Genomic DNA, 133606 nt, shown 5'->3' on the forward strand with positions numbered 1-133606 from the left:
TTCATTTCCTCTTGGCCTTTACTAAGGGTTTCCATTTCCTTTTTCATGTTGGTGTAGTTTGCAGAGAGCTCACTGTAGCTCCCCTGTAGTTTCTGGTAGCTCATTGTAAGCTCTTTGAATTTCCTGATAACCAGTGCTTTGAATTCAATATCTGATAGTTGGCTTGCCTCTAGTTCATCTAACGTTCTTTCTGAGACTTCCTCCTTTTCTTTCATTTGGGGGTTGTTTCTTTGTCTTCCCATTGTTTGTGTTGCTCTTCTTGTTGGCTTCAGCTTCTTAAAGTGGTCTCTTCTGGGTTCCTGGGTTTATGGTGAGAACTTCTGTGGTAAGATGCCTGTGAGACTCAGTGGTGCAGTCTCCTGCAGGTATTTTGGTGTTCTCCACTTCCACCTATTCCTCTTTTTGGCTTCCAGCTGGTCAAACCTTTTCTTCTGGTCTCCCTAGCTGCAGCAGCCTGAGGGGCTATTAGTGTGGCCTTTCTCTCCTCTCAGTGAACTTAGCTTGTCTCGCCAGTGCCCTCCCAAGATCCAGAATGGCGCCACTCTCCTGTGCCCCGCTGAGAGCAGGTTTTTCCCCAGGCTTCCCAACTCTGGCCTGGCGTGAGGGCACGCACTCCCAGCCAGGCTTTCCTGGTCTAGCAGGCTTGGGCTTGGACCTGGACCTTTCCCAGTGCTGTGGCTGCACACACTGGGCAACTCACAATTCTTCCAAGCTGGCAACCACAGCCTGACTCCCGGTGCTTCTCAGTCTGAGCCCAGCTGGGTAGGGATGAATCTGGCAATTGGCGCTTCCCCAGGGGCCCTGTCAGTCTCCTGCAGCGCCCGAGGCTGTGTGATCGCCCACTGGAGTCCCCAGCTGGAGTCCCCTGGTATCGGGAATGCGCACCTCTGGGAATGCGCGCCACCCAGCCCTCCAAGCTGGCAACTACAGCCTGCCTTCCAGTGCTTCTCAGCCTGCGCCCGGCTGGGTAGGGAGGGAGCTGGTGACTGGTGCTCTTCCAGGGGCACTGACCATATTCCGAAGCTCCCCGAGACTGCGGGAGTGCCGGCTCAGGCTACTGGGAATGCTGGGGCCCCTCAGTTCCCCAAACTGGCAAAGGCAGACTGACTCCATGGGTTATCAGAGTTCTCCGGTTTGCTTACCAATGCCCACTCCTCTCTCTGCCACTACAGGCAAACCGATCTCTCCTGGTGTTTTCCAATCTGCATCCTGCTGGTTATAGAGGATTCCGGTGACTAGTTCTTTCATAGGGTTGTCCTTGTTGCCCTCCCTTGGCTCTCAGAGATCAGGGCGGCCCTGCCAGGGCCCTGGCGCCCCCTGCGAAGGGCCCGCAGCCTCTGTGCTGTTCCCTCGTACCTTGCTGATCTGAGGTCCATCTCCTCTCCTCAACCTCTGGTCATTCAGTGTCCGCTATACTCTCTGGGGTCCTGCTGTCCCATATGCTGGGTCCCTGTTGGGTGTTCACTGTGCTCCTCTGCAGAGCAGCCTGGTTTTTCTCCTGCACGTGAAGGGAAGCGAAATCCTTTGTCCTACTCAGCCACCATCTTCCCACTCCATCTGTATACTTGCACAAAAGAAATGTCAGGCACTCTTTGGATTTGATTCAGATGATGAAAGTAAGTCTTCTATCTTCTTAGTAGGTATATCTGCACCTACACAGCTGTCCCAGGCATTCTTGGAAGAGGGACTCCTGAGGATTCAGGGCTTCGCTTTCCACGACCAGGTTTCTAGTGAAAGGTCGATGTTTTCGGAGTAAGTGGGTGCTTCCTAAAGTAAGATTCTCGGCACCACGCTCCATACCGGCCAGCCCGGAACCAAGAGTAGCCTTTATGGATACACAATGCAATATACAGATGATGTTTTATAGAACTGTACACTTGAAACTTATATAATCTTATTCAGCATTATCACTCCAATAAACTTAAAACAATTTTTAAAAGAATAATCTTCAGCCTGTGCTTGTGTGGCTCAGTGGATTGAGAGCTGGCCTGCAGATGAAAAGGTTGGCGTCAGTTCAATTCTTGGTCAGAGCACATGCCTGGGTTGTGGGCCAGGTCCCCAGTTGGAGGCATGAGAGAGGCAACCAATAAATGTTTCCCCAGTACATTGATGTTTCTCTCCCTCTCTTTCTCCCTACCACCTCTAAACATAAATATTTTTAAATAAAAAAGGAATAGCCTTCAGAAGATGCATAGATTCACTTAAAATTGTGTGTGAAATATTGAGTATGCAAAATAATATGATTTTTCTTCTAATAATACATACCAAGAATAAGCATTAAATAAATTAGGGTAGGTGTATATGGGGAGGATGTTATAGGAATGGAAATAAAAATGGAGATAAGAGGTAAAAGTGAAAACAAAAAAATTAATAAAATAAGGTAAAAATAAGAGGATGGCTCTGTACATACTAAAAATGATAGTGAGTCAAGAACCAAAGGGTTATTTTCTACCCAAGGTACAAAAAAGAAAGGAAACTTGTATGGGTGTTTTTCCAGGTCATTCATCAAATTCTCAGAGGTCCAACACTCCCACAGAAATGTCAACAGTCTTTGAGCTCCAGGAGAATCACCTCAGAACAGAAGGGATAGAAGTGAAATGTTAGTTATTCACATGTACAGTAGACAACCTTTTATCTGACAAAATTAGGATTAGCAATCAGTGAGTTAACCAAGAAAGTGAGGAATTTTAAAGTAGGAAAACAAAAAAATACTACTCACTTAAATATTTTATTTCAACTTGTATATAAAAATACATGTATTTGCTTTTGCCAGTCTTCTGGTGTGGAGCAAAGGCCTTTTCTTTGTGAATGAGTCCATTAACTAGATTTCTGCATTACAGTTCTTTCATAAATCAAAACCACAGTGCATTTTCTGATTTCCAGTGGGTTTTCTCTAAATAGGGCATGAGTGCAGAAACACTTCTGAAGTAATGTGAATGGAGGATCCTTATTGACTTTCACGGTGTTTCCAAAATTTTACAGTTGTTTCACCCACATGTAATTCAAAAGCAGTATTTTCTCAGTTTAATTAAATGAGTCTTCCCAAAGAAACTATGTTTCATAAAAACTAACCCGGGGTCACCATTTCCCTCAAATGTCAAGAGTTGTGGCAGGCAGAGTAAGGGTCCCCCAAAGATATCCATGCTCTAATCCTCAAAATCTGCATATGTTCCTTTCCATAGCAAATGGGGCTTCACAGATGTGATTAAGGTAAGGATCCTGAGATGGGGAGATGATGCTGGATTATCTGGTGGGCCCAATGTCATCACAAGGTTCCTGGGGAAAGAGAGAAGTGGAAAGTCCAAGAGTAACTTGAAAAAACAATACTGGTGACTCTGAACATGGAGAAAAAAGTCATCCACAAGTCAAGAAATACAGGTGACTTCTAGAAGGTGAGAAAGGCAAGGGAACAGATTCTCCCTCAGAGCCTCAGGGAAAAGATGAAGCCCTGCTGGCTCTGTGATTTTAGTCCACTGAGATACATCTAAGACTAACCTTCAATAAGATGATAAATTTGTACTGTTTTAAGCCAGTAGGCTAGGGGTTATTTGCTAAGTCATCAATAGGAAGCTGTTTATTATTAAATAAATAAATATAAATGCAATGGGTATAAATTGGTTTGGGAATAAATGCAAGTAATCCTTGCAAAACATATAATTCAACTTTTGAGACTAGAACCCTACATGAGAATGAGGGAGGTAGACCAACACTGATTACTTGGGATGTTGTGGACATCAATCAGCATGTTTGATGGAAAAACGAGAACACTCACCAATCCAGCCAACCAATTTCATACTCCAGTAAAAAAAAGAGCATTTAATTTAGGCAAACTTTTTTTGAATTGTTACTGTACACCAGGCACTGTGCTAAGCATTTACACTTCTGTAAATATGTACTGTTTTTTATTATAATTCACCAGTGAGGTAAGTTAAATTTGGAGAAACTGAAATAAGTTGCTTCAAACCATGTGGCTAATAAATGGTGGACTTGCCAACCCTTGATCTGTGACCCATCCGATTTGAAACACTCAGGCTCCTAAGATCCCTTTTAAACTTGTTTCTGTTTCTCAGGTGCTCCCTGAAACACCTTATTTTACAGATGAAACCACTACAATTTGTTGAACCAACTCTAGCTCTCACCATAGTAAGCAGAATCACAGCAAGAAATAAAATAGGGTAATTTGAAAGGAACTGAATAAATGGTTCACAAAATGGACTTTTATTCACACTTAGAAACACATCAAGTAGGTTAAAATGGGATTTCCCCCACCTCAGGGAAAGGGTCAATAAGATCACATGACAATGACATGCCATCGTGTACATAATAGTCATCGGGATATATACATGGTTTACATTACATGGCATTGCTATAAAATTCCACTTGAGGTTTGATAAATATGTGGCCACACAATGATACTGGTTCAGCCACATATTAGCTGTGTGCTCTTGGACAAGTCACTCACCCACTGTGAGTCTTTGATTCTTTATCTGTAAGTCACCTCTTATTAGCTTCATAGGGCTGCTTCAGGGATTAAATGAAATAATGAATATGGAAGTGTTTGGTAATAAATAAGCTAAAACATCCTCTACAGCTATGAGAGATTACAATTACATGTGAAACAGGTGGTATGCATGACCAAGTCATAAGATGAAAATGGTCTTTTCAGGGCTGCCTAAGAAATAAAATTTTAGCTCAACAGAAAAATGCTGGCTTTTGTTTAAAACTTCACTGATCTTACAGGCTTGTCACCAGGGACCTCTCATCATTGTCTCTGACATCTGGGAAATGCAAATCCAGTATCATTTTAAAATAAAACAAGATGACAAATCACAGTCCAGGCAGGTTCCTTTGAAATCACAACCTAACACTGCAACTGGTTCTTGGTAAAATGATTTCATTACATCTAACTGTTCAATTCCTTCTTGCCATGTACAGTGTTTAACCATTACTATACAGCAAGGACATACATTTATTATAAAAATGCCAAAAATCACAAGCACTTTGGCTTTTTTGTTTTTAAACAAAAGTTTACTCAGGCTCTTTAAAGTATAAACATTATAGAAATGAGTGGGCTGCTCAGACCTGTTTTTTGAGAAAAACATTTTTATTTCAATGCATGAACTGGGGAGGCAGATTAGATGCTCAGTGAATTGTGAAATGTATTGTTTTGATGTTCTCTCTCTCCTACTCTTGAGCAAAATATTTGATAGTCCTATAACTATTAAAGAAATTACATTTGTAATTAAAAATCTCCCCCAAATGGAAATCCAGGCCCAGATGATTTCTCTGGAAAATTCTATCAAATATTTAAAGAATTAACACCAATTCAACACAATTTCTTCCAGGGATAGCTGAGTATTTATGGTGCCAGGCCCTGTCCCAACTGTTTCCACGTGTTTCTAATTCTTTCATTAACCTTATAAATAGTCCTTATTTTTCCTCCCTCCCATCTGAGGAAAATGGACCCCAGAGGGCTCATGTACACAACTAGGTCATAGCATGACCAGAATTCAAGTTTCCATTTCTGGGCTATAATTGCATCAAATCAGATGCTCAGATTTCTTTTATGTTAATCTCAGTGTAAGGTCAAATTTACTGTCATTTTATTTTGGTGGAGGAAAATTCAGACCTGACCAGAATATGCTATTTCTACAAAGAAGCTGGGGTATGACCATAGTTGGCCTCCTCAACAGAAGTGTGTGTGTTTTATAAATAACAATAAAGGTTATTCCTGCTGACAACTGCCATACAATTTCTATCTATATGCCAGTTAAATATATCTAAGGAATAAACAAGAAAAGAGATTTGTTATTGTAAAAGGTAAGAGCTTCACTATAGCAGAACCAACCCCACCACTATAATTGCCAGAATCAAGAAGCAAAACACTGCTTCATTAATTTTTTTCCTTTTGTTGGTTATTTTGCTCCACCAAGGCTAATTATACCTGTCCCCATCAATTTTAACAAGCACCCTGGATTGAACACTGTAGAGAAAGCAGCAGTCTACAAGTACATATGAACTGCCTCCATTTAGGAAAAACAGTATGTTAAAAACATTCTATTGACAAATAAAACTGTCCTGTGTTTTCTCTGAACAAAAGAGAAAGCATGACCGCCCCCTGCCAAAAAAAATTAGAGAAAGATCATTAAAATTTAATATTCAATAAATGCTCTTTAGGCTTATATACTTCCTTCTCAACAACTAAGAGCTCTATATTTAGCTCGGTTCTCAAAATAAGCCACGATGTCCCTGATGGCAAAGCTTGTCCAAGTTTACTGGATATCTGTCCTGTTTTGCATCACGAGATACTGGCAGGCAAGGGCCATGTTGCTGGGATGTAAGGCTGACTCTGAGGGACATGGGAATTCTGGGAGTTCCAGAACCTGGAGCTGCTGTACATCAGGACTGTTACAACCCGTAGCGTTTGGGAATGTCTTAATTGCCAAATGCTTGTCTTGAACATATCTAATTGCTGTCCTCTGATACTCCTGTTCTATTCAACCTCACATAGCATCTGCTCTGTACAAGGCCTGGTTCGAAGCAATGCCTCAAGAAAAATGTCTCTTAAGTCTCACTTTTTTCCCAAAATTAAGAATCTATTGCAATTTTACATTCTGCAAAGCTCTATGTTGGTTTTGATGTAAAACTAGTGTTTTTCCCACAAATCTTTGAGAAAAATAAATGGCCTGAGAGGAGCTTTAGCCATCTGTCTTGTGGCTATCTGAAGGCCCCTAAACATCGTCAGCATTCATTTTTCCCAGAAAGACATGGTTCTCATAGCATTGGACAGAACAATGAACACCCAAGGAAACAAGTCATAAGGCTAGCTGCTGACTTCAAACTTACAAAAAAACTGCTTTCCATACTGGAAGGGTTCCCTTTTTAATCCGATGCACAGTTTAATCCAATTTAAAGCTGTACTTAAAAAGCATAGCAACCTAGTGCCTCAAATGTGACTCCAGGTTTTCCAAGGGCTTAAGTTAGATCCATTCACCAAGATACCAGCAGAAAAGCTGCATTGAACTTTTTCCCTATTCTATCTATGGATTTGTTCACACAAAAAAAAAAAGAAAAAAAAGAAGAGGAAGACATGAGCTGAGGAGCACTAAACCTCCACGCTATATCTTCCAATTCTTTGAAAGGTCATTTCAGACAATAAAGCTTTCTTCAGAGTCACTTTACCATTTAATCAGTAACATGTATGACCTTAGTAGGTTTTTTCTTTCCCCTCTCTTTCTCCCCATCCTTTCCCCATATGCTGTTTCCATTCTGAATAATTACACTCCGGGGTAGTTCACTCATTCATTCATTCAATTCTTTCTGGCTGCTTTCTGTAATCTTCTGTCCTGAAGACCAGGGGAGTTTTTTATGTTGTTGTTGAAGGGAAGCAGATTGACAAGAATGACTTGGGTTTTGATGAGACTGATAACTACATCCTTCAACAAATACAAATAAGAGAGGTGTTTCATTCCAGAAAATAATTTCCCTTCAATGTCTCAACAAACTGGCTATGTGATCATTTCAAAATTTGTGTAATAAATGGACTTTTGAATTGAGGGAGACACTGAAATCCAAAATGGGAAAACAAAAATATACAACGGGGCAGTTAGCATTTTCTCATTTGTCATCTGACCTCAAAGTTCATCCCGGCACCAACACAAAGAAGTAATAATTTCATCAGCCGCCTAACAGATGGCAGGCAAAAAATGGCCCTAACCCTCTCTGACAAGGCTGGGGAATAGCTCCATAGAATTTAAGTTAACCAGATGGTGGCTGCTATTTTCTCTTTGTTGTCTCCTGCACAGCAGGCCTGTCCAGAGCTCAAAGACCTACATCTTCAAATGCAACAATGCAGGGACTCAGGTTGACCCTTCAAGACAAAGCAGGAGTCTCAAGTTACTATGGGGTCCTTTTTCTGTAAGAAATTCTGTTCCAATAAACATAACTCAAACTTTTGCTCATAAAATTGGCTGCCCATGGTGGGGCATTTCTAGTATCTCTTTTCTTCTATTAGCATCTAAGAGACATTGGAGTATTTATTTTCTTAATCAGTGAATGATATTTTTCTGATGGGCTAGAGGCAAAACATCAGGGAAGCCTCATATTACAAACTCCAGAGTCCAGCTAGCTTCCTAAGGGTTACCACACTAATAGAAGAACAGACGTTCCTTCCAAAGTTGGGCAGAATCGCTGCTCCTGGTTTCAAGATCACGTCGGAAGCTTTATACAATTTCAATGCCAAGGCTGCAACCTAGAATCTCTGGGGGTGGCACCCAGGTAGCATTATTTTTCAAAGCTCCCCATGAAATCCCCAGCAGGTTCCAATTGGCAGTCAGGTATGCAAGAAATATATTTTACATCTTGAATATTTCATTTTAAATTCTTTAAATTGTTTTGATAAGTTAAGTTGTATTCAGAATCCCCTTTGCCACTCTCACAACTCTACCTATCTGCTTCAGTCTCTCCAAGTCTTGCATTAAGTTTCTGGGTTTTGCAGGGTTAGCCCAAACTAGTTAGCATGCCCACTCAGACATCAGGGAAGCAGATGCTGATGCTGCAGCTGGGCCTTCTGGGATGTGTTCTGAGACTAAGCTGTAACAGCCAGAACAGTCTGAAAGGAAAAGACATTTATGCCTGGACATCCTGTACCCTGCAATCATTGTGCACTGCAAAGCTCCTCCATGACTCAGGGAAGGTGGTGTCATGCAGGCCAGCTCCACACTTCTGCATGAAAGGCGGGGCCTAAAGAGAACTAGCTATCTTCCCAAAGGTTTGCTGTGCCCCTCACTAATTCAGACACTATCACCTAAAACTATGCAACCTGCTGGTGAGGCTTCGAAGCCACCAAGCTATCTACATTTTTGTGTTGATCTCTCTCAAGTGTGCATCCTTGCATCTATTACATAAGCAAACATTGTTTGATTTACCCAAGCTATAACAGAGCCTGGTCTTACCATCAATTGGTGCCTTCTACTGCCATCTGTCAGTATAATGATGGTGCAAACCTAGAAATTCACTGGATCAAGACAAAAAAGAATACAAATCTTGCCTTTCTCTCGTACACACTAGGTGCTCAATGATGCTGGTTAAACTAAGGGCTCTACCCCTAAAGGCACACAGGCTCTAACAAAAGAAAGGTATCAGGATGGCTTGGACAAGGCATTCCAGCAATAAGGCACAGAAACCCAAATATCGTCTAGTAAAAAGGGGACAGATGCCAGGATAGAGGCTAATCTCATGGAAACAAAGCACAGAAAGCATAGCTGAGCCTCACAGGTTAGCACTCAGCAGCTCTGTCTCCCTCACTCTTTGGGACCCCCTGACTTCACACCACTGTGCATTTGAGCTGTGCTTCTTCCCTTCCCCCTCTGCAGAACACCCACCAGAGTCAGCCAGTAAGAGTGACCTCTGCTTATTTCTGGGAGAAATTTTAATGGCTCACCTCAGGGGAAGTAGGGAGCAAACATAAGGTTGGTATAACACACTCATCTGGGGCCACTGAAAAGACCCAGGATCATTAGAACAAATGATAAACACAAGCTCTGCTGAGTGGTGTGATACCCCAAGAAATTAGAATTCACGCATAAATAATAGTTGCAAAACCTTTATTTCAGGATGACTCCAGGATCAGATTTCATAGGTATACAACTAATTTATAGTTCCAAATCACAACAGTACTGAACCAAAAACACTTTATCCTTCACAAAACTTGGCCTGAGAAGCGTCCATTTAGATTTTAATCTACTGAAGTTTCACATTGTGGAGTTATACATATAAAAAGATAAATACAATTGGGGGAGACAATAGACTAAAAATCAGCCAAAACCCCTTGTAGCAACACCTCACTTATCCTGAGGTCACAGATTTGGCAGTGCAGTTGAGGATCAGGAAGCAAGTTCAAAGAAGGCAGAGGAATCACTAAAATAATGTCACCTAGTCAATGCAGTTAATCATGCTCCTTGTTTAACTGCTAGAAAAGCCTCTCGGAGCCTCACTCAGCACCTGGTCACACACAGTATGCAGTGACATGGTTTTCCGGCTCCCAGACAGCAAATGAGAGGAAAGTTCCTCGAGGCAGGCAGAGTGCTGGCAGCGAGAAACAAGTAACTGGGAGGGGAAAGAACGATTCCAAAGCACCACAGAACTCAAAGAGCAGAGCCATGTGGGACCAGCCAGTGCAGGGACTTTAACAAACCCACATAGGACCTGAAAGCATACAAAACATAAGAACAACCCTGAAGAGGTTTCACTGTCTTCAGTAGATTTTGGTTTGCAAAAGCAGGGAAGCGTGTACTAATCAGAAGCTGTTTCATGTAAATGGTTGAAATGAAGTACAGGAAATGCACAAATACAAAGAATAACCTTGAGTGTGTATCCTGTGCAGCCCACAAGGCCTGATAAATGAGATCTTACTACACGTATACTACTTATATAAAACAAATATAGCACCGTTTTTGTTTTATCCACATTTATATAAAAACATAAAAGCCCTTTCATGATAAAAGCACCTCAGTTATGCAAGGATGAGCTTTAGTCAGCTTCTCTCTACATAAGATCTTCATATCGGGTCCTGAGTGGCCAACTATGTTGATAAGTGTTGGGCCCAACGGTCTGTGAAACTGTATCCTAAATGATAGAAGACATGAAGGCCAAAACACCTGTGCTAGATTAGTTTCTCAAAATACGGTCTGTGGAGTAGCACCACCCAACTTCCTGGAAAACAGGTTTGAAAATGAAGATCCCCGGGTCCCAAGTGCAAGGGCATCAATCAGAACCCTGCCTGGATACCAGCACTTCTGCACCCCTCCCAAAGGATTTCTGGTACAAGTGCAAATCTAGGACTCAATGGAGTAAATTGCAGGGGAGACTCACCAGGTCTCCCCTTTCACCCTTTCCCACCCACATTCCTAACATGCCCAGTAAGGCTCCTCCTGCTTTTGGCATTTCTTACACTAGACTGCAGAGTTCAAAAAAAAAAAAGTTAAATGTGGACTCCTAAATGTTTCATCACAGGAAAAGGATTCTGACATATAATAAAAATGAACTCTAACCAGTCCTAGTTAATTTTTTAAAAAGCATAATATTTCTAAGACATAGGTGAGAAGCCTGAAGCAGCAGATTCCTCCTGGCATAAAGGGGAGTGAGGGTAAGTGTCTAATACAAGTCCAGAGGGTTACATGGAAATGGGAGGAAAACACATCTAAAAAGTAGGCGTGGGGGAGCGGCAGAAGGCAGCTTACATCTAGGATAGGACAACACAAATCTATTAAATATCGGCTGGGATATTTAGTCTAGTCATTAACACTCTTGAAGAGAGGCTGGAAACGACTAGCAAACATATTTTGCTTGGCGAGCATAGTGTTTTTAAACAATTCTGAATTTGTCCCCAACATGTAAAAATCAGGAGATTTTTAAATTCTTTTTCTGGAAAAGTGGAAATTGGAAGAACTTGGAAAACCAGCCACATGGCAACACCATGCTGCAGCCAATCAGCTGCTGCCCACCTCTGGGCTCCGGGGGTGTTCCCAGGGGCCACCAGCCTGCTTCCCTACCAGATCACCTTCCAGACCCCTGCAGGCATTTGCAGCAGCCACCCCAGCTTCAAGGAATTCAGATAAAAATCAGCCTCTCTGTGCCTCACTATTTCTATTTCTAACAAAAAATTCTGACTACAAATCCTTTCCTACATCAGAGGTGTTAAAAAGAAATCAGATACTGTCTGTAAATCACCTAGAATTCATTGTAGCGTTCTCATCCTTAGCTGCTCATTGGAATCACCTAGGGGGCTTTAAAAAGCACTGGTGCTTGGGTTACACCCAGAGATTATGATTTTCTGGCCTGCAGCGTAACCGGGACATCAGGATTACACACAGCTCCCCAGGTGGCCCTGCCGGGCAGGTCCTGCCAGGCTGAGAACTCTCCTGCCTGCAGAGGATGCAAGTGGTCGCAGAGGATGCAAGTGGTCACATAGGAAAGGTTAAGTTTATTCCAATCTAATCTCCAGATACAAACTTCTTGCTTCTCACCTCTGTGATAATTTGCATCACCTCTTATTTTTGGAAGTGGGCAATTATTCCAAAAGCCAACAAAATGCCATTTACAAACTGATAAAGGAGGTGAAAGTGTCTCCTGGTTTCTACCATTCATTTTCCCTCCAACACAATTGAAGAAAACAACATTAAGGAAATGAGGAGAAATTATCCCAAGAGACAAAACTTAAGCAGCACAAAGCACTCAAACACAATAAGAAGAGGCTCACAGTGGCAGGCTTGTATTTAAAAAAAGTACAATCGCTTTGAAATTCATTGATACACTAAGTGGAAAATATTTCCAATATTAAAAAAAAATTCTCCAAAACTTTCCATTAGTGGTCCAATTTTTATCTTAAGATGGATTCCAAATTTTTGCCTCTCTTCAAGCTTTCTATTAGGTAATGTGCATTTATTGTTTGGCTTCTGATCACGGAAAACGCAAACTACTGTCATCTAATTTTCAAACAGTAATGCTACCTTATATTACATTTGAAAAGTACATTTTCAAAATGGTTTCACATAATCAGAGTAAGAATGGCTTCTATTTACTGGACTTCTACTAGGTACGAGGATACTAGATTCTCTCTCTCTCTTCTATATATATAATGCAAAATTTGTCCAACAACCTCACAAAGTTAATTATTTCACCTCATTTTATAATTTTTTTAAAAAGTGAGCTTCATAAAGATTTAAAATTATGTTCTAGTGAGCTAGTGAGTGGAAACGCTTGGATTCAAACTTAGGTCTGACTCCAAACCTGTGCTTTTCACACTAAATGTCTTGTTTAACCATCACAACCCATAGGTAGTAAGATCTGTGCCCAATCAGCCCCACTTTCCCAGTGAAAAGAGAGAGATTATGATCTGTTTCACATCTCAGAGTGAGCTAGGAGGAGCCAAGATTATGCACATATTCCCACTCTCCATCCTATGTTTTTCCAGCAGACAGACACAGCTCAGATGTTATAAATGTTACACTGATGGCAGTTATGCAAAAGTTGTGGGTCTCAATCAAATGCTCCTGATTTCTGAGACTCTTCAACATTACTACAAGAGTGGCTTCTCTTGAACTCAGGTCTTTCACATTCCTGTCTATTCCAGGCCACCTGGGAATCAGATGTCAGGTTCAGTTCCTTTATTTATCCCAGAATCCTTTTGTGAATCTATAAGCAATGATGCAAATAACAAAAAGGCATAAGCACCAGTCTCTAGGCCTATCCTTGGCTGCTCGGACACCATCACCAGGCAATCAGCAGGACTTCGTGAAGAAGGGCGACATCACCTTCTATCGATTTTCCCTTTATTTGTAAAACTGTAGAGTCTGTGCCATAAAAATCCAGCTAGGACGCATCTCCATGAGCGTGGCTATTTGAGGCTGACTCCAAGAGGAGAGTGTCATTTCATGTCCTGGCAGGAACAGTCTCATCTTCTTAAAGCTGCTGATAGACACCGCATCCTTAAGCCTGTATTTAGAAAATTGTATCCTTGGTGTGGTGTGTCCAAGAAGAGACTATCTAGCAAAAGTAGACATAACACAGCTCCCCTGAAAGAGAAAGCAAGCAAACTTGATCATCTCATAAACATGTCTCACCGATCAATACTTGTTTGCCTTCCTTTCTGCAGCAACTCTTAAGGGTCACTTGAGTTCTATTACTCTGGATAATTCTTGAAGAAATTACATTTCTGCCTCCTAATGATCTTGGAACAAAGCAAGCACCTCATTTTATTAAGTCCAACTACCTAAAAAAGCTGGTTCAAAGGGGAGTGGAGATACAGCTGAAACTGAGGTCTTAATAATTCCAATGTGAAATAACTCTGCTAGTTTATCAAACCATATCACACTTGGTCTCCCAACTGCGAACGGCAAGAACAGGCGCATGTCAGGGCTATCTGTTTTATACAGAAAGGACAGGAAATCAAAAATCTATCCAATAGATGTGTCAGCAGCAGCACCACACGCAAGCTGGTGAGTGAGATTTACAAGCCTCCAGTTTGGCTTGTGATAAAAGTCACCTGCTAAGCTACTAATTGTCAAGCACCCACTCACCTGAATACACAGGCCAGTGGATTCCAGGGAGTCACTTTAGGGCTAGGTACCATATACAACACAGTCACATTCAATGTGATTGGCAATCATGCACAATTTTTGGACAGAGAAAGACAAATGCCATATGATTTCACCTACCTGGGGGCTATAAGAACAAAATGAATGAACAAACAAAACAGAAACAGGCTTATAAAATATGCAAATTTGAAATGTGTTATTATATAGAAGTATTAAATAGTGTCTCCTTATGCACATTTGTACAAACCCCACAGAATATTTTTATGAAAAAGTAAAAGCTGCAAAAGTCCAAAGCTGGTAGGTTAGGTACATGCATCATCCATAGCACCTGCTGCCCCATCACACTGCTGCTGCATCTGCCCCCCAGATGCCTGCTATGCACGAGCAATTTTCATGATCATTGCAGCTGCTACGTTAACTGCATCGTTGTGTCCATTTTAATGCTTTATGCCTTAAAATAACATCATCTGAGCGGCAATGCTGGAGCTCAGGCAGAGAACATAAACTGTCATGTTACTGGAATAGAGGTAAGATGTGATCAAATGCTACATAAAAAAAGGCCAAGCCACCACCACAAGGTGCCCCGATGTTAATGTAGAAGAGGCCATGCTACAACCCAGGGGACAGGAAACTTTTTCTTAAAGGACTAGAGAGTAAATATTTTAGGCTTTGCATCTGTAAGATGTCTATCATAGCAATTCACTCTGCTGTTGGAGCTAGAACACAGCTGGGAGCAAAGCTGCATTACAATAAAACTTTATTTGCAAAATAGACAGCAGGCTGGATTGGGTCTCTGGGCTACAGTTAGCTGACCCCTGTTCTACAGCTCATTCCTATCACCTTTTCTTCATTGTGGCATTTTACTGCTCATAAAATCAGTTCTCCCACTGAAACCTTTCTCCCATTGTCTATAGAGCTAATTTTGAGAAAGCAAAAAGTTCCATTAAAACAGGCACATGTCAAGCTTAAAACTTTGGAAAAATGGTCAAGAAAATGGGGTTACAAACAGGAAGTGATAAGAAGGCAACAACACTGCAGTAGCATCAAAGCCTCAAAAGGTCCCATATCATGTGATTGGTGCTACTTGTATGGCTGTATGTATCTGTCAGAACTCGCCAAACTGTGCACTTAAAATGGGTCAATTTAATTGTACAGAGAGAGATAATACCTCAATGAAGCAGATTTGGGGAAAAATCTTAAAGCCTCAGCAATAGCCTCTAACTTGTCATAATCATGAATTTGTGTGGTAATGGTATATACCTATTACTTTCCATCTGTTCCTCTACGAAAACTTGTCATAAATAATGAGAGTTTGAATTATGGAAATCCTTCAGGAACTCCATTGCATTAAGTGCATTAGATGCACATGCCCTGCACCAAACTCTTGTAGTATCCAGACCTCAACCACCCACTTAAGGAAGGAGAATACATTACTTTTTAGGAACAATATAAAGCCCTGAGGGACTTATGGCCAAGATGGAGACATAAGTAGACACACTGTGACTCCTCGCACAACCAAAAAACAAAAACAAAAACAAAAATTTAGAAACAAAAAAACAACCAGTACTGATAGAAAATTGAACTGTATTGAAGTCCAACAACCAAGAAGTTAAAATAGACACACTCATGCAGACCGGTAGGAGGGGCAGGTCAGGCGGCCAAGCGGAGAGGGGTTGCAGCAAAAAAAGCAGTGGCTGCGGGCCAACCCAGGAGCAGGTGGCAGCGGGCCAACCCAGCGAGGCAGCGGATTGTGGAGGTGTGCGGCAAGAATGGGAGCTGGCAGACTGGGCCAATCCCACATTCAAGTGCAGATAAACCAGGCAAAACTGGAAAGTGGGACAGACTGCACAACCCAGGGTCTCAGTGCCGGGGAAATAAAGCCTCAAAACACCAATTGAGGTGGCAGTGGAAGAAACTCCTGGCCTCACAGGAGAGTTCATTGCAGAGACCCACAGGGCCCTAGAACATACACAAGCCCACCCATCCAGGAATCAGCACCAGAAGGGCCCAGTTTGAGTGGGGGAAGTGGCAGAAGGGACTGAAATCCAGCAGAGAGCAGAGCAAATGACATTGTTCCCTCTCGGACCCCTCCTCCACATACCCTGAAAGAACCCAGCAATGTGGGTTGCCCCGCCCTGGTGAACACCTAAGGCTCCACCCCACATACACAACAGGCGCAACAAGACAAAAAAAAATGGCCCAAATGAAAGAACAGATCAAAGCTCCAGAAAAAATACAACTAAGTGATGAAGAGATGGCCAACCTACCAGATGCACAGTTCAAAGCACTGGTCATCAGGATGCTCACAGAATCGGTTGAATTTGCTCGCAAATTAGATTAAAAAAATGAAGGCAATGCTAAGTGAAATAAAGGAAAATGTATAGAGAACCAATGGTGACTGGAAGGAAACTGGGACTCAAATCAATAGAGTGGACCAAAAGGAAGAAAGAAACATCCAATCAGAAAAGAATGAAGAAACAAGAATTCAAAAAGATGAGGAGAGGCTTAGGAACCTCCAGGACATCTTTAAACATTCCAACAACCAAATTATAGGGGGACCAGAAGAAGAGGAAGAGCAACAAGTGCAAAAGTTATCTAAACAAATAATGAGGGAGAACTTCCCCAATCTGGCAAAGGAAGTAGACTTCCAGGAAATCCAGGAAGCTCAGAGAATCCCAAAGAAGTTGAACCCAAGGAGGAACACACTAAGGCACATCATAATTACATTATCCAAGATTAAAATGAAGAAGAGAATCTTAAAAGCAGCCAGGCAAAATGAGAGAGCTACCTACAAAGGAGTACCCAAAAGATTGTCAGCTGATCTCTCAAAAGAGTTCTTACAGGCAAGAAGGGGCTACAAAGAAGTATCCCAAGTCATGAAAGGCAAGGACCTACATCCAAGATTGCTCTATCCAGCAAAACTTTCATTTAGAATGGAAGGGCCGATACAGTGCTTCCCAGATAAGGTCCAGTTAAAGGAGTTCATCATTACCAAGCCCTTATTATATGAAATGTTAAATAAACTTATCTAAGAAAAGGAAGATAAAAAACATGTACAGTAAAATGACAGCAAACTCACAATAATTAACAACCACACCTAAAACAAAATCAAAACCAAACTAAGCAAACAACTAGAACAGGAACATAATCACAGAAATAGAGATCACATGGAGGGTTAGCAACAGGGGAGTGGGAGGAGGAGAAGCGGGGAGAAGGTACAGAGAATAAGTAGCATAGATGGTAGGTAGAAAATAGACAGGGGGAGGGCAAGAATAGTATAGGAAATGTAGAAGTTAAAGAACTTATGAGTATGACACAAGAACATGAACTAAGGGGGGGAATGTCGGTGGGAAAGGGTATACAGGGTGGAGGGGGTGAAGGGGGGGAAATGGGACCACTATAATAACATAATCAATAAAATATATATGTGTCTGTGTGTATAAAGCCCTGAGTTCTTGGCTCAGCTCTCAAAACAAAGAAAAAAACAAACAAACAAAAAAAAGTAAGAACAGGGGTAATTTAAGACTGTAGGTAATACCTGCTTAATTTCCTCATTCTTATAAGCAACACTTGAAATTGAAACTGTAAGTTGGTGATTTAAAACACAAGTTGCTGTGAGTCTCGCCTCGTTTCTTTTATGTTGGCTACACTCCAGTATGGAGCCAGTCAACATTCAAGCACAGTGTAGGGTTGGGAGCGGGGCACTGGGCAAGAAAAGGCTGAGATATTAATATCAGGGGAAAGTCACACAAAATCATTTCTCTGATTAATCTGAAACCAGTGATGGAATACATAACACTTTCAAACTACAGCTAATAGCTTTCAGTCCATCTCCATTCAGAGATGACAACTCCTTCAAAGCAACAGTTCTCCAACCACAGTCTCTGGACCAGTGGCCATGGCAGCACTGCCCAGGACCTTGTTAGAAATGAATTCTCTCACTCCACCCAGACCCACTGAATCAGAAACTCTGGTCAGGGGCCTGGGGAGAGGGACAATCAATTCATGTTTAACAGATCCTTCCACCGATTCTGATGCTCACTAAAGTTCCACAATCACCAATTTAAAGTTTAAAAACCAAGATATACTCTTCCCATGTAAGTGGCACCCTCCTTTTCTTATTTAATATGGAGCTGACTTCAGTTCCCATGCTCCACGGTGAGATGGAATCTATGCCCGAGGACATGAACACTGCACCCTGCTGGTGCTTAGTGAGCCTCCCCCAAATGCCAGCCTCGAGAAGCAGGGTCGTGGGGCTGAGATCTGCTCTGCAGAGTGGATGTAGGAGCGCATGACATTAGACTCCATTCCAACATTTGCTGAGCCTCTGCCACACACCATGCCTGTAGTAGATGAAACTATCTTGGCTCCCCTTTCCAGTAGTAAATAAATCTATTAGCATGTGTTAGGTACACAGAGGCTTAACATTAGTGAGAATGGAGTCAAGCCTGCAAACAAGCAGAAACACTTTATAATTCTCAAATTCTCATTCATAGGCATGACTGGCATGCTTTGAATGCTGAGGTACTTGCACATAATTGCTCTTTTTGCTCCTTTGGTTAATTCTCCTCAAATTTTATCATGTATTACAATTACAGTACCATGTTGTTTATGCAAAAACCATATGTACTATAATTTTAAGCTGACATAAGGAAACGAGGTAATTCTGAATTATTCAAGACAATGTTTGTTCTACTTAAATGTCTTACCTTCTCTCAGACGTTAAAAATCAAACTCCAATAAATTTTGTAAGAGGCAAATCCCCTACTCTCATTTATTTTAGGCTTTGATTCTCTCTTAAATAACTTTGTTCCACCCTTTCCACTATGAAGATGATTCTCCTTGATGTGGACAATAAAAACTCAAGGAAAAGAATTTAAGTAATTCTGGAATGCCCCTGCAATCTGTTAAACCTACATTATTTATCCTAAACTAGAAGTGGCATGTGCATCTGCCAAAGTGCTCCTTCTTCCATCCTGTGCCCAAGGCAGACACTGCTAATCAATCAAGGCCCAGAGCTTAGGAATTATTTTCAAGGCCTCAGAGTCCTTCTCCGTAGCATTTCAGGCAGCCATCGCCAACTGATGGGAGTATATATAACTGATAAAATATACTTATCATGCCCTGGCTGGTGTAGCTCAGTGGATTGAGCACAGGCCTGCGAACCAGACGATCGCGGTTCGATTCCCAGTCAGGGCACATGCCTGGGTTGCAGGCCAGTTCCCGGCAGGGGCCAGTTCCCAGCAGGGGATGCACAAGAAGCAACCATACATTGATGTTTCTCTTCCTCCCTCCTTCCCTTCCCCTCTAAAGATAAATAAATTATATATATATAATCGCCCTGGCCAGTCAATATGCCCCTTTCTACAGCTCTAAACCCCTCCTTTCATTGTTCTCAGAATGATAAAATTAAGGCTTCCATTTATCCTGAGCTGCAGTTTCTACAAATCTGTGCTACCTTGAGGGTTGTAATCATGTTGGATTGTGCTGAGTGGTTCAAACAATTTGAATGCAGTTATAACGCAGCATGTAGTACAAAACTGCTCTGAAAACCAAAGAACCAAGCAAACAAAGGTACAGAACAGATAACAAAACACCTGTGCACATCACGGGGAAATGTACAGCATGGATAGCCCAGGGAGGCAGATGCACAGCACCAGGTGTGTGAGCATGAACACATGGCCGAGGGGAACAATTGGGTTTGGCCTTTGGTACTCACTGATGGCTCTCTATTCAGCTGAGGGGGCACCACACTGCTCCTTCAGCAGCATCTCCATTATTCTAATTCCCTATGGAGAGAAGAAAGGAAAATCAAGATGCCATATTCACTGACAAGTGCTTTTACATTTATCATAACCCCTCCCCTTCAAGGAATCCAAGTCATGGCCATACATTCATTTCAGAAAAGTAGGCTCATAATCACACCGTACATTTTTCTAATCTTCTGCCCATCAATTTCACATTATCTCCACATGTGCTTGGAATTACTCAGAGCCTAAAATGGAGTTTAGGCTCTCCATTTTAACCAGAAGAAGACAGTGTAAGAGAAGTTAGGTAACTTAGTGAAAGTGGCCCAGCCACTAAGTGGCACCACCAGAGCTAGAACAATAATGGTAATAGTTAATATTAATTGAACATTTATGAACGTGCTAATGCTCACTGGTAAGGTTTTATGTACATTAGCCTGGGTAGTGGGTGCTGGGTGTACCGATTAGATCTGCTCTGGGACTCGGCACCTCTTCTGGCACCTGCCAGCCCTGTCAGCGGCTGATAGTACACAGCCACTCTCTCAGCCAAAGGCAGCTGCCTTACCTGGGATCATGGTGCCTCTCCAGGGGCAGCCCACATCCAGTGACTGGTGCATACAGGGGTCGAAAGACCTGGCCCCCTTCCCTCATTTTGGAACAACTCAACATCCCATTCTCCAGCTGCCCAAGGGATCAGCTGAGACCTTCATCACAACTGCGTCACAAAATGTCACCGGCAGCCTAATCCTGCTATCCTTACTCCCTCACAAGGGCTGTCCCTGAGCATCCTCTTTGGTAACCTCTGCACCCAGACCTCCACATCTCAGTGTGTCCTGACAGCTGACCACGGACACCTTGTTTAATACGCACAAAACCTTAAACAAGTACTATTCTGACCCCTCATCTTACAGATGAGGCAACAGAAACTCAAAGAGGCTTAAATAATGTGTCCAAAGTTATACAGATACTTAGTAACAAAGCAGAGAAAGAACACAGACATTCTGTTCTGTTTCAGGGGCCACCTCTTAACCTTCTCACAATGCTCACTCCACTGCTATACCTTTCCAATCATCCACCCACCCACCTTGGCCAGTCAATTCTACCGTGGAGGAAACAGGAGAGCTGATACTCCCTCTGCCTTCCTTCGAGGATGAGTTCTGAAGACCAGAGGATAAACTCAGATGAAAAGCAGGGATGTGATATAATTAAGAGCAAGGGATTTAGGAAGTCAAGGCTGGATCTCAGGGCATGGGACACACAGTTCTCAGGGACTGGGAGAGAGCAGTTCTCTCTAAACTGCTCTAATGATCAAAGCCAACTTACCATGCAGGTTCCCAGGACCCCCTCAGGAAGACTTTGATTTCATGGGGCTCAAGTAACAAGCACCCAGATGCTTTTCATGCTCAAGTAGGGCTGAGTGGGCCTATTAGGACAAAGAAGGGACTTTCTCTTTGAGGTTTACTCTGAGCCACAAGAAGGGGGTGCATGTCAAAGAGAAGACCATAAAACACACAGGGATAGGCAAGAGTAGGTTTACAGTTAGGAGTATGCTAAACATAGAGTTTATTCTTCTATTATTATTTACTAATTATTGTATTATTTATTTGTATTACAAGTGTAAACCTACTTTTGCCCACCCTTGTAATTAGTACCAAGGTATACTCAACAAAATGTCATGTTTCCTTAAAGGTTTCAGAAGGTCCTTCAGATTCTGGCTGGCCATTACCACAAATATTGCCACTGTTTCGGAAGGAAGAAGTATTCATTAAAAGGCCTTGACAGGTCCTTGCTGGGTGGCTCAGGTGATTGGAGCATCATCCTGTACATCAAAAGGCTACAGGTTCAATTACCGGTCAGGGCACACACACACTAGGTTTCAAGTTCAATACCTAATTGGGGCATTTATGGAAGGCAACTGATTGATGTTTCTCTCTCACATCAATGTCTCTGTCTCTCTCTCACTTTTTCTCTCTCTCCACCCTTCCTCTCTCTCTGAAAAAATCAATAAACATATTCTCAGATTATAATTTTAAAAAATTTAAAAAATAAAGAGCTCTTGATAGAAGGCCAAGGAACATGGAGTGTTGGGTGAACCAAACGGCCAAACTGTGGGACCACATGCACTGTCAGGAGCACTGGGTTACAGCTCACCAATTATTCTCCTGGGTACCATGCACTAGTCACTTTTCTCAGCAAATTAACTTAGACCAGAGAGTGCAGAGGATTGGAGGTTCATTGGGCAGCACTTTCCATACCCAGCTGCTCATGGAAATTCCTAGGAACCCACAAAAGCAAATACCAACTCCCAAACCCTATGCAGACTGACTCAATCACCACTTCCAGTGGTGGGGCCTGGAATCTGTAGACTGATAACATGTCTCATGTGGTTCTGAAACACAATGAGTCCATTTACTAGAATGTGTCAATGGCAGCCTGACATCACTTCCAAGATCCCTTCCAATTCTGCCAGTCTGGGAACTGATGAAACAGTTCTCCTGAAACATGTCTGAAGTCAGAGTATCTACTGCAATCTTGTACATTAGAGCTACTTTCCTCTTAAAGAATTAGGGGGAAAGAAGAGAAGGAAGAGGTAAAACATCTAGTGGAATGAAATTTAACCTAAGACCAAAATTGTTCTCACATCTTCTCTCATTCATTCAATAGATCCAGCTAACAAATATTTATGGTGCACCTACTATATGCATTGGCAATAAATGGTGAAAAAAACAAAGTTCCTGCCCTCATCTAGCTTATAGTCTAGTGGATTTCCTCCCCAGTTTCAATTTTTGTTGTTGTTATTTCAACAAACCCCTGGACAATAAATGTCTTCCTTTGATTTTCAGGAAGACTGGAAACTGCCATGTTATTCTACTTCACACTTCTTTTTGCAGAGTGGGCACCTAAATCAAGATGGTATGTCTTTAAAGCCAGAGAAGCACACCCTTTCCTTAGGAAAGCTCTGTGAACTTTCCCCATCCATCTACCTGAAGAACCCACCACTTACTGAGCTGAACACTAATTGACACATGCAAAGATGTTGAGGTTTGCCTAGAGTTTGGAAGATGTTGAGGAACTGAAAGACATTATTTATTAAATCAATTATGCTCTCAATGTGACACCAGATTTTTCTTTCCTTTTTTCCCTCTCATACCACTTTAGTCTTTTTAAGCAGAACAGTTGGAAATAGAGAGCATAAAATGGGGGCAGAGAGAGAGAGACCTATAAAGTGAAATTTAAAAGAAAAAAAAAGCTCTACCAGGGAGGCCAAACCATTATTTAGTGCCTCTGTTTGGTAAAGAAAGACCAAATCAAAGCCCATTTGATAAAGTCCTTTCAAATTAAGTTTAACTGCTTACAACACAGCCCCCAGGAGACCGGGCTTAAAGGGACAAAATTGACACCACTTACCACACAATGAGGCCTGAAATGCAGAACAAACATTAGGTAGATATACCTTTATAAATACAGCTTAAAAGCCTTTTGGACTGACAAACGATAAACCAGCTTGATGTCATTATTTCCTTCCCCTCTGAGACTTTTCTTCTCGATTACAAGGCTATCTTTCTGCTCTGCACTTGCCGGAAGACATGTAAGTGGACTCTGTCAGTCTCATTTCCCTAATACCAGAGCGGTACAGGCCAAAGGCATCTCCACAGAGGAGACCCAGTGCCTTTCAGATTCCAAACGCTTCCCAGACTCCCCACCCTGGGAGTCTCTGACAGCTGAGTATTATGGTAAATGAAAAGCTTGTCCCAAGAAGAGGAGGAATAAGTTAGAACTAAAGGTGGACAGATCCAGAGAGTCTACTTTATCAACTCGATGCTTTCTTAAGAAACTCTGACTTACCTAAGAGGCTGTGAAGAGAGTAATATTGGACCTTACAAAAATTACCAAGTTCTAAAGCAGTTCTCAAAAGCCATACTTCTGGAGCCTCTCTTAACAAAAGAGAATTCCTCACTTTCCTATCCCAATGGTAAAAGATGGGTGTTAAAGACGCACAGTGGGAATAATGCTTTCTTGTGGGCCATGGCTTTGGAGGAAGTACCATGCAAAGGACCAAAGTCTTTGTGCGTGAGTGACTGCACCTATGCCATGAGCAGCAGGGATGCCTGTGCTCAAGGAGTCATTAGTCTCTTGGGAGGAAACAAAGGAATGCAAAAGAGCTGACACACAAGACAGCTCTGAGCAGGGCTGCCATGTTTCAAAGGAAAAACTTCAGTGGGAGAAGGAACGTAGAGACTAATCTTGTGGGAAGGGAGGACTTGCAGAAGCCACTGGAGGAGGAGGGATCTGAGTCACACCCAAAGTCTGGTTATGGGTGTGACATACAGAGATGAAGAGAAAGACAGAGCAGAGGGAGGCTTAAGAAAAGGTACGGGGGTGGGAAAAACAGTGTCTGTGTGGTTAGGCAATTGCCTACCTGAAGGGTGAGAGAGTAGACTGGAGATGAGGCATTTCCAAACTCTCTACCCTCCCCTGTCTCCATGCTACACACACCCTGTCCTCCCACCTCAGCTCTGCTTTCCTGGAAGAGACAACAGCACAGCAAACATCCCAGCACTGCCACAAATGGCACTGTGACTATGCAATGACCCTAATAGATTTAGGGTTGAGTCCAAGGTTGGGCAACTCTGGGCATTTGGCTTAAATTCTCTAATCTTCAATTGTCTCGCCTTTAAATGGAAATAATATGGGCTTGTCCTAACAATTAGTTAAAATCACATGTGATCTGGTCATCACAGAACCTAGATCTGGTAAACACTCAGTAAATAAAGAGTCGTTCTTCATCCAACTCTCCTTAACAATCTTCTAATCCCACTAGAAAGGGGTCCTGTATGCTCTTGAACAGCAATGCCTGAGACACGGAAGGCATGCAGTAAATGTCACCTGATCTATCAATCAACTGATCAATCATCAGCTTACAGATGTATCACAATAGATGATAAAATGCTCAGAGGCAGGGAACAGAAGTTACTTATATTTCAGTACTTGCTATCTGGTGCAAAATCCAGCACACAATGGGTGTTCAAAGTGGATGGATTATAAAGCTAATCAACTGGCTGCTTTTGAAGGCCAGGCTGCTAAATTTGAATTTGGGAATTATAGTGCAATCTGCCCAGTAGTTACAACCCTTGACCTTGTGACTGAAAAGGTCAGGATACAGGGGGGTTGCCACAGAGAATGAAAGAACAAAACACAGGAAGAAGAAAGGATGAAAGGGTGGAGGATAAAGGGAGGGAATGATGTGGAGAAACTAACAGGGAGGTGGGACCTATACTGGGTCCTGAAGATGTGGTTCAGCAGGAAGAGCTCAGAAAGTGGGACATTGTCAGATGCTGAAGTTTGCGTGATAAAACGAGTCTACTTTCGATAAAAGAATTTGCACAAGTTTACTTAAAAAAACTCCCACACTTCCCTTTTGGTGCTAATTTTTTATTAAGTTGGTTTATCTAAAACTTTCTTCAAATCTTTTCACTAAGAGATGAATAAAAAGTAGAATGAGGACAGGTCAATGCCCTGCCTTAACCCTTAATAGTACCACTGCTCTTATAACAAATCCACTCTTTCTCGTGGCCATGGGGTTCTGTGTGAGCTGCTTCCAGACCAGGCGACATGACCCAGACTGCGGCCCCTGCCTGCTGCCCCAACCATCTACAGATTCACAGGCCTACTTTCTCTTCACAGAACTTTCTCAGGTCCTATTTTTTTCCCCTCTTCTTTCCTTACCTTCTCCTTCCTCATCAACCCCCCTTTCCCTCTGGTAATCACCATACTATTGTCAGTGTCTAGGACTTTGTTCCTTTTCTTTATCATTCGCCGTTCCCTGCATTCCCTGTAGGAATATACCCAGATCTTCCAGTGGCAGGCAGCTCCCGCCAAGATTCAAACCTCTACTCACCTCCTCAGAAACACCCCTGATTACACACCCCTGATTACACACCCCTGATTACACACCCCTGATTACAAGTGGGGCTATAGTCTGGATCATGTAGCCCAGTCTTACTGTCTTTACAGTATTCATCACTGTAAATAATTAACCTACTTTTAAAATATTTTGTACCATCTGTCACCCCACTCCCCAATAGAATGCAAGCTCCCAGAGATGGAAAGAGATCTTTTGCCACAATCAAGCACCTTTTAATCTGACGCCGTCCAGCTCTCTTTAGGTCTTCCTTAACTGTGGAACTGGGATAAGACTGGTAACAGGTAAAATTCACTGGCACATACCCTGTGTGACAAGCTCCGTGCTGGGCACTTTACCTGCATTGGCTCATTTTAACTTCCTATCTGCCTTCCTGGTTTATTATCTTTTGGGGGGTGAGAACAGAGGCTCAGAGAAATTAAGCATCCAGATCAAAATCACATAATCACTAAGAAACAGAGCTTTGATTTGACCTGAGGCCATCAGGATTGAGAGTACTGGACCCAGATACCTCAACACAGTGGGGCAGTTTTCAATGAAATGGGGTATGTGAAAACACCTATTCTAATGTTGAGTACATAGCAAGAGCTTTTCTTCCCTTCCCTATTGACTATGTTTTAAAAACATGACAATAGACCCTGGCTGGTGTAGCTCAGTGGATTGAGCGTGGGCCTATGAACCAAAAGATTGCAGTTTGATTCCCAGTCAGGGTACATGCCTGGGTTGCAGGCCAGTTCCCAGCAGGGGACGCATGAGAAGCAACCATACATTGATATTTCTCTCCCTCTCTCCTTCCCTTCCCCTCTAAAAATAAATAAATAAAATCTAAAAAAAAAAAAAAAACCTGACAATAAATCAGATTTTCTTCCTCCTGGAAGAAATGGAAGTAAATGGCATGATTCTGAATATGTGAATCAATATTTAATCACACCTACAAATTACTTTAAACACAATGCTTTTCAAGTAGGAATATCCTGATATAATGTATGACTCCAATGTAATTTTTCCATAATGGCTAGTAAACTCTTAAGTTAGATTCATTTTTTTTCCTAAGTTACCCAAAATCTTTAGGTATAACTGTAGAACACTAAACTGATACAAGAATTCAGATGTCTTTGCTTGACATTATGAAGTTTCCTCACTCCCAAAGAACATTTAATCTCAATTTTAATGGAAAAGAACATATCCCAAAATAATAAAATATAAAAATTGGAGAGGGCATTTATATATTTAGTCCTCATACAAAACTCTCAGCAAAGGACAAAGTGGCCCATCTGATTTTGAGATGTGTCCTCAGACTGAAATCAGAATGAAAGATTACAAAGCAATTTCCATGTTGTCAACTTCAAATAAACCCTGACCTAACATGAACATTTTAGTGGCTAAAAGGTATTTAGTTATTGGTGTTTCTCTATTTTATGTGGTTATTCCCCTGCCCCCAATGTGACTGGCTCAATTGGTCTACTTTTCATTTTTAATATTTAAAAATGTGACCTCTATATAGTTTTACTGTTTCTAAGATGGACTTCATGCAAAATATGGCTTTTTCACCAAGAATCCAGGCCAGACTCTCACCTGGATTGTGAGAGTGCCACATACCACCCATGACATTTCATTGGTCATCTCTTACCTGCTTAGCAACCTCCCCTGATGGGAAGCTTTCTATGCCTCATTCCATCTGTGCCACCCCTAATTCTAACATAATCTTCCTTATGCTAAAGCAGGACTACATCAGTGCCTGACACCAAAAGGGCCCGGGACAAACTCTTGTACTCTTGACTGACAAACACAAGAACAGGTTCCTATCAGTTCCCTTTATCAGCCATTTCTTCACTATTCATCAGATTTAAACTCAGTCATAATTTCCTCATTTCTTCTCTATTCTGAGAGGTAAAATGATTAGCAACTTGCTTTACATTTCATCAATAAATTATCCGTAACAGTGTAAATAAATCCAACTAACATCCAGGGAATAAATAAATAGATGCCCTCATAATTCTTTGTTGTTTTTACCTCTACCTTCTCCTTCTCCTAGATTCATTTTTACGTAATTTCTATAATCTTCTTTACATGTAGGGCCAGTCCACTGTGTCTTCAAATCACGTGTTTCCTTTTAACAAAGTCTCATTTTCCAAAGCTCTGTTTCTATCAAAAGCCCTCCCATCAAATCTCAACAATACTGAGGTTAATGATAATCCACCAAGGGCTTTCTACATGCCAGGGGCTTTACCAACATTATCTCATTTAATTTTCTCAACAATCCTATGAGGCAAGGGTCTTTTACTCTCATCATTTCCAAACAAGGAAACTGGGCCTCAGATATGACTTGCTCAAGCTCACATAGCTAATAAGTGGCCCAGCTGGAATTTAAACCTGGATTTCTTCAACTATTTCCACAATGAGTTCTTTCTCCGCAGGATGGCTCTGAGGAGTCAACAAGGCAACATAAACCTACTGACCCACGGCAGACTTTGGTTAACCATCACTTCCTATTCTCCCTGTGGCCCACAGAGTGGCTACTGAGTTCCTCATGGACCCAGACCTGACCAGGGGCCCCTTGCAATGGGTCCCTCAGAGTAAGGCACCCCATTCAGTTGGCAATCAGTGACTAAGAGGAAATGTCAGCAGGGGCTTGCCCTGTGCTTGTTCATATTTCATAAAGCATATCAGACCTGTTCTTTACATCACCTCTAGGGGTTACTAATACATCTCTGTGACAACGCTGAGCCCTGCAGGGTAAACCAGCTTCCCCTTGGTCTCGGGGGGCATCAGCAACAGAGATGGAATTAGAGTTGCAAGCCCAGGAAAGAACTCATTCTTGAGAGGCTAGGCTCGTACTAGGCTGTGCTGAGCACATATGTGCCCTGTCTTATTTAATCCTCACATGCAACCTGTGAGTCAGTGGCATGAGGAAGATGAGATTCAGGTAAGTTAAGAAACTTGATCAAAGATACCCAGCTAGTAAGTGCAGAATCCGGATTCACACCCAGCACACCACCTCCTTAAAGAGCTATGTTTACAGGATTCTCATCTCAAATTACCAAAAAACCAAATATGGCCTTAGGCATGGTCCTTCCTTCCATCCCAAAGGTATTCTCATCTATGTTGGGGTGGCTTTATTTTGATAAATTTAGAGGATGCAGGGTGAGATGGAACTGCTCTGTCTCTTGAAGCATTTCTATTCCAACACAGTGTCTGCTCATTAGAATTCTTTGGTTGGTTGTCATACACCAACCTGGAGACCCCACTTTACTTCCCACAGAAAGGCTTTCAATGCTAAACATGACCATCCTTCCTTGGGGACAAAACAGGAGGAGGGTGAGTGATGTGTCAGGTCACAACTGGGAGCTGGGGTGCTGTCGTATCTGTTAGCAACATGAACACGAACAACATGAATGATGTGCCTGCATGCCACACCCTTTCTGTTGCCACCCCCACGGACAGGTGGGACCACTCCATCCATGGCAAGTTTAAGAAGTGATGCTTTTTAAAAAAAATTCTAAGCATGTATCATCACAAATTAACCAGAGTATCCAGAACAAAAGCTACATATAAATAACTAAAAAATCAAATATCTATAGGCAAATAGCAGCATAAAGATAAAAGAACTGTGGTTGGTAAGGTTTAGTCATCCTAAAAGGGGAGGGGAGTAGTTCTATAGACACAATTTTTTTTTTCATTCCCAGCTCCATAGTAAACTGATAAGGACAAAGCAGAGGGAGAGGGAGAAACTCAGTTTTCTCCCTGTGCAGGGAAAAAGGCAACTCTTCCCCTCCTGTGTGCTTATTTCTTCCTTGTGAGCCTCCTTTACTTCTCACACAAAACACTACATTTCTGACACTTCTAGTCACCAAATGTCAGGGGCAGGGGTGTCCCCCACAACAACAGCAAGTCTCTGACACCAGCTGGTGTGCTGCAATCTAACCTGATTCTACTATGTGCCCAGAGCTAACATTAGATCCTGCAGGTTATGGGCTCAGTCCCACAGGACCCCCACACGGACTTCAGACACTAGTCACAAGCCCAGTTTATCACCTGTGCTTCTGACCAACTGGGTGGAGACTGGAGGTTCCAACAGCCCCCTCCTTGGGTTCAATTAATTTGCCAGAACAGCTCACAGCACTCAGGAATATGCTTGCTTACATGTACCAGTTCATTAAAGGATACCACAAAGGATACAGATGAACGAACCGCCAGAAGTGGTACACAGAGTGGGGTCCAGGAGGATCCCGAGCACAGAAACTTTTGTCCCTATCGAGTCAGGGTGAGTCACCCTTCCAGTGTGGGTCTGTTCACCAACCTGGAAGCTCCCCCAACCAACCTCACACTGATGGGATTTTAGGGAAGCTTCCTCACAGAGGCATGATCAATGACCAACTCCATCTCCTGCCCCTGTGCTCTTCTGAGACAATGAGGGGTGGGGCTGAAAATTCCAAGCTTCTGATTATGACTTGGTCTTTCTGCTGACCAGCCCCCATCCAGGAGCCCACGGAGAGTCACCTCATTTGAATAAAAGACTCGCCAGCACTTTTATCACTTAGGGACCCACAAGGGTATTAGGAGCCCTGTGTCAGGGACAGGGTCAAAGACAAGTACTGAAACAAGAGATGCTCCCAGTGCTCTTATCACTTAGGATATTACAACAGTTTTACAAGCTCTGTGCCAGGGGCTGGGGGCAGAGACCAATGTATACATTTTCTATGGTCTCACAGAAAAACTGAAGAAATGGCCATAATAACATAATTGATACTTTAAAAGGTGCTCTACCATTTCAATGACTAATTAAATGGGAAGGATCACCAAGTAATCCCTGGAACCATATCCTTTGTATTGCTTGGTCCCAGATACTCCTATGTGGATTAATGAGGCCCACGCAGACAATATTCTAAATCCGCCGGCTGCCTTGGATATTAAACAATCTAATAAAAGTCTTCCCTTCAGTAAAAACTCTAAGGCTTATAAAAATACACCCACACATCCTTCCCTTGTTGGACTGCAAGGGTGAGATTCCTTCTCAACAAGCAGCACACTAAGCAGTTCTGGCTGTTGTTCTGGGACTGATGCCCAATTTTTCAAGCTGAGGAGCAGCTCTGGGTCACACCTTGTTGGAATTTGGACAAGTTCAGGGTCCCTGGGAAATACCGCGTCAGGCTGAAGTATAAAGGGATTCGCTGCTGGAAAAGTAAAATCGGAGGGGGTGGGGGAAGCAGCCTTGTCATCAAGTGCTCAGACTAAGGGCCCGACTGCCGGGTTTGAGTCTGGGGTCTACTGGTCCCCACCTGCCTGATGTCGGACAAGACAGCTCATGTCTCTGTGCCTCCTGGTCTATCAAAGGATGGTAACAATACTTCCCCAGGAGACTGCCGAGCACACCGGAGGAGGCCATGCATGCAATGTACTGAAGATGTTCCTGGGGCACAGAAAGTGCTCAGTGAATGGTACCCGTTACTGTTCCCTCTTCTATTTCCCCAATGGACAAAACATTTCTCTGATTTTAAGCCTATTATTAAGATAATAAAATGAAAATATGAAGTCTCGCCATTTTGGGAAACGAATATAACATGGACATTTGTTCACTAAGTCAATAAATATTTATTGAGCACTAATTTAAAAAGTGCTAGGTATTGAGGATAAAGTGGTAAGTCCACACAGAAACCTGTGGTTCGGTGTGGGTGATGAAGAATACATTCAAAGAATCATGAAAATAGACACTGAAAGGAATACTTCATGGAACCTTTTCTAAGGGAATGATACAAAATACGAAAGGCTCTGTGTACAAACAGAGCTCTGGTCTCACTTATAATGGTAAAACTTGGAAATAACTTCAACATGTAATACAGGAGTGGTCAGATCAACTCTTACAGAACTACTTAATGAAATATTACACAGTCATTAACATGATGGCTTTGAAGTTTGTGTAGTTACTTCAAAAGACATTTGTAATAAAGTATTACTTGAAGAAAAGCAAGACATGAAATTGTACTTATGCTGTAATTCTGAGGGCTTAAAATTTGCATTTGAAAGCCCAGAAGGAAATATGCCAATTTGAGTCATAATGGAAAGATAATTATCATTTATGGAGTGTTTATTGTGTGCCAAAGTATTTTAAGCACTTCTTCACACCATTTCCTCTAATTTTTCTGTTCATGAGGTAGGTGCTGTTGCCCACACTTCACCTACAATGAGGTCAAATTCATACACACTCTCTGCAGGACGGCACTAAGGTTTACACTCAGACTGTGTTGGCTCCAAACACAGGCTCATGATAACCACGAAGTGTCTGTCACGTCACAAAGGGAAAAAAAAGCTTTTGCTTATAACTCCATTGCATTTTTCTTTTTAGACAACTGATCATTGACTGTGTGCCAAGTCCTGCCCTATGTGTTTCAGCATGAGACTCATTTATTTCTCACGCGTCCTCTCTGTAGTCGGTTGGAATACTGTCCTTATTTTACAGAGGAGGAAAGGGTGGTTCAAAACACTGCATGGCTTGCCCAAGGTCATAGAGCTGACCAGTGCAGAGCCCAGCTGGTTTCAAAGGGCACTAGGTGTGCAAAAGAACATAGCTCACTCTCTTGGAAATATAATTTACATTTACGTGCGAGCAGGATCTAGTCAAACACACTTAAAATTTAAAAAATGTTTGGTGGAGGAATACACAGTGTTTTTAATTATGAAATACTTCAAACATATCAAGAAGTACAGAACTAGAAAAACCAGTGGTCTTAAACATGTGTAAATGTCTTTAAAAGTAACAACAGCTACATCCCCACCAAAGGCCACTGATGAACCACCCTTTCCTCCTCTGTAAAATAAGAAAATGTTTAATTATAGCCTTTAAATTCTTATTAAACTGAGTGTCAGTATGAAAGGAGTTAATTAACTCCCCAAAAGCCACCATTTTCCTTTACTAAGGAAATTAAGAGAAAAATTAAAAAACAGTTTAGTTACAATCTAAGGAAGAAGGCTAAACAAAGAATAAGGGGCGATATCCCAAGCAGTAAAAGGGATTCGAAAAAACCTGAAAGGATTTTTTTTAAGCAAACCTGGGTTTGAAGGAGGGTGCAGCCAGGGGCCCCCCAAAAGAAGGATTTGTAATGGGGTCCCAAATTCAGGGTGTCCAGGAAATATTAAAAATATGGGATGTCCTCACCCCCACAAGTCTGAGCTGGGGGATGGGATACATGGAGCAGGGCCATTGAGTTGTTTCGCATAGCAACAGTTTCACATAGCAACAGTTTCACAGGTTTCACAGGTTATAACTTTTAACTGGTTTCTTAGATATGTTAAATAGCTTTGGCCACACTCTGAGCCAGAGAGAAGGGAGTGACTTCCACCAAAGATGTAACCGGAGGCAACTCCCAGCCCCAGTTATAGCGCCTGCGTGAGAACTTGAATGGCTTGAACCACGCGCTTTTGGCCCAGAATGGGGACTCCCACAGCCACGTGAGAGAGAATCACCATGTAGCTTTAGCAAAGAGAACCATGCAGCTTTGGCCAGAGTCAGGGGACCACCCCCCCCACACACACCCCGCAGCCATGAGAAGAATCATCATGCAGCTCCAGTAAAGAATCAGCACACGGCTTTCTATTTCTTTCCCTGAGATACGGTACCTTGGACTGGGCAAAGGGGGAAGGAAGGACTGTGTGTGTCTGTGGGTGTTTTAAGGGACTTTGGGATTTTGATGAAGACATGAAGTCATTACTCTTAAGTCTGTATAACTTGAATAAATAATTCCTTTCCTTTTCACCAATCTCTAACATGGACAGGTATAATTCTCTGCTGAAGGGAAAGGTGAACCTAGTACAGGGGGACCCCAGGAGAAGGGGGGTCAACTAGGTAACATTGTGGGACCCCCTTCCCTGGCAGCCAATCCAGGAAAACCATGGGAGACCACAGGTGCAGTAGCTTTAAAGTAATACAACTAGTACACGCACAATAAAAGCCCGCCAAAACTAGCCAGGAAGCATCCGTCCTGTAAGAATAGAGTCCCTCCAGCCCATGAGGTCAATCTCTGCTTGGAGTTGGCCTGCTCCCATGTTCTCTGCTATAAACTCTGGGTGTTCGGTTCAATTCTTTGTCCCAATCACCAAGAACCTGGTTACCTGCGCCCACCTGTGACAGGTTCATGAGACACAAGGCTTCCTCTGTTTAATCAGCAGACATTCCAACCTCCTTCCAATCACCTTGCACTGGCTCTGCCTGGTGTCTCAAGTCCCACAGAAAGCGCACACAACCAAAGAGGAATTCTACAGTAGAGTGGGAGACAGAATAAGAAATCACAGGGGTGGAATGATCAAGGGGAACACCTGGCCCCTCAGAGAGCCAGAGGAGCATTTAATTAGCATGCCGCAGGGCTTCGCACACAACTTAACTTTAACTGGTGGTGGGTGTACCTTTAAGAAATGAAACTCCCTTTGCAATTCAAATTGTTCTCCCCAGAACTCTGTATTATACCCTGATCAGAGATGTCCGAATGACATTTTCCTGGCCTTGTTGGTCAAACTAAGAGCCTTAATTTAGCACAAAGAGCCTAATTGTATCCTAGCCCAATCCTATAATAGATCTGATCCACAAAAGATTTGTGCCTCCAATGTACTAAGTACTTAGTCCATACAATCTGCAGACGTAGCCTCTATTTTTCCTGGTATTTCAGTGCAACCTGTGCAGAGCTATTTCAGTTTTCAATTCTGTGCCTGCCTTAGGTTTATACAAGGTAAGTATAGATTTACAGTGGCCACAAACTCCTATTTTCTCATTGTCTCTGTCTGCATTTAGCATAACAGAGGGCAAGAACATGCTCAGAAAAATAATAGACTGGTTGGAAATTCTACCCAGAATGGTGAAGAGAAAATGGCTTCTAAATCTCCAAAGATACCCAGTTGGTTACAAGAGCAGTAGGAAGTAACAGTCACAGTTACGTATTATGGAAACAAGGCATGTATTTGTCTGGTCTCCCCATCCAAGTTTTTTGGGGAAAGGATTTTGTTTGCCCTCTAGGTCAAGGGGTCAAAGTGCAGGACAGTTCAAAGGGTTAGCTCTAAGGTCAGACCACCAGGAACTCCAGCTCTGCCACATACTGGCCGATGTCCCAGCGCAAGTAATCTAACCTCCATGTTCCTTCACCTCCTCATCTGTGAAAAGAAAATGTGGCAATAACAATGGTCTCTCACAGGGGAACTGGGAGAACTCAATGCTCATAAAATGGTGAGGTGCTGGGCTTATGGTAAACACTCAATACATTGTAGCTACTATTATTATTATTATATATGGCTTTCTCCAAAGTTTCCGGAACAGTCTGTGCCTACTGAAGGCATGGATTAAAAATAAGCCAACATATCTATTACTGGGCACTAAAACTTCAAAGGCACCGACAATATCTACAAATCTTTGTAATGTGCAACTTATTTAAATTACATGAATAGGATTCTCAATGAAATTGTTACAATCTTACCATATGCTTACCATCCCCTCTTCCTAACAAGCATTTTATAAAAGTATATTTCTTCTTTTAAACATTTTACTGCCAGCTCAAGCCCTCTACTTGTTACATGAATTATCTCTGCCATTGTTGGATGCACACTTATCCTAAACTCCATTTTTTGTGCACAATTAAAGATTACTTCTCAGGCAAATTTTTAAAATATTGGTATTTACACATTGGGGGAAAAGAGGGTGGGCTGAAAAAAAAAAACCCGCGTCAGAATTGAAAATGATCTCCTAGTCTAATCCCTGATTTTACAAAAAAAAATGATAGTGAAGTTCAGAGCAGCTCGCCCCTCAACGCACTTTGCAGAGACATGATGTCCAATCACTACTCAAATGATGACACAGAGCTCAGGATGCCACCTTCTGTCATTTCAAGTAAGAGCTTAACTTCCCAGGTTTCATCCAGTTTCATAGCAGGCAAGGGCTCCGCATGGTAGCTGGCTGATTTAAGGGATTCCCAAAAGCTTCACCACTGAGCAGCCCATTATAACCTCAATGAATTCAAATGAACCACTGAGGGGTTTTGGATTCCGAAGTCTCATAGTCAAGTTAAGGTACTGATTTACACTCAGTGGAAGGAACAAAAACTATCACTCGCAGAATGCTCAGTTTCACCAAGATGTTTTCACTGCAAGGGCTCCATTTCTCGGGACTGAAACTCCAGAGGAAACAGCAGGATGAGCTGAGCTGATGGGGAGGGGAATTTGTAAAAAGAGGACAGATGCTCTTATGTAACTGATCTAGAAATAAGTTGTTAGACATCAGAATTCTTGGTAATATCCTCAGCATCTAATGAATAAGTATCAAGTAAATCAATCTATTTGAGCACTCAAGAGTGGGATTAAAAAGTATTATCAACAAATGTAGATTGAGAGCTGGGAAATACATACACCCTCTGGACCTGGAGGGACAGAACATGTTTCATGGGTTCTTCCTAGTAGTTCAAGTAATGAGAAGAATCTTGAAATAATTCACGTAACCAAGCAGGACATAAGTTTCCAATGTATAGTCAGCAGAATCTTTCACTGGTGTTCTTATGTCAGACGAACCTTTTATGTTTTCTTCTGAATGAGTTTTATTTGCTCCTTGGACTCTTGGGATCCTGAAATAGCCTCTCTTTCTTAGAGTTGTGACAACCAGGCCTGTGTCTACACTAGACATTTCACTTACAGTAAGGAACTGAGGAGCTCAGACAACTAGTCCATGGTAACACAACTAAAAAGCCTGGAGAAATAACTCAGAAAAGCTGAGATCAAATAACTAGCTGATGACAGAAGCACTGACTGTTAATGTCTTTGGCGTAGAAATCATAAAACTGGAGCTATTTCATTTCTTACTCACAAGAATCCTCTGAGGGTAGAATAATTAGCCTTGCTTTCCTGAAAACAACTGAAGTTCTAGGAGGTTAAATCATTCATTCAGTCACACAGCAAGAAAACTGCTGGTACCAGAGTCTGCTCACAGTGGAAGCTATAACCTGGCAGAATTATTTGGGATGAAATTTGGTGACATGTATCAAAGGTCTTAACAATGTGCTTTCACTTAGGAAGTGATCGGAAATATACACAAGTATTTATATTCACAGATTTACCACAATATTTGTAATAGCAAAAAAATAGAAAACAGTAAGAGATGGTATGCCAGTGGAGTATTATGAAGTCATCAAAAAGCATGTTTTCAGGGAACACGTAACGGCACAGAAAAATGTCTACGAAATTTCCATAAATGATAAAGTTGGGCTAACGAACAGAATGATCCTACTTCGTTTCTCAAAAAAAAAAAAACAGCACACACATACACATGTAAATACGCACAAAGACACATGGAAGGGTCTCTACCAAAATGTTAAATGTGTTTTCAAAAGAAACAACATAAACTTCACCTAGACTGCTGTTATCTGGAATGTTTGTTCATATCAGCATTAATAAGGCTATTTACTTATAAAAATATTCTTTTCATCAGAACTCTAAACACTAATGATTACTGGAGTTTTTCTGTGTGTCAGGCATGTTTCATGTATGTGTTCTTAAAATAACCCCATAAAGTAAGACTATTATCACTGCGTTTCACAGATGAGACAACCCAGGGTTCTGGATGTCAAGCGGTGACACCTGGAACATGAGAAAACCAGATCACAGACCAAAAGGCACTGCTCTGAAATTTCATAGTCAATCTCTGTGTTAAACACACAGTCAAAACTTTGTTCCACACAAAATAATCTTTCTAAAGGCAGGACACACTAGACTTTGAGTTTGGGAGTTGATATTTGGTATGTGATTATTAGAATGTCTATAATCAGCTTCAAAATACGTCAGCACACGCAGTCTCATGTTATGGTCCATGTGTTAGTTCCCCTGATACCCCAGGGAGCCAGGCACCCTCAAGTAGGCCCCTTTGCACTTCCAGGGTTGGCTGTGATCATTCTAACCAACACCTCACTCTCCAACAGCAGAAGTTTTGATAATCGGCATAAGGAAGGTTAAAACCGGGGAATTTCTCACTGATGAAATCAGTGGCTTGCTAACTAGCATAATGAATGTTAGAAACCAACTCTTACTAACTTAATTCATGTGGCTTAAGATAACAGAGGTAAGCTCTAAATTCTAGAGACACACCCATCCTTACAAAATCAGGCTGTAATACTCTACTGGGCAAGCCTTTCACCAGCCAACTTTACAGATACCACCCACACTGCCGTAAATCTAAGCAAAAGGGTCCTGGGGCCAGCCACAGAATCCTGAGGAGTCTGGCTGCCTGACGCTACATGTAAAATGGCCTCTGAATCTTGCCTTTGGAATATTGTCAGCCCACGTGAGTCTTCAGAGAACAGTTCGTGCGATTCGGGGTCAGAGCACCCAAAGGACAGAGACTTAATACAGCTTACACAACAGATGAACTATTTCATGCCCATTTGCAAATAAATGATTAATGAAATGTCTGTATGTGTTGCAGCTGACCCTCCTTGACCTCAGATTATCATCAATTCCCAATACGCACCAAAAAAACGAAATGCTTTATAGAATTTAGCACACAAATTGGCTTAGGTCAGGAGAGCAGGCAGTGCTGACATGGTTCCCAGTGATCCCTGTCTCCTGCTATTTATGTCCTTACATACACACACAAGTGTAGTATCTTCCGTCTCAGAGAATTTTCTCCCACTATTAAAATGGATTTTTGTTAAGGCTCAAATAAGCACACACCCTAGGGGAGCAGTGTTCAGATCTCTTCAGCTACAGCATGTCTAAACCAGACATTCTTCAAAGGCAAAGTTCAGATTGTTTGACTTGCCTACATTGTTTCAGTGACAAATGTTTCACATGTGTTTGCATTCAGTCTTCAGCCTCCCAAACAACACAATAAGAATAATGATAGAACTAATAATGGGATTTTGCCAGGAGAGTGGCTGAAATAACAAATTATTTTATCAGGCATTGAAAATGTATTCCATGAACTTAAAAGAAAAAAAGGAAAAGGAACCTCTGTGCAAGGAGCAAATGAGAGCCCCACACTGTCTCAGCACTTGTGGTCACCTCTAAGTACTCAGACAATGGGCAGAAGAGGATGCTTGCATGACAGGTTTGGTATCACTTGGGATATATCTTTTTCTGAAATTTTTTATTTTTTTCAATTATAATTTATATTCAATATTATTATATATTAGTTTCAGATGGATAGCACAGTGGCTAGACAATCACATACCTTACAAATTGTGCACCTAAATGTTTCTATTATCCAACCAGCACCATACACAGGCGTTACAAGATTACTGACTAATCCTCCCCATGCTCTAGTTCACATCCCGATGACTACTTTGTAACTGTCCATCTGCACTTCTCAAGTCCCTCACCTTTCACACCCAGTCCCCATACCTCCCCCACTGTGGCAACAATCATCAGTCTCTTCTCTGTATTTAACCCATTTGAGCCTCTCCTAGAAAAGTAAAATGCAGGGTTTGCTAAGAATGACACAGAGTTCACCCAAAAGTTCTCTTAATTTTGGTTTGGAATTTTCTTGCGGGGGGAAAGAGAGAACTAATGAATATTTTGTTTTGATTTGAAGAGATGGAGGCAAAAACGCCAAAAGATAGTTATACCCAGTGCACCATAAAGCATGCTTTCTCAATGGGTACACTATCGAAAGGAGGTGACAATTTGTTCTCGGGAGTGAAAAATATCTAACAGTTTTTGTGCATAAAGCAAAGACATAATGCAGCATGTAAACAGATAATCCATGTACCTATGGCATTAAAATTTCCTGGGGGGGGGTGCAATTAGGAAAAAAACTGTCTTAAAAGGTTCCTGGGGGGAGTGGGTAATAATGGGGGAAAAAGTTGAGCAACACTGGCCTAAGAAATGCCTTCCCCAAAGTGGAAGCACAGGAGACACACCTGCCCCAGGGAATGTCCTGTGGTCAGACTTGACTCTGGTCTGCATTCCTCCCCTTCCTGCATCATAGTTGCTGGCTATTCCCTGAGCTGCAGAAATGTGCATGAAGCCTTCCATGTATCCCAGACTCCCACTGAACCTTATTTTCCTTCCTGTCTTCCTCCAAGTTTCCTTGGTCTGGTTTGAATGTGCTTCCTTACCTACAGCAGTGTTAAAATGCACATTTGGCACCCAATGTGCTACTTGTACATGGTGGCACTTTTTCAACACTTTCAACACACCTTCTGTTGGCCATATTGGGTCAAAACTGTCCACCAGATCATGAATCAGGAGAGAGAGGCAGACAGTATGGTAAGTCAAGAGACAGGGGAATTCTTCCAAGGCTGAGGGAAAGCCCCACAGGGCACACCGAGCAGCGTAGCAGCCAGAGTGCAGAATGTATGTATGTACAGCACCCCCTCTTCTATACAGACCTGAGAAGAATACACAGTCACAGCACCCTCCACTGCTGGCATGGACAGAGAGAGGTAGCTACCTCGAAAACAAACACTTAAACGGTTTCTCAAAAAATTAGACATAGAATTCTCATATAATCCATCAAAAGAACTGAAAGCAGAGATGTGAACAGATATCCATACACCCATGTTCACAGCAGCATTATTCACAACAGCCAAAAGTTCCTGTCAAGAGATGAACAGATAAACAAAATGTAGTTATACATATGCACATTAGAATATTATTCAGACTTAAAAAGAAAGAAAATTCTGACACATGCAACAACATGGATAAACCTTGAAAACATAATCTAAGTGAAGTAAGCCAGATACAGAAGGACAAAGATTGCAGGATTCCACTTAAGTGAGGTATCTGGGGTAGTCAAATTCATGGAGACAAAAAACGGAACGGTGTTTGCCCAGAGCTTGGAGGGAGAAATGAGGAGCTATGACTTAATGGCTACAGAGTTCTGCTTAGGAAAATGAAAATGTTCTGGAGACGGACAGTGGTGATGGCAGCACACCACTGAATGGATGTAGTGACACTGAACTGTACACTTGGAAATGATTAAGGTAGTAAACTTTATGCTATGTATATTTTGCCACAACAAAAATCTTAATATATATTTTAATATTAATATAAAAATATTTTCGCACTGGCTGGTGTAGCTCAGTGGATTGAGTGCGAGCCTGAGAACCACACAATTGCGGTTCGATTCCCAGTCAGGGCACATGCCTGGGTTGCAGGCCAGTTCCCAGCAGAGGACTCATGAGAGGCAACCATATAATGATATTTCTCTCCTTCCCTTCCCCTCTAAAAATAAATTAATTAATTAATTTAATTAAAAGATATTTTCAGAACAAGAAGCACAACAAATCCACAGTCCATGGGAAAGCGGAAAAAAATCCACTATAGTAAAAATGGCGGAAATGCCAGCTAAACACACACTCAGCCTGTGTGGCATTATGGCATTTATGCCAAGAACAGAGGCTAGGGGCTCTGAACAGGAGGAGGACACTCTGTAGCCACTCAAAGGCCCTTCCAAGTATCAACATCAGGGCTTCTCACTCCTCTGGTCCATTCCAAGTGCTCCACAGGTGACTGAGCTCCTTGCTTCTGCATGCCCCATCCTCACTGCACACAGCATGTCTACTCGCTCTGGCTCAGTCAAGCACTTACATCCTGTCCACACAGCAGTCTGAGCACAGACCCCATGGATGTGGCAGTGTGGTGTAGTCATCCACAGCACACTCTACAGTCAGACAAGCTTGGGTTCAACTTCCAGGCTCACTACTCTCTACTTCCGTGACCTTGAGGAAACTGCTTTGCTGCTAGGGATCTCAGTTTCCCTAGGTGTAAACTGGAGACAGCGCCTATTCCACAGAATCATTTAGATAAACAAACATGGTAATATATGCCAAGCACAGTGCTTGGTGTCAAGTAAGCGCTTGTTATGCTCTGGCTGTTTTTTAATATCCTTGTCAATACCAAGCACAGTGCTGAACACTAAACACCAAGTGGGCTCAATACATTTTCACATCAACAGATGTTTATTCACCGTCTGTCATGCTTTCTACCCTGAGCTGGATGTCTAGGGAGTTAAGCCGTCTTATTCCTACTTGTGTCTCCAGCATGCCACCGAATGCCTAGCTCACAGCTGTCATCCAGAGCGTTTGTAGAACTGAACTTCTCCGTTTAAAATCTAGTACATGTTCATATGACTTTGAGGAGCAAAAACAAAACAAGACAAAAATGCAATCATAAAAAGAAAGTATAAAAAAGAAGCATGCAAGTAGAATTTTTTTTTCAATTCTTAAAGACAAAGAGAACACCTTACACATGAGGTGAGAACCAAAAAAACTCAGAATTATCTTTCGGAGGACAGGCCCCTTGTAGTACAGGCTTCCCAGCTAGATGAGTGTTCTAGGAACCCACCTGTATCCCTGTGCTTGCTGGCCTTGTGGTGAGAGGCTGCATTCAGCTTCAGTGAATTTTCTTTGAAGACTTTCAGTGTGTTTGCCCATTTCATGGTGGGTGATTTACAAGTGCACCTGCCCAAACTGCACTGAGAGTTCGGCAGTTTTTGACCAAAAATAGCATGATCCCCATGCCCCACCCTCCCTATTCACCCAATCTCACTCTGAGCAACTTTTTTTTTGGCTTCCCTGATGAAAAGTACTCAAAGAAAAATGTTTTGCCAGTGGGAAGGGGTTAAACAAAAAATGGCAGAAGCACTAAAAGGCATCAAAATTGACAGGTCCAAAAACTGTTTTGAGCAGTGGGGAAAAAATCTTGATAGGTATAGTGCATCAGATGGAAGGTAACTGAAGTTTAAACACATAAGAATAAATACACAGCTTTATATAAATAAATTTCAGATTTTGTGGGGTCCCCTCCTCATATTTGACCTATCTTCTTAATACACTGAAAGCTTTCAAATGTTGCTTTCTCAACTGTCTGTGGCAATGGATTAAAATTCCCACTTGTGAACAAATAAACTGAGGATCAGAGGGATGAAGAAAGAGACTTGTGCTTATCAAAAGACAATGGGTTTTACTGGGCTCTACATGCAGAACTGCTTCTATTTCAAGGACCTACCTGTTGACTTGAGTATGAAAGGGAAATCTCCATTCTCCTACCCACATATTTACTTTCCAAGAGGAAAGTGGGGACCAAGTAATATATGAAAGTCAGCATCTGTGTCAGAAAGGTCCCTGAATTGCAAGTCACCTCTGAGTGGTAAAGGGAGAAGAGAAAATCAGTGAACAAGCCCCTGAGGCACGGAAACACAAGTGACCTCAGCTTAGGGGTCTGTATCAAGGGCCAGCTTTTAATTTACAAACAGAGAGATATATAATCTCTGAGTGTCTAGCTTTGCTGTTTCTGAGAAAAACAGACATCATATCCCACCTTTACCAGCACTAAACAGCCTCGGGGAAAAGTTCTAAAGCGAAAACAAAGTCACCTGAAACACTTCCACGATGACATCAATAGGAACCACTCACACAAGCTCAGCTGTGCAGGTTTTATCAGGAAATCAGGCTGATGCTAGAAAACATCACACTCAGATAAAAGGTACAGACACTTATGAATGAAAGCTCCTAAAATTGAAAAGTTAACTGATTAGATTAAGTCTCCTAAAAAATTGGAAAAGGCATAAGCTAGCAGAAAATATATATATACTCTTACTTCTGAGCATAATAAGTGAGAATACAGAGAACTCACTGGGTTTCTTCACTTTAAAAATTTAGTCACTTGATTATATCCCAACGGTGGGCCTCTGCTCCTTCCCACATGAATATACAGAGCACTGTTCGAGGCACTATGGGTTGGAGGAAACTGGGACTAAGGTAAGTAAAACCCCCTCTCTGCTATCAAGAGCATAAAACCTGGGCAGGGGGGTAGAAGCAGCTAGATGGAAGAAGGTGAAGGGATTAGCCAACAAACATACATGCAGGACCCATGGACACAGAAAACAGTACGGTGATGGCCAGAGGGAATGGGGAGAGATAGGTGGAGGCAGGCACAGGGGGAAGAGGAATTGGGACATCAGCAATACTGTCAACAATTTAAAAAATTATACTCGGAAAAAACAGCACAGAACCTACTGTGAGGCCAGAAACGTTTGGAAGTACAGTTATTGCCCACTCCTCAAAGCCTGCACCAAGACACTTCAGAGAAAGTGGCAAGGGGTAAAACTTGTTGGTAAAAGATGGGGTTTGAGTCCAGACTCTGCCCTCTGCTAGTCCTGTGACGTTGAAGAGCTCTAGTTAGCCCACACTAAACACAGCGCCTAGCACAGAGCAGGTATTCAATATATATATATATCTGTACAAGGAAGGAAGGTGGGCGAGCAGCCACACACACATTCCCAATGTGTGTCTGCACTTGTCTCTTCAAGATATTGCTCCTCAGTAAAATGGGAATGATAATGTCTACTTTATGGACCTCAAGGGATCAGAATGTGCAAACCACTGCATGCTTAAATCATTAACAAGTTCAGATTGATGGACAGGTCAAATACAAACCCACTTGGATTCATCAAATAATATTTATTTATACAAAGCAATGGTTGGCAAACCATAGCCCACAGGGTAAATCCAGTCCAGTACCTGTGTTTGTAGAGTCCAGGAGATACAAATGGCTTTTACAAGTAAACATTTACAACCAATTTGATGGTACAGAAAACTAATTTTTACCCAAGTTCAGCTAAGTGTTATTATTATATTTTTAATAAAACTTGTACAAATTTGTTTCTCTTGTTATAAAGTACCTACAGAATATCTCAGTTTTGCCTCTTGGCTCACAAAGTTTAACATTAAACTGACTCTTTGTAGAAAAAGTCCGCCACTCCTGATCTGAACAAAAATGTTTACAAACACATACCTTGCAATACAGCAGAAAAACCTGCAGTAATTTCTGAGTGCGTAATGGTCAGACTTTCCGGAAGCTCAACCACCTGTTCACGCCCAGGCCTAACCGGGCTCGGCCAGTCTGAATACATGCTCGTCCAGGCCGGGAACACATCTTTAATCTCCACAGTACATCTATGGCAACGCACAGTACTAAACACTCATTCATCACCCTCAGCCTTCCAGACCAATGCATCCCAGCCCAGGTTCATCCTCAAACCTACATCCGCAAAATGAGAACAAAGGTCCACTGCCCAGAAAATCTCCGGGGGTCTAACAATAATTCTTTCACCCAGGCATTAAACCTACCTACTAGGTAACATATGTGTAAGTCCTGAGTAGATCCTGGGAATAAGTGATTAGGCTCATAATCACAATTAATAACAACAATATTGTAAAATAAATGCAATCTTAAACCACTGCATAGCACCTGCAATAGGCATATAAAGATGCATAAGGAATGGACTTGGCCCTAGGCAAGAAAATAGGATATACGAATCTCATGTGAACGATCATATTCCACAGACTAAAAACTGAATAGCTCTACTTAAAACAGGGTACACAGGGCCTTAGAATGCCAAGGTGGCCTCTGAATCACCTTCCTAGATGCCTAAGCCCCACAATGACAGAGTGTGAAAATCACAGAAAGAGATGAGCAGGAGCTCTGGATTCCTGTGTCTTCTTCATCCACAATACCAAGATGACAGTAACAGCTTTCTCAAAGGTTTGTAAGAATTAACTGAGATAAATAAAAATTCTTTTCACAGTGAGGAGCACACAGTAAGCATTCAATAAATATTAGCTATTATCTTTTTAATTAAATAGCTGTCATATTATATAAACTATAAATATAACTATTCAATCTGATTATTTCTCTTAATTAGACTATAAGTATTCTCCATATTATCACATATGCTTCATTGGTATATTTTTAATTTAATGGGCCACAAATGGCACTTTTACTTGATTTGGATTTATATGATAATTAGTGAGGGTAATTATTTTTGCAAATATTTGTTTATTAACTATATTTTTCTTTTTCTGTTTATGAGCCTTATTCAAGAACCAAACGGGAACATCCAAGGTTTCTTAGAATTAGTGTTGGCTCCAAATGGATACAGGCTTACCTTCTGGGCTCCCTGTCTTAAGAATGTGCCTGCAAAAGTTTCCAAAATGCAGTTGAGAAAACCAGCCCCGGTGATTGAAATCCTGCCCCTTTGAATGAACTCTGTCCTGCAAAAACCAAAAATACACATTTCTGGTGTCATTCTATGCTTAGATATTTAAAACACAGAGATTTCCAATAGCCTAATAACCACTTACAATCACCACAAAATCATATCCATAGTAACTCAACAATACAACAAAAAATTTTGTTGTTCAAGAGATACTTACAGTTTATATAATATAAGCAATGGTCTTATTTGAACTAAAGAATATTTGTCTCAAGTTGCTAAGAGAGATTTTAAAAGTTCTCACCACACACAAAAAATTGTAACTATGGGAGGTGATGGATGTGTTAACTAACATTACTGTTGTAATCATTTTGCATTTTACACATATATCAAATCATTACATTGTACTTAGACAATCTTCACTTAGACAATATTGTATGCCAGTCAACTTCATCTCAATGAAGCTAGAAGATGGGAAAATGTGTGGGCACATTACTCTAACAACTGCGAAACTCAGGATTTCCAGTCATACCTAAAAAATAATTCCATGACAGAACAGTCAATGATCTTCAAAAGTTGCTCTACTAGACCCACAACAAACAAACTTAACTAATTCTAAATACATATGTGTGTGTATCCATCCATTTCATGCTGTAAAACGCCTTTTTAAAATTGAGTCTGAGATAATTATCAGCTGTATATCCGTGAGTAAATTACTTATTCTCTTAACTCAGTTTCCTCACAAGTAAATCGAGAATAATCAGAGTATCTTCCTGACTACCTGACTTGCAGTCAACATTCATTAAATGTTAGCCCCATTACTAAAGAGAGACAGATAGTGACAGGACAGCCAGAAGCTTAGAATGACTCTTTTTTACATTTTTTTAATTGACTGATTTTAGAGAGAGAAAGAGAGCCAGAGGGAGACAGGGAGTAGGGAGGAAGAGAGAGAGAAACATCAATTTGTTGTTCCATTATTTATGCATTTGACTCTTATACGTGCCCTGACCAGAGATTAAACCCACAACCTTGACATATCAGGACAATGCTCTAACCAAATGAGCTACCAGACCAGGGCTCTGGAACGACTTCCTTAATCCTTCATTGGAAAGGGAAGTAAAACAGATTAGATGGGCCACTACCCTATTTAAAGTCCTACTGATACTATGTCCAATTCATAAAACAGAGGTGTGGATGACACTTGAGAGTGATGTCAGAAAGATGTCAGAACTGGAAGCCCAGACCCTCACTCCCCCTTGGCAACACTGACTCAACTGCATTGCCTTTGAGAGGACTCCACAAACCCGTTAAGAGGCTGCAGCTCCCTAGGCGAGTGCCAGGCCAAGCACAGCCACATCAAAGTAAGTTTGTGTGTTTACCTCTCACAGGCCCCATCCACCCAGCACAGTGCAGCGCCACTGCCTTCAGGAGAAAACTCCTGACACCTGGCTTCTCCATGTGGAGGGCGAAAGAAAGAGGGTGAAATGCACACCAACATTCTGGTTTAAGACAGGGCTGCCCAAGGAGCTAGTTTCTTTCCCACCTGACTCTGAATGCTGAAGGGAAACGCAGCCAACTTTGGACACCAGAAGATGGGATGGGGGACTTCTGGGGACAGAGGAGAACATGATGACTTACCACTGCAGAACGGTCTGCAGGCAGCCCCCAGTGGGTGAGCACTGCCACACCAGCCGGTGCAGGCAGAGCACCCCCCCTCCGCACAGGGAACCACGGGCCCCAGGCAGAGGGCTGAGCACCCTTTTTGATCAAAAAGAAATTTAATTCTTGCCCCAGCTAGGTGGCTCCATTGGTTGCAGCGGCACTCTGTACACCAAAAGGGTTGTGGGTTCAATCCCCAGGCAATGCACATGCCTAGGTTGCAGGTTCACTCCCTGGTCAGGCAGCACATGCGCATAAGGGAGGCAGCCAGTCGATGTTTCTCTCACGTTGAGGTCTATGTCTCTCAGTCTGTCTCTCTCTCTCTCTCCCTCCCTCCCTCTCCCCCTTCCTCTCTCTCTGAAATCAATAAAAAAATATGCTCAAGTGAGGATTTAAAAAAGAAAGCAATTTTTATCCTTCCCATAGGAATGACTGGAGGATAAAGTGGGCATGGGAGAAGTCAGGAGGTGAGGCCAGAAAGACCAATGGAGACCACACTGCAGATGGTCTTCTCAGGGGCAGGAGTTTAGCCTTTATCCTGGAGACAACAGGACTTCTCTTTGGAGGCCACCAAGTAACAGGTGCAGATGAACCTGTTATGGCACATGCATCACTGACGAAAGGGTTGTTGTCACTACCTCCTGCTTTCAGACAATCTCCCATCCCCCACTTTCAGCACAGTGCCTACACTCCATGAATTCAATGAGCATTTGTTAAAGGAATGAATTTAAATTTCTTTACAACCAAAAAGACTCAAGAGAGGAAATATTTTCCTACCTTCTTAGACCTCTACCGAAAGGAGATGGGAATCATGTCTCCCCTTTTGTGTGTGCCTGTGTATATGAGCACGTTCACTGACACGAAGAAAAATATTCTGAGAAAATTACAGACCCAAAGAGCTGTGATTTTTGGTAAAAATACTTACCTAACGTAATTAGATCTTCTTTCTAATCCTCTAATACCAGTAGCCTCTACATTTAGACGATCACACAGAAAAACAAAGTCTTCAAAACACTTGTCTTCTCACCTATGCACGCTCTCTCTCTCTCTCTCTCTCTCTCTCTCTCTCTCTCACACACACACACACACACACACACACACAGTTATCCTAGTCAATCCAACAAATAGCCTGGGCAAAGCAGCTTCCACCTCTTAGATTTAAGCCTATTTAAAACGATCTGCTCATGTGATACTAATCTTCCCTGTCTTTATTTCTGATTAGTCAGAGTAGAATTTAACAGTGATTTAAATATTTAAAAATGAGTAGTTGAGCAGGCTTATCCTCTTGGGAGAGATGCACTCGTCAGTCCTCCAGGCAAGTGTAGGTGAGGGACTAATAAAATCCTCTCCTACATCACACTCACAGCAATATTTCTTTCTGTCAATTTTGAGAGAAGTAAGTGCTCAGAAAAGCATACTCGAGGTTTTCCCACATGGAGGAGAATCACAGGATAGGAAAGCAAAGTCATGCCCTTGCCATCAACGAGATGAAAATTTAATCTATTATATTTTAAGACTGCCAGAGAAGAAACTGTTGCACTTTATCTAAAAAACTCACTGACAAAGCACATTGGACGTTTTCTTCTTACTTCACATAGCTACCCTAAATCCCTCATGCTGGGTAAGCCTCCGTATAAATTCCTGGGCAAAACCGAGCAGGTCACACAACAATATACAGTTAAATTTCAACTCTTTTTAAAGAAGAAAAAGAAAAAGAAAAAGAAAGAAAAGATGAATGGATAGATAGACAGACAAATGGATAGAGCTGAAATATTAACAACAGTATCTCTGGACATTAGAATTATAGGTGTTCTTTACCTGTTCTGTTTACTAATTTTCTATGATGAATATGTATTATTTGGCAATCACCAAAAATATTAATATAAGGCCCTGATGATCATTTTCTATAAATAATTATTCTTACCAAGAACTAGTTTTAGCAAAGCAACTCAGTAACTTCTGACCCTTCACTGAAAGTCTTGTTAATCACCCATTGGCTTTCCTTTTCCCATACTGTGTAACCTTGGTTCTTTGTGCCTCTTGTCCCAGCCTTTCTCCCACACCCAAGCTTGATGTGTTCTAGGTGTCACTGGAGAGACACGAGGTGATTCAAGTTTTCCTACACCTGTCTTTTACTGTTATGCCTAAAGGAAAGACTGCATCTCATTTACAATGTTATATACCTGGGTCACACCTACTCCTCAAAACACTGCATAGTAACAGTGTATATTTTCATATCAGACATTGTATTATCTTCTGAGGTTGTTACTCTTACATTTTTTTCTGTTTTACTGGGAAAAATATGGTAAATAGAAGTTAAATAACTTGCCCAAGATCATATAATTTGATGTCATGCAGATTCATTTTCCCCTATTTCAGAACTCCAGTCCTGTTCCTACCTCACTTAATGATATAACCATCCTTCTAGTCTGAGGTGAGAACTCTAGGCAACATGTTACAAGGTTCCCTCTCCAATCAATTCAGTCAATAGGTCACCAGGTTGTGTTTATTTTGCTCCTCACACCTCTCACCAGTCAATGCCATTCTCCCCCATGTTCTCCCTTGCTCCCCCTACAGCCTGGGTTTAGAATAGCATTTCCTCTCTCCAGGACCACCCCTCTCCAGGACCACCCCAACTGCCTCTCACCCGGGTCCCTGTCTCCAGCGTGGACTCTGCTCTACACACTACCCAGTCAGCTTCCTAAGCACACACCCACCTGGCTGTTTACTAAGGCACAGAGAATAAAGCCCACATGTTCAGGAAGATTCACCCATACTGTTGCATGTAGGTACTGTTTATTCATCTTCATTGCTGAATAGTGTTTATTCTATCATTTGAAAATACTCCAAATTATTTATTCATTCTACTGAACATAGACCTTTAAAATGGACCCTGCTTGGGGCTGTTATCAACAGTGCTTCAATATTTATAACATTTATTTATAACACATCCAGGTATACATGGGTGCAGGAGTCTCTGAAGTGTCTAGCAATTAAATATCTGGGCCACAGAACCGACAGTTTCAATGTTAATAGATTGTGCCAAATGTTTTTTTTTCCCGAATGGTTGTACCTGCCTTCTTTTCTTCATTGCATCAATCCCAATTGCAGTGACTAGCATGTGCTAGGAAATCAATAATGTATTAGGGACAAAAGGTCAGAGAGAAAAAAAGAAGGTAGGGATGAGGAAGAAAGGAAGTAAAAGATGGAGAAAATGGTTGTAACATCCCAACACTTCTGTCAGGGAAACTGAACCAAACTTCTCTGGAGTTTCACCTGCTGAAGTCAGCAGGGGGCAGCCTTCACCTGGCTGAGAGATAAGCCACAGAATTATTGGGAAGATGATGTAAAAAGAGGAGGCTCATTCCCTCAGGCAGTGCCTGTATCTGAGTCACACCCACCACTTTGCCCATAGGTGGACATAATTCAACAGAGAACATAATGGAATCACAACCGCTCAAATTTCACAACACCCTTGTGAAAGTGAAGGGCAGTTTGTATCATCAGTCTCCTACTCTTTGGGTCATTTAAAATTGTGGCTCCTTCTGGACTGGGGAAACTAAAACTTCAGAGGAAATATGGGTCAGGAATTAATCCCCAGATCACGCAGCCATCAGCTCTGAATCCTGAAAAGAGCAGTTTCCGGGAGAGCAAAAGCTCATAATGAGACCCTGTCCTTGAAGTATTGACTGGTTAAGAATGGAAGATCTTGCCTAATTGTTTTCATGATGAGAATTTAATCAGTCTCTCTGATGGGAACCAAAGGTTCCACAGATATTCCTTTTGTGATGACATCCCAGTTCTAATCCTGGTGTTTTTTACATCACCTACAACCACCCAACAGGTGCCCTGGAGGAAAGGCGGGGCCCAAGAGCCAGCTGCCAGCTGTCACTGCTGCATGGAACACTTTCTCAGGGACAGTCTGGCTCGCAGATATACGACACCACGTCAGAATACAGAGTTTCTCCCACCCTGTCTTACCAAGCCCACTTGTCTACTATAGAAGATCAATAACTGAGATTCCCCACCTCATCTCTGTCACCGATTGAGGACCTGCCTATGGAGCCAAGTTCACAGAACGCTGTGACGCTCAGGCTCCTCTGTCAAAGAGGGTTAATACCTGTTTTATAGATTGTTCCAAGAGTGAATACGGTAGTATGTGTAAAGCACTGAAGGGAATATAGGCAAGAACTCAATAAATGTTAGTTAACCTAACATTGTGGTAAAGCCTATTGTAGTAAAGCATTATATTAACAGCAGTAACAATAATAATTCCATCTACTACCACCATCATCATTTTTCCCACTTACAGAAAGAGAAGTGCAGTGCCTAAGAAGTTAAATGCCCACAGAACACATCCAGCTCCAGTCAATTCTAAAACCTTTGTACTTCATTAACTCCTAGGCAGCACTCAATCACCATAAACCACTTAGCAGGAGTCCCTCCCTCTCCATTCTGGCAATCAGAGCCCTGTGAGCTCCAGAAGCCTCCCATCTCTCCAGCCCTCTCTCCCACGTCTCACACTCACGTTCTGCACAGCAGCCTGGCAAAGCCTCTCTAACCTGCGTTCCTGGAGAGAGCCCTCTCCCTCCGGGCTGCTCTCTTTCACCCACTCCAGGAACCAGTGGGCTGATGCCTACATTGTTGACAATGGGCGGCAGCAGGAAATGCTGTAACACTAAGGAATCAGCAAATGGCAGCATCTCCAGAACGAAGCAACCCACTGCAGATCTATATTATAGGGCACAGTGGTTGTCTCTTGAAACAGCATTTAAGAATTGATCATCAATAATAACAGATTACACTTCAAATAGCCTATTGTGGTAAAGCATTATATCAATTCTTTTATATGTACATGCACATCAGTTAATTCTCACAACAACCTTATGAGGTTGAGAAAAAAATCTTACAGATAAAAGAAAAACTGAGGTTCAAAGAGGTAAATTTGCTAAGGTCACACAAAAACAAGTAGCAGGGCCACTGTCTGAACCCACCTTATTAGCCTCAGACCCCTCAGACGCCCTGTCCCTTCCCACAGTCCTACACCTAGAGAAGTGCTGCTGCCTCTCCGGCACAGGCCTGCTGGCATAAAGCATCACACACCCCACAGTGTGTGGACGGGTCCGACAGGCGGTGTGGGGATGGGTCCCCCAGGCAGGCGTCGCATTCCGGGCTGGCTCCATGGACGTGTGATGGGGGCAATCGCATGGTCACCACTATCAGAAGGGCTGCACACTAAGCTGAATGCCCTGCTATCACTGTTTTGAAATTCTTAACTGTTTTTGGACAAGGAACTCTGCCCTTTCATTTTACCCTGAGCCCCTCGAATTGTGTAGCTGCTCCTGATCCCATTTCAAATGTAGGCCTGTATAACACTGCCAACTGCCACACCCCTAGGGAGTTTTCTGAGATGCCTAAGAATGCAAGTTTTGGTTTAACAATGCCTAATAAAAGCCTCTGACACATGGGAATGCTTGGAAACAACACCAGTCTCTAATAATACTGCTTACGTAAATAATCTTAGATGAGAGCTTAGACAAGCCTATAAAGATATTCACCACATCATTATTTATAAGAGCAAATCATGGAAAATAATGCAAATGCCTCAAAATTAAGACATTAATAAAGCACACTAAAATAATTGTATGCAATAAATACATATGATCAGCCATGAAAAATCATTTACAAACATCACACATTTAATAAGGACAGTCCCAGGTGTAATGATAATGTAAAAGTCAGAATGCCATGTACAGTATGATTTCGTGTTTGTAAAAATGAGTAAATAAATTCTTGCAACTGCAGTGTGCTTCTACAGTGGAATGCCACAGAGCAATTAAAAAAGAACAAACTATTGACACACATAAATAAGGTGATGCTCACAGATACAATGCAGAGCAAAAGAAAACTGAAATAACAGAGTACAAACTATATGATTTCATTTATGTGAAGATCAACCCCCAGGCATAACTAATCAATAAGAATGGAGATCAGAATATTGGTTTCCTTTGGGGTCACTGACTAGAAAGAGCACATACCTACAGAGGGCATGAACATATTCCTTTTTTTTCTTGCATGTATTTTGTAACTGTTCTACCATGAACATGGAATACATGTGAAAAAAGAGGAAGGATTAGTTTTAAATATAAAAAAGAAAACTTGAAGCAAGGGTCATCCAGACTCGACCTATGTAAGGGCTGGAAGGTTTTCCTAACTTCAGACATGAGGCTGCTGAGTCCTCCCAGAGTAGTGGGGAGAACTGAGCAGAACTGTCAAGGAATGAACACCTCAATTCCACTCAATGCTACAAGCCTCTGGAGGTCAGACGCACGTTAAATACAGCAGCCTCCACTTCCAGCACAGAAAATATCTCAAAATGCAGCTGTTAAAGCAAACCAGGAAACTGAACTCAGCTTGTCAGTTTTATTTTCTATCTCTTTGCTTAGCTACTATTAGTCTGGCTTAGAAAGATGGCCATCCAGCTCCCAGGTGCTGATCCTCAAGTTGATGGAGGAGGCAGAGCCTTGGTGAAGACAGACTGTCACTGGGTTCCTGCCTATTGTCTCATGGTCTTTATGTTGTTCTGCATGATATCCACGCCTAGTTGATAAAATACGACAATTTTTAATGCCCAAACATTTTACTTACTACAGATGCTAGAAACCAAAGAAAAAAATTAAACTAACATCTGCCGCATCAAAGAACACAATTTTGACACTAATCAAACTCCAATCTCCCTTCCTCATCCCTTACTTCCACTGATAATTCCTCTCTTACATAAATTCAACAGGGCCCTCATCTGAATTTGGCTAAACTTTTCAACAGGGTTTTTTGCTGAAAAGTGTTCACTGTTTCCTGGGGAACCAGATGATTGACTGGTCGTGCTTTGTGAGAGTAGCAGGGATGCCACACAAAAAGGAGCTCCAGAGGGTTGCCAGCTGGATGTCTGGGCACCACTGGGACCACGGGACACTGACTGTAGCAGGGGCACTCAAATCAAGCTGCTCAACAGATTTACCTGGAGGAGTTTTTTAAAACGTCCATTTCCAGAAACAGCCCAAGCCCACAAACCTAGCATCTTCTACAGGTTTAACCTCCCCCCTAAACCCTGCACTAACACACAACTCAAAACCAAGGGTACAGGAGGATGGAAAATAAATCCATAGGCATTCAATGAACTAGTTCGAAAGCCCTTACTTATAAATGGCACAGAATGTTCTCTGGGCTAAACATCATCGTTTCCAGTTCAATCACCACCTTCATTTTCAACAAAACAGCTTACTTCATTTTTCAAAGTTAGTACTTAAGGGCTCTCCCCTCTTTGAACACAGCATTTATATTCACCATTAGTTCCAACAGCAACTTTCATTTATCTAGTGCTTCATACACTCCAAGTACACAAGCATCCTCATTTCTTATTAACCCTTCACATCACGCTCTGAGGAACCTTGGGCCAGTCTTATCCCTTTTCCCAGATGGGGACCACTACATGGGATTTCTTATGCAATACTGTCAGAATTCCCCAACTCTCCCTTGCCTCTCCTGCCAGTTCCATCCCTTTTCACTTCCCTCCCTTCATCCCCATTTCAGCCTGTGAAAAGCACTATCTGCAACCCCTTGAGAAGATGGTCCTTCATCATCCATTCTACGAATGGCCAGGAGGCCTCCTCTGCAAGCCAAGCACAGGGCCAGATGCCAAAGGCACAGGTGCAACAGAACAGGAAACAGAGAAGGCCTGTGACGGGAACATGAACATAAAGAGCAAGTGAGTATCTTTGGGAGAGCGGTCTTGTTGAGCCAAAAAGAATGCCCCGATGTCATATTAACATGGAGAAGGCCATGGTGCCTGGTTTTCTGTCATTGGGAGTACAGTCTAATTATTTCGTCACCCACTGGTACATGGGAAATCCAGGTCAATGTCAGTACAGGGAGTCATGTTTGGGGACAAATGCAGTGATATTTGTTCAGGCTATTAGGTAACTATACCTTCTAGCTTCTTATAACCAGGGTTAGAGATTAGAAATAATACCTGAGTAAAGTTAACAGAGACAGATATTGTAATATTGCAGGACAAGCAAGTTTGGAGGTCAACTGCAAAGGCCAGTGCTGAACACATGGAAGTCAATGAAATGTCAGATCTGCTGCTGGAAACAAATAAAAGATTTTAGAGCAAGGAAAGAAATGGACACATGAAGAAAAAATTCCCAACAATTAGTCCCTTGAAACATGCAAACTATATTATTTCTAATTCACTAGATGAACATTTGAGACTTGGAATGTTTTAATCCAGGAGTTGAAAAATAAAAAATTAAAAACATTATACAAGTTATTCATAGAACGAAGACTATTCAGGTGATAGCTTCAATTATAAGGAACATTTATAAGAACTAACAACAACTGCTCATCCCATTAATTTAATCTGTGTGTAAAGATTGGCTTTGGCTTGTTTCTTTCACTACATTCCAGGAGAAAACTTTTTGATATTTTATAAAAGTTGAATCACCATATCAGATGTAATTAATACACAGTCTACTAGCCTGGGCATTTTTAAATCTCAGAAATCTGACCTGTAAGCATGAATGGATAGGCAGAAACTCTCAGACATGAAAAGTAAAGACATGGGCCATGAGGATGCTCAGTGCCAAGAATGGAAGAATGCCCCTGTTACTCAAAAGCAAAAACACCCAGCTCTGCAACATCATAAAGAGTGAGTGGCCACTGATGGTGATAACTTAAACCTCTGTTCAAGATAATAGAGGCATTATTAGTTATCACAAAAATGCAAACCACTCTAGTGGAAGAGTAAAGCCCAAGAAAATACTTTTACAAGATGATTATCTTTTAGAATTACTTTACTTGAATAAGGTAAATGTCCAATACGAAAAACAAATCAAATGCATATCAGTTATATTACCACATAGTGCAATAAAAAAAATAAGGAAGAGAACCAGAAACTAACAAATAAATGCATTTTAAAGAACAGAAGCAAAGCCCAGATCATAAGAAATGAATACGCTTATTTCAGAATGGAAGGTTCCAGAGGACCAAAACCATAACTTTTCCTTCTGAGAAATCTAAAACAATGCACTCCATTCTAAACCTCCAAAAGAAAAGGCCTGTGTCCTGCTCGACACATTAAATAATGCCCATTCCTACAAGAGCTTGCTTTTCCATTTTTTTTTATTTCTATTTTCTGATAGACCACAGGCATCCAAGGGAACATCACGTGTCAGCCTTGTGCCCCTGACTCTGGAAACTCAGGCAGCTCCTCAGAGCACCGTGCACGATGCCTGGGTCTGCAGCAGCCACTGCTGCCGCACGGACCAAGAAGAAAACGCAAACACAGGCAAATCCAGTCCCTGCCAAATGGGTGTGTGGACCCCAGGCATCTTCTCTCCAGTGCTCAAATCTCACTTGGGAACTAACATAGAAGGGATCCTCCTCCCATGACTCTTGAACTGAAGACCTCTTATCTCCAGAGATGGTATGCTTGAATGAACCCCAAATCACAGCACAGAATATCTTCCTGCAGCCTAGTGGCAAACAGCTATAAAACTGTTTCTATATTAAGCTAATACAGTCTGAAGATTAGAGTCGTGTGAATTTTTGAGGTTCTGATGATAACCATAATAAAGGCAATAATACTAAGCATTAACATTTTTTGACCACTATAAGCAGGCGCTGTTCTAAGCTCCCCGCATGTACTATCTACTTGATTGTCACAACAGCCCTCTGAGGCAGGGATTTTATCCCCTTCATACTGATGAGGAAACTGAGGCTTAGAGAAGTGAAGTAAACCGTGGGCTTCCAAGCCAAGATCTAGTCAGTTCCCACAGCCCAGGACAGGAGACCCTGTATGGTTCAGGGGAGCCAGGTAGGCCGCCTGAGCACACCAGATCTGTAGACTGGTGGACAAATAAGCCAGGTATGGAAAGACAATACACTGTGAGGCCACTTTAGCTCCTGCTGGCTTCCCAGTTCCTGGTCCCTCTCCCCCGGGTGGTGGTGGGGGGGGGCTGGTCACAGGTACAGAGATATCCCCGTATTCATTTGCAATGGTAAGTTTGTGTTACTGCCAAAGCATAACAAAGACAAGAGGCACCATGGCAAAAAGGATGTGCAGTGTTTCCTCCTTGCTGGTGTCCTCTAATTATTTTTGTACAAGTACCCATCCCTCTCCCATGCAGCCCTTCCGTTTCCAGGGGAACTGACCCAACCCCCAGCTCTGGGAACCAATCTGGACTGGTCAGGGCCAATCAGCCCGTATCAGTCCTTTGATCCCCTTTAATGGTTCAGGAGGGGCCAGCTGAACAGATTTAGCAGCAGGAATCCAATTGGGAAACAGGCTCTCTCCCTCTAAAGGAGGGAGAGGGAGAGAGCCTCTCCCTTGTCCTCACTAAAGGTGTGATAACCTTTATGTGATAACCAAAGAAGTATGATAACCCTAGTTGCCACGGGCAGCCATGAAGAAACCCAACTTGAAAAACAATTAATACGCCAGGGCTCTGGAACCACAGGGCACCTCATTATGAGATAATACAGTTCCTCTCTGACAGGAAAGGCAGGGTCATTGCCAACAGCAGGGATTCTGGAGCCAAACTGCCTAGGTCTGAATCTGGCTCTGACACTTAGTGGTCATCTTACCTTGTGCAAGTTGCTTCCGTTTGTAACCCAGGGATGATAACAGTTCCAATGATATAGGGTTCTTGTGAAGATTAAATAAATCTATACCCATATACATGCAGTTGTCTGTGTGTATTTATAAATACACACAGACATATATCAACCACTTAAAACAGTGCCTGGCACACAGCAAATATATGTAAGTGCCAGCTAGCACTGCCTCAGCCAGGACTTCTGTGACTGGCGCTGAAAGGCAGCCTGACTGATAGTGCAGAGAGACAGAATAAGTGCAGGAGGGCTTCTCTGGGCCACGGAGTGCCAAGATGGGCTCCAGGAAAGTGGGATGAAAGTGGAAAACATCACATCATCTTTCAAAAAGGATACAAAGTCCACTTTCTAAAAACTGCAGGAATAAAATGTCCAGTGAAGTCAATACAGGAAGAAAGCACATTAGAAAACCGTCAGATGATGACACACGGGGGAAGGCTGAGGGGCTCTCAAGTAAGGAGGCACCTTGATGTCGTCAGCAGGAAGCCCAAACTGGGTCTGCTCACAGACACAGAGCGAGGCACAGAGTCCACAGGAGGCCCACTGTGAGCTCATCTCGGAGGTGAGGACAGGCCACGCTCAAGGGCAGGATGACATCTGGTTTCCCGTCACACACCCGCACCTGCTAACCAATACATAGTGTCCAGGTCTAATTTTAGACTCAGCAGCCGTGACAGCTGGGGGTTTTTTCTTTTAAACAAACTGTTTATATTTCATCACCAGTGCCGTGGCTGGCCATTACTCTCATGTTCCCTGGCAAAAGAAGGAATGAAAATAATCATGTGTCCTTTCTTTGCCATCCCCCCAAGACTGCCTCACTCAGAACACCTGCCTAAAGTGCCTTTCTAAATCCATGTCAAGAGGTAAGAAAATATGTTTCCTAGAGTCTGGCTCACAGCTTGCATCTTACCACCCCTTGCTCAGAAACCTTCGTGTGGCTACATGTTACTAAAAAGACAAAACCCACCATTCATACATAGCCTGGGATCCAAAGCACCCTACAGTTTCCTATAGTCCATTCTTCAGAAAAGTCCCTATTGCTACCAAACTCTTTGCTCAGGTATCAAGTCCATGACAACTGGATTCACATCCTGGCAACTCCCTGACTCTATCACCTTGAGCTAGTTATTTAACCTAAACTTCAAAACATTGCAGGTGAAAAAATCTAGCTTTGAGCTTGACATAGCAAATGTCAATAAACATTGGCCTACTGTGTCAGGAATCTGAAAGAAGAGTGTGTTGGAGAGGACAAGAATATAACAAACCAAATAAAAAAGGAAAGTATAATCAGTCACATCTTTCTATAGAGGAATCTGGTAACATGTATAAAAAGATAAAATGCATGTAATCTTTGACCCAGAAATCCCATTTTGCTCCATCTACTTCAAAAGGTCATTGGGTAAGTAGGGAAATGTGTAATCATGGGGATTTCATCACAGCATTGCTTGTAATGGCCAAACACCTAAATGCCTATTAGAAATGAGCCAAGAAAATCACACACACACTATTGCTAGGTGATGACAATTATTTCTTTGTTTTCCGGAACTGTTTAATATTTTTTACAAGATGCATGTATCATTTTTTCTAGAATAAGAGTGACAATTTAAAAACTAAGATTTAAAAAATAGACAAAGGAAAAAGATCCTGAAGAATGTCTGGGCTAGACTTCGCGAGCCAATTATTTTACATCTCACTGATGAAGGTTTGGTTCAGCTTCTCAGGCTAGCCAATGGCCAGGATAACAGAAAATCAAGGCTGAAACAAAGTACATGAAATGAAAAACTTTTGTGTTTTTTGTATAAAATGAGACAATTCTGTCCTTTTACTTCTTTATATATATATTTTTAAAGGCTCTATTCTCTGGCTATGCTTAATCCCAAATATCTAAGTTCTATGTGAGGTTCTTGTCAGGAAGGAGACTGAGGAAAAAAAAAACAACTAATGCACTGTTCAAAACAAACCCATCAGATGCAGTTAAGACTTGGCATTCACACCCATTCAGTGTATGGCATTCTGGAATTATCATGGAATATCTAGAGTTGTGGGGAGCAGTAATGATTTGGACAAGTGACAGAGCTTTAGAATGAATTTAGATTTGGGGGTTTTAGTTATTCGGATTTGAGGGTCTTAATGTTTCCACTAAAATGATAGGTACACAATTTTTAAAAATTTCAAACCATACAGGACAATACCAAAAAATGCAGTAAATTACCCTCTGAAGTCACAGTTCATGGTAACAATCACCATTCACATTTGGAGCTTGTTATATTTTACTTTTATTTTTAAACCTATCTCAAAATAATTAATCACTTCTCATTCATTATGTTGGCAAAATTGAAAAGCATGTTAATATTAAGTGCTGGCAATGTTGTAGGGAGATAAATGCTCAGGTACTGTTGATGAGAGTATAAATTAATGTATTAACACACTGGAGGAAATTTGACAGAATTTGTATAAACTAAAAATGTGTGTGTCCCAAGAACACAGCATACGGCTTTCTTTTACTGAGATATAACTCACATACTGTAAAATTCACCCAGTGGTTCTAGTTTATTCACAGAATTGTACAACCACCAACATTAGTTCCAGAACATTTCAGCACCCCAAAACAAACTCCATACCCATTCAAAGACATTCCCTACTCTCCTGACCTTCTTGCCACCAAGAGCAGGAATCTACTTTCTATCCCTATGCCTGCTCTGGACATTTCAGATAAAATGACTCATAGAATATCTGGACATTTGTAACTAGCTTCTTTAACTTAGCATAATGTTTTCCAAGTTTCATCCATGTTGTAACATGAATCATTACTCCATTTCCTCTTATGGCTGAATAATATTCCATTGTATGCGTATACCACATTTGTTTATATTTCATCAGTTGATGGACATCTGGCTTGTTTCCACATTCTTCCTATGATGAAATGAATAAGGACATAGACAAGTTTTTCTGTGTACATGTTTTCAACACAATGTAGAAATGCTGTGTCAAGTGGTAACTCTCAGTTTAACTTTTGAGGCATTGACAAACTGTTCTCTACAAAAGATGCACTTTCCTGCCAGTATATGCAGGTTCCAGTTTGTCCACATCCTCTCCAGCGCTTGTTATTGTGTGTCTTTCAGTATAGCCATCCTAGCATGTTTGAAGTGGTATCTCATTTTGGTTTTGATTTGCATCTTCCTAATGACTAATGATGTTGAACATATTTTCAGATGCTTATTGGCCATCTGTATAGGTTTTTGGAAAATATCTACTCAAAATTTTGCCCACCTTTTCATTGGGTTGTCTTTTTTATTATTAAGTTGTAATAGTGATATGAAAGATACTAGGCACTTATCTGACATAAACTTTGCAAATATTTTCTCCCATTCTCTGCATTGCTTTTTTTTAAAGGTTTTATTTATTTATCTTTGGGGGGGGAGAGAAGGAGAGAAATATCAATGTATGGTTGCCTCTCATGAGTACCCCGCTGGGAACTGGCCCGAAACCCAGGCATATGCCCTGATTGGGAATTGAACTGCGATCGTGTGGTTCACAGGCCCGCGCTCAATCCACTGATCTATACCAGCCAGATGGATTGCTTGTTTCATCTTCTTGACAATATCATTTGAAGCACAAAAGTGTTAAATTTTGATGCAATCAATTTTACCTATTTTTGTTTAGTTATTTGGGCTTTTTGGTATCATATCTAAGAAACCACTGCCTAATCCAAGATTACAAAGATTTATGCCTATGTTTTCTCCTAAGAGTTGTACAGTCCTAACTCTTTCATTTAGATCTTTGACCCATTCTGACTTAACTTTGTATTTGGTGTGAGGTAGAGGTCCAACTTCATTCTTTTGTTTGTGAATATTCAACTGTGCCAGCACCATTTGTTGAAAAAAGTTTCTTTCCCCATTGAATTGTCTTAACATATAACTTTTAAGAATATACCTCCAATGACCTGGCTCCAATGAGCTTGACTATGGCAGTAGTTACACATCTGTATAGATCTTTGTCAAAACTCACAAAACTGTACACTAAGAAGAATAAATTTTATTATATGTAAATAATACCCCAATAAACATGAGAGTTAAAAATTCTACTTCAGAGAAACATTCATATAGCACTTACAAGGATCACATGCCTTACCAATATTGCAGAGCTGTTTGTAATAAAAATAAACTGAAAACCACCAGAACATTTGTTAAAAAGAAAAAAGCTAAATACAATATGTATGATTATAAGGTTGAAGTTGATGCAACAGTTCAAAGGAACACGCTATATTTTATACATATAGTGGATAAAGTTTAGAAACATTCTATTAAGGGCACAACGATTCACACAGAATGAAAGTATGTATGTACAAAACCATATACAAAACCACAGTGTACAGGCACTGTGAGTACACATGTAAGTACCTAAAAGTATCTCTTAAAAGTCTAGAAAAATACTGAGTGCAGTGATATCACTCATTGCCTCTGGAGAAGGCAAGAGACATCAGGATGTATTAGGGTGGCCAGAAAGGCATTGACCACTATCATTTTCCCTCCAAAGGGAACTCTATTCATTAATTACTCGTGTGATTAAACATTAATAATGTGTAATCTATGTGAGTGGTAAACAGAGGTTAAAAGGATGAAATCACAGCTTTTTAATACATGTGTGCATTTGTGCATCCCTGCACCTACCCTACGTGTACACACACACACACACACACACACATACACAGGTGACCTTACCAATTTGGATTCTCCATACTTTCCCGAAAGACAGACTCTTCCTTCATGGACGCATACTGGGTCCACGTAAGGCAGTGACTCCGTATAGCCATGTTTCTCTCCTGAGGATTGAGCCACGACTCCTCTTCTAACTGGATATCGGGCACCTTTAAAATGCTCACCTGTCCAACAGAAAGAGGAAGGCTTTCTCAGTTTAGGAAGAGCAGGTTACATGAGGGTTGTGCCCAGAAGCGCTTTCGGTCTTGGGTAATTAAGAGAATAAGTGATCCTGATACATGGATGAAGGCTCACCAACAGCTCTAAGTCCTTCATAATCAAGCATGCTGCAACCTTACTAAATGCTGGTAAGGACGTGCAGACAGCCCAGCATTTATACAGGCTGCATAGTCCCTAGCCTGAGCTCCCTAACTGCTAAACACTAAGCAAATTATAGCCTCCACCAGGTCTCCTCTAGGGATGGTTATGCCCTTCTTAAATTGATGGGTTCTAATTGGGCCCATTTACGGGCTCACCTGCAGGATGATAGCAGGTAAAATATTTTCTTCATTTTAAACTCTGTTCAATACCTAGAAACGTATGCTTTCCTAGGTGGAAGAGACATGGAAAAAAACAAAGGCAGAATTGTAGAAGTTCAGAAGTGTCCTTAAATTACTTAAGAATTGAGATACAACACAAAGTGGAATGCCTTTCTAAATAATAGATTCAAGGTATGTATATAGGGCAAAGCAGGCAGGGCTTACACACACTGTGGAAAACTCCCAGAATAATTTGCTGCACCATATTGCAACACATTTTACCATCTGAAAAATAAAAGAAAGTTCCTTTTCACTGTCCTATCACCTTTCTTTCCACACAAGAATGTGGCAGTGTCTTAGCTCATGATAAGGAAATGACAGAAGCCAACACTTACTCTACAAACAGCTCAGCGATGTAATTTGCAAGCTAATAGGCAGGAGCCCCGCTGGGTTCCACATCACAGGTAGAATCACTTCCCAATTGAAACAATCATCTGAGACATTTTTAAAAGTGTAAATCAGGACGGTGTCCTCTTATTTCCTAATGATTCTAAGCAATGTGATTAAAAATTTCCACTTACCTTGTCTTCAACAATCACAGGTGTGCTGAAGGATTTCAAAGAGAGAAAACAATTTGCCATTGTGAAGATTGAGTGAGCAAGGCCATCACTTCACAGAAACATACACAAAAGGGCTTAGAGAGAGCACTGAGAACATTATACTCCCTGAAATAATGGTTCTCTGACAGTAAAATAAAAAGGAAGCTTTAATCTCCCTTACTAAAGATCTCACTAAATATTTACCATCTGATCCTTCTTACCTAAGGGTCATATCTGACCATGGACAGACAGGGAAAGATGGGTCACTTCACGTAAAATGTCCAAGGCATCTTTAAAATAATTGTAGACCAGCTCTATGTCCTCTAAGGGCCTTCCACAAGAGAGACATGGGACCGGAGGGAAAAGCCCTCTCCAGTGGCGTCTGCCAGAACTGAGGTTGGAAATAAAGGGCCTTTCTTCCTCTGAAGGGCTATGAGGTAGGCAAACTAGGAAAGTTCCAGCACTCCTTTCCATCAGAGAAGGCTCTTTTCACAACTATTGGAAAATCACCCAATGTTACACCAAAGCTGGTAAAATTTTGAAATGAATTTACCTTCCTTAAAATTTCCGGAACCACATTTCGACAGAGTGCTATCCTCTTTCTATAGATGACTCCTGTTGATACATCTAGAAACAGAAAATTTTACACTCAAAGAAATATTTAAGGAAATGTACTCTTTGTTTCAAGATCAATAAAACTTTTGAACATCAACCTCAATTTTCTAGAAGTAGAAACACTAAAGAAAATGTTTAACTCAACACTTAGTGTCTCTGACCACTTTTCTGGGCCAGCTCACTCCAGTATACTCATCTATGATCAAGAAATACATGTACAACAGCCACTCAGAAGTGCACATCTCAAGTCAAGGATGAAAGAATCACAAATTGGTCACTGCTATGCACTCCAATGACAATGGCCAATGGGCCCCCTGCTCAACTCACACAAAGAGAATGTTTAACGAGGGAGAGAAAAAGGGAGAGAGCCAGATTCTGCCACCTTCTGAACCAAACATGTTTTCAGGCCCAGACTTCTGGATACAAAATTTAAACTTGTAATTAATTATATTAAGCATACTTTTCTCTCACAGGCTCCCTGTGACTGGAACTACTCTGTTTTGGAAGGAAGTTTCCAGAATAGCACCAGGGGTGTAAAAAAATCAATAAATATGAGTTATGATAAAGGGAGACCACGTTAGAGAAAAAGACAAACTTTGAAGTGTTGCCGTTTGCTCTGTGAGTGACTGTAACTCAGCCATACCCTACTAGGTTTCCCACGGCTCTGGCTATAGGATCCCTGGGTCTCGGTGCAAACAAGCTTCTGACTGTTCCAAAGCTGCTGAGAGGGTAAGAAACTGGTTCGTCTTCTCTGCCACCTGGCACCACCCCTTGGGCTGTATTATCCAGTGTTTGCAGCACACGTCCTGAAAGTGGACGAGCCACTCCTGGCAGCCAAGATGCCCTTGTCACTGGTTGCGATTCTAATTATCATTCCTATACCACTCTGGAATATGTCCACTGTTCTCTCATTGGATCTTCACGACAATCTAAAAGCAGGTTTATTACCTGCCCATTTAACAGATGAAGAAATTGAGGCTGCAAGAAATTAGGTTATATAGATAGTAACAAAATCAGGACTCAAAATCAGATTTCTCTGATGCCAAATAACAAGTTCTTCCATGCTGAGTGCAGGTACCTGAGGAAATGTTTTTAAAAATATATTTGTAAGAATTACAGAAGTGCAGTAAACAGTTAAGATTCCCTTACTCTAGTCCAGGGATCAGTAAACATTTTCAGCAAAGGGAATGGCTTAGGGTTCATGAGCCACGTAGTCTCTGCTGCAACAACTCAACTCTGCTGTTGCCACAAGAAAGCAGCCATCAATACAATCTAAACAAACAGGCATAGCTGAGTGCCAATAAAACTTTATTTACAACAGAAGATAACGCAAGCATAATCTATCAACCCCTCCTCTAGTCAATAATGAACCATATTAAGTACAGGTATGACTCCACAATTTAATCTTTATAATCACATCTCATATACATGTTATTAATCACATCCACTTGCCATCTATAAAATAATATACGACATCGGGATCTAGCCATGTGACCTTGGGCAAGTTCTTTCTTTCTCTTTCCTGGTTTCTTTGTTCATTAAATAGGAGAAATAATAATACCTACCCCATACACTGTTCTGAAGATGAAGTGAGTTAATAAAAGAAAATGTGCATGGCACTTATTAAGTGCTCAAAAATGTTAGCTGTTAAAACTGTCATCAATGATTAACTGAGATAGAGAGAAGAGCATAGTAGGCAAGTACTCTCTTGCTGTTACTGCTGGTGCTCTTTTCCATCAGTGACCTCGGATACAGAGACACACCTCTTTAAAACATAATAGGCCACACACACACAAATACACAACCATTACAAAAATGAGCATCATTAAATGATCACCACTGAAGTGAGGTCGATTCAGAGAACTTACCTCTTCTTTCCTCCACTGTTCTGACAGAGATGACATTTTTATCCATGGGGTTTGGGTACTGAAAGGGAGCACATAAAGAAGAATCACTACCCACCTTTTACCAAAGTGAGTTATTTCATAGTATCCTCAGTGATGTGAGGAACAGGAAACATGTCCCCAGTTATGTCTAAGTCCACTTTTTTAATCAAGGGTCTTGAATTTACTGCTTCAACCTCAGTAAGTGAAATGCTCTCATCAGCGGGGCCCTGAGAAAATCTGAGGGGAACCTTCCTCACATCCAACCTAGCCTATGATACAGAGGGTGAGGTTAAGTTAAACAAGTCAATAAATATTAATATTGAACCAGCCTTATTCCATCAAGAGTGTTCTTTTGTGCCAGACACTGTGCTCAATGCTTTACTTGCTCAATCTTTTTTAAAATATTTTTTTAATTTAATTATTTTTCAAGTACAGTTTTCTATTACTCCCATCCCATCCCACCCCCTGTGCTCCCCCCTCCCTCCCATTTCCACCCTTCTCAGTTGTTGTCCTTGTATCCTTTGACAGTGACCAGAGGGAAGAGGGGAGGGAATTTCAGGGAAAAAGGGGAGGGATTTAGAGGAACATATACTTGCTCAAACTTATTTAAATCCCTTAATAGCCTCTCGTTGTGACTGGGCTGTGTGATGTCACTGTCCCACCTTTCAGAAATGGAACCTGAACAAAGGTCAGAAAGCTTAGGCTCACCCAGCTAGTGAGTGGGAGAGCCAGGAAATTAAACCAGGCCTGATGCAGAGGGCATTTCTTCACTACTACGCTGAACCACTGCCCAGCAGCGGGGTTAAGGTCACAGGGGTATAATGATGGCCGTATCCTCGTAATCTAAGCCATGTCCTCAATAAAGAGCTCATTTATTGACCAAATTGCCCTAAGAGACATCTTGGATATAAGGTTGCTGAAAGTTTCCATTTTTGTCCCAGGCAGTTTATATGCATCATTTCAGTTTAATTCTCAAAAGTATCCCATGAGCTATATATGCTGTTTTTTCCTTTTCACGTGTGACAAATAGGGCTCAAATAAAGTAAATAATTTGCTCAAAATCAGCCAGCTAATGAGCACCAGGACTGTAATTTACTCACAGACACTCTATGTTGCCTTCAAAGCCTGTCCACCCAGCCCACACTCAAACCACTCAGGTTACTCAGACCCACCCCTTTCCACTGCCCAGATGCAAAACAAGAGTCTTAGAGAACAGAAGGGACTTCCTCAAAACCATTGGACAGAGTGGCTGCTGACTCGGGCCTACCAAGCGCCCCTTGGGCTCTTTTCCACAGAGGTGTACTGCTTCATCATGAGATCAAATCTGGAAATTACAGGAAGTCATATCCAAGACCTCATAAGCTGCTAAGGGGAGGTGAGAGCAGCCAACTTGAACTGTAAGTTATCTGAACCCCAGGAAATAGTATGCAAAACTCGGTGAGTCTCCCCAATCCTGCACAGCTGCATGCATGTGTGTACGTGTGTGCATACACATGAGGCTGACTGACTGTTGAGGTTGACTGACTGACTGTTTGATTTCCAGAGAAAGGAGTCCTTCACTTTCACACATTCTTAAAGACATCTGTGGCCTCCAAAGGACACTGGATTAGACCAGAGGCTCTATGAAAGCAGGAACATCATCTATTTAAGTCACTCCCATATCTCCACTACCTAGCACAGTGTCTGGCACATAGCAGGCCCTCAACAAATACTTGCTGGATGAAGAAATGAGTTGGATGATAAACCTCTCTGACCTCAGGGATCAGGTTGGAAAATAAACCTTATTTCTTATTTGGGACCAATGTGTGAAGACCAGTCTTAGTCCTCAGCAGCCTCACACCTCATCATGCCCTCTGCTACAAACTGTCACTCACACTTTCATTCTGGCAACTGCAGTCTTGATAACCAATCGGAAACACGGCTTTTGGAATAGGTTTGTTCATCTTTACCCCAAAAATAAATTGCTCAAAACGATGATGACTGCTTTCTCCAAATTTAGACTTCAGTGTCTCTTGAAGTTAAGGTCCATTATGGACAGTCAGGTTTAGCTATTCTGTTCCTTGGCAAGGGGCCTCACCTTCAAGGATGAGGGACGAACAACTGTATCCCCCATGAAGCAAAGGTAGTACTTCCTCATAGAAAAGATGACAGTGTGGTGATACCAGAGGGAAAGGTAGGGTGGGAGGAGGGAGAGGAGGCTATGGGGGGATAAAAGGTGATGGAAGGAGACTTGACTTCAGATGGTGAACCCATATACAATATACAGATGATGTATCACAGAATCCTACCCCAAAACCTATATGATTTTATTAACCATGTCACCCCAATAAATTCAATTTTTTTATTTTAAAAATATTTAAAGTTCACACAGATGCCCTGAATTGTGTGCATGTGTGTGTGTTGTATGTGAACCAGAACTTTCACAGTAAGGTAAATAAGAGTACTTCCTTTACTACAGTCCTAGTTCACCCATTTTACACTCATCGACACATCCTGACTGAATACTGTAAATACAATGTAAGTGGTAGAAAAGTGACTAAACTAAACTCTGAAAGAAGGTAGGCCTGTAATCACCAGAGAAGGACAGTGATCAAAGTTTTCAGTTATCACTTTGTTATCTATCAAATTCCTAAAGAGTATAGTTAACTCAGAAACTCACACTTTTGCACAATTGTTATACTTATTTATTAAGTCTAACGGTATCGATTTAAATAACAGTAAAAACTCTTTCTTTTTCATTCAATTTTCTTCAGTAACTACCATGCTAGGCACTGTTCCAGGCACCAAGAATATAGTACTAAAACAAAGCTGTAGCCACTTAAAGAGCATACGTGTTAGTTTGGGAAATGTCATATATATTTGTTCCCTGAACTAATATAATCAGGAGAAAATAAATCACACTAAGAGATAATACAGGGATGAAAAACTGCAGGAGAGACCACTGTCTCTCCTGCAAATAAATACTTATTTGCAAGGCCACCCATTGGACAATGCTTGGAAATAAAAATAAAATGAAATGAAAGTTTTATTAACCAAACACAAGAGACCCTGAACAATTCACTCTAATAAAGTCATCTGCAAGATTCAAGTCATTTTCCTATGTAACTACTTTTGGAGTTGGACGGACATGAGCCACCAGTTTCCACAGGAGAATGGGAAAAGGAATTAGAGGTTTGTTTACAATAGCTAAATACTGGCATAAAAGGAGTACGTTTGAAGTTTTTTAAATTTAAGGATTTATTGTGCTGAGGCTCCCCCTACCTGGTATTACTGGAAATGATGTGACATCATCTCGGGGTAACTTGAATATTCATGATTTAATTCACAAAAACTGAAGTCAGATAATCAGGAGTGAAGGAAAGCTGCTCAGAGACAGTCACCACCAGCAATGCCAATTTGCAGAGGCAGGAAGAAGGTGACCAGGTTTTCTTGGACACCTTTCCAAAAAGTGTGACAGTGGAATGGATCCAGCTGGGTCAGGAGCAGCCAACTTCTTGAGCATCTCCAGTGCCCGTGCAGGGTGCTGCATTAGATGCTGCCACATGTATTATCTCACTGAGCCCTCTCCCAAATGAGCAAGCTTATTAACCAGTGTTGAGATAAGGGGTCTTTGTGTTAAAAACATGATGGCATAAAGCCTGCATGCAAGCAAAGTCAGGCTGGGATTTTCCAGTCCTCACTCCTCACTAGAAACTCTCGTGAGAGTAAAGTGGTTTGATGACCCAGATACCTTCCAAACCCCTCACCACCCTTGGACTTGGCTCAGTGGATCATGAACTGCAGTGGCATAAGAATTACTGCATGGCGCTGTGTACACTCTCCATGCAGCCATATTTTCTGGGTGACTCAAGGGATTTTTTAAGGTATATGTGCCTATAATTTTTACTTTCTTCACAGAATGCATAAACTAACTCCTTTCCCCAAGATATCAATCTATTGCAAATAATCACTGTACATTATACGTATTTAATAATCTAACAAGAGTAAAATGTAGATTCACCTACATTGTTGTATACCTTACTTTTATTTATTTTTTACATATTAAAAGGTAAGAGGCCAAAAACTTGCAGAATACTTGGTAAAAAAATAAATAAACATGAAAACAAACACATCACTATGAAAAGCAAGGGGCCAAGAAATTGTGTCCATCTAATTCCAGGAATAACATTGCATATATTTGTGGGAGGAGCTTCATGAAGACTCAGTATTTACCTTTCTTATTTACAGGAGAAAACATATATATAAGTCTACTCTTAAGACAGTAAGGAGTTAGTAAAACATCAACTTTCCTAAAAGCTCAGAAGTCACAGCCTGCCTTTTATAATACACTCCCCACTCCCCCCACCCCCCTGAAAAAAAAGAGAACCAGTGGCCTCAAAGGGAGTCACTGTTTACCAGCTTCCAAATAGCAGGATCCAAGAAAGCACAAGGAAGCAGTTGAGCTGACAGATCTGTATGATTAGTCCTGCAAAGATGACAAAGTATGTCTGGTATATTAACACATCTGTTTCATAAGCGCTAAGGGAATCTTTGCTACCCAGACTGCTTCCAAACATGTACGTGCAAAAGGGTAGAGTTGCTGACAACAGAATTAATGTTTAGCTGCAAAAAGAAATCACCATGGGCTATACCAAATTCCCTTTAGGAGCTAGCTACATGCATCTATCTCAGAGGAAAAGCAAAGTTAATTTTATAACAATATCAAAGGGGTCAATGATTAATCAAAATTTCGAGGATAAAAGACTGTGTTTAAGTCAATAGATACTTTAAATGGCTGTCCATTGGCCTTTTGGGACAGCAGGATGATGAAGTAGAAAGAACAAAGGACTAGGAGCCAAGACATGCAGACCAAGATGTTGCCATCTGTGAAGCTTGGGTGGTGGACCACCAGATGGGCCTCCAAGGCCCTGTGGCTAGGCAGTTATCAGACTGAACAAAGGCCAACCACCAGCACATGACCCTCATTCATTCAAAAATGTCCTAATACCCTGGCTGGCGTGGCTCAGTGTATTGAATGCCACCCTGTGAATCAAAGGGCCACCGGTTCAATTCACAGTTAGGGCACATGCCTGGGCTGCAGGCCAGGCCCCCAGCAGTGTGTACGCAAGAGGCAACCACACATTGATGTTTGTCTCCCTCTCTTTCTCCCTCCCTTTCCCTCTCTAAAAATAAGAATAAATAATTTTGTTTAAATTTCTTAAAAAAATAAAATTAAAAAATGTTCTAATAATTGGAAATGACATAATGAAGTTCTTTGAAAGGAACAGCTTATAATTGTGGCACAAAGGAAAATCCTCTTATCTCAATATTACATACCTAAACCCAATACATTAAAGATACAGTCAAAATCTCCAAAATAACTGATCAACACTCTCCCAAAGTACCACAGTCCAGAAAGACAAAGAAAGACCAAAGAACTCTCCCCTGTCGGAGAAGACTAAGACATGGCAACTACTCAATACATGCAATACGGGATCCTGGATTGGGTCCTACCCTGGAAAAACAGTGTTGGTGGACAATTGCCAAATTCTGAATAAGCTCTACAGATTGGTTAATATTGTAACAATGTTATTTCCATGAGTTTAAAAATTGTACAGTGGTTTGAGGAAGCTGGATAAAGAGTACACTGAAAATCTTTGCTGTTTTTATAACATTTTACAAGTCAAATTACTTCTGAATTAAAGGTTAAGAAATAAAAAGCTCTAAGTGTTGAAACAGAATGAATTTTAGAATCCAAGAGACCTCCATCTGAAGCCCAACTGTGGGAGTCTTGGACAAATTAATTTAATCCCACTCTGTCTTAGTTTCTTCATCTGTAAAATGAGACAAAAATGCTGACCTCAAAGAGTTGACATAGGAATTAAAGGAAAGAGTTTTATGTAAGTGTAACACCTGGCACCATGCAGGTCCTCATTAAACAGTAGCTGGTTGTGCTACTAAAGAATGAATCAACATTTTTGAAAACTTGGTTTCAAAGCTTCTATCTTTATCTTGCAATTTACCACTGTGTGACATTAAACACACTACTGGCATCCACCTGTGATCCAAATATATTTCAATGATGACTTAAAAATTATTGGGAGATACTTCTTATTGCCCTCGATGAGACAAACCTCACACTCACACTTTAGCAATTCAGATTTTGTATAAGACACAAGGTCCCCCCTGACACACCCCTCCCCACTAGCACTGGGGAAAGCTCCACTCAGAGTACTAGATAGAAAGCTAACTTTTTTAAAAAGGCATTAAGTTTTAAGTATTCTAAAAGTTGTCACAGATTTGTAAGTAACATACAAACCTTGCCTCACACTATACATCAGTGTTATGTCCCTGAGAAAGCACTCATCACAAAAAAGGACTGTATCTCCCTCTGTCCCCCTTGACAGAGAGCTCCTTGAGGCCAGAGCCTTATTTTATCTAGCTTCTCTCACCTGCTGGGGCGCACACTGAGGAATGTCTATTAGTAGACACATAATTAATGTTTACCAGTACTTGAATAGTTAAAAATCTCCTGTCTTTTATGCAGTGATTAAGCTACAACTTCCATAAGTTACCAACTACACTTTTATGTTATTTAAATGACACTTTACAAATAAATCATAATTCAAATATGCAATTTATTCATGCTCACTCCATCCTTTATTACTCCAAGTTCGTAAACATTTCTGCAGACTACTTCTTAGCATTTTACTTTTAGGTTCATGAAATAAATGTAACAAATTATTAGTAATAGTACTAACACAATTTTTAACAAGAACTTTTAAAGCACCTACTGTGTGCCGCCATTAAGCTACATCTATGCAGCTATGTGCATTATCCAATTTGTTTTCCCCCGACTGCATAAGATAGTTATTCTGCTTCTTATTTTGCAAACTGAGACACAGAAAAATGAACCGACATGCCTAAACTCACAGAGCTGGAAGGACTCCACACCCCCACTGGATGTCAGAGCCTACACTCTCGTGTCTGCACTGCTGTCTTCCCTGTCGTACCTAATCTTTTAGAAAAATTGAGGACAGAAAGGTAAAAGGGAAGAAACACTATTACAGTGTGCATCAAGAGATAAACAATCATTAGGTTAAACTGGGCTTATCATGTGTCAAATCATTTATTTTGGAAATGGGGGCTCAGCCCAAACATTTCAGGAGCTCTGCGGGGACAGACAGTTCAGTGTCAGATCTGCAAGTGGGGAGAGATAGGATCAGAAATGGAAACATTATTAATTACCCAATCAACTTTCCACTCTAAATGGAAATAGCCAATCATAAATCCCCTTTACGATTTTAAGGGCAAACACTCAAACCATTTTGTTCAGTACATCAGACTCTTAGCTACAATAAATAAAACCCGAGGCCACAGTGTTGAAGCAAAGAAATTATTTTAATCTGTCCACTTTATTACAGTCCACAAAGTAAGGACATGTCACTGAATGCCACAATGACTTGGTCTGAGATTACGTACAGCTAAATCCCAGAAGAGTGTATTTCATTCATTCATTCAATAAGGATTTGCTGAGTATCTACTATGTTCCAGGATCTGTTTGGGAACTTGGGATACATCAGGAACAAATGACACAATCTCAGCCTATGAAGCTTTTACACTCTGGGAGGTCTTTCACAATGACCCTTTTGCCTATAGCATTAAATAAATAAATAAGCACACAAATAGTACAGTAAGAAAAACTATAACTTCTCTGGCCTCATTTGAGAATAGACAAGAATATCCAGTCAACACAATGGTGCTGGGTCCTTTATAATGACTTGAAATTTTAGGTATGAAGTCTCTGAATCCAGGTTAGGAAAGGCAAGCCCATTAAACAGACCCACGTGGGCTTCCAGAGTCTAGTGAGCTTCTAGACCACTAAGTTCACCTCTGCAACTTTGTGCTCACTTTGTCATGCAAAGAAAGAAAACAGTACACACTGCCGAGTGCACTGACACTATATACAGTTAATGGAAAGCACGGTTGAGCATTTGAGGAACAAACCATTTGGGGCTGTGCAGCACCTACTATGAAGAGTTCGCTGGGAACCATGATACACATTTCATGAACAAAGAGTGCTATGGTGTTTGTTGCCAAGGTGCCACTTTGCTTTAAAAATGTGCAGCTAGTATTTTGCCTGTGGTACCCACCAGGCAGGTGTAAGAAGAGCAAATATTTCTCCAGTTTTAAAAATAGTAGTATATTATAACTTGGAAGGCAAGTTCTAACATACCAAAAGCCCCAGATCAGTAGACTCCACTTAAAATAGAACCTCCTCTGTGCTGAAGAGGCTTCAAACAAACCACTGTGCAAAATCAGGCTAGATGCTTCCCAGAGATCCTCATATGGCTGGCCCTTCTGCTGAGCGCTCACAAAGACTAAAAAAAAAAGTATATTTTGCCAAAAAGATCATTCTTACTACTTCAGGCTTATAAAAAGCTTATGCTTGTCAAACTGTTCCACATTTGATCTTCCCAGAGCTCCTGGGAGATGGGTGGGGCCCATGGCACCCACAGAAGAGAAGTTAAGACAGCAGGGTTGTTGCCTTACACAGTTGTGTATTTTGTTCAGTGCAAAAAAGCTCCTTTGGCCCCGGGGCTGCAGCCACCCAGAGGAAGGAGTGTTTGTTCTAATTTGCAGAATGAGGCCCATTTGCTCTCCTCCAGCCCTGCTTACTGTGAGTTCATGGAAGAGAAGTTCTAGATGATGCCTCTTTCTAATTCGCACAAGAACACTGCAGGCGCTGGTGAAAACTGTTTCCCAAAGCCACCCAAAAACTGCTTTAAATGGGGACAGCACAATGACTGGAGTCCAGGTCTACTGACTTCCGGTGCACGACATTCAATAATGTAAGGTGAAAATTCTCCCTGCCATTGGACTTTCTGATGTTTCAGAAAGATGCTCACAGCCTTTTATAGCTCATAGCAGATCTGTGAAGTCTGCTTCTGAGTAAAAAAACCAGAAATGTAGTGTCGTCCACACCGTTAACACTGTGCTATCACTTGGCCTTTTCTGAAAATGTTCCCCTTCCCTACCTTCCAAAACATCCTCTTCAGTCTTTCTGTACCATGAGCCAAGGACTCAGCTGAGTATTCTGTAATAACTCTTCCAGACCCTAACTAAATGGAGCTCCATAGGTGACCTTAGCTTACAACATATGGCACACAAAAACCTCCCAGCTGAGCCCAGTCAACCATAGAATCATGAGAATTAAAATTTATCATTGGTTTAAGCCACTAAATTACAAGGTGATTTGTTACACTGCTACAGATAACCAAAACCCTGTGTTTCTCACCCTGTTATTGAGCAAAGCTATACCCTTCTATCAGATACAAAAAGTCCACCCAGATGAATGAACCCTGAGAGAAGACTGTGGCCAAAAAGAAACTGAAATTGGATACAGAGGGTAGCAGAGTTGATTCTGAAACATTTTACTCCCTCAATACAATTGGTTCTCTGTATCCAAACTACTATGGATTAAAAATAGTAAAAAAAAAATCCCAGAAAGTTCCAATAAGCAAAACTTGAATTTGCCACACACTGAACACTATGCTAAATCCACAGAAATGATGTGTACGCATACACCCTTCTGTGGCCTATATGCAAATATAGTTTATATGCAAATACAATGGCATTTTTTATCAGGGACTTCAGCATCCGTAGATTCTGGTATGGAAGCGGGGGTGGTCTTGAAACCAGTCTCCCGGGGATACCAGGACTTCAGGAGACCTCCCTGCTGTATTCAGTCACAACACCATGAACTTTCCCTGCACAAATACACATCAAGAATTAAAATTGTGTTCATCTATTCATTTTTATTAACATCACTCTCATCCACGAGAGACCATCAGCTTCAAGAGAAGAGAGCCCAGCATACAGAGGAAAGTATTTCTAAACTCCTGTGGAATGAGTGGGGGACAGATGGGGGGCAGCAGGGATTATTTAGCCCAGGATCTCGACATGTGCCCAGGATCTTGACACGTGCCAAGCACTCTAAATGACAGCCTCGAACTGTGCTACATGCTTCTGCATGAATGAGTCCTGCCCCGAAGAAGCTTAGCATCTAATGAGGGTAAAAAACATATGCAGGAAGTAACTGTCCACACTGTGGAAGGCGGTCGGTAAGGCCCAAAATGCCCCTCCAGTTCTGCCAAGGCAGAGATCACCTCTTGACCAGGGAAAATCCACAAAGGCTCTCCAAGGAGCAGTGGCATTAGAGAATCCACCCCCTAAGGGCCAGTCCTAACAAGATATGGGTGTTGGCTGCATATCTTTGAGCCCAGGAGCCTGGCCTAAGGCAAGGACTACACCAGATCCCTAATTCATGCTTCATTCATTTATTCATTCCTCATTCACCAGACTTTTTTATCGAGCACCTAGCAGGTGCTAGACACTCTTCTAGACACTAGAAGCCAATGGACAATAACAAGCTGGCCTTCCCTCCAAGCACGCCTCCATGGTGGTATCCCGTTCACCAGCATCCTACTCAGTCCTTTGGGATCCAAGCTCCTAACTTTGCCGTCTCCACTAATAAGAGTCAGGTCTTATCACAAAAAAACCCACTTTCCTCCCCCAGCATCCCCCTTAGTTTTGCTTCTGAGTAGCATATGGAGCATACTGCTTGGTGGCTGCTGCTTACTGAAAATTTTTGAAATCTTGCTTAAGAATGTGAAAGCTGAAGGGAAATCTAAAAGATAACACTCAGCTTAGAAGCAGATACTGAGGCCTGCAGAGAAAATGACCTTTGACCAAGGTCATCAAATGAACTAATTAAAGGCAAAGCCAGACTAGAGTCCAGGGGCCCCACCTCCCAGGCCTGGGTGCCTTTGGTTTTTCAAAGTTTCCACTCTCCTATCCCCAGGGGCCACAGTCCCAGAAAGAGCCTTTGGAAAAGAGAGGGCCATAGAGGGCTCTGGCTAGGATGCTCAGTTATAGTAGTAGACACACAACACACACATAACATTTGGAGGCCTTACTAAGCATCAGTCACGCCATAATCATTTTGCATGACTTACCTCAGTCGATTCCTCACAGCCAACCCTTCGAATTTATACTATGATGTTCACCACTTCACAGATTACAAAACCAAGGCTCAGGGAGCGAAGCAATCTGCCCAAAGTCCCACAGCCCTTCAATAAAAGAGGAAGTGCGGAGGCGATAGAAAGAATACAGGGTAAACGAAGAGGATGGCTGCAATGGCCTCCACTAGCTTTTAAGGGGTCACCAATGTATGAGAAAGACCGACAAGTCAACGGGGCTCCAGAACGTGGGTTTCCTGTAACTCTCCCCATAAGCCTCTTGAGGCCACACACGGAGCCTTCACTTCAGCCAGAGGGGGGAGCGAGCCTTCGAGGAAACTGCATCTCCACCCTCGCCCAGCACATCCAGAAGATGAAACCGCAACTGGATAACATGGGGGGTGCGGCCTTCCGCGGGTGGAGGGGAAAAGAGCGGAAAGGGCACAAGAGGCGACAATAAGAGGGAAAGGAAAGGGGACAAGAGAGGACAAGAGTGGAGAGAGTGGAGAGGGACAAGGGGGGAGTACTAGGGGGAGAGGGGACAAGAGGGAAGAGAGGACAAGAGGGGACGAGAGGGAACGAGAGGGGTGGGAGAGGTGGAGACAGGGGAGACAAGAGGAGGAGAAAAGGGGCAGCAACGGGGAGCCGGCGTCTTGAGCTCAGACTGCTGGCCGGGCGCAGACGGCGCGCGAGAACGCGAGCCCCGGCCGGACCCGAGTGGAGTGGGTACCTTTCGGAGGAAGCTGGCGACCACCTGCTCGAAGGGGTACTTGTACACCTGGTGCACATCCACAGTGACGCCCATTTCTGCGCGCTGCGGCCCCACGCGCCCACCACGCCTCCGCAAGCGCAAGACACCCGAGCTCCGCCCTGGCCGCAGGCGTCCACAGCGGAACGGCCAAGGGGGGGGCGTGGGGTTTTCCCTCCTTTTTCAAACTTTCGAAACTTTATTGTCCCCTCGGAGAAACAGACAAGCGGTCATGTCCCCGCCCTCTTCCGTCAATGTCTGGATAGGCTGCTGAGCGCCGGAGTCGCACTTAGAGCTCGCAGGCTGTCAGTTTTCTCCGCCTGGAGGCACCGGGTGCAACCTGGAGGGCCTGCAAACCGGTTTCTGGTCTCGGGAGCTGCCTCGCGTTGTGCTTAGTCTTTGACTTTGGGACTTGTGCTTTTGTATTATCACTTAGCTGGACTAACGTTGTATACCTTAAACTGCTATTGACGACCCTGAAAAAGTAACAAATACGGTATCTACTCACCTCCAAGTTTAGGAGTTGTAAACATAACCCTCCTCCGTGTTAAGTACCGTGTGACAAAGGCCAACAACTGCGTTACTCACAGGACCTGGGCAGCTGGGTCTCAGTAAAAAATTGTAAAAAATTGCCTATGTCACCTAATAAGAGTCCAGGAAGTAAAGAACTGGGGCTTAGTGTAGCTGGCTCCAAAAATTCCTATGCTTCTTAAAGACTCAACACAACGGAGCAAGGAACAAAGGGGTAAAAAAAGCATTTTGAGTATTCTTCACTCGGACAATGCAGATTTTACAAAAAGGAGCAAGTGAATGCATTCATTCGTATTACTTACCAAACACCTATTATGCACCAAGCACTATGGAAGGCACTGGATTCAGCAGAATATAAAACAGTAGGATGGGTAAGCCTAGTGACTTAACAGCCAACTAACAGAATGGGAAAATAAAAAGAATAGTGGAGTAAAGTCACAGGGGGTAGGCAGAGTGATACGAAAGGTCTGTGAGGTGGTGGCTTATACATTTATAATTTTATAATCTCACTTGCCCCTGACTCAGATGGGTCACTCTGGTCTGGCACAGGCTTAGCCTTGGATAAATCCAGCTGTCCAGTAACTGATGGCTGGCCCAAGCTACTGAATTAGATTGCGGGGGGAAATATGCACCCACTGTGATCAGGCTTCCTTTGAATTCTCAACCACTAACCTCAATGGGCTTTTTAATAGTGCTGGACAAGACACTATATTTCTGTAACCCATTTACTGCCCCGCCATCCTCCCACCTCCCACCACCACCACCTCCCTTCCCAGCTTTCTTTTTCACTTGGTAAGCACGAAACCTCTCTCTATCACATCTCATCATCCACCCACCTGTCCAAATGCCCCACCTTCTCTCCTGTTCTTCTGGATGAACTGTCAGCATTTAACTGAAAGCCAGTCTCTCCACTTGCCCATTCAATCCCGCGGTGGGCTGACAAATGGTTAACCAACAGCTCTCGGCCCCGATTTCTAACGCCTGCGATTTCTGTGGTGTAAATACTCCAACTGTGGCCAATTTCAAACCATCAACGCAATGCCGCTAACTGTGGCACTGGGAAGACAAGCGCGCGAGGGCAATACTGTGTGGCATTTCCATCACCCACCTGCAGTAGACATAACTACAAGAACATGGACCATGGTAAAGGCAGTAACATAATCAGGAAGGGGTGATTTTTTACTACCTTTTGCCTTTTAAAATATAGTTTATCCGTGCCCTGGCCGGTGTGGCTCAGTGGATTGAGCTCTGGTCTATGAACCAAAGGATCACTTGTCCAATTCGCAGTCAGGGCACATGCCTGGGTTGCAGGCCAGGTCCCCAGTGGGAGCGGTGCAAGAGGCAACCACAAATTGATGGTTCTCTCCCTCTCTCTCTCTCCCTACCCCCTCTGTCTAAATATAAATAAATAAAGTCTTTTAAAAAATAAAAATAAAATATAGTTTATCTAACTGTAAATTTGTGAAATTTAGTAAGAGCTATACTTAATAACCAGCTGACTGGGTCCAGAACACAGTATCCCAAAATAAAGTATCTTGGCATATTAGACATTTTAAGCTGAAGGAGTTTTAGAAAACAGCAGAAACTGGAAGTGCTCTCTGACCTTCCCTTCCCTTCTGACCTGAAGCCTGTCATAATACCTGTCTGTGAGAAGTGCCTGCCCTAGACCCAGAGAAAAGGAACACACTTAACTCCAGGGTGGAGGGTTCCCAGGAAGAATCTGAACAAACAGGACTTGCTAAGTTTCCCCCAGTTTACAACTCTTCCCTCACACTCTGTTTTATCATAGTGCCACATGACTCTCCACGTTTCTTCAAACCTAGTCGGCAAACGCTTAGGTTTTACCATTCCTACAGGACTTCTTTCTTTACAAAGTCTCCATATCACATAAAACTTATGGCAATCAAATATTCACTCATGCTTTATTTCTCTTTATATGGCTTTATCAGTTTAATTTTCAGACGCAGCCAGGGACCCTAAGAGGGTCAAGGAAAACGTTTTTCTCCTGTACACAGCAACATAGCATCATTAAAAGTTCCTCGCCCTCTTTCTTACCCAAGGACATCTCTCTAGTCGTATCTCCTTCTTGTTCTTACATCATCAGTTTTGTCTCTACGGGATCATTACAAACAGTACACAAGTATGCCATGCTTTCTTCCACCTTAAAAACATCTACTCTTAAATCCCAGCTTCTTCAAGCTCTAAGCCAGATCTCTGCTCCATTTTGCACCTCAAGAAAGTTGCATGTGATCTCTTGAACCTATGAAGTTCAGGCCCCTGCCACTCCACTGAAACTACAGATGTCAAGGTCAACAATTACTAAATTGCTAAATCCAGTGCAGTCATATGCCACTTAATGACAGGGAGATGTTCTCAGAAATGTGTCTTTAAGCAGTTTTGTTGTTGTGCAAACATCCTACAGTTCACATACACAAACCTAGGTGGGATACCTCATTATATATCTAGGCTGTATGGTACAGCCTAATTGCTCCTAGACCACAACTGGCACAGCGGGTTACCATGCAAAACAACATGAGATTAAAATCAAGCACAAGAAAAATGGTGCAATCAAGAAACATAGTAAACATGGGATGAAGGAGGCTGCTGCCAGCATTACACTGTTTTATGAGACACTTATTTTATATAACTAGAAAGACTACACTCTAAAAGAAGAACAAAAATACAGTCAATACATGAACCAGTAACATAGTTGATCATTATCATTTTTCAAATATCACATTTACACCAGCATCATCACAAGTGTGTGGGTAATGTGTTACACTAGAATGTTATTGATGGCTGAGATGTCAGTAGGCAATAAGAATTTTTCAACTCCATTATGATCTATGGGACCGCCCTTGTAAATGCAATCCATTGTTGACAGAAACATTGTTAATGGACCCGTGGCTGTGGTTAATTCTTAATTGCTACTTTACTATACCTATGGGAAGTATTTCTTCGAGGACTAGGGTGGAGCTTTAGGAGCCAGACCCATTATATGTTGAACAGGTATATAAAGCAATGCTACTATATCACCAATCCCTCCTTACGAGAAAAAAAATTTCTCCTTGGGGACCGCCCAGGTTCAAATAAGAGAGACACTTTTCTTGCTGGAGTTTAAGGTGCCTATACCTGGCTTTATTACTGGAGACTGAGTGTGAAACAGAAGCCCCCTACCAACCTGGGCCCTGTGCCCTGCTCCACTATGACCACCGATTTCTTTCAGAAGGTGTCCTTGGGTAGCTGCTTGTCAGCTCCTAATTAACTGGCCACAAAATGCCAAGGTTGTGTCCTGAAAGATCAAAGGACCTAGAACCTGTTGGCTCTACTTGGTCTGGTTGGCTAAACGACCTGTGTGAGAACCAATCAATGCCACTACTCACTCCAAAATCATCGGGGCACTCAAGGTACTAAGGTAACCAGGCTTGTCTCCGTGTCCAAATTTCCCCTTTTTATAAGGACACAATCATACTGGATTGAGTGAGATTGACCCAAGTGATCTCATATGCTTATAGGCAGAATTACGCCCCCTCAAAATTCACATGTTCAAGTTCTTATCCCAGTACCTCAGAATGTGGCTATATCTTCAGAGATAGGGCCTTTAAAGAGGTAATTAAGGCAAAATGAGGTCATATGGGTGGGCTCTCATCCAACTGGGCAGTATCCTTGAGAGAAGAGGAGACTAGGGCAGAGGTGAACAGAAGGAAGACTATGTGAAGACAGATAGGACAGCCATCTGCAAGCCAATGAGAAAGGCCTCAGAAGAAACAGTGCCTTTTCTCCCTTTTTCTCAGCATTGGGAGATGCAGTATATGTGATTTTATACTCTTTCATTATGTTTTGTAACAAATCGAGAACATTATGTTAAAAAATATTATTTTCATGATATTAATTATATACCATGATATAAATGAATCATAATTTTAAATTATTTTTGTATTTTTTAGTTTTATAACTATTGCTGTCATGAAAATCCTTGTGGCTAATTTTTTGTGAGCATGTTTTATTGCTATCTATGTATTTTTTAATTGAATTTATTGGGGTGACATTGGTTAATACAATTCTATAGGTTCCAAGTGTGAAATTCTATAATACACTATCTGTATGTTGTACTGTGTGTTCACCATACAAAGTCAAGTCTCCCTTTGAGACAGGAGACAGCACAGCAAGAACTCTGAGACTGCACTGCTGTTACTGGCCATCGTCTAGCATCCTGGTTGCCAGGAAACGCCTTTTATCACTTAGGTAGAATGAATAGTAAACTGAGGCAGAGAGGAGGAGGGAGACATGTCTCACCCGCTAATTCAGCAGTCCTGAGCCTGGTCTGATAACACTGCTAGGTTTTCCAACATCACAAGAAACACTATGTTAGCATGGAAAAAAGGAAGTCCTTGAAATTCTGTGTAGTGTTTCCACTATCTGGGAAAGAAAGCGCTGAAACTGTGCTTTTGTCCCAAAACCTGGAATTCAGGAGAGGGTCCATCATGCACTAAGAAGAAACCCATAAAACAACTTGGTTAATTGTCTACCTCTGATCACTATCTGTTTACAAGGGAGTCCCTAATGCTTACTAATGCTTATGGAAAGAGCCCGTAAACAACTTTGGAGTAACTGCTTCAACTTTAATTAACGGTCTCCTATCACTATTTGTTTACAACAAGATGAACAAATGGGGTCTGGAGTAAGCTAAGGATTTGGGCTAACAGGCCCCCACACATACCTAGGTTTGGGTAGTCACATCCCCCTGGGAAAGCTGGTGCCACTTTTACCCATTAATCAATATGTAACATTTCTACTCCATCCCACCAACTATATAAGTCCTCAGAACAAAGGACTTGCTCTTTTAGCTCTCCTGGCTCTCTGGCCACCCAGCCTCAGACCACTGGGGGCTTGCCACCCCAGCCTTCAGCTGCCCCACTTTCACCACCCTACTTTTCCCTGAACCTATGCCTTCCACCCCATCCCCACCCCACCCTAGCTAGGCCCGTTCTCTTTCATGGGAAAGGGTCACTAATAAACTCTGATTGCATGCTAATAGATTGGCTGATCTGTAATTCTTTACATGCATCAGTAAGAAGAACCAGGTCTCTTCTGTCAACACTTTTGTCACCACATTGTGGACCACTCTGCCTGGTTCTAGGAATTGTAACTCTACCCACTGTGGCTAAGGATGAATGAGTGACCTCTGGAATGTGAGCCACAGGAGACAAAGCTTGTCTCTGGTAGCAAATGTTGCCTCAGTTTCCTCCCTGCCCCCAAAGCATGGTCGGAAGTCCTTGGCAGGTATGACCCCTCAGAGAGGGACAACCTAGGCCAGACACAATCACTTGGGAGGCCATTCATGGAAGGACTTGGGTGGGGAGCTGCAACAAAGAGCAATAGACTCTCGCCCCCCCGCCCCCCCAGCTTTGAGAGCCCGAGTCCCCATGTACTCTGGGAGAAACACTTCCTTGCTCTAATCCCCTTAAGCCTGAATGCGTGATGGGGAGGGGTGCAGTTCTTTGCCTTGCTAGAGTGTGTCCCGGGGAACAATCTGGCATCACCAAGACTTCCTGATAAAACTGTGAAATCTGCTCTGCTAAGAGTGCTTTCATTCCTATGATAAGGGTCCAAGAGGAAATGAGTATGTCTCCCCGAAGTTCTGCAACCCCCTTTCCTTACAGACACTGACTCACACTAAGCCCTCAGATTTCTTTGAAATGTTATCTACTGTTTGATCCTTGTGACCCTGTATTCCTGTGTATTACAACCCAATAAAAGCCTCTGGAGGAGGGGGCTCAAGGCCTTTTTCCTCTGGGAAACTGGCTACCTCTCCTCCCCAAGCAGATCACATTATGTCTCAGTCATGTTTACTCTCATCCATGGCACACGGGAGGACTTGCGAGGAAAGTCACCCCCACATGACCATTTATCCCCCTTTACTCTCTTCTACCTGCCCCCATCCCCCCTTCTCTCTGGTAATCATTATGCTGTTGTCTGTGTCTATGAATTTTTTGGAGGGTGGGTTTTTTTTCCCTTAATCCCTTCACCTTTTTTCTCCCAGGCCCCTAACCCACTCCCATCTGACCTCTGTCAGTCTGTTTTCTATATCAATGAGTCTGTTTCTATTTCATTTGTTTATTTTGTTCATTAGATTCCACATATAAGTGACTTCCTATGGTGTGTGTCTTTCTCTGATTGGCTTATTTCACTTAGCATAATACTCTCCAGGTCCATCTGTGCTGTCACAAAAGGTAAGATTTCCTTTTTTACAATGGAATAGTATTCCACTGTGTGAAGGTACCACAGCTATTTACCCACATTTACCCATTCATCTACTGATGGACAGTTGGGCTGCTTCCAGATCTTGGCTATTGTAAATAATGCTGAACATATATTCTTTCAAATTAGTATTTCAGGTTTCTTTGGATATATTCCCAGATGTGGAATCGCTGGATCATAGGCAGTGCCATTTTTCATTTTTTGAGGGAATTCCATACTGCTTTCCATAGTGTCTGCACCAGTCTGTGTTCCCACAACAGTGTATTAAGGTTCATTTTCTCCACATCTTCACCTATACTTTGTTGTTTGTTGAAATAGTGACAAATATGAGGTGATATCTCATAGTGATTTTAATTTGAATTTCTCTGATAATTAATGACATTGGCATCTTTTGATACGCCTATTCGGCCATCTGTATGTTCTCTTTGGAGAAGGGTCTGTTCAAGATTTTTGCCCATTTTTAAACTGGATTGTTTTGGGGGGTGGGGGTTGTTAAGTTGTATAAATTCTTTATAAATTTTGGATATTAAACCCTTAGCAGGTGTATCACTGGCAAATATGTTCTCCCATTCAGTGGGTTGTCTTTTCATTTTGCTGATGGATTCCCTTGCTGTGCAAAAACCTTTCTAGTTTGATGTAGTCCCACTTACTCATTTTTTCTTTTTGTTTTCCTTGCTCAAGGAGATGCAACAGAAAAAATATTGCTACAAGAAAGGTCTGAGATTTTCTTGCCTATGTTTTCTTCTAGGATTTTTGCTGTTTCAAGTCTTATATTTAAGTCTTTAACCCATTTTGAGTTTATTCTTGTGTATCATGTAAGAAGATGGTCTAGTTGGGGTTTATTTTTTTGTTTGTTTTTTGCATATATCTGTCCAATTTCCCCAACACTACTTATTGAATGGACTGTCTTTATCCTATTGCGTGTTCTTGTCTCCTTTGTCAAATAGTAATTGACCATAAAGGCATGGGTTTATTTCATGGGCTCTCTATTCTATTCCATTGACCTATATGTCTATTTTTATGACAGTAGCAGGCTATTTTGACTACTATAGCCTTGTAGTATAGTTTGATATCAGGTAGCATGATTCTTCTAACTTTGTTCCTCTTTCTCAAGATTGCTATGGCTATTTTAGGATTTTTCATGGTTCCATATAAATTTTTGGAATATTTGTTCTAGTTCTGTGAAATACACCATTAATATCTTGATAGGAATTGTATTGAATTTATAGATTGCCTTGAGTATTATTATTGCTGTTTTTTAATAGAGTCCTAAACAGGTAGTTGCTGGGTAAAAAAAAAAAAAAAAAAAAAAAACAGGATCATTTTACCCTGTCTAGCCACCAGAACCATGAGGAAATTAATTTCTGCTGTTTAAGCCACCCAGTCTGTGGTCCTTTGTTATGGCATCTCTGGCAAACTAACATATTCTTAACATATTATCTTATGTTGATCAGCTGTTAGAATCCTCTTTCCAAATGAGGTCACATTCACAGGCACTGGGCTTAGGACTTCGGCATCTTCTAGAGGACACACCAGACACAAACAAGCAGGGATGGAAGAAGAAGAGTTTGGTGGCCCCAGATCTCCAGTCTCCAAATCCCACAAGTTGCCCTATTTCCTGCAATGCCTTCTTGAATTTTCTGAGCTCTTCCAGGGTCCTTCCACTAATTCCCCTTTTGTTCTTATTTTCAGTTGAGTTTTCTATCCCTGTCTACTAAGACTCCTACCTAATATGATGTGGAAGAAAAATTTAGCTGTTATGAGTTCATGTGCCAGAGGAAAAAGAACCATTTATTACCAGCTCTTTTTCCATCTCCAATCAACCCTGCTTCTGAGAGCTTTGTAAGTTGAGCTGCCTTCCACATTTATATTTTCCACTCTTTGTTTTTTTCTCTTTTCACATTGATTGCTTAGAAATCCAAGAAGAATTTTATTCATTTGGGTTTGCTTGGTAAGATCGCATCCTTTAAGGCCAATTCAGCTCACAACATAAATACAAAAGGGGAAATTTTCTTTATAATAGCAGTAACAATTAATAGCACACATTTTAAAATAATCTATTTAAGATATTTTCTATCTGGGAAGAGCAACTTTAGAAGACTGATCTTACACCAGACTGAAGATTCGAAATGACTGAGGGGCAGTTGTGGCCAAAATACAAAGACTAATAATAATAAAACCAAAGGCACGCAGAGAGAATTTCAAATGAAGTATAACTTAGAAAACAAAGAGGAGACATATGTAGTTGCAATGTGAATATGTTTTCCAAGTCTCTTCCATTCCCATGTGATTTTTCTAGGGGAAGAAAGTGGGAGAGAAAGATAACTGAGGGTTGGAATGGGCCCAGGGGAAGCAGGGAGAAGAGAAGGGAGAGGGAAGGAGGCAACCATGAAGGGCACCAGGGCAAAGTAAGGATGAGGTGAGGGACAAATAACAAACTAACAGAACAGACTTAACTTGGCCTTGAACTAGTTATTACATTTTTCTCAAAGGACTCCCCAGTTGATGAGATCTGACAGAAATGAGAGTGTTGCAGTCATTGACTGAATAATGATAGCTATCAAATATTTAATCCATCCCAATTCCAAGGGCTTTAAATATTCAATCTCAGCAACAATCTGAAGAAACAGCATTTGTTTTAGACAGGGTTCCCTGGAAACAGACTTTGAGACAAGAAGTTACATATAGAAAGACTGGGGGTGATTTGGGGAGATACAGCCACAGGGAAATGAAGAACACATGACTGGTCAAAAAGATGATCTCTGTGGCCCAAAATTTGGTTCCAGCTGAGGCCACAGCCTATCCTATAGGAAGCCCTGGTCCTGGGTTACTCCCACTGAGGTTAGGGAATTGAATGAGGCAATTCCCTTGCAGTGCAAGACAGTTCCCAGTAAATTTAGCGGGGGGAGGGGAGAGCACAAGCCCCTAACAGGGAATCTGGGTGGAGCACTACCACCTCCATTACCATTATTATCCACAGTTTACAGATGAATAAACTGAAGCTCCAAAAGAGAGTAGAATTCAGTCTTTCCAAATTTTTATCTGCAAGGGTATTAACTAAGAGGTACAAAGTCACTGGAAGAAAACAAATAATTTGAAGGCAGAACACACAAGAGTATCCAGATTAAAACCACCAATATTTCTACAGAAAGAATAAGCCAATCAAAAGAGGTATTTGTGACTCATGAAGCCATGAGAAAGTAAAATTCAAGAGGTAAACATAGTTACTAGAGAAATTACCCCATAAATAATTTGGGACATTGAATAATTCTTTCCTCATTGGAAAAAATATCATTTTCTTAAAATGGTCACATCAAAATTATCTAAAGTCGTCAAGCAACTGATGATTCCCATCTCTGCTGACCAACCAAGCTGACCTTACCAGTAAGAGCATTTCTAATTTGTGTGGTAGTGAAAAGTAAAGTAAAAAGTGGTTTCTAAATTTGTTTTAGCTTCCCAGTTGCTTAAGTGAGTATTGTAGGTAATATTACACAGTGGTTTTGTGTACATGGTTACCCCAAGTCTATCCCTCAGACATGGACCTTCTCGAAGTTAGAGATAAGATAAAACAGGGGCTAAGCATGCAAGTCAAAGTGTGAATTTCAGGGCTGTAACAAATACACCTACATCACATGCACTCCTAACACTATTCTTACATGTGACCAGGCATAACAGATTTGCTTTTTGTACCATAATTATCACTGCCACTGTGTTACACATGTGGTGACCAGGAGGGTAGGCCAGCCCGTAGTTTCTGCATGAAATAACATTCCAGTGGTGTTCTCAGACTGTCCCTGGAATGACCAATCAAACAACTGTTAAAGGATTGGGGAGATCATCCGTAGTCCTCCTAAGATGCTAATTAGTCCATCAACAGCTATTTCCCCAACCTCAGAGTTGGAATAAAGAAGAAGCCTAAATACCAATTTCTCTTTGGCACAAATCTTAAAAGACTGACTCATCTGCCACAACATATGATACCAACCAGCCAAAAGATGCCCTGTGACCTGGGAATGAATGATGAATACCATCACTTGCATTAATCAGTGAAGGGGCTCCAGCAGAGAGGGCCAGACCTCCCCTCTAACCCCCCTGGGACTGGATGGAGTCCATGGTCATTTTAATGAGAGAGAAGACAATTAAGGTAAAACTGGTTGTGCTAGTTCCTGGGACAAGCATTTCTAGGACTCTGGAGGCTTAAGTAAGATGAATAATTCTTTGTTAGGCCTATTTACTATCCATTTTTTCTGCTACTATGTGTGAAGCATCTTCTTGGCACCTGGCACAGAATTCATTAGAAGGTAAAGAAAAGACAAATATGGTTCCTCTTTCCAAGGGCAGACTGAGGGTTGTTGGCCATTTACTCTGCATTCATCCTACTTTTCTGTCTTCAGAATAGAATCCTATATTCCTTCAGGTTTTTACCCCACTACCAGAGGTGGGCCATTTTGGTCCAGGAGTGTTCTCCATTGCCAGTATTGGCAATAGAAGGGACATATGACCCAGTCTGGACATGAAAAGAAGTTTACTGGGGCCTTCTGTTAATGAGCTCCCCCTCCCCTGGATCTGAACTAGGTGGCATCCCTATATCGGGCTAGCAGACACCTGTGAATAGACAGCCTTGGTCTGATGCCATCCCTGTGATGACAGGAATCAATAGATGGGAAAATCCAAGCCTTCAGTGAGGCCCCTGACCAATCACTCCTAAATATCTCATTATCTTTAATGGCCCCATGCATGAGCTAACAAACCCACTTTGTAATTCAAACCAGTTCAAGCTGGATTCTGTTCCTTTCAACCTAGAGAATCCTAACTGGTAAAAACCTAACCATCTAAACCATTTAACTTCCCTGAGAGGTAGTCTCTAAAATCAAGCCATAGGATGAAATACTCTGCTGGAACTACATCGCAAATGTCTCAAAGATGGGACTGGGTCCAATAATTCTTTGTATCTCTGGCACCCTACAAACACTAAATGCTGAATCCCTCATGCATTCAGATGAGATCGTGTATTCTCTGGCAGAGGAAATTGCTATTCAAATAAAATAATAGAGGAAATACGATACTAATACAAGCTCTTCATAATAACAGGTCCCATTTCTTGGGCACTTCAGATGTGCTAGGCACTGTTCCTTGTGTAATGTTGAGTACTTTGCAATGTATTGATGCGTTCCATCCTCACCAGGTACTGTTATTATCCACAATTTACAAGTGAAGAAGCTGGGGCACAACATGTTTGCTCTTATATGTAGAAGAAATTTGCCGGTTTAAGATGAAAATTATCTGTAGTTAAATAACTAATGATTAATAAAAAAATAAAACCTTAATGCCTCCAGGCTTCAACCAGCAGGACTTATCTAGGCTAGTGCACAACAGGATCTTGCTTCATCTTCTAGATAGGATGAGGGAGTGAAAAATAGAGATTTGCTTAGTTTTCCACTAATACTTTAATATGCTATGTTGATTTATAGATTTTTCTGCAGTCTAAAAGTTATTGTACAGGTATTTGATAATCCATGCTGTTAGTCCCATCTGTTACCTGTACTGTCTTACTATAAAATGTACCTACTTATTAACATAGACATATCCACCCATGTAGCTTTAAGCGAAAAAAACAAAAATTGTGTCCCATATACTCATCTGAAAACCAATCAATATTTTGGGGAAAAGTGCTGCATGCTAGGCAGTGTTCTAGATGCCAAGGAAACATCAATAAATAAAGCAGCTCTAGTTAGGGCCCCCAAGGAATGTCATTCCCGTCACACCCCCTTCCCTTTCTGCATACCCTTTTATAATAAAAACTTCCTCGTACTTTCGAGGGTGAGGAGGTCTTATCTCAAATGTGCATCCCTAGACCCTATTGTCTTCTACATTAAAAAGAAAGATAATATGTCTCTTAAGAGGCAGCTACAATTTGAGCATCAAAAATCATTATCACCATCATCATCACCACCACCATCCTCATCATGGTTTATAGGACATAGTGAGTCTGGTGAAAGGCCATAAATTCAAAACGATTAAAAATATAAAAATTAATATGAAGTCTTCCCAAAAGGTCTTGGTTTTTTTAAAGATTTTATTTATTTATCTTTAGAGGGGAAGAGAAGGAGAGAAGGAGAGAAACATCAATGTATGGTTGCCTGTCTTGGATCCCCTGCTGGGAACTGGCCCGCAACCCAGGCATGTGCCCTGACTGGGAATTAAACCATGATTGTGTAGTTCGCAGGCCTGTGCTCAATCCCCTGAGCTATGCCAGCCAGGGCGAAGTCTTCCCAAAAGGTCTTGTAATAGAAAACACTGAATATAATAGACAATGTGTATATTTACTGATCTTAATAATTAGAAGGGTTTCTTCTCTGAATGTTGTATGTTATAAAGGCACAAACAGACGCCTACTTCTATTTGTTTCAGAAGAATAAAATTGGACACTGTAAGCCCAATAGTCCCAGCAAAAGTAAATGCTAAGAACCAGAAAGATTATTCAGGTTGAGTGTGCACCCACAATAGCCAATCAGAGAGAGGGATCCACGGTGTCTGCCAATAAAATGTATTAACTGGTGACCTACAAAGAAACACTAACTACACAGAAAGAGTCTCTCAACTCCTAGGAGATTAACTTTCAAAGCTAATAAGGGAGATGTAAAAATTTAATGCTAACATACCAAATCAATATTTGACTATAACAGGATAATCAGTTATATAACAATAGCCAGCTGGATCATTTTAAGAAAACAATTTCAAAGATAGATAGTAGGTTACAAAATTAAGCCTTAGGCCTAAGATAAGGCCTGAAATAATCTCATTGACATAACAGATATCATTTAACTTCAGAAAAGATCACTACAAAAAGCTGGTTTGGGTTAGAATCACCTTAGGAGATACAAACAGGTCTTACTAAGAATTAGTCAATAAACCAAGTTCTGAATCTAGGCTGCTCTGATGAGGTAATCTTTTCTTTGGGACCAGCTAAGGATTTTGTGAGCCAAGGAGAAGAATAAAAAATAATAATACTGACCTGGCTGGGTAGTTCAGTTGGTTGGAGGATCATCCTGATACACCAAGGTTGCATGTTCGATCCCAAGTCAGGGCACGTACAAGAAGCAACCAACAAATGCCTAAATAAGTTGAACAACAAATCAGTGTTCCTCGCTCTCTCTTCCTCTTCTTCTTCCTTTCCCTCCCTCTCTCTGTATCTAAAATCAATTAATAAACTTTAAAAAAAATAATAACATTGAAACCCTGAGGGTGTATCAAACAAAGCATAGAAAATCAAGAACAGAAATAAGAAACTCATTAAATTCATGGCATTGATGCTTCAGAGTAGATTTAAGTAAAACTATAGCAATAAATTCTGTAATCTTTATATGTTTATGAAAGCATATGTTTATGTGTTTTGAAGTACCTAAAAGAATCAGCCATTCTAAATGCATATAGCACTTAGTTTAATTTGTTTAAATGGTATGCTTAATAAATTTGTAGTCAATGTTTAAAGGCCCCAAGAAAAATTGGTTTTTAGTTTGGGTTATTTGATTCATGAGCTTAATAAACTGAGCATTAAACAAAACACTAATGATTGTCAGTATTTCTCTGTAGAAAAACCCTTTGGACATAAAAGGATCTATTAATAAGGACCTAGAGAGAAGGTAGTCTTACCTTGTGTTAATTATCTGTCCCTAGGTACCAAATGGCCCCCAAAATTCCTGGCTTAAAACAACATTTATTATCTCATAGTTTATCAGCCTACAAGTGACAGATCTGGGCAGGGTTTCACTGAGTGGTTCTGGCTCCAGGTCTCTCATGAGGCTACAATTAAGATGTCAGCCATGGCTGAGTCTCCAGCTCCACCAGGAGAGGAGCTCACCCTTGTAAGCTCATTGGCATGGTAGTTGGCAGGATTCAGGTGCTTGCAGGTTGCTGACCCATGGGCCTCAGCTCCTCCCTGGCTGCTGGCCATAAGCCACCCCCTGTTCTGCACCATAGGGTCTTCCCCATAAGATGGCTCACAGCCTGACAGTTGGCATCAATAGGAGAGCAAGCAAGAAAGGCCAGAGAAAGCCTCAAAGTCTTTCATAACCTAATCTTGGAGGTGACTTCTTCTCATTGTGTCTCCCATAGCCTGCTCTTAGAAGCGACTCCCTAAGTCCAGTTCATGCTCAAGGGAATGGCACAAGGGCAGAACACCAGGAGGTGGGGATCACCAGAAGCCATTTGAGAAGCTATATGCCTGCAAACTTTCCCAAGACCTTAGCCCATAAGACAACAATGCACCGAGGGCTCTGGGTGTGCAACCAAATGTCATGTCTCTGCAAACACCAAATCACCAAACACTGAACACCTATGCACAAGGCACTGTGGTGAGTGTTGGGGATACAGTGGTAACTGAGGCATACTTCCTGCCCTTAGGGAGCTCAGAGCTGAATGAAGGAGACCAACAATGAAAGAAAGTTTAGCCACTCCCTACACTTTCCCCTTCCTATGGCACCTATCATTTCATTTTGAAAATGCCCATTTAAATCCGTGGTTCCTGTGAGACTATGATGTCCCTAAGAGAATGTACTCTGTCTGTTTCATCTTCTGGCTCCTTACTTCTTTCACATGGCCTGATTCCTAGGAGGCCTTCAAAAATATAACATTCTGAACTTAAAAGGCAGGTGTGACCACCTGCTTTTTAATCTCGTAGCCATTCACATCTCAGTATGAATTTATGGCCTCAATCTTCTGAGAAATAATCATTAATAGGGGAAGAAATACTTGGTAGCTAGATAAAAGTGAACTAAAAGTACTGTGTGAAGAGGAAGCTCATTGTGTTGAAAGAGATAAACATTGACTTCAGTTTTATCAAGGCCTGATTTAACTGCCCCATTTCTGCCTCCTTCCCCATCCCCCAAGCAATGAAGAAATTCTACTGCCTTGTGGTTCCAGGTCTTCTCTGGGTTTTACATGTTCTTTAACACAAGCAGTGATTATATGCTGTAACTCTGACACTAATGTAACTCCATTTCTCTCTCACATAATTGCATGAATATGAACTCTCTACAATTACTGTGTTTAATTAGAAAATGAGGAGATGCAACAAATAAGGACAGGTGATTAAAATTAAAACAGCAGTGAACATTTCTTTCAAATTTACCTTTATCATAAAATTCACTCTGAGTAAGCTCTAGTGAACCACAGAAATTTTTTATAATTGTCACTGGCACCAATCTAAGTGAATTTATTATCACAGCAATTCATATCTGTGGAAGACTTAGAATAAGGACATTATCTTTCCTACAAACTTAAGCTTCATTGCTATCTTTGGCCAGTTTAATTTGCAAAGGGAAATTATGGGTAAACTAAGTTAATGCTTTATGTGGATTTCAAAAATTCAATGTTCAACTTCTTCAAAAGGGATCTTAACCTGGAAGCCAAAACAAAAACAGAATAAAGTAGAGTTGTTCTGGGAGCTCTGCCCTCCTCAACCCGTAGAATCTTCTGGACAGTCAGGGACAGAAAGATACTGCCATTGAAACCACAACTGTCTTCCAAGAAGGGTGGGCTGTAAAAGGAAACCTGACCCTGCAGATCTTCCCCATGTAAAGAAGTAGATAGGCCTTAGGGCTAAACCCTGTGTGGGAATAGGGGCCAGAAAGGTAAATTATGCTGCCTGCCAGAGCAGAAGAGTAGAGGGCAGACTGGGATGCAAAGGGAGAAAAGAAAGGAGGAACCAGCAGGGTAGTTTAAGTGGCCCACAGAGTCAGCCAAAGTCATGGTCTCATTACTGTAACATACTCTCAAGTCCCCAAGACATCTCCCCCGTGAGCAGGGCCCCAGTGGAATGGGGAGGGGGCTGTTTTGTACAGCAACAGCTTTGCAGCTAACCTCTGGCATGGTCATTTAACATATCTATAACCTTTAACTGGTTTCATAGATATGTTAAATAGCTATGACCATGCTCTGAGCCAGGAGGATGGAAGTAACTTCCACCCAAGACATAAATGGGGGCAGGTTGTCCCTCCTCCCCACCCCCCCGAGTTACAGTGCCTGTGTGAGAGCTTGGAGATGATTGGCTCCACACCATGAGGACACACCTGCCCGGACTCACTATGGCAGCCCAGTAAAGCTGGAAGGATATGGGAGTGCTGGCAAGTGTAGCCTATTGTGGGTGGAGTCAGAAATGGGGCTGCAGAGGAAGATTGGCACAGGGATTTAAACCGAGACCCGGCAGCCATTGGGGAGTGCCACTCAGCTTTGCCAGAGTGAGGACCCCCGCAGCATTGGTACAAGAGGCCCACGTGGCTTTGGGGTTCTCCCTTTGGCCACATGGCCTGGGAAGCAGGAGAGACTTTGCCTGGAAGAAGGGTGAAAGAACTCTTTGCCAGTAGGTCATCAGAAGGTGCCACATGGCTTTGGAGTAATTAGAGATCCTGCCTGGACAGCAACACAACTTGGTTTCTCCAGCAGCCTGAAACACAGACATGTGCTTCTTTTCCTGAGTTACGGTACCCCAAATTAGGGGCAAGGGGAGAAGAAGCACTGTGGGTGTCTATGGGTATCCTAAAGGACTTTGATATTTTGGTGAGGACATTGGGTCACTACTTTAAGTCAGTATACCATTAAATAAATACTTCCTTTCCTTTTCACAAATCTCTGGCATTGAGAGATGTCTTTCCTATAGGGTGGTGGACATAACGAACCTGGGGGGTCCTTTCGGTATTAGTACACCATCCTCAGTATGCCTCCCCCTTCTGTTCAGTAACAGTTTTTCGTGTCCCTGGGTGGGCCAAATATTGCCTTCCTTGTGTGTGTGTCTGTTTGGTAACATTAGGAGGACCAGTTGGCCAACCTTGCCCTAAACCTACTCCTGATACTAGCCTAAATCTCTGACAATGTTCTTAAGAGCACAGTCAGAAAGTGAGTATTTTAGTGCAAACTTATCTCCACTAGTAGGCAAAGAATTCAGATATGTTGGCAATATTTCTGGGTACAAAGGGCATTCAGAAGACCCCGTGGCTCTACTCTTAAAATATATCCACAATCCAACCACTTTTACCACTTCTCCTAGTACCACACTTGCAGCTGTCACGAGGATTTTTGTAGTGGGCTCTGAATAGGGCTCGGCTTCCACTTTTGTCCCATAGTATCTTCTCTTACCACAGCAGCCAGAAGGGCTTGTTAGAACATAAATCAGATTGTGACCCTCCTCTGCTCAAAGCATTTTTTTTTTCAATTGGCATCCAATTGGGAAACCAGAAACCACTCTAGATATTTCAAAGAGAGGGAATGTGTATTATATAGAGAGTTAATCACAAAGGTTAGTGAGAGCATGAAGCCACTAACACCCTTAGGCAGGAGGAACCAGAGGGAAAAAGGAAAACCTACTATCCGAGGCACTACTATTGGAACTGACCTGCCTGTGCCAGCATTTCCAGCTGCTGTTGCAGCTAATGCAGCTGTTACATGGGAAAGGCTGCCAGAATTCTCATCCTTCAAAAATAAAGACCTTTCCTCCCCCATCTGCCAGGCCAGCCAGTATGTCCCTCGTGGGGGGCAGAACCCAAGAGGAAGACAGAAGGCAAGGGAGTCTGGGAAACATAGTTTATTTTTGAGTCCCCTGCCCCAGTGGTAGGAGGAGGGTATAGAAGGAGAAGGTGTGGGGTTGACAGAAAATAGACCCCAGAGAGAAGCATCTTACTCACAGAAAAACCCAAGTTCTTACAATGACTTCCAAGGAAGGCACCCCTCCCCCAAACACATAAGCACCTTCTTTCTGACCTCATTCCCAGCCACACTGACTTCTTCCTTCTCTTCAAAAATGCCAGGCTCTCCCTGCTAAGGGTCCAGCATCCACTGTGTTCTCTGCCTGAGACAATCTCACCCCAGACGCTTTCACAACTGGCTCCCTCATCTCCTTTGGACCTGTATTGAAAGGACACCTCCTCAATGATGCCTCCTTGAAAACTAATTTAAAATCTGAACTACTCCCAACTCCCAACCCCTTTATTGCTTTATTTTTCATCACAGCATTTATCCTTCTCTAACATATTATACACTTCACATATAGTTTTATCATATTTAAATATATTTCATCTGTATTACATATTTTTAGTTTTCCTTCTCTCAGTATGTACATTTCTTATATCTTGTATCTTCTTCAATAAATGTCTCTATTTTTCAGATTACCTTCTGGACAGACCTTGTATGTTCAATATTTCTCCCCATCAAAATGTAAGCTCTGTTGGGGGAAAGCTTTTTGCTACCGATATAGCCCCAGTGCTACATAAATAATCATTGACTGAATAAATAAATGTAATCACTTGTGAATATATTTATTATGGGATGAAACATATTAAAGGCTCTTAGGGGCACAGGGGGAGGAAACAAAGCATTGCTACATCTCTTCCTCTTCTACCCCCACTCAGGCTATGTTAGGTGTCCCTTCTATGTGCTTGTAACGCTCCTTGTAATTCCCCCATCCCAGACCTTGTCCCACTATATCATAATTATGTATTTGCACTTCTGTCTTCTCCATCAAAACTGGAAGTCCCATGAGAGAGCAGGGGCGGCTCCCGTCTGGGTCTCGCTGCACATCAGACACTGGGCAGAGTCGTCCTGCGTGTCTCGTGGCAGGGGTCCAGAAGTACTGGTTGTCCAATGTTCCCACCAAAAGGCAGAAAAATACACTTAAAGTCTCTCAATACTCTTCCTGCCTCTGATATTCTGGAAAGATTTAAGAGTCAACAGCTGTGAGAAAACAGAAACAGAGTCAGCAAACAGTTAAATACAGAAGCAAAGAGAGTCGGTAGCAGTTGTATTGTCTGGCTAAGCAAGGAGAAGCAGCATTATCATGGCTTTGGAGAATATTTTAATATTTTTATTAGAAGTATTTATATTCCCTGAAAAACATTCCACTGTGAGTTATTTTAAGAGCTGGATATTATCCTATAACAAACAAATCTTGAGAAAATTGAGTTCTGAAAATCCAAGTAATTATCACAGAAAAGCAATGTATCTCAATGGATAACAAATTTTACAGTTTTATTCTCAGGGAGAGTGGGTGTTAGAGTTACAAAGTTCATTAACAAAAGCAGTTTTCTAGTTTTACAATCAACGTTGAGAGGACAGAATTGTCCTTAGTATGGGTAGTCAGAGACAGCAGAGAGATAATTGCTAGAAATCAGCCTTGGTTGTTTTTTCTTTTAGAGGTTTCCAGTGGCTACCTAGAAAATACCCAATCTTTTATGAGGAGACTGTGGCTCTGGCTTACCCTCAAAGTAGATTTATTTATTTGGTAATAATTCAGGACTAGAAGAAGTCATATTGTACACAAGTACATAAGCACCAAATTTATCATAGAAAGCTTTGACTTGGCTTATATCTCGATAGTTTAGAGGCACAAAGAAATGTCTTATCTTGTCCTAGGAAGGAGGCTTGCTGTCATCTGCATGAATATTACCCATGCACATCACACAGGAGGGGCTGGAGACTTTGCAGGAAAGGCCTCTTCAGCAGGCCTGTCTTCCACACAGAGCAGCACTTAGTTGCTGTTCTGTTTTTGAAGCCTGCCAGTGCAGTTGGGCGTTGAGCATCCCTTCCTTCTTCTGCTTAATTAAAAATTCAGTTTGACCAATGACAATTTGAAGTGCATTATAAGCAACAAGAATTTGGTTCATCAGAAATCTGGTTTGTTTTTTTATCCCTGTCTCACGATCTAAGTTTGCAAAATAACTCCCAACCATAAAACTACTTCAGCCTGCTGCCTGAAGCTGACGTTTATCTGTCTGCTAGCACAAGGAGAACACTGAGCTAAGTCAAGGAAGATACAGGCACGTGTTCCTGGAAGGATAATTTTAGAACCAGTTTCAAAGCTGACTCCAATAATTCAAAAATGCCTCTGCCCCTTAGACCCACATGGAGATGTTACCAGCCTCTGAGGTGTCAAGTGTTGTTTGTTTGTTTGTTTTGCCAGGAGTGGAAGAGATCAGAGCTGCTGTGGCTTTCTTGCTGGGAGAAGAAGGGTGGGGGCCAGTTTATTAGAAATAACTCTAGAGAGGATGTGATAAAAGCAGACATACAAAGCCCCAGGCTATTGATTGCAAATCTGGCAAGGCTGCAGGCCATTCTCATTGCAAGCAGGGCAGCGCAGGGCCCGGTAGGACTCCTTAAATCTGTTGGCCAGCATCGAGAACTTGCTGCCATGGCACAGAGAGCAGGTGGCACTGCCTGACCCTCGGCAGTGAAAACAGTTGTCATCTGGAAGCTCCCCTTCCTGCAAGAGATGGGTCAGGGTTTAGTTACAACAGCAGGTCAAGTTCATTGATTGCATGCAGGTCAAAAGAGCACTGGGCTGCTGCAAAGGCTATGGCAAAAATAAGAGGAAAATGTTTCCCACAGATGCCAAAGAGGGAACTGGCCAGAGGCTCAGAATAATCACAATTTTATCAAAGTGGATTTCCCTGGTGGACACCTCTCAGAGACCATCCTCTGCTACCATGCCTTGAATTTGCAACTTGACATTTTTCATCGCCCTTGTCACCATGAGAGCAAAGACTTAGCTTTTCTCATTGACAAATATCAAGAGTGGACATTTGTAGCCTGCCTAGTAGGTGCCAGGTACTGTTCTAAGAGCTTTCTTTCATATATCAACTCATCTACTGCTCACAACATCCCATGAGATAATAGAAGGATTCCTATGCTACAGACGGGAAAATGAGACCCTGAGAAGTTCCATTATTTGCCAGTTGTCATGCAGTGTGGCAGAAAAAGAGGCAGGTTCTGCTCCCAGGCAGGCAAGCACCACAGTTTATGCTCCTGCGATTTCACACACAGCCCCTCATTGTAGTTGTCCAAAGTAGATGCTCAAGAAAGATTGTTTTGTGTGACTGAGAGACCAAGTGGATGAATGAGTCAATGCTACAACGTGTGGGAGCTTAGCCCTGAATTCTTGCAATACTTTATCTTTGTTCTCTTTGAGAACTGTGATGAGGCCCAAAGATGATGGAGGCCTGCCTCTGACATCAATTCCGCACCTTGGGCAGTTCCCTTCACCTCTGTAAATCTCCATTTCTTTACCTGTGAAATGAGAGTAATGAGGCTTACCTCTGAGTAGCTGCAATAATAGATGGGAGAGTATATGAAAATATCATATTATCTGGCATATTAGGGGTTCCACATAAGAGTTAGTTCACTTTGAAGCCTTGCTAATACATCTCCAGTCCTCTACTCTCACCTTCTGAAAAATGCCCCATCACTGTCATGCTCTCCCCTAAGTCATCTCACAAAAATTGGCCATCTTCACACTACTGTGTAGAGACCATGCAGAGACCTATAACCTTTCAAGAAATAAGGAGTGCTACCAACTCTATACCAAGTGGATCAAGCACCAGGTCTTCCCTATTTCATCTTCAAATCCATCCCTTTTTCCCACCCCACAGCCACAGTCCTGGTCTGGACACCTACTGACTCTGGCAGGAACTCAGCCTGCCTCTGGTTCTGTGGGCGGTTCTCCCCACTGACACCCATCTTATTAAGTGGCCTACAGCTGTGATTGCCATTCAAGAAACCTTTTAATAAACACGTGCTGTCCAGATAAACTTCAGATCAAAACCTGGTCCCCTCAGCTGCTTTAATGTTTAGTAACATCTTTCCTCAGGCTCTTAGCTCTCCCTCCAGCTGGGCTCCAGGGACCTTTCCCTCCCCACCACCCAGCCAAGTCCTCCAGTTTTCAAATGTTCGGGAGCCTTGCCCACCCACAGGCCTGGACCAGGAGTCACACCCGCCTGTACTGCCCCTTCAGGGCAGTCTCTGGCACTACCAAAAGCTCCTGTTAACTAGACAAGGGAGTTCTTGGAGCTGGCCCATCTCACATCACTCCCTGGATATCCAGTGCGGTGCCAGGAAAATATTTCACATATTTGCCAAAAGAATAAACAAAGAAAGCAATGATGTCTAGAGAACACTTTCTATTCTTAAATTCTAGGAAATACCAACACAGCTAGAATCCACTGGGTGGCTCAACCCAGCTAACACGGCTTTCTTTTATAACCTCATAATAAAAATAATCTCTGAAAAGGGAGGCATTAGTTCTGAAAATAGCTCCATTGTGCTGTACAGTGCTTAAAACAGTGTTAAATTTTATTCATTCTAGATTTAGGGAATGGAAGTGATTATCCAACCGACAAAAACCTAAACCCTGTCTCTGCACCCTTTTGTTAATATTTTATTGATTGTTGTCATGCTTTCATATATTAACAATGGAGGAATTTGTTTTCTTCTCTTAAAGTATTCAAGAAAAATGCATTTGCCAAAATGTTCTTAAAGCAAACTGCCACAGACCATTTATCTGCCAAATCTACACTTTAAACTTGATCCCCGTAAGATTTTAATGCTACAAGTTGATGTTGTCAAAGAAAATACAGAAGAATCATAACATAATGCTACACATGTGATTTGAAAATTAGTTTGTATAGAATGTTAGGTCAGATATTGAAAGATTAATAAAATGACCTGGTAAGCCTGCTATAGAGAATAAAACCAGATCATTAATAAAATTTTACCTGATGTGTTGTTGGAGATTTCACTGGAGTTTCTATTCTTACCTTGGATTACCACCCTTCTCCAACCACTCACCCTTAACATGCTTATTTAATTATTTAATGATTCATTAAATCAAGTATGCACTGAGCCTATACTCTACACAAGGCATGCAGGATATAAGCATCAGTCTTCCATTCTCATTATGTTCTAAATTCTTCTCAGAAACTATTCAGGAACAGGACTTAGAACATAGCTGTACAGCATAGCTTAGGTTCTAGAGCCAATAAACCTCCACAAACCACCTCCTACTGCCTTCATGCCCAAGACGAGCAGCCTCAGCTTTCATTGGAGACCCAAAGCCTTGAGTAGCCCTGAAGATGGTAACCAGCACAAATTTGGAGGCCGCTTAGCAAAGTGGTCACCACCATGAGATGGGCAGTCAGGTGGACCTGAGTCTGACTACTAGCTCTGGTGACATTTGGCAAGTTACTTAACTTTCCTGACCTTAGTTTCCCCAGCCACAGAAGGAGACCACTGGTAATATCCACCTCACAGAGTCTTTGCCAGCATGATACAGACTATGGCATGGAAAGCATCAGGCATGATACCTGGCTACTGTGGGCCCTCAACAGATGGTAGCTTTCATTACTGGTGTTTATTTTTTATTGCTATTATTTCAAAAACAAGAGCACATAAAGCGTAAAGGAGCCCAGGTGATATATGGTCTCAAATCCACTGAACACAGGGGCAGGTCTTGCCCCTTCCATGTTTCATGGTGGCTCAATTCTGCTCTCCCTCTCCTTTTCTTCTATAGTTGTCACAGAGTCTAAGTATGGCCTGGCTTTCAGCCTCACCCCTCCTTTTCATCAAGGTCCCTGCCACTGCCCTGTCCCACATAACACAGCAGAGAGCCTCCTGGTCAGAAGGGGCTCCTTGGTGTTCTTTGACCCTCTTTTCCAGAATAAGATTGCCTGGACATTTACTGCATGAGGGAGTGGGCAAACAAATAGCAATTCAAAACAGAATCTAAAGGGCAGGCAAGTGAAGTATCACCTTTCACAGCAATTTTCTGCTGCACACCCCTACCCTGGTTTATGACACTACAGCTGAAAAACAGGGCTCTCTCCAAATGGAATTTAAAGGTGATTGTCCTATCAGGCCAGTTGTTGCTTTTCCATTCAGGGCTGCTATGTGATCTGTACTTTAGCATTTCTGGCTCTCTTCTGAAAATCAATATTCCTGCCAGTTATAACATGGTGAGAAAAGGGACCAAGTGAATGAACATTAATGTGGGGAGGGAGCACTTGCATGACGGTGTTGTCTGCCGACTGCTGCTCTGCATTCCGCCTAGTGCTGTCTAGGGCAGGCAGGGGCAGAACCATTCTGACCAGCTAGCACTTGGGTCCCAAACTCCAACATTCTTTCCACAAACATTTAGTATTTACTGAATACCTATTACATGCCAGGATCTGGTTTGGGAGGCAATGAAACTACTGTCGTATGCCCAACGTAAACATGGCCCCTGCCCTCACGGAGACTAAATCTTACACGGTGAGAACAAACATAACCAAATAATTGCACAAATAAATATAAGACTGCGACTGTGAGGAGTGGTGTGGGATACCCTGAGGGGTCTCTCCTTGGGAATTTTATCCTTGTGGAAGATAGGGGAGACCCCTCCGAGGAAATGACACCTCTATGGAGACCTCAGGGGCTGAAGGACAGGCAGCACCAAATCTGAAGAACATTCCAGGCACAAGGAAGTTGCCTCTGGTGAGAAAAAGCCAAGAACACATGAGGGGCAGCTACACGGGCAGTGCTCCTGGGGCTGAGAGACTGAGGAGAGATGTGTAAGGGTTGAGGCTGAAGAAGTCAAGAGCAGCCAGGCTACATAGTGTTTTGGAGAATAATTGTGTTTTGGTTTTAGCCCAAGTGAAGAGAGGCCAGTGAAAGATTTTTGTGGGAAGAAAGAAGATGAAGGAATGACACAGATTTGCATTTCAAAAATATCTTATCAAGCATGAGATCCGGTGAGAAGGAGACATGAGTGGCTGTGAGCAGAACTTTTAACAAGAGCCTTTAGTGGGAGTCTGGTCATGACCCTCTTGTCCCTGTCCCCTGAACACTCCCAGGGTGAGGACATCACTCTAGTGCAAGAAAGCCCTTGGCCCCTGTTGTCACATGAAAAAAATGGAAGGTGACAGTGTGCCCCACAGAAAGCTTCAAGTCCCAAAAGATGGAATCTAAAGAGAAAAAAATCACTTCTGCTGCTATCTAAGCTTTTACTCTCTTAGTTTAATTTTATCACAATTGCTTTTCCCACCCCCAATGTCATACTGTGAACTAACAAATATTATCAGTCTTCCTCTCATCCGAGCGTGTCTGAGCAATGGTTTCCAAGGGGTAGAGTGTGTGCAGAGAAAAACATTTGAACTGTTTATATTTTTATCTAAAGAAAGCAAGAAATTAAGCTTTAATAATACTTCCAAAAGAAATTGCTACACAAAATTTTAATAAACTAGTTGACACTGGCACCTTCACTAAGACTGGCAGTCACTAGAAAAATGTACCCAGGGGACCTTGGAATAAGCATGATGTACCTTGGCTGGTGCAGCTCAGTGGATTGAGTACCAGCCTGCAAACAAAAAGGTGGTTGGTTCAGTTCCATTCAGGGCACATGCCCTGGGTGTGGGCCAGGTCCCCAGGTGGGGGCACATGAAAGGCAACCAATGTTTCTCTACTCTCTTTCTCCCTCCCTTCCCCTCTCTCTGAAAAAAATAAATGAATAAAATCTTTTTTAAAAAAGCATTATGTAAAGCGACCCCACTTCATGCAAAGTGACAATGGTGTCCTGGCTCATTCACTCACTTTCAGCATCTGCAACATTTTGCAGTTTACTTGTGCCTGGTCTCGTGGATTTACAAATGATACTGTTTAGTTTAACTAAACTCATCTCTACAAAATCTAAAGACTCACAACTTTATTGGATTTCTTAAAAGAAACTGTGGATTGAGGATAACACCAACACTAGAAGCACCAGCAAACCCTTAAGAAAAGGACAGAGCTATTTTTTCCATCTCTAGAGCAAGATGTTTCCATTTCTAAGCCACACTGCAAAGTGAAAACAATAGATACCTAATTAGATCTCAAAGAAGTCATTTAAAAATTAAAATTAGTAGTGTTTGAAATATGGACTTACAACTATGATTACTAACAGTATACCATTAAAATATAATAAAAGCATAACATCTTGAATATTTAGACATGGTAAGTAGTCATATTTGAAGGTTTTTACGTAAGTAGTACACAACCAAGACAACTTGGAGACCACTGCAGCAGGGCCGCTCCAAGTGGGACAGTGCACCACTCGGACGCACCTGTGGGCACTGGTTGAGGGGGAATGCGCTTTCTGTCTCTGCCAGAGGCCCATCGTTCTGGTTGCTGTTTCCATAGATTTCTTCTTTGCTCATCAGAGACTCTTCCTCAACCTCTCCTTCCTTCTGAAGAATTTTCCTCATGAAGTCTCTCTTGTCCATGGGGGTTCGAATGATTTTCAGGTTATTCGTGTAGATGATTATCTTTCCAAAATCTATAATAGGTGGGGACTAGAGAAATGCAGAATGAGCACAGAATCTCCACCAACAATCACCCAATAAATACCGGCCTGCAGAACCTACTCTCCATCCCAGGAAAAGAGAGAGGAGGAACTCCTGCTCTCCAGCCCTTGTGATGCCATCTCACCACAATGCTACCATTAGTTCCCCATTTGTACACTTCCTCTGAAAACCATGACAGCCTTCTCCCTCCTCCTGCTGATGCTAACCGAGCAAAGCTGAACTGGTCACACAACTAGAGTATGAGACTCTGCAGGGCAGAGTCCATGTGCATATTTCAACCACATCCCACAGCATCTGATGCAGGGCCAGGCACAATGAGTGTTTAATAAATGGAAAGGAATGCTCTTCTTAAAATAAGTATCAGTCCAGATTTTTTCTATGTATAAATAATAGCAATACTGGATACAATTTATTGAGTTGTTATTACTATTATTGTCTCAGGCATTATGTTAAGCATTTTACAAGCATTACCTTGCTTCTCCCCTGAACATCCCCACGAGGTAGATACTACAGTTCCCACAATCTACAGATGGAGAGACCGGGTCTCAGTGGGGTTAAGTGCCTCTCAAGGTTACAAAGTTACTCAGAATCTGTAGCTGGAATTCAAACCCAGTTCTGTCTCACTCTAAAGTCCATATTCTTAGCACCCACATTAAACTATCTGCAAGCACTCCCTCCAATATAAGATCATTACATTTGTTTATACACAAATATATATCATATATTTTGTTAATATATATTATTAACTTGCAACTTGTTTTTGTTATTCACCTATGAAAATTTCATGTCCATAGATATACTTCGATAGCATCGTCGTGTAGCTTACGTGCCCTTGCATGGATTTCTCTGAGTTCCTTAATCTTTTGCTGAGGAATAACTTGGATACCACCACAGTGCAGTAGAGAAGCCTGGGAGTCAGTATCCAGGGATTACTCAACTAAGAAGGCACATCCCTTCCCAGAGCTAGGAGAGCTGGCAGAAAAACAATGTGGGATCCCAATTCTCCTGCTCACCAATGATGAGACATAGGAGAGCCATTTGACTTCTCAGAACCTCAGTTTGCTCACTTGTAAATGGGCTGCCATCTATCTCATATGCATTAACTACCACAAACTAATTATTAAAACATAGAAATACCTCTATACTGGGTGGTAAACAGGTGCTGTCCTGAGACTCCTGGGTGCTCTCCTGGTCCCCCAGCCTCTCTTTAGGGAGCCTCCAACATCCCAAAAACCAGTGATGTAAAAGTTAAGACTCAGGGCCTCAGATGTTAGGACCTGCCCCAACACAGCTGGCTTCTGGGGCAATGAAGCAATTAAACATTTTGACTTTCACCCCTGTGACTCATTCTATCATCTTCCAGGTGTGGAGGTGCTATGAAGAATATATAAAGCTGGGTTTGCAAAAGCTGAAAATACCATGCAAAGGGTAGGCATTGTTACTGCTATTATTACTAAAAACTGCTCTTTTAGTAGTTGGGGCACACCCAGTTGGGCTACACAACCAAATGCTTTCACATGAAATATTCTGCCCTGGTTTTACAGACTCATGTCAACCAATTTAATTAGACCCTACATGTAAGCAGTCTCAACCTGGCTGGAGTGGGACTGCGATATTCAGGTCCCTTTCCTTGAAACATCCATGGAGTTTCAACAATTATTTATGAAGCCACAAGCTTCCTACCTGGCCCTGTTGTCCCTCCCTCTCTTCTAGGGATCGTGTGGCAGCTTCCATTTCCTATAGTCTGATGAACGCTGGGTTCCTGTTTCACACTCTGGACTATCAGTTTCTGAACAGCAGAAGATAAAGATGGTGGCATTTTTGGAAGGTTCCATTTCCACTCTCACAGCTGAAGAGGTTCAGTTACTAGGGAGCTTTTTTTTTTATTGTCTCTATAGCTGGTTTCTTTTTTTCAAGTCAAAACTGTCAATAAACTTTAAAAAGTCTGCAGTCATCTTGTTCAGCCTTCTACCTTTCGGTATCTGAGATGCCAGGAGAGTACAGTAAATTTATTTTTAATGTATTCCAAAGATGGATGGTCCCAAATCACCCTTCTGATGTGTTTAAGTTTCAGTCACCCTGACAGCCAAGTTCTTCCTTGTGTCTAAGGAAACTCTCTAGGTGTAACTAAACTTCACCTTATCTGGTTACAGGCTATGCCTGTGAGGGACACCCTCTCTTACATTATAGAGGGCCAGGATGGAGCCAGGAATTTTCTGTTTCCTTCCATAATGCCCAGAATGGTAACCTATGGATTGAGCTTCATAAATGCCCTGATGTCAGTGGCAACGTGCCAACATTGCTCTCCAGTCACCATGACACCCTTCCACCGCTCTGACTTAAAGCAGGAACACCTTAGTGGGTACTAGAAACTCAGTGGGCTTTGGAGGCAGGCAGACCAGAGCTCAAGTTTTATTCAAATGTTAATTGTCAGTTCTGTGAGGTTTGCAAGTTTCTGAACCCATATGAATTTTTCTTTTTCCAATTTGTAAAATTCTTTCTCATAGAAGTATTGTAAAGGTAAATTTACATATTTGGTATAAAGTGGCTGTTCAGTAAATGTTACTCTCTTCCTTTCCCTTCCATTTTTCAGAAAACTTATAAACTTCAGTCAGTCCTAATCCCTTAAAATATTTGATTGTTTATAACCACTTTCTCTATCCATCACATAACATTTTTAAAAGACTCAATATTTCTTTCATAAAAAAAAATATTTCTTTCATAAGAACCTGGTTGTTTTCACAATGGTAGGGGATACTTTCTGAGCATGTGCAAGGTGCCAGGCACACTGCTGAGTGCCTCTCATGTGGTTCCTCTTCTTCACCACCACAATAACTTTGTTAGCAGGTACTTTATTACCCTCACATGACAGATTGTGACGTGGAAGCTCAGCAAGGTTAAGTGGCCGCGCAAGCTCATACGGGGGTAACTGGGTGGAATGGACAGAGCCCAGATTTAACTGACATCAGAGCCCTTATTTTAAAATATGTATATATATTATTTTTAATGAAATAAACTAGTCAGAGAAAAACAAATAGCATATGATCTCACTGAGGCATGGACACATGGAACAGACTGACAGCTCTCAGAGGGGAGAGAGCTTAGGGGAGGATGGAAGAAGGTGAAAGGATGAACCAAAGAACATACATGTGTGATCCATGGACACAGACAACAAGGTGGTGATGGCCAGAGAGAAGGCGAGGTGGGGGATGGATAGAGATGGGCAACAGCATGGGGGGATATGTGGACATCTATAATAGTATCAACAATAAAGTTTAAAAAATAAAATATATATATATTATTTTTAATGTAAATATACATAACATAAAATTTACCATTTTAACCATTTCCAAGTGTATAGTTCACTGGCATTAAGTACTTCCACATCATTGAATAATTATCACCATCGTCGATCTCCAGAACTTTTTCTTATTCCCAAACTGCAACTCTGGACCACTAAACAGTAACGCCCCCTTCTACTCTCCCCCAGCCCCTGGCAACCACCCTTCTACGTTCTGTCTCTCTCTCATCTGACTACTCACGTAAGCGAAATTACACAGTTGTCCTTTTGTGACTTATTTCACTTAGCATAATGCCTTCAGATTTCATCCATGTTGCAACATTTGTCAAAATTGTCTTCCCTTTTAAGACTGAATAGTGTTCCATTGTCTGTATATACAACATTGTGTTTGTCCATTCATCTACTGATGGACAATTGGGTTGTTTTCACCTTTAGGCAATTGTCAGTAAAGCTGCTATAAGCCTAGATATGCAGATTCCTATTCAAGGTCAAAGTCTATACTTTCAATTGTGCTTATAGCCAATTGTGTTGCCTCATAGCCAATATTTACTAGGGGTTATTTTACAGTTGGATTCACTATTGAAAAATCATGACTTCCCAGTTCTCATTTCTTTATTTTTCATGAATACCACATTGGTGGCCTGTTTCAGTGGGTGCAGGTACTTGAATCCATCCCGGCCATTCTCATATCTAGAGGCTGGCTGGATTGGGATGTGGCATTAGATCAGACAACAAAGAAATCAAGGATAACTGGGCCAGGCAGGAATCTAACCCTGAACGTGGCCTCTAGAGTCTAGTGTTTCAATCAACTGTGCCATGCTGCCATGAAGACTCAGTTTTCTGGTTGCATAAATCCATGCCTAATCATACCTTTACATGAATGTCAAGTTTGACATATTTGCTGATGAAGGTCAAGCAGTTCTGTATTATCTACTGTAGCCTTGTACAAGGTATTGTATAAACTACAACTTTGTAAATTCTAAATCTACAAATAAGATTTAGGTCAAAAGAGATACTGTAAGAACAAGACAACTAAGTACCTAGGACATAAAAAGCACTCAGTAAATGGTAACTATTACTATTATCATCAACATTATTAGTAGTAATTTTATTCTCTAAAAAGGAATATTCCACAGGGCAAAAAGGATGGAGCATCACAAGACCTGGGATCTTATTCTGACTCTGCACCAATGACCCTGTAATATTGGATGAGTCCCTTAACAACTTGGCACTCAGTGTTCCTCATCTGCAAAATGGGAATGGTCATATTTGGCCTTTCTCCGCAAGTCCGTGGTGAAGACCCAAAGAGACAGTATGTGAGAGTGCTTTGCAATGCATAAGCTGCTCCAGTAAAGCAAGGGGCTGTTCCTTCCAGCCCCCTTTAATACCAAAAAACTGACATTATCTTTGATAAATGTGGACATGCCCATAATTATACTTTTATCAATGCTAGAAAGACCAATACATTTGTCTGCTATAAATGTGTTATTTGTTGCCTTAGGAAACTACCAATAAAAATGACTACAAGGAGAGGGGAGAGAATCATAGGGGAAAAGGGGAGGGACTCACATGAATAAGTATAAAGGACACATGGACAATAATTAAGGTGGGGAGCGGAAATGGGAGGGAGGTGGGGAGCACTGGGTGGGGGGACAGGGCAGGGAATATAAAACAGGAAACTATACTTGAACAAGAATTAAATTTAAAAAATTTAAAAATGACTACAGAGTAATTGCCACAATTTCACACTTTAAAGATGAGTACAAATCCTGGTGTGCTATTCATGAGTAACCTGGTATGTTACATAATTGTAGCTAATCTTAAAAAAAAAAAACCAACAGATGCACAGCCCCACTAGCAGAGAATATAGACACATTTCCTATTAGATTTTGGAAGTCATTGACTACTTTTCCAGGCTCTTCTAACTTAAAAAAAATCATGTATGGACTTTTGATTATTCATGGTACTGGAGAGGATAATTAAAATTCACAAATAAAATACATATTTCAAATGAACTCATGGCTCCAACTTCTTTCCTATCTAACATTTCCTCTGAGTGATTTGCTTTTCACCACCTGTTCCCAGGACTCCACCTACCCAGTGTTCATGCTAATGAGCAATGCAAAGGCAAAACAAATAAACTGACAGACATTTTTTAAAGCAGGCAGCAAGTGAGAGATTGGAGGTGGGGGGAAGACATGGATTAACCACAAGGGGAATAATTGCCTGGGGTAAAATGAGCACCTTCAAAAGCTTAGCTCTTTTGGAAATAAGTCAACCCATTGCTACGTAATTTTCTAAAATGGCAGCCAGTGACCTGAAAACCACTGCACCGCTCTTTAATTTACTTACTGAGATAACCCCACCAAAGACCCAGTGACAATTTTTCACCCTGGATGGAATTTGAACACTATCTATGCTTATTGCACTTTCCAGTAAGTGGTCAACAAGCACGTTATTTTTTTCCCAGAAATATTACTCTAAGAGCAACTTCCATGTGGTGCACCTACAGCCCTCGTGGGTACCAGAGCATGAGCATAATACAAAATTGAAACGTTCAGGTGTTTCTCTAAATGCACTTTAGTCTTTAAAGATTATACACCACCCACAATACCAACCTTATGGTCATTTGCCTTGTAATCGTTGAAGAAAGGCTGGCTGCCCGCCAGAGTGTAGGCATTGCCCTCTCTAAACACGCTGATCCTTTGAGCAGTCAGCTTGGGGGAATATGGTCGGGGTTTGGGGGCTTCCCCAGACCCGTAAACACCATCCATTGGTTCAAGGGACTCTTGGAGAAAACTGTGAGGATATTCCTCCTTTGGAGATTCTAATTCCTGCCCATCCTCAAAGACCTGCTTCAATACTCGGCCACTGTAGGAGGAGGAGATCTTAAATCGTACTTTCCGGGGTTTGCCGTCACTCTTCTGGTTCAGCTTCTTCTCAGGGTCCTCCATCAGCAGAAATTTCCCTCTGGGGTTTCCAGGCTCCAGTGTAGCCAGTGCAACCTGGAGCTCTGAGAAAAAGGCACTTTATTTTCCCTCCTCCTGCATATAATTAATTCAAGTTGCTGCCGGAACGTGCTCAGTTTACCACAACTGATACCCACACGTTAAATATTGATAGACCCGCATGCAAAGGCAGGCCGTTGTGGGTTGATGAAGTGCAGTGAGCATGAGACAAAATTAGGTCCCTTCTGCATCCCAAACTCATCCAGAACTTCACCCGAACCCTCAATTTTCTTAACCCGAGTCGGTTTATTTAGACTGAACAAGTACTAGTCTGAGTAAGGACTAGTTACTCAACCAGTCAGCAAATGTCTTGTTATTCTTACCAACAAGTCTGACCTAATAAGCATTTGCTAAGAGCCAGAGATTTTTGCATGCTTTACCTTACTTCATCCTCCCAATAACCCTACACTGAAAGTATCACTGACCCTGATTTACAGATTGAAAAGTGAGGCTCAGAGCAGTTTCCCCATTTATCTACTGTATTGTAGCTAAGGATTTAACAGGGTAAGGATTCAAACTCATTCTGACTCCAAAACCCATGACCAACACACTGGTGTTCAAACTGTGTCTCCTGGAATCCTACAAAAGAGGAAGCTACAGGTCCTGGACTCTTCTGGGCCTTCAGTCCCTGTGTTAACCACAGCAGTTCCATTTTATACCAATATCATATAGGGAGTTTATTGCATGCCAATTATACTTCAATAAAGATCTTTCTTTTTAAAAGACAAAAAAAGATTCATTTGCAAGCACAGTGCTATACCCCACTGCCTATTATAGGCAGCACCTAGTAAATGCCCACACTGTGAGACAGTCACTGGGATAGATATCAGAGAAGCATGACACATGGGGCTTAAGAATGACAGTCCTACAGTCTGGTTTAGGAAACAGCCCTAGCACACACAAAGTAGCTGAGGGAGCAAAGTGTCCACCGCCAACTCCCAGAATGGCTATTCTGGGAAGAAAGCAGTCCCTAAGGGGACAAGGATGGAAGAAGAAGGCTTGTAAAGGTGAGGGCCCTTGGCTTGGGTCCTGGAGGATGGGTTGGGTGTGAAGAGCTGGGTAGGGGGCTTAAGCTTTTCACCCTGTCTTTGTTAATAACATCATCATGTACTTCATTGCCCCAAATGACTTCTCTCCTACTCCTGTAGTGCTTCCTAGGAATCCTACCACCACTGCCTTCTCTCATCCGCCCCGCACCCTGGCCCGAAGTCAAGCCCTCACCCCTTGCTTCTGTTTCCAGTTGCAGCAGTCCTCTAATGACTGTCCTATCCATGCACACGTCTGTTCTCCGCCTTGGTACCAGAACAATGTTCCCAAATACAAGTCTGGGAATGTCAGTCTCCTGCATAGAAAGTCCTAACCCTGCCTTTCAGCAGGGAAGGCTCCTCAAAAACAATCCCACCTCCCTTTCCAACCTCATCCTCTTTGCTCTTGTAGGTGCCACAAAGAATTGGAGTGCCAGGCACACCGACAAGCCCACCTGTTTCTCAAAACCACCAGTTTCTGTCTCTTATCCAGTACTCTGTTTCCTGAATTGAAACGTCCAACTCCCCCCCTCCTCAAAGTCACAGCTCAAACGTCACTCTTTCTGGGAAGCCTTCCCACCTGCCCCAGGGGGAAAGCCATGGAACTTTGTACCTCCCACCCTGAAATGCTTGCTACTTTCTTTACCTCTCTGGTGGTCCCCACCACTAAACTGTGAGCACCTTTGAGTCAGAAGCTGCCTTGACCAGTTCTCTGTTCTCAGTGTTTATCAAAGTGCCTGGTACATAGTAGAACTCAGGTAAGAATCATTGAAAGAATGACTCCCAGGTGAGAGAAACCGAATAAATAAAACTTTTGGAAAAGGAGGTAAGCCTGTTTTGCGGACAACAGTGAAGAGGTAGAATCAGAAAGTTGTTAAGAAAAATATGTACATTTCTACTAAGGAGGGGTTTCATAGTGATAAGTGCCTCCCCCGCCATGGAATCAACATAAGAAATACAGTAGGTTAACCACACACACACACACACACACAAACAGCATATTTTTCAAACACATTCTCCTAGGTTCCCTAGGATGCAGGGCTGACCCCAATGTACCATGAATGGTTTACAGGGGGCAGCACACGGATCCCTCAGTGCTTACAACAGACAGCTTCCCAGCAGTCACCTCTGACCATATCAGCCTCATTCATTTGCTCTAGTGTACAGGACAAGTACTGTCGTTTTCAATGTATGCCACACCATGAAAAACATTGGGAAGCATTAAAGAGGAGAATATTTTCTTCTATTCAGACCAGGAAACAGGTATGAATAAATGACCAACAGCGTATCTTAACCTAGAAGGGTCAGTGAGCTGACTTCCACGGCTATTTGTCAAACAGGCATTTTCAATCATTTAAGAGACGAACACCGTTAACAACAGTAGCCTTCCAAAAGAGGAGAAAGAGCCCATGCATTGATGCGTGTACCCAGTCACGCCTCTGCAGCCTTGAAAATGGTTAAGTTAAAATTAAGTTCAAAATATCAACACAATTGAATTAAATGGGATCCTGAAAAAAGAAGTGTTTAAGTGAAGAAATCAAAAGCTGCAAATGAATTTTCTAAGTAACATTTGCTCTGTACTTTTTTAGGGCTTGTTCTATATTCACAACAGATTTTGAGCAAACCAGATCAAAATCATGAGAAATTTTGAAAGAATCATGCTTACTCGATAGTTTTTAGATGTTAGTGTTTTCAGAATAGTGATACCTCAAACATTTCCAAAAGGAGAATAAAAATGATAAATTGAAAGTGATTTTGGCAGTGCTATGAAAAGCCTTAAAAATGTTCAGATCCTTGAATCTTACTAAGAAAATAACTGCATAAATCAGAAAAAATAATGGCAAAACATTAACATTGATTGCCAATGAGTGAAAGGTTCTGAATCATTTTTTTCTTCCCCAGTTTCATTGAATTTTAATTATTTATGATAAGCTTATTTAACTTGGATAATCAGGGGGAAAATAAATGAAAAATCCATTCCTTTCAACCTAATAATTTCTCTTAAGAAGATTTTTTTTTCAATTCTAAGAGTTCAATTAAGGAAAAATTAATTCAAATTAGGCAGCACCAAACCAGAAGTGGTTAGGCGTGCTCTGCTAGCAGGAGCATGGGGAGAGACTTCTACAGAGAAAACCAGGAAGCAAAGTAAGGAAATGGCTAATTGGCTACAGTTTAAAGCCTAGTTGGCTGCTTGTGGTTGGTTGTCCTTAGTATTTTGATTTTTTGTAACCATGAGGCACCTATAGGCCCAGACTTGGGTTTGCCACAATAGAAACATTTAGATTTTGATAGATCACCTTGGCCTAAAAGAGCCACATCAATTTAATGGCCTCCTTGTTTAATAAATTTAATAATCCACCTTTTGATCATCTTCTCATATGTAAGAGATGAACCCAAATTTTACTATTAGCGCCATTCTTCATCACCATCAGAGTTAAGGTGTGTTTTTCTCATTGGGAAACTCATAAAGTATGATGTCGGGTCCATGGAAAAATTGTTTTTGCTGTTCAACTCATTATTTAACTTGTTTCTGTTTCTCCAAGTATAGTGAGACCCTCTGATGTACTGCTGATGGCTGCAAAATAAAAACTTCATTTAAGACCTCTGGGAGATCACAGCATACCAGGAGACCTCAGTGATTACTGTGGGGGCAACTTTGCCCTCAAGTCCCCCCGTCCGCCATGTATGAAAGTAAGCACTACCAAGACATGATCTGCTTGGGGAGGAGAGGTGGCCAGTTTCTCAGAGGAAAAAGGCCAGGAGCCCCTTCCTCCAGGGGCTTTTATTGGGTTGTAATACAGGGCAGGAAGGATCAAACAGTAGATAACATTTCAAAGAAATCTGAGGGCTTAGTCTGAGTCAGTGTCTGTCAGGAAAGGGGGTTGCAGAAACTTTGGGAGACATACTCATTTCCTGCTTGGACCATTAACATATGAATGAAAGCACTTTTAAAAGGATTTCACAGGATTTTTAGGAATTCTTTCACAGGATTTTTAGGAATTCTTTCTTATGCCAGATTACTCCAGATCCCACTCTAGCAAGGCAAGGAGCTGCACCTCCTCCCTACACAGGTTTTCAGGCTTAAGTGGATTAGAGCAAGGCAGCACTTCTCCCAGAGGACGTGGGGACTCAGGATTCATTAGAATAGCCAGGGAACAAGGGTACATCACTCCCTCTTTGTCACAGCCCCCCGAGTCCTTCCATGATGGCCTCCCAAGTGATGGTGTCTGGCTTAGGTTGTTCCTCCCTGTGAGGAGTCTTACCTGTCATTGACTAGCTGACCATGCACTGGGGGCAGGGGAGTAAGCTGAGGCAGCGTTTGCTACCAGAGACAAGCTTTGTCCCCTTGTGTCTTGCATTCCGGAGGTCACTCACTCATCCTTAGCCATGGAGGGTAGTTACAACTCCTGAAACCAGGCAGAGTGGTTCCCAACAGATAACTATTAGAAGGTTGATGCCAAGAGATTTAAGGATACTCCTTAGCCAGGGCCCCCCATGAACCAGACCAGTTGGTATCAAATAAATCAAAGAATGTGCCTGACAACACATCAACCTGTTTAGCCAAGTGGCTTGTTTGTTAATTTTTGTATTTGCTACAAAACCAGAAGCACTGACCCAAGTATAGCACACAGAATTTGCTATGACACAGACTACTCTTTGTTTGGCCAATAAGCAACCTAAAGCAACTCTCCAATCAAAAACTACCATAGCAGGAAAGTCAAGGGACCTCTGTTGTACAGCGAGGGCCTAGTAGAATCAGCAACAGTTGCCAGGATTAAGGAACACTGTCTTCTCACACATTTCACAGAGAGAAAAAGCAAATAGCAAAAAAGCAAAAGAAATAAAGTTTGAATACTGGAAATGAAGGTCTTAATACATGATCTTTAGAGAGCTGCCCACCTCGAAATGCCATCTCCTGGAAAGGACACTCTCCAGTCAAGTTTTGTGTTAGATCACCAGCTCCAAGAGTCTGGAGGAGCCCCTTTGAATTAGGGAATGTGGACACAAGAAGTCTTGCCATCATCTGGATGGTAAGGAGGACCTGGTATGGTCCCTTTCCAAGAAGGTTCAAGGCAGTCTTTGTTCTTAGAGAATCCAAATCAGAAGGGTGGGAGAAAATTGGAAACGTTAGTATGGAGAGTTGTAGCCACATGTTTGAGGAAACCAGAATTTAGGACCCAGTTCGATTTACAGGCATGTAACAAAACCAAAGGCAATGAACAGGACTAGAATCTGAGATCTGCAAGGTTGTGTTATAATTGCCTATGAAACACAGTTTTTTCCTCACAATCATGCCCATTTCTATCAAGTATAATCACAGGAAAACTAATTTGTTTGCAAAGTAAGTCTAGTTTCATTAAGCTTGGCTGATTATTTACATACATGCAGCAAGAATAGTGATTGACAATATAGGGGTCTTTGAAATCTGTTTTGCTGGAACTTTTCATAAGGAATCTTAGATTAGACTTCTAAAAGCCCCTCCAAACTAGGAAACCAAGCCAAGAACTCACCCTAAGACTTCTCCAGGAACACAGATTTGGGTGAATTCCTCTCTTCTTGAGGGTATCCTGAGGTCCCTGGATCTGCCTTCTTTACTGATCTGAAGCTACCAAGACTCCTACAGATAAAGGGGCAGCCTGATTATCCAAGGGGCTTTTACCAACTCCATTAAAACCAACCTTCATTTCTTAAAACTGTCCTGTCCTGTCATAGCTGAGTTTATGCATATTCCCAAGTATGGCATTCCAGTCAAAACTTTGGTGATATAACATGTGTTTCCAATTGTGTTCTATTACAAGGAGAATGAAGTCTTATTGACTCATGCAGTTCACCATATTGTCATGAAAATAAAAATATGCAATATGTTTCTGAATTCTGGAGGGATCAGGTAGGGAGAAAAAGTAAAGGTTTCAATTCTGTTTACAAAGGTATACTTTAAAAAATTACTATAAATCATAGATAGCTTCAATATGAGGGGAAAATTAAGGAATTAGCAATGCTTTAAAAAAAGTTGTAAAAAATTTGCAATCATCTCATCAGTTCATTGAATCCCATGTTATTACTTCTCATTCCACTTGAAACTAGTTTTTCCAACAGTTCTGAAAATTCTCACCCAATTCCCTTTTTTGATCTTGAAGGTATTAGAAACGTACATTCTAGAGTATTTGTCAGAGTTCTCTATGAATCTCTCTGAAGATGAAACACCTTCACAAAAGAATCAGAAAAAAATAACAGCCTATAAATGACAAAAAATCCTTTTATTTCCATTAAAAATGGCCATAGTTAAAGATTTGATGACAGTTTATTTAAGGAAATGCAGTTATTTCTGTGATGTAAATTAACTTAGGATGATAGTTGAACAATGAGAGCACTGAAAACTTTTTAGAAACTTAAGAATTTTCTGGATTACCTATATTAGTAACATACCCACGTATCTATAACCTAAGAAGCTTTATCATCACTTATTACTTGGCAATGCTTCCCACAGAATTTAACATACCAAACAAACTTAATCATTTTAACATCTTCTTTTTACAGGGTGAGAAACAAATCCTTTGAGATTTTCCATGGGCTCCCTTAAAAGTCTCAAATTTCCTTTGAGGTCAAAAAGGCTACATTTAGAATTTGATTTGAGGAAGTTGTCAAAAATGTCAAAAGTTTTGAACATAAGTAACAAAAGTTTTTAAAGCAAATACAGAAGGTTACACAGCTGTGAATAAAACTTAGCTCTTTTAAGTTTGTGAGAAGACAGGGTTTTCTTAAGTTATCAAAGACGTAATAAAGACAAAGTGAAGTACAGGAAATTACTTTAGCAACACACAGAAATCATTGCTTTCCAAGTACATTACCCAAAAGGTTAAAAACAAAAATAAAATCTGTCACAGTCTCTTATCAAGATCAGAGCAGCCCTGGCTGGTGTAGCTCAGTGGATTGAGCGTGGGCCTGTGAACCAGAGGATCACGGTTCTATTCCCAGTCAGGGCACATGCCTGGGTTGCAGGCCAGCTCCCTGCAGGCCAACTCCCAGCAGGGGACGCACAAAAGGCAACCATACATTGATGTTTCTCTCCCTCTCCTTCCCCTCTAAAGATAAATAAATAAATAAAATCTTTAAAACAAAAGTTAAAAAAAAAAAGATCAGAGCAATATTCCAAGAAAACATTGTCCTTTTGACAGAGAGAAAGTCAAATTCTAATTTTGTAGCAGTGTACTTTTGATATGAAAGCTCATAGTTTAAAAACTTAAATAAAGCCATTCCTATTTAAGTCACCTTGACCATGCATAAAATTCCTTTTTCAATATTCATTTTCCAGAAACCTTCTACAAAGTTTTTTATGACCATCCAGGTTTCATCCTAAATTTTTCTCTCATTCTGGAATAACCAGTCTTTCCACTGGCTTACATTCTTTTTATATATAGCTCTTTCCAAAGAATTTTAGTTACATATATGAATACAATTCTTAACCCTAGAATCCTTTATTTCTAGTGAAAGTGAAGAAGTAAGCAGTGGGAAATGCCTATTACACTAGCATTGCAGGGATTGGCAAACTTATAAATACATCTCATAATTTCTGGAAGTATATTCTTCCTCACAGTAAAAATTTTAATGTGGCACAAAACCCATTTACTAATAGACCTAAATATCTTTAGTTACTCTGTAAAAGGAAGCCAAAAGTAGATAAATCTATGTATAATAGTTAATATTTCAGTATTTTATCTTATTTGCAAATGATCTAGATAGTCAATGACCATCCATTATTTAACTTACCTCAGTATAACTTTAAGCTTTCAAGTTACCAAAAAAATTTGGGAAACTATCCTTTTTTTAAGATTATATTTATTTATTTTAAGAGAAGGGAATGGGGGGAGAAAAAGTGGGAGAGAAACATCAATGTGAGGTTGCCTCTCATGTGTCCCCTACTGGGAACCTGGCCCACATCCCAGGCATGCGCCCTGACTGGGAATCTAACCAGTGACCCTTTGATTTGCAGGCCAGGACTCAATGCACTGAGCCACACCAGCCAGGGCTGGATACTATTTTAAGTAGATACACTATAAAACATAATTTTTGTTGAAAGGTCTATTTATAAAATTTTACTTTCATCTATTTAATTTCCTTGTCCTTAACAATTATGTTTAGATTACTCATGAAAATTCCATGAGATATTAAACAGCTGACCACCATTTCAATTTATCTTTCTTGCTGACAAATTCGGTAACAGAGATAAGCTTATTTGACTTTTATTAAAACTAGGTAGAATAAAAGTATTATATTTAATGCTATTAACTCTAAACACATGCCTGTTTTAATTAAACTAACAAGCTTAAACTACCTTTTATTTACCAAAGATTTATCCTAGATCACATAAACTTGAAAAGCATTTCGGTTAGCTTCTATATTTCTCAGAGTATATTTGATTTATGTAAATTGCTTGTTTGTCTTTAAGCCAACTAAATAGAGCTCTTTACAAATTAATTTTGGCAATATCACCTGGAGGTAGGAAAATATCACATGTCTATAGCATACATACTTAGACATACATAAACATACAGACAGGGGCAGAGATCTTACAGCTTTTGCTTTTAAATTTTAGCCAAGAGACAGGTATGATAATGCAAAACTCACTACTTTATAAAAGAACAGTTTAATCCCAAGTGTGTTTCTGGTGAATGGAATGAGTTCAGATAGCTAAAGCTTTTAGTATCATTCATGCAAAAGACTTTTAGGATTTTTAATTCTTCTAATTTCCAAATAACTTCTTGTTTTTTTGCTGATCAGAATTATATTCCTGAAATTTGCATTTCAAGAAATGACTCTGTGTCCCTGGAAAAGAGCAGGTAGAATGGTTACATCTCAAAGACACAGAGAATGGATGAAAGTTTCTCTAAAAAGGGCTCCTCCCAGCCCTCAAATCTAGTTCTACAGTGTTTGCTAGCCTTTTGAGATGAACAGAGATTTGGGGATTGGTAAAAAGAATAGATGAGCTCTGGATTGTTTCTAAAGACAAACTTCTATTTTTATAAAGACTTGATTTGTAAGACAATGATAGTTGTTTTTAATTCTTCAAAGAATTGGATTGCGCCCTGGCTGGTGTAGCTCAGTGGACTGAGCGCAGGCCTGTGAAGCAAAGGGTCACCGGTTCGATTCCCAGTCAGGGCACATGCCTGGGTTGCAGGCCAGGTTCCCTGTGGGGGACACATGAGAGGCAACCACACATTGATGTTTTTCTCCCACTCTTTCTCCTTCCTGTCCCCTCTCTCTAAAATTAAATAAAATTTAAAAAAAAAAGAATTGGATTGCAGCCTGAATGGCATCAAGAGCTAACCCAGCCATCCAACTACATTATCCTATTTGCTTCCTTATATCAGGGAGAGCTTCAGCTAAGATGAAAATCAAAAGGGGGTCAAATACATGGTAAAGGAAGGAGACTAGACTGTAGTTGGTGAGCACACAATGCAACACACAGATGATATATTTTACAGTTGTACACTTGAAACATGTCTTATTAACAATTGTCACCCCAATAAATTTAACTTAAAAAAGATCCCCATCTTTTAGATTTAGACCTGTATTTCTTTGGAATGTTTTAGTGAATCTCCCATAATGGCTTCAGAATGTTTTCTTTCCCTTTAGGCACACAGTTTTGTTTTAGTTTAGGGAAGAAGTTTTTAAAAAGAAGTTCTTATCTGACTCTGAATATTAGCTTCCCATTTGGCCAACTTCTGACCCAGAGCTACTTTAAAAAAAAAATCCTTTTGACTGTCTTGTCAGGTTTCACTGGGAGAAATAGTTAACATTCCTGGAATGTTAACAGCTACACTTTAGACACAAAATCCTGAACAACTGAACAACTACACTTTAGACACAAAATCCCCAAAGAGGGTGCGAAAGATGCTGGCTGCCCAAGGTCCAAAGTGACTCCCAAAGGTGACCCAAAAAAGAGACTTAGACAATCCCCGAGAGCCGGCAATAGTCGGTAGGACCCTACCTGCAAATGGAGTGCAACCCACATTTCTGTCCAGCCACATTTTGGGGGCCCCCAACCTGACAGTTGTCAAGCAAAGCACTCAGGACACACAGTGAGACCAACAAGAAGGCAATCACTATCCCTGAGAGAGAAAGGATCAATAACCAATGTTTTTTCCTGCTAATCTTAACTTAGAAGGGAAGGGACATGAAATTCCACTTTCCTCTCCCAATCAGGCATCACAGAGATCTGGGCCAGCTGACTTTGATAGGAATTCTTAACCTTCCCTGGCGTCTTTCTTCCAGCTTTCCCAGGATCCTGTCTGCAGGCTCAGAAGAGAGTGGGGTGTCACAGTGGGTCTTACACTAGCCCCCAAAAGCTGAGGCCACACACTAGACCCAGTCCCGTTGAAGTTGGAAGCAAGCCAATCCTGGACCCAGTTGGATCCAGTCCAACTCTGGCCATTTCCAAAAAGAAATGCTCAAAGCTCATATAACTCAAAAGCCGCAGAGCAGAACCTGGGACCTGAGAAGGGCTCACTCGCAGCCTCCGGAAGCAGGGAGAAAACCCTGGGCTCAAGGGCTCACCAGGCACCTGCTCCTGGTTGTGAGTTGCCCCTGGAGGTTATGGAAGTCTCCCTCAGCTCCCTCTGCTGACACCAGGACTGTTAAAAGACAGACAGAGGCATATTAAAAATTTTAAGAGTTTATTTGCTCAAAAATTGATCAAATCGGGCAGTGCCAAACCAGGAGCAATTAGGAGAATGCCCAAGGAAACAAATTTAAATGGAGAAAGATATTTATATAGATAAATGTGTTCTCCATAACATTCATAACAGAAAAAAATGAAAAAGTATCTTCAATGTTCAACAGTAGAAATTCTATAATGTGAAAGATTATGTAGTGTTTTTAGACTTACAAAGAGTTTGCAATAATATGCAAAAATACTTATGATACAAATTAAGTGGGGAAAGGTGTAACTCAACTTTTTTTTGTCCTGTGGTTCAGAACTGCGTATGTAAAACTGTATAGAAGAAAAAGACTCAAAGTAAATACATTAAAATGCTAACAATGTTGCTAAGAAGGGAATTAGTGATTTTTATTTTTTCATACTGTTATGTATTTTTCTAAATTTCCCATGAGCTAGTATTGATTTTAATATTAGAAAACACAGTACTTTTTTAAATAAACTATATCTAACATTTTAAAGTCCAGATGAATTTATGCAATTTGCTAGAGAAAATGAAATTTTCAATGTTCTGCTATTTGTCCTTCGGTCGAATTCAAAAAATAAAAATAATATTTTACTGTTTAAAATGTATTTTTATATCATTTAAATACAAAAAGAAATGACTTACTTAAATCAAACTTAAGGTAGAATCATTGACTTACCACTCTACCCACTTGCAGAAAATTTTAATGAGTTATTTGAAGTAGAGATGACTTGTGTAACCAAATCAATCCATTTATAATCTCATTTTGGGTCTCATTATTTTTTAAAAGCTCTCATGGACATCTAACCAAGTGATTAGACATAGTGTCCCTGATGGTAAAACAAACTGATATTCTGTGTCTTATTTACAGATGGGGTGTCCAAACCAGGCATTCTTGCTGATGACAGGCACTCCTTACAGTTATACTGGGACCACAGAACAAATAATCAGCCCCACTGATGAGACCTTCTTGTCAAAAGTGTTTAATATTCATCTAATCAAGACTTTAGACCTAACTTTTAGTTTCCAGGAAGCACAGGAGCTAGAAGAATGAGCCAAATGACCCTAAGAGGAAACAGTAAGATAGATGGACAAAACTACCATGTGAGACACGCTACAAGAGAGACAACTGGTCTCACCAAAAAGTCAGTATCCTGGAGAGAAATGCTGGGGTGAGAGGAATGTTTTAGACCCAAAGAGATATGACCAAACATAATATACAAACCTGGGTCAGTTCCTGGAGAAACCTGACTCTACAGTTGGTGTCAGCTGCAACCAGAGAATTATTGTTAATTTTCTTAGGCAAAATAATGCTGTGATTATGGGGTAGAATGTCCTTTCTGTGGGAGATAAATGCTGAAATATTTAAGTAAAGTATCATGATGTCTGCAACTTATCATGAAAAAGTTTATATATGCACGTATATGAAATAGAAATGGGAAAATGTTACTAATTCTTCATAGTTGTTTACTATACTGTTCTAATTTTTTATGTTTCAAATGTTTATAATAAAAATTAGGGGCAAACAATGCTCTTACAAGAATATTCACAGAATCTAGGTTTGCTTCTATGCATTTTGATTTAGACCCTAGTATATTCTAAATCTTCTTAAGAGTTAAGTTTTTATCCTATCCTGTCTGATGTCATTTACTGAACTTTATTTTTATGTGTACTTTGAGATTTGGGAGATTATATTAAATATGTGTGTTGATGACATAAATGTGCAATTATTGCAAATTGAGTACGAACATTATTTTTTAGTGATCTTTCCACATCTATCATTTCTAATCAGAGTAGGGCTTATAAATTAAACATATCCGTTTAGTTTGCTCATACATTGCTGTGTGGAGAGGAAAGTATGTTATGTGTATATATTTAAACTTCAGTCTGACATTTTCCTTTGAAATATTGCTATGGCAGAAAATTATTAAACATTTTTAGAGAGTCATGAGAGTTCATGGGATATTATAAAAAAGAGAAAAAATCTCAATTTACAATACTCCACCTGCTCCCCCACCAATCAGAACAGAAACATCCAAGCCAGTCCTTTAAGAAACTCTCATACCTCATATTTTCCAAGGTTGCTTAAGCTCTTCAGGAATGGGTTTTGCATTATGGATCTAGGTGAAATGGGGCAGAGTCTGGTGGCTTGTCCCAGTTGTTTCCCCTCATGACAATGTGAGGAGTAGCCAGCTCATTCAAAGTGTGGGATCAAGGAGTTCTGACTGGAAGGTAGGACATTTCCTTCCATGCCATCATTTCCCAAAGTATGACCCACAGAGCTCAAAGTCACTTCTTGGAATAAATACATCCTAATAAAATAAGTTTGGGAAATGCTGGGCTAAGCTAAGCTACACCGATTCTTTTGTTGCAAGATGTCCCAGATTGTTAAGGATGCTAATGTACTAGGTCAATCTTGACTAGGGGAAACACTGTTTCCAGAATGTAGGGCCCACAAAACTCTTTTTGTTGTTGGAATTCTATTTCATAGGATCAGTGTTCTAAGAAAAATACCCTTGGTGATGCTGTTCTAAGATACCTGCCTGCTTAAAAATTCTCTCCACCTCCTACTCTCATCCTCTTCATAGTAAAAAACAGCTACTACTATTGAGCATTTGCTATATTTGAGAAAGGTATTTCACAGATGGGAAAACTGGAAACTAAAGCTCAGAGAGGCTCAATTACCTGCCCAGGGTCCCACAGCTGTGAAATGCTAGTCATCCTCACCCAGGTTCGGTCCCCAAAGTTCAGGCTCCTCACTATTAAAAATGCTTCACTCGCATCACCAAATGGACCACATGGGAGGAAAATTAGTCAATTCTTAAAAGTGGGATAAAAATGCTTTAAACCAGTCTAGTCAAAATCTAAAACCCATAACAGACTTCTGAATATATGAAGAGTGAGGCCTCTCTGTGGCTGGCATGTAACTTAGCTACCTGTGCAGCTGGTTCTCTATGCTCTGCCTCACAAGAGACCCACAGTTGGCTTGGAAATCTAACCACCTGCATTATCTGTAAATCACCGGAATGGAGAGATAAGCCATCTTCCTTGTTCTTTGAAATGCCTTTTCCTCATTGCCTCTGAGCAGAGCTGGCACAAGCCTTTGTATCACAGGCCAGTGGCTGCACGTCAGACTGTAAAGGGATGGATCCCAGAGGACCTAGCAGAGGGGAAGGGTAGTGGAAAAACATCAAACGTGCCAGGTACCACGGGCCAAAATCTGGGACCGAGTTAAACATTAATCACTTGGGATTATTCTACCATCACAAAGACTCTGCCCCTGTGGCCCCTGGTTTGCTGGCTAGAGAATAAGGAACTAATTTTTCTAACTCATCACTCACTTCTGACTTACTCTGCATTCCTATCAGGCAGAAAGGAAAAAGAGATCTTAGACACTACAAAACTTTGGTCCTAAATTTTCTCTACCCCACCACTCTCCAATAGAAAAATAATGTAATCCACATATCCATTTTGCTACTGGAATTTTTTAAATTTCCAGTAGCAACATTAAAAAAGTAAAAAGAAACAAGTGAAATTCATTTTGAAAGCATTTAATCCAATCCAAAACTTTATCATTTCAACACGTAACCCAACAGAATGATATTCATAACCTATTCTGTATTCTTTTTTGCTTACTCAATCTTCTAACTCCTCTATGTATTTTATACTTAGAGCATCTCAATTAGGTCACTTAGCTTTCATTTAGAAATATTTGATCTGTATTCAGATTTTATGAAATTTATCATCAATGAAGTAGATTCACATACCCAAGTTGTTCCAATCATACTTAAAAGTTTTCCAGTAACTGTGTTGAGCATCAGTTCTAAAATGTGTAAATTAAATGAAAATTTTAGGTTTTCATTCACAATTGCCACATTCCAAATTTCAGTAGCAACAAGTCATTGTGGCTAACACTAACGCAAGTTTTAATGGGGTCAGTAGTGCCCCCTACAGGACATTTTGGAAATGTGTGGACATACTTATTTTTCAGTACTGAACTCACAATGAATGAACACCACAGATAATTTAGTGGGTGAGACACCAGGGATGTGGACATTCGGAGATATAAAGTGTAGTCCTAAACAACAAGAGATTGTCCCACCCCTCTGATTCTCACCTATGTAAAATACCTGTTTACAATTATCTGAGCCTAGAACCTCTTTGTTGGTTGGTAGGTTTGTTGGTTGGTCTATTGGTACAAGTAGGGCACTTCGCTTTACTATACAACATATTTAGGGAGACTTAAATTGCAAATAAATTAAGGAAAGTTAGTACTTTGTTTTATCCAGAGCTCTGCCAAGAGCTGTCTACCATTCTAGACAGTTACTTCACAAACTGAAATGCTGCCGTTATGTTAGACAGCATCCATAGCTGTCGCATTCACTGTGGAAGCAGACATAGGCAGAGCATCTGACTACTGCCTGGTATCATCTAGTGAAATCAACCCCACGCATTTGCTATTAAAACATTTAATAGCAAATATTTGCTACTCAAACATGTGCTATTAAACACATATTTTATTATCAATTACTCACCTTTTATTTCTCTTTCTATTAGAGCAAGGGTGTTGTATGATTGTTGAAGTTTTATTTGTAGGTGGACTATTTAATCTATTGATTTCATTCCAGAATAATAAAGCGGTGTTATGAAATAACTGTTACTAAAAGCATGCATGTGTCAGAGGGGTTGAGAGCCACTACTTGAGACAGAAGCAATGCTAGTGGAAGCCGATGAAGACTGCCACCTGCAGGAAAGAGAGAGAACTGAGACTGCCTCTCAGAACCAACCAGAAATGGGTGGCACTGAGTGACTCTATATGGAGGACAGGAAAGAGTTGCCTCAGCTAAATACGTACTTTGCACCCCCTTATCCCAAAGTACTGTGCTAGGAGACTGGCTATGGCAGTGCTCCTCAGGAGCTCACAGGCTAGTGTGGGAAAGTCTGCAGAACTGGGGAGTTGGGGATCAGTTCAAGTGTGCAAGAAGAATCAGCCAATCAGAGACATCAACACTAGGAAATAAATGGTCAGCTTGTCAAGCCTCTCTGCTAGCAATATGTCCAGGTTAGTTCATCTAGGAAACTGCAGCAAGACTGCTAGGTTTCCTGCACATATATTTAATATTTAATTATTTTCTCAAAATTTATAGCAACTTAGAAATCTATATAAAAATTACGTAAGTAATACAGAAATATAGCCTTTTGTGGAATAGAGTTTTGAAATTACAGAGGTATAAATAATAAGAGAAAAGGTCTTCTTCGCCCTTCCTTAAAAAAATGACTATTACTGTAAGTCTAGAATATAGCCTTCCCAACATTTATGCATTTATATACATATGTATGCAGTTTTATTGTTTTGAAAACATAAATGAAGAGAGAGGGGGAAGATGGCGACAGAGTAGCAAGGAGAGAACCCAGCTCCCCTGCGTCTGGTAGAAAATCCAGGCGGATCTACGGAAGAACAAGGACTCCAGAAGGCGAGTGAGGACAAAAGCGGCTGCGCCCTGAGGCCTCCTTGGGGGCGGGGCGGGGTGGGGGGGGGGGGGCTGCACCCTCGGCACTACAAAGGTGAGTGACCTCCGGTGGTGCGTGAGTATGGATGAGAAGCAGTAGGTAATCTGGGCCGGCACCATCAGTAGGAAACAGAGGCCCCATCTGAATCCAGGGCGGGGGGGCCTGTGGCAGAGGGAACTCCAGAGGCCCAGCACCCGGTGGGCCAGCAATAGATTCTGTGGGAGCTATGGTAGTGCTGCAGGGTCCGTGGGAGAGAACTGACTCCCTCTCTCCCCATCTAGGCAAGGCTGGGTAATACGGGGCAAAGACCTGTGGGCTTAAGTTAACATAAGGGTGGCAGGGGCGGAGGGCCCTCAACTGCGGACTCTGGTCGTCAGCCCGCCAGCCCACCAGCCTGCCAGCCCACCAGCCTGCCAGCCCTAGGGATTTAAGAAGGACACTGCCGTTGCCAATCTTTTGGGATTGGCCTGGGCTGAGAGGCAGGCTTTGTGGAGAAGTCTCTATTGGAAAGTGAACTGAGGTGCTCTGCGACAGCAGCTTGCCTCATAGCCCAACCACTCAGGAGCCATCCAGGGGAGGGGTGGGAACACCTGGGTCCCACCACGGGACTGAGAAGAACAGTGCCAGATACCACGGGACACAGGCAGTCTCCCAGGGGTGTGGGCGCCCACATCCCAATCCAGTAGCATGGCTCGCGCGAGCCTGCATACCTGCCCTCAGAGAGGCCCAGCCAGCCGCAACCAGAAAAACCAGTTTGGACAATTTGAAACCAACAAAGGAAGGGCGTTGTTGTCGGTTTTTTTTAAATGTGTGTGTGTGTCTGTGTGTGTGTATGTGTGTGTGGTTTCTTTTCCCCTTCTCTTTTTTTCCTCTCTCAACTTCTTTTTAAAGTAATCTTATATCTTTTAAACTGTATTGTCGCTCTATCTTTCAGTACTCTGTCCCTCATTTCTTTTTCTTTTTGTCCGGTTTTAGTCCTTCCGTTCTTCCCAAATTTTCCGCTTATTCCTCCTTTCTCCTGACTTGTGTGTGTGTGTGTGTGTGTGTGTGCGTGTGTTGGATTGTTTGTGTGTTGCTTAGTTTTCTTTTAGGTGTATTATTATTTTTTTGCATTATTCTTAATTCTTTTTTTTAAGAATATCTTTGTATTCCTCCTCTTTCTGTACAGATTTCTTAGTCCTGGGTGGTTATATTTTACTACCTGACAGGTTCCCACTGCTCTTTCCTCCACAGGGTATTGCTAATTTTCTATACTTCACTTGCTTTCCTTTGCCATACTACCCAACTCTATAACCCCCATTTAGACAGATCACATAGAGTCTATCATGTGAGTGTTGCTCTAATATTATTGTAAATAAGAGCTGTTCTATACAACGGTAATACTTCATAACACATCTCTCAGACCTTAGACCACCTTATAGGTTCCTGAATTCTATTACTCTATTAACTCACATGCTACACCTAGTTACTAACCTGTACTCTCACCTTACCTCAAAATCAGACCACCCACAAACACACTGCTTCCTAGATACAACTCACAAGCCTCCCCTTACCCACAAGAGACTTAACTTATGTCCATTCTTTTTTAAAAGTGGAAAGCTGGGTCAAAGAGCACGATTAACTCTATACATAGCCTAAAGATTGTCTATTTCTTCTCTACCGACTGTGTCTGTAAATAACATAAAATAATCTTCTGCTATCATAAACCATTTTGCCTCCCCCTCCACGTGATCACACACACACACAATAAAGAAAGGAGTAGATGGAAGTGGAGAACACCAAGATACCTGCAGGAGACTGCACCACTGAATTTCACAGGTATCCCACCACAGAAGTTCATACCATAAACCCAGGGAAACAGAACAGATCAATTAAAGAAGCTGAGGCCTACAAAAAGAGTATCACAAACAATTGGAAGACAAAGAAACAATCATCAAATGAAAGAAAAGGAGGAAGCCTCAGAAAGAATGTTAGATGAAATAGAGGCAAGTCAACTATCAGATATGGAATTCAAAGCACTGGTTATCAGGAAATTCAAAGAGCTTACAACAACCTACCAGAAACTATAGGGGAGCTACAATAAACTCTCTGCAAACTATACCAACATGAAAATGGAAATAGAAACCATCAGGAAAGGCCAAGAGGAAATGAAGAATACAATTTCTGAACTGAAGAACACAGTAGAAGGTATGAAGGGTAGGATCGATGAGGCGGAAGATCGCATAAGTGAGATCAAAGACAGGATAGAAAGAATCTCCCAGACGGACCAAGTAAAGGAAAAGAGACTCAGAAAAAATGAGGAGGATTTAAGAGAAATGCAAGACAATATGAAACGTAATAATATCTGAATAATAGGAGTACCAGAAGGAGAGGAGGAAGAACAAGGGATAAAAAACCTACTTGAAAGAGTAATTACGGAAAATTTTCCTAAGTTGAGGAGAGATGAACTCACACGAATCCAGGAATCGCAGAGTCCCAATCAGGTGGAACCCAAAGAGGCCTACTGCAGGACACATCATCATTAAAATGGCAAAACTCCAAGACAAAGAGAAAATCCTAAAGGCAGCAAGGGAGAAAAAGGAAGTGACATACAAGGGGGTCCCAATATGGCTGGCTACTGACTTCTCAATGGAAACATTCCAGGCAAGAAGAGAATGGCAAGAAATATTCCAAGTAATGAGAAACAGAGGCCTACAACCAAGGCTGCTGTACCCAGAAAGCCTCTCAATCAAGATAGAAGGCCAAATAAAGAGCTTCCAAGACAAAAGAAGTCTAAAAGAGTACACCTCCACCAAACCAGCTCTACAAGAATTACTAAAAGGGCTGCTTAAAGGAAAAGAAGGAAAAGAGAGAGACGGAGAGGAACACAGGTACATAAATGGCAATGAATAAGTACCTTTCAATAATAACCTTAAATGTAAATGGATTAAATGCACCAATTAAAAGACACAGAATAGCTGAATGGATAAGAAAGCACGACCCACACATATGCTGCCTACAGAAGACCCACCTCAGGTTAAAAGACCATCACAGACTAAAAGTGAAAGGATGGAAACAAATTTTCCAAGCAAATGGATAAGAAAAAAAAGCCGGGGTAGCAATTCTCATATCAGACAAAATAGACTTCAAAAACAGGGCCATAAATAGAGACCCAGAAGATCACTTCATATTACTCAAGGGAAGAATCCACCAAGAAGACATTAACATCGTTAATATATATACACCCAACACAGGAGCACCCAAATATATAAAGAAAATCCTAGAGGGCCTCAAGAAAGATATTGACAGCAGCACAATTATAGTAGGGGATTTTAAAACCCCACTGTCAAAAATGGACAGATCTCCCAAACAAAATATCAAAAAAGATATTGCAGAATTAAACGACACTCTAGATGAACTGGACCTAATTGATATATATATAGAGCCCTTCATCCCAAAGAAGCTAAATACACATTCTTTTCAAATGAACATGGAACATTTTCAAAGATAGACCACATGATAGGACACAAAATGAGAATCAACAAATTTAGTAAAGTAGAAATCATACAAAGCACTTTCTCTGATCACAAGGAACTGAAATTGGAAACTAACCCCAATGAAAAAAAAAACCAAAACACCCAAAATCATAGAGACTGAATGGTATGCTATTAAACAATGAATGGGTCAAGATAGAAATTAGGGAAGAAATCAAAAATTTCCTGGAAACAAATGAAAATGAACACACAACAACCCAAAACTTATGGGACACAATGAAGGCAGTCCTGAGAGGGAAGTTCATAGCAATACAGGCTTTCCAAAAGAAAATAGAAACATTTCAAACAAACAACCTAACCTGATGCCTCCAAGAACTCGAGGAACAACAATAAAGACAGCCCAGAGCAAGTAGAAGGAAGGAAATAACCAAGATCAGAGCAGAATTAAATGACATAGAGACTAAAAGCACAATTCTAAGGATCAATGAATCCAGGAGTTGTTTTTCTGAAAAGGTAAACGAAATAGACAAACCTTTAAGTAGGCTCATCAAGAAAAAAGAGAGAGGACCCAAATAAACACAATCAGAAATGAAAGAGGAAAGATTACAACTGATACCACAGAAATAGAAGGGATTGTAAGGAATTACTATGCAGAACTGTATGCCAAGAAATTTGAAAACCTAGGTGAAATGGACAAATTTCATGAAAAATATAATCTTCCAAAACTCAATGAAGAAGAAACAGAAAACCTGAACAGGCCAATAACAGCAGATGAAATTGAAGAAGTAATCAAAAAACTCCCATCGCACAAAAGCCCTGGACCAGATGGTTTCACAGGAGAATTCTACAAAGCATTTAAGGAAGAGCTAACCCCTATTTTTCACAGACTATTCCAAAAAATCCAAAATGATGGAAAACTCCCCAACTCTTTTTATGAAGCCAGCATCATCCTAATTCCAAAGCCAGATAGAGACACAAGAAAAAAAACTTCAGGCCAATATCGCTGATGAACATAGACACGAAAATCCTCAATAAACATTGGCAAATCACATCCAACAATACATCAAAAGGATCATACACCATGACCAAGTGGGATTCATCCCAGGGATGCAAGGATGGTTCAATATTCATAAATCAGTAAATGTAATACATCACATAAACAAAAGCAAAGACAAAAACCACATGATCATATCAATAGATGCAGAAAAAGCTTTTGATAAGGTACAATACCCATTTATGATAAAGGTACTCAGAAAAATGGGAATAGAGGGAGCATTCCTCAATATAATAAAGGCCATATATGAAAGACCTACAGCCAACATCATACTCCATGGGAAAAAACTAAAAACTTTTCCACTAAGATGAGGAACAAGACAAGGTTGTCCACTTTCACCACTTCTGTTTAATATAGTATTGGAAGTTCACACCACAGAGAGCAGACAAGAAAAGGAAATAAAAGGCATTCACATCGGAAAGGAGGAAAAAAACTGTCATTGTATGCAGATGACATGATAGTGTACATGGAAAATCCTATAGCCTCTACCAAAAAACTGCTTGAACTAATAAATGAACTTGGCAAAACAGGGGGTTACAAAGTCAATATCCAGAAATCAAAGGCATTTTTGTATACCAACAATGAACCAGCAGAAGCAGAAATCAAGAAAAAAATCCCATTTGATATAGCAAAAACAAAAATAAAATATCTGGGAATAAACCTAACCAAGGAGGTAAAAGACCTGTATGCAGAAAACTACACAACACTGAAGAAAGAAATCAAGGAAAACACAAATAAATGGAAACATATACCGTGTTCATGGATTGGAAAAATTAACATAATCAAAATGTCCATACTACCCAAAGCAATTTACAGATTTAATGCAATACCTATTCAAGTACCAATGGCATATTTCACAGACATAGAACAAACACTTCAAAAATTTATATGGAACCATAAAAGACCCCGAATAGCAGCTGCAATTTTGAGAAAGAAGAACAAAGTAGGAGGAATTACAATACCTGATGTCAAACTGTATTACAGGGCCACTGTAATCAAAACACCTGGTACTGGCATAAAAACAGGCACATGGACCAATGGAATAGAACAGAGAGCCCAGAAACAAACCCAAATCTCTACAGTCAATTAATATTCGACAAAGAGGGCAGTAACATAACATGAAGTAAACATAGCCTCTTCAACAAATGGTGTTGGGAGAACTGGACAGCTACATGCAAAAAAATGAAACTCGAGCATCAACTTACACCATACACCAAAATAAATTCAAGGTGGATAAAAGACTTAAATATAAGCCGTGAAACCATTAAAGCCCTAGAGGAGAGCACTGGCAGGAAAATCTCAGATATTCCACGCACCAATATTTTTACTGATACGTCCCCTAGAGCAAGGGATATAAAGGAAAGAATAAACAAATGGGATCTCATCAAACTTAAAAGCTTCTGCATGGCCAAGGAAAACTGTATCAAGATAAAAAGAGAAGCAACTGTTTGGGAAAACATATTTGCCAGTGATACCTCAGACAAAGGTTTAAT

General features: G+C 41.4%; 2 protein-coding genes across 4 annotated transcripts; both read right to left on the reverse strand.

Moving 5' to 3' along the window:
• Positions 1-5898: 5898 nt before the first annotated feature.
• On the reverse strand, positions 5899-78300 carry PRELID2 (PRELI domain containing 2). Of its 2 annotated transcripts, none has more exons than XM_037063122.1 (7): positions 78120-78300; positions 66372-66429; positions 64442-64515; positions 62775-62935; positions 45676-45781; positions 19816-19885; positions 5899-13574 (listed from the first exon to the last, which is right to left on the reverse strand). In XM_037063122.1, the coding sequence occupies exons 1-6, from the start codon at positions 78192-78194 to the stop codon at positions 19826-19828; spliced, it is 534 nt and encodes a 177-aa protein (XP_036919017.1). In that variant the 5' UTR covers positions 78195-78300; the 3' UTR covers positions 5899-13574; positions 19816-19825. The 2 variants fall into 2 exon arrangements, with proteins under 2 accessions (XP_036919017.1, XP_036919026.1); XM_037063131.1 differs by lacking the exon at positions 78120-78300 and adding an exon at positions 77387-77652.
• Positions 78301-97216: 18916 nt separating this feature from the next.
• On the reverse strand, positions 97217-111373 carry GRXCR2 (glutaredoxin and cysteine rich domain containing 2). 2 transcript variants are annotated; one of them, XM_037063244.1, is made up of 3 exons: positions 110981-111369; positions 104822-105049; positions 97217-98509 (listed from the first exon to the last, which is right to left on the reverse strand). In XM_037063244.1, exons 1-3 carry the CDS (start codon positions 111314-111316, stop codon positions 98414-98416), a joined length of 660 nt encoding a protein of 219 aa, XP_036919139.1. In that variant the 5' UTR covers positions 111317-111369; the 3' UTR covers positions 97217-98413. The 2 variants fall into 2 exon arrangements, with proteins under 2 accessions (XP_036919139.1, XP_036919141.1); XM_037063246.1 differs by lacking the exon at positions 97217-98509 and adding an exon at positions 98597-99177 and having other exon boundaries at positions 110981-111373.
• Positions 111374-133606: the final 22233 nt, after the last annotated feature.

This window comes from Sturnira hondurensis, unplaced genomic scaffold (genome assembly GCF_014824575.4).
Source record: "Sturnira hondurensis isolate 20B ecotype Veracruz unplaced genomic scaffold, ASM1482457v3 Scaffold0001120, whole genome shotgun sequence".
Classification (NCBI taxonomy): Eukaryota; Metazoa; Chordata; class Mammalia; order Chiroptera; family Phyllostomidae; genus Sturnira; species Sturnira hondurensis.

Excerpts from the sequence above, each read along its gene's own strand:
- PRELID2 (XM_037063122.1), bottom strand. The coding sequence starts at position 78,194 with ATGGGCGTCACTGTGGATGTGCACCAGGTGTACAAGTACCCCTTCGAG. Across the intron at positions 62,936-64,441 it reads TTCCGGAAATTTTAAGGAAG|GTGAGCATTTTAAAGGTGCC; the intron begins GTAAATTCATTT and ends TCTGTTGGACAG. Across the intron at positions 19,886-45,675 it reads TAAGACAGGGAGCCCAGAAG|GGAATTAGAATAATGGAGAT; the intron begins GTAAGCCTGTAT and ends TTCTCTCCATAG.
- GRXCR2 (XM_037063246.1), bottom strand. The coding sequence starts at position 111,316 with ATGGAGGACCCTGAGAAGAAGCTGAACCAGAAGAGTGACGGCAAACCC. Across the intron at positions 105,050-110,980 it reads ACAAGGCAAATGACCATAAG|TCCCCACCTATTATAGATTT; the intron begins GTTGGTATTGTG and ends GCATTTCTCTAG. Across the intron at positions 99,178-104,821 it reads CCCTCAACCAGTGCCCACAG|GAAGGGGAGCTTCCAGATGA; the intron begins GTGCGTCCGAGT and ends CATCTCTTGCAG.